The 121,205-nt window shown below is 34.9% G+C and overlaps 17 protein-coding genes and 3 long non-coding RNA genes across 20 annotated transcripts; 10 read left to right on the top strand and 10 right to left on the bottom strand.

Annotated features, from left to right (window-relative positions):
• Positions 1 to 1,570: 1,570 nt before the first annotated feature.
• Positions 1,571 to 2,496, top strand: LOC102807948 (uncharacterized). The gene is made up of 3 exons (XR_438544.3): positions 1,571 to 1,878; positions 2,119 to 2,195; positions 2,343 to 2,496. It is a non-coding gene; the product is annotated as an uncharacterized LOC102807948 (long non-coding RNA).
• Positions 2,497 to 5,505: 3,009 nt separating this feature from the next.
• LOC102808033 (C-type lectin mosGCTL-1-like) lies at positions 5,506 to 7,424 on the bottom strand. Its single transcript, XM_006823078.3, has 5 exons — positions 7,337 to 7,424; positions 7,122 to 7,203; positions 6,517 to 6,850; positions 6,038 to 6,120; positions 5,506 to 5,652 (listed from the first exon to the last, which is right to left on the bottom strand). Exons 2-5 carry the CDS (start codon positions 7,177 to 7,179, stop codon positions 5,621 to 5,623), a joined length of 507 nt encoding a protein of 168 aa, XP_006823141.2. The 5' UTR covers positions 7,180 to 7,203; positions 7,337 to 7,424; the 3' UTR covers positions 5,506 to 5,620.
• Positions 7,425 to 8,215: 791 nt separating this feature from the next.
• On the top strand, positions 8,216 to 10,427 carry LOC146736617 (alpha-N-acetylgalactosamine-specific lectin-like). The gene is made up of 5 exons (XM_085505522.1): positions 8,216 to 8,283; positions 9,059 to 9,145; positions 9,451 to 9,787; positions 10,057 to 10,133; positions 10,282 to 10,427. Exons 2-5 carry the CDS (start codon positions 9,082 to 9,084, stop codon positions 10,305 to 10,307), a joined length of 504 nt encoding a protein of 167 aa, XP_085361648.1. The 5' UTR covers positions 8,216 to 8,283; positions 9,059 to 9,081; the 3' UTR covers positions 10,308 to 10,427.
• Positions 10,428 to 13,533: 3,106 nt separating this feature from the next.
• Positions 13,534 to 15,453, bottom strand: LOC102804189 (C-type lectin mosGCTL-1-like). Its single transcript, XM_006823816.3, has 5 exons — positions 15,366 to 15,453; positions 15,151 to 15,232; positions 14,545 to 14,878; positions 14,066 to 14,148; positions 13,534 to 13,680 (listed from the first exon to the last, which is right to left on the bottom strand). The coding sequence occupies exons 2-5, from the start codon at positions 15,206 to 15,208 to the stop codon at positions 13,649 to 13,651; spliced, it is 507 nt and encodes a 168-aa protein (XP_006823879.2). The 5' UTR covers positions 15,209 to 15,232; positions 15,366 to 15,453; the 3' UTR covers positions 13,534 to 13,648.
• An 803-nt stretch (positions 15,454 to 16,256) lies between these two features.
• On the top strand, positions 16,257 to 18,221 carry LOC102808243 (alpha-N-acetylgalactosamine-specific lectin-like). Its single transcript, XM_085505523.1, has 5 exons — positions 16,257 to 16,311; positions 16,849 to 16,935; positions 17,241 to 17,577; positions 17,842 to 17,918; positions 18,068 to 18,221. Exons 2-5 carry the CDS (start codon positions 16,872 to 16,874, stop codon positions 18,091 to 18,093), a joined length of 504 nt encoding a protein of 167 aa, XP_085361649.1. The 5' UTR covers positions 16,257 to 16,311; positions 16,849 to 16,871; the 3' UTR covers positions 18,094 to 18,221.
• A 3,033-nt stretch (positions 18,222 to 21,254) lies between these two features.
• On the bottom strand, positions 21,255 to 23,149 carry LOC102803876 (C-type lectin mosGCTL-1-like). Its single transcript, XM_006823813.3, has 5 exons — positions 23,062 to 23,149; positions 22,847 to 22,928; positions 22,265 to 22,598; positions 21,786 to 21,868; positions 21,255 to 21,400 (listed from the first exon to the last, which is right to left on the bottom strand). Exons 2-5 carry the CDS (start codon positions 22,902 to 22,904, stop codon positions 21,369 to 21,371), a joined length of 507 nt encoding a protein of 168 aa, XP_006823876.1. The 5' UTR covers positions 22,905 to 22,928; positions 23,062 to 23,149; the 3' UTR covers positions 21,255 to 21,368.
• Positions 23,150 to 23,945: 796 nt separating this feature from the next.
• On the top strand, positions 23,946 to 26,182 carry LOC146736618 (alpha-N-acetylgalactosamine-specific lectin-like). The gene is made up of 5 exons (XM_085505524.1): positions 23,946 to 24,006; positions 24,782 to 24,868; positions 25,174 to 25,510; positions 25,780 to 25,856; positions 26,029 to 26,182. The coding sequence occupies exons 2-5, from the start codon at positions 24,805 to 24,807 to the stop codon at positions 26,052 to 26,054; spliced, it is 504 nt and encodes a 167-aa protein (XP_085361650.1). The 5' UTR covers positions 23,946 to 24,006; positions 24,782 to 24,804; the 3' UTR covers positions 26,055 to 26,182.
• A 3,074-nt stretch (positions 26,183 to 29,256) lies between these two features.
• On the bottom strand, positions 29,257 to 31,176 carry LOC146736619 (C-type lectin mosGCTL-1-like). Its single transcript, XM_085505525.1, has 5 exons — positions 31,089 to 31,176; positions 30,874 to 30,955; positions 30,268 to 30,601; positions 29,789 to 29,871; positions 29,257 to 29,403 (listed from the first exon to the last, which is right to left on the bottom strand). Exons 2-5 carry the CDS (start codon positions 30,929 to 30,931, stop codon positions 29,372 to 29,374), a joined length of 507 nt encoding a protein of 168 aa, XP_085361651.1. The 5' UTR covers positions 30,932 to 30,955; positions 31,089 to 31,176; the 3' UTR covers positions 29,257 to 29,371.
• A 789-nt stretch (positions 31,177 to 31,965) lies between these two features.
• On the top strand, positions 31,966 to 34,184 carry LOC146736620 (alpha-N-acetylgalactosamine-specific lectin-like). Its single transcript, XM_085505526.1, has 5 exons — positions 31,966 to 32,034; positions 32,809 to 32,895; positions 33,201 to 33,537; positions 33,807 to 33,883; positions 34,031 to 34,184. Exons 2-5 carry the CDS (start codon positions 32,832 to 32,834, stop codon positions 34,054 to 34,056), a joined length of 504 nt encoding a protein of 167 aa, XP_085361652.1. The 5' UTR covers positions 31,966 to 32,034; positions 32,809 to 32,831; the 3' UTR covers positions 34,057 to 34,184.
• A 3,098-nt stretch (positions 34,185 to 37,282) lies between these two features.
• On the bottom strand, positions 37,283 to 39,201 carry LOC102804498 (C-type lectin mosGCTL-1-like). The gene is made up of 5 exons (XM_085505527.1): positions 39,114 to 39,201; positions 38,899 to 38,980; positions 38,294 to 38,627; positions 37,815 to 37,897; positions 37,283 to 37,428 (listed from the first exon to the last, which is right to left on the bottom strand). The coding sequence occupies exons 2-5, from the start codon at positions 38,954 to 38,956 to the stop codon at positions 37,397 to 37,399; spliced, it is 507 nt and encodes a 168-aa protein (XP_085361653.1). The 5' UTR covers positions 38,957 to 38,980; positions 39,114 to 39,201; the 3' UTR covers positions 37,283 to 37,396.
• Positions 39,202 to 39,997: 796 nt separating this feature from the next.
• LOC102804613 (alpha-N-acetylgalactosamine-specific lectin-like) lies at positions 39,998 to 42,234 on the top strand. Its single transcript, XM_006823820.2, has 5 exons — positions 39,998 to 40,058; positions 40,834 to 40,920; positions 41,226 to 41,562; positions 41,832 to 41,908; positions 42,081 to 42,234. The coding sequence occupies exons 2-5, from the start codon at positions 40,857 to 40,859 to the stop codon at positions 42,104 to 42,106; spliced, it is 504 nt and encodes a 167-aa protein (XP_006823883.1). The 5' UTR covers positions 39,998 to 40,058; positions 40,834 to 40,856; the 3' UTR covers positions 42,107 to 42,234.
• Positions 42,235 to 45,308: 3,074 nt separating this feature from the next.
• LOC146736621 (C-type lectin mosGCTL-1-like) lies at positions 45,309 to 47,228 on the bottom strand. The gene is made up of 5 exons (XM_085505528.1): positions 47,141 to 47,228; positions 46,926 to 47,007; positions 46,320 to 46,653; positions 45,841 to 45,923; positions 45,309 to 45,455 (listed from the first exon to the last, which is right to left on the bottom strand). Exons 2-5 carry the CDS (start codon positions 46,981 to 46,983, stop codon positions 45,424 to 45,426), a joined length of 507 nt encoding a protein of 168 aa, XP_085361654.1. The 5' UTR covers positions 46,984 to 47,007; positions 47,141 to 47,228; the 3' UTR covers positions 45,309 to 45,423.
• Positions 47,229 to 48,017: 789 nt separating this feature from the next.
• Positions 48,018 to 50,236, top strand: LOC102804396 (alpha-N-acetylgalactosamine-specific lectin-like). Its single transcript, XM_006823817.3, has 5 exons — positions 48,018 to 48,086; positions 48,861 to 48,947; positions 49,253 to 49,589; positions 49,859 to 49,935; positions 50,083 to 50,236. The coding sequence occupies exons 2-5, from the start codon at positions 48,884 to 48,886 to the stop codon at positions 50,106 to 50,108; spliced, it is 504 nt and encodes a 167-aa protein (XP_006823880.3). The 5' UTR covers positions 48,018 to 48,086; positions 48,861 to 48,883; the 3' UTR covers positions 50,109 to 50,236.
• A 3,098-nt stretch (positions 50,237 to 53,334) lies between these two features.
• On the bottom strand, positions 53,335 to 55,253 carry LOC102804802 (C-type lectin mosGCTL-1-like). Its single transcript, XM_006823821.3, has 5 exons — positions 55,166 to 55,253; positions 54,951 to 55,032; positions 54,346 to 54,679; positions 53,867 to 53,949; positions 53,335 to 53,480 (listed from the first exon to the last, which is right to left on the bottom strand). The coding sequence occupies exons 2-5, from the start codon at positions 55,006 to 55,008 to the stop codon at positions 53,449 to 53,451; spliced, it is 507 nt and encodes a 168-aa protein (XP_006823884.1). The 5' UTR covers positions 55,009 to 55,032; positions 55,166 to 55,253; the 3' UTR covers positions 53,335 to 53,448.
• A 794-nt stretch (positions 55,254 to 56,047) lies between these two features.
• Positions 56,048 to 58,257, top strand: LOC102804908 (alpha-N-acetylgalactosamine-specific lectin-like). Its single transcript, XM_085505531.1, has 5 exons — positions 56,048 to 56,110; positions 56,886 to 56,972; positions 57,278 to 57,614; positions 57,879 to 57,955; positions 58,104 to 58,257. The coding sequence occupies exons 2-5, from the start codon at positions 56,909 to 56,911 to the stop codon at positions 58,127 to 58,129; spliced, it is 504 nt and encodes a 167-aa protein (XP_085361657.1). The 5' UTR covers positions 56,048 to 56,110; positions 56,886 to 56,908; the 3' UTR covers positions 58,130 to 58,257.
• Positions 58,258 to 61,323: 3,066 nt separating this feature from the next.
• Positions 61,324 to 63,211, bottom strand: LOC102805108 (C-type lectin mosGCTL-1-like). The gene is made up of 5 exons (XM_085505532.1): positions 63,155 to 63,211; positions 62,940 to 63,021; positions 62,334 to 62,667; positions 61,855 to 61,937; positions 61,324 to 61,469 (listed from the first exon to the last, which is right to left on the bottom strand). The coding sequence occupies exons 2-5, from the start codon at positions 62,995 to 62,997 to the stop codon at positions 61,438 to 61,440; spliced, it is 507 nt and encodes a 168-aa protein (XP_085361658.1). The 5' UTR covers positions 62,998 to 63,021; positions 63,155 to 63,211; the 3' UTR covers positions 61,324 to 61,437.
• An 826-nt stretch (positions 63,212 to 64,037) lies between these two features.
• Positions 64,038 to 66,249, top strand: LOC146736622 (alpha-N-acetylgalactosamine-specific lectin-like). Its single transcript, XM_085505533.1, has 5 exons — positions 64,038 to 64,100; positions 64,878 to 64,964; positions 65,270 to 65,606; positions 65,871 to 65,947; positions 66,096 to 66,249. The coding sequence occupies exons 2-5, from the start codon at positions 64,901 to 64,903 to the stop codon at positions 66,119 to 66,121; spliced, it is 504 nt and encodes a 167-aa protein (XP_085361659.1). The 5' UTR covers positions 64,038 to 64,100; positions 64,878 to 64,900; the 3' UTR covers positions 66,122 to 66,249.
• Positions 66,250 to 69,873: 3,624 nt separating this feature from the next.
• On the bottom strand, positions 69,874 to 70,952 carry LOC146736623 (uncharacterized). The gene is made up of 3 exons (XR_014930967.1): positions 70,936 to 70,952; positions 70,330 to 70,663; positions 69,874 to 69,933 (listed from the first exon to the last, which is right to left on the bottom strand). It is a non-coding gene; the product is annotated as an uncharacterized LOC146736623 (long non-coding RNA).
• A 7,454-nt stretch (positions 70,953 to 78,406) lies between these two features.
• LOC102802413 (uncharacterized) lies at positions 78,407 to 80,782 on the bottom strand. The gene is made up of 2 exons (XR_438600.3): positions 80,649 to 80,782; positions 78,407 to 79,064 (listed from the first exon to the last, which is right to left on the bottom strand). It is a non-coding gene; the product is annotated as an uncharacterized LOC102802413 (long non-coding RNA).
• A 4,320-nt stretch (positions 80,783 to 85,102) lies between these two features.
• Positions 85,103 to 115,603, top strand: LOC100373540 (CAAX prenyl protease 1 homolog). The gene is made up of 9 exons (XM_085505106.1): positions 85,103 to 85,271; positions 85,664 to 85,897; positions 86,476 to 86,592; positions 90,476 to 90,628; positions 91,702 to 91,843; positions 92,511 to 92,686; positions 98,932 to 99,078; positions 103,653 to 103,796; positions 114,037 to 115,603. Exons 1-9 carry the CDS (start codon positions 85,185 to 85,187, stop codon positions 114,253 to 114,255), a joined length of 1,419 nt encoding a protein of 472 aa, XP_085361232.1. The 5' UTR covers positions 85,103 to 85,184; the 3' UTR covers positions 114,256 to 115,603.
• The last annotated feature ends 5,602 nt before the right edge of the window (positions 115,604 to 121,205 follow it).

Below are 121,205 nucleotides of genomic sequence, written 5' to 3' on the forward strand. Positions count from 1 at the left end.
CATATACACAATGTCTTGTACACGTTCATCTACTATTGTAGAAAACACCCAGGATGATGGCAAATGGGACACGTGGGATTCAAAGAGGTTGTAGCAGGTTAGTAAAAACTATTATATTACTTGAAAATAATTCACTCAACATTTTGAATGAGTAATGATAATGTACATATGATAACTCAGGTGTAAATCTTGAAGACACTACAAAATATTGTGTGATGTTGATACTACTTGGATATGAAATAAGACTCAAACAAACAAACAAACAAACATACTCAAACTTGTCGACATTAATAATATTTTTCAACTTTCTAAATGTAATTTCAGATCGTGTTCGATGCCATTGTTCACCTGGAATGATTAGTGTGTGAAATCTGCCTGAAAAAAATGTCCATGCACGAATATATGCTTCCAATGACAATAATGACAAACATGTGTTTCAATGAACTATTTAAACACAATAACTGACACGAATTCTTGCAAAAAATGTTGAAATATTTATATAAGTGAACTGACAAAATATTTTCTGATATCAAATTAATTAAAACGGTTTGACAGGTATGTCAAAAGTGGATAATTAAATCGTAAAAACTGTAAAACTGTAAAAAATATAGCGTTCGTATTTAATCTGGTTTCGACGCATTTGTATTTTGCAACGCGTTAAATTAAGAAGTCCTGCTAATGGTGATATGAAAATGTATTTGTATTTTTCTGTTTCAAGCCATTTGTGTTTCAAACATGACAGCCTCGTGTTCATATATCCATTTTTAATTCATGAAATCTATTTTTAATTCATATTATAGCGGAGAAAGCACATCATCAATGTTAGGTAGTGATTTTTAGTTTAACAGACACTCTACTAATCACGTGTTTCGCATGTTTTTATGTTTATAATTTGACTGTACCCAGTTCTTGTACCACCATGAAGTATCTTATCTTTACCCTCGTTTTGGTCAGCACGATATCCTGGCCATATTCTGTTCATGGTATGTATAGAAATTGATATTATTATTGTATAATTACTTGTGTACTGGATTTCTGTGCAAACTATGGTCATCAGAACAATGATAGTTGTTCGAGTTGTATGGACAACTATAATGCATCTCCGTTAGTGTTATCCAAACAATAGTACCTTACTGTATAATGTTATTGTTCGCACTGCGACACAGATATTTCATTATGTGGGTTATATATCCCGCTGTTCGTTATCTGTCTATGTAATGATTTGAGGCTATGACGTTTAGTTTAGTTATTTGCATAATGATATATATACAATGTCATGGAACATCTCGTGAGTATTTAGACTCAGTTCCAGGCCTAGCGGTTGAGCAATAAGTGCTCCTCTCCAGTGCGTTATTCTCCTCCCGGACTTGGTGACCAATACTCACTTGGTTCACTCTACCGTGAGAAGTCTGTTCTCAGTTTACAGTCTTCGACAGACTAAATTCAAATAACGACTTTCCAGTTCGTTTTTTCCAACTCTCATGTTTGTGATTGAAGAACATATTCAACAACATCGATTGTGTTATATATTTTCTCCATTGCAGGACATATGCTTCTAAATCACGTTGTGGAGTATGAAATCTACACTGATGCAGTTACTTGGGATGAAGCAATACAAAGATGTGAAAGTGAGAATGGACAATTGGCCAGGATTCCCGATAAACGCACAGACGATCTTCTCAGAGATTATATATACTACTCTGGTGCTAACAATTCGGTTGAAACTGGGTTTTGGATTGGTCTGAACGACAGAGCTACCGAAAATACATTTGTGTGGCTCAATGGTGGACCTGTTTGTTAAACAAACTGGGCTAATGACGAACCAAACAATAACACCAAGCGTAACGCAGCTGAGGGCCAAGATTGTGCACAACTGAGGTGAGTTTACAAATGATAACCTGAAAGTTTTGTTTAGGTGTTACTCTATTATATGCCAATAAATCAATGAATGCAGTGCCATGAATTATATTACTTTACGTTATAATTAGTGTTATAATGCAACTACCAAAACGTCTTTCATGTTGGGCTGCAAAAACAAACATTATTTTAAAAATTGCATGTGGATAGTTTCCCAACGTTATTTTATTTTATTTTATTTTATTTCATTTCATTTTGCAGAAAAAGCAGGGACTTCAAATGCGATGATGAGTATTGTAATGACATCAGAACAAAAGGTTATATTTGTGAAAAACAAGGTACGTTTCCGTCATATAAATAACCACAACAAATTATCTACTTTAAACTTAATCTGCAACTGAAAAGACTTGTCAACATGAACTATTTTAGACAATATTTTAAGCAATAAGCTGTTGTTATATGTACAATTTTTATTTTTTTTTCAGTTTGCAACTTCTGTGATACTTGTTAGATCGTCAACACCAATTACACAACCAACGTATTGTGACAACCCGATGACCATAGGTCTACATTAATTAGGATATATCATTCTGTATCTGCATGCTGTACTAATAAAACAAATCATCCTATAGACATAAAGTGTGTTTATTTAATACTCGCTATCAAACTCATCGCCACATCATCTTCCATCTTCCATTTTGATTAGGGTATCGTTAACTATAATATATGACATCATTTGCATGCAGTGTGTGAAGTAGATGACACATACCACAAACTCCAAAACCACAAAACCGATTTCTGAAAGTGCCAGTATTGAGGCCAATACTGAATTAATTTTCCATTTACTTAGTCTGCCAAGAGTTATATGATCTTCGCCACTGAACTGCGTGAGTTGCTTTTAAGCAATATAAATTGTTTGACTCACACTGATAATAAGATGGAACAATAAGACAAATACCACTCACAATTAGGTTGGCTTAAAAAATAAGCAAGGTATTTTCCAAATTAATGGAATAAAGTATAAATGATACAGGTTATGGTGTATCCACAAAAGCACCTGAATTTTTTAAAGCAGACTTGTGGACTTACAGATGAAAATGTATTTGTTGACGTGGCAAATACTTGATTTTTTCAGTGATTTTCTTGTTTTGTCTGGTTTTTCTTTGCCACTTCTGCAACACTCGGAAAACTGATTTCCGTCTTCCACTCTCTCAGCAAACAGTTCAAGATGCTTTCAACATGTTTGCTCACCGATGACTACATAAGTTTTAACAATATCCAGCAGTCACCAATTCAAATTTATCACAGTAATCACAGACTGTTCACACTGTGTGCAAGTGCGAATTGAAGCACATAACGGAGATTTTTCCCTTTATGAGTTAGTACTATATGCATTACAGCCTTGTTCAGAACAAAAAATGTCTACAAATATAGAACACGTCGTGATATATATTAGAAAGGGTGACTCGTGTTGGAAGTAGTCAAATACAAGTTAATCGCTAGATGTGTGAAAGAAACCTGGCTTCCGCTTATGGATACAATCATTTTAGCCGCGTAACGTACATATGATGTTGAGAATGATAATTTATGGCTGTAGATGTGATTGACTATCATCCATTCGAGTGTTTTATCTACTGATTTCTATTACTATGGGAGTGAAAGTATCAAGTGTTACTGTGTTGTTCCAAATGAAAATATCAGTCACGTGAATGGTGTTATTTTATATTCCCACTCTGTGACCAGCATTACTTTTACGATTGTTATAAAGCATAACTGTTGGGCATTTTAAATAAACATAAATAAATGAGAACAAGAATAGTGTTTCCCAATTTCGTGTTGTAATACTTCCCATGTATTTCATATGTTTTTTTTTCATAAAAACTATGTATTTGTATGTAATTTACGCGACTGTGTCAATGTCGGTTAGCTCTTGTAAAGCTCTTCCCTGTGACTCTCACTTCAGACGATTACAATGAAAAATAAAATATGAAAAACAATAAGCAAAAGATGTTGGCCAGTTTGAATATTTTGTCAATCTACGAGCAGTAATGTACCCCATACAGAGACGTATATGTATGAAAAGTAGTGTCTGAATAATATGACATCACCAAATTAACATATTACAATTAAGAAGCAGAACAGCACAATTATCTCAGAATTGACATTGAGATAAGTCAACAGAAATAAGCAGTCACTGTATACAATCAAAAAGCATATTCATTGAACTGATTTGAACGTTACTAGCTCTAAACATTATAGAATGGGACGTGAATGAAAATTGTAAATACAAGTAATTGCCTGCGTACTTGAAAGCATGCATAGCTTGGAAATCTTATGTAAGGTGGCACTATACAAGTGAAAACTAACTATTGGGAACAACAATACAACTCTTTCATAGGAGGTTGCCATGTTTTTCTGTCGAAAAGTACCATCCCAAAAGATCCATGACAAAGTAAAAAAGAAGCCTGATAACAAAGAATGAGAACATGATGGACCAATCAAAATGCCGGAACCATTACTAGTTACCGGCCTCTTGTAGCTTGGTGCGCCATAACACTTTAGGCGGTAACCTACCGAAGACGTAACCCTCACGATGAAAACGAAAGTACACACCATGGACAATGATAAAACATAGAGGGCAGATTGCAACGAAATTGTATTTATTTATTTATGAAATAAACAAATCTGATTGGTCCTTGAACGCAATTTGATATTGCGACATCACCAACAATTCAACCAATAAACATACCTATTTTAATGACGAGACAAAACATTTTTGTTGAAACTTTTATGATCAATCTTAATGTTCTACCGATACTTTTACTCATTCACCAATACACCAATTGTTTTAAATTTAATTTTAAGACTCCTCTCCAAGCTCCCTCGTCTGAACTGCCACTACTGTTTGTCAATTTACTGTTACGATGTGTGAAGAAGACTAATATAACTAACACACAGTTTAGTTCTAATGTGTCTCTAATACATTAAATGTATCGATAATTTGTTTAACTTCAGCCGATAAACTGGCCGTAATTACGTAATGCGTTGATGCGTAATGACTTGCAGAGAAGTTGCCGGAAACACTGCAGCAAACTCCAACGTTTACTTACGCAACTCTTTATGAAGGTTATAGCATCATACATCCTAGAAGATTGTGTCATGACCTCCGCCCTCTATAGTTGAACTAGCTTATTACATGGTAATGATTAAATTTGTATATTGAGCTGACTGACACTTACTTAAACATTATTAATAGTACACGATATCACTTCACCTAATACATGTGTAAAATTAAATACTTTTGTGTCTTTTTTTTCACTTTTTGAATGTTTTTAATTTATTTGTCATGTCTGGGATATCATCTTTGTGTAATTGCTTGTTCTATTGCAACACCTTGTAAAATAATTTAACTCTTTTTTGAGTCCCGTAATAGACAATACTTCGTGTGTTTACGATAGGGTCATTGATTACGGCAGGTGAATATCGGTACCTTTCAAAAATTTATACTGTAATATTTCACCCACTTGTGCTATACTAATGAAGTAAATAATGATGATGAGTCTACATCAGATAACACAGGTGTACATCTTTAAGACAGTAGTATATATTGTGATGAGTGTACTACTTAGATATGAAATAAGACACACATTATACGTCAATATCAGCTTTATTGTATTAGTTTAGCATGCAAATACAGAAATTAGATCTACAAAAAAATATGTAGGCCCATGGCCACCGAACTACAACAATGCGTCGATTGTATTCATGGTTCTGGGCATTTAGAACAGCTGCAAGCTGAAATAAAACAACAACGAAAATTTAACGTCATTTTCAAAAATAAAAACGCATAATACGAACAATGACGTCATATTAGTATTATTATGCCAATTCTACGATAATTGCCAGTTTTAATGTTTAATATTATATAAATACAAAACAGTGCTAGTCATGCCTGCCTTCAAAACCGCACATGAGCACACATACTTGTACTTGCTTGTACCTCTCTCAATACCCTTCTCTCAAGTTGAATCTTACATGTAGTTATGACCCACATAAGATTGCGTTTTAATTGAATAAAAATGCAACAAAGTAGAAACAACATTATACATGTTGTAACTTAAGATAGAAATGTTAGTAATAGGTGTAAACATCAGTGTCGCATTATTACACACTAACATACCTTGTACTTCACAAATGAAACCCTTCTCTCTGATATTAACACCAGTGCAATATTCATCATCCCATTTAAAGTCTGTTGTTTTTCTACAAAGACAACAAATTACAATATAATTTACCTATCTGTATAAACAGTAAACACTAGATGTGACCGCCATCGTGAAATAAAAAGTAAATAATGTGCATACGTTGTACATACAATAACAAACACATATATTTGGTCGTACAACCGAATATGGGCGAATACAACTTTCATTTGTTTATATCGGACATAGTAGCATTGTAATGAAAGCAGGAAAATATATACTAATATGATTGGCATAAGAATACCACACCGTATATACAGGCAGTATGGGATCGCATCGATTACGCTTCTGTCATCAAAATAACTGTTGTTGATACCTGTGGTATTCTTACAATAATCTTATATTTAGGGATGGATGAAAGATGGCCAAATATTTTGTCTATGGCTATCATACTCACCTCAGTTGACCACAGTCCTGACCCTGCGGGTTTTTATTAGTGTTGTTATCTGGTTCCCCTTCACCCCAGTTTGTGTAACACACCTCTCCACCATTAATCCATTTAAAGTTGTCCTCTTCATTTCTATCGTTCAGGCCAATCCAAAATCCAGTATCAACCTGATCACCTAAGCCACTGTCTCTTATGTATTGTGTGATAAAATCATCTGTGCGTTTGTCGGGAATTCGTGCCAAGGTTCCTCCAAGACTAGCACATTCAGCTATTGCTTCATCCCAAGTATAGCTTCCAGCGACAATATGGTACTCCACAGCTACGTGGTTACTAATTGTGTATGCTGTAATTGAATAAAACATGTATTTTTAATTGTGTTTAGATTGTTTTGTTAACGTGTAAAGTAAACAGAACCTAGTTGCAGTAACAACAATATGTTTAGCTACATTTCAAAAATATGTCTTTCTTACATTTCAAAAATATGTATTAACTACATTAAAAAATATGTATTAACTACATTACAAAAATATGTCTTAGCTACATTTCAATAATATGTATTAACTACTTTTCATTGGTATATTAAAGGTATACTTGTATAATAAAGGCTTACATACCATGAGTAGAGAACACACATGATACCAGGACGAATAGGGTAATGTTAATAATCTTCATCTTGATACCAGAACTGAAAAATATCTAAATGTTCGGGAAGTTCAATAACTAAGTTAAATAACATTTAAGTGAATGTTTAATGTGTGTTGAATTGAATAACGATATTTGTAGACGGTTTATGCAGTATTCGAGAGTGACAAGTCAGATTTATACTTACCTGATGACTTCTTCTCTGTCGGACAGTGCAGTGTGGCCTAGCATGAACACTAAGGCGAATTTATAGAACTTCCAGTGTACAAAACAACAAATACATCTATAATCTACTTGAGGCGAGATTCTTTTATTCGTGAATTCAGAATTTTTACGAAATGGCTATGCTAATAGGTTCGTGTCACTGATGATACTAGAAAGCGCGTTTGGAAGCGCGAGATGAACACGTGTTTGTTATCAGTGGGCCTTGTGAGTGCACGTTCGTGGGAGAAAAACTTCTGAAAACATGACCTGTCTATACTGCCTCAAAAAGCGTGATGACGATTATAGTTTAGTTCATTTGTATAGGTCTTTTTATCTCAGGAATTTTGTTTTTGGTAACGAATTGCAATGTTCAAATAATTTTATATTCTACACTGAGATGTTGGCAAAATATTTTAGATGTCTTGTTATAATAATGTTATGTCACATAATATGCAAGTTGTGTAAAAATGTAACAGTAATGATTAGTATGTGAAATCTGCCTGCAAAAATGTCCACGAATTATCCTGGCATTCCTTTATGGAAACACACAGATGATGAAGACGATATTTGGTAATTCTAAAATTTGCTTTACCAAACAATTATTATCACGCTTTTAAAAGAGATGCTCATTTTGCAAAATCGTTTTCCTGCTTAATTATGATTCATTTGTTTTGAATATATGCTTTCAATGTACAATAATGACAAACATGTGTTTCAATAGACTATTTAAACACAATAACTGACACGAATTCTTGCAAAAAAAAACATATTTTTAATATTTGCATATTCTCTGATACTCAATCATTGTAACAAGTAGATTTTTGATAGCAAATAGTTGTGCGGTTTGCACGATTAAACATTTATAAATACGCTGATGTGTTCGCGTTAAGTCACACTGCGTGAACTAAGAGGAAGAAGAAGCACTCATACGTAAGTATATCTCTATTCATTTGGTTTGAATCCTGTGATATATTTGTTTCTTTCTGTCATTTATATTAACACTATGAATATGATCACATTGATGCTGCACAGTATTGTCCCTAAGAAACCAGTAACTGAATTATCAGCTCATGTATTCCTTTATATGCACAATTTACTTGGAGTATATTACTTAAAAAACAGGCCGATTTTACACATGGCGCCAATGAAACCATTAAACAAATTAAAATCTCTAAACAAACAGTTTCATAACTGTGTTGAAATTTCCAAAAAAATGAAGTCGCTTCATTTACAGTATTGGCAGTCCGCTATTTGGCTTTAGCTTAAATTAAACTGACAAACCTGTTTTGTTGTCAAGTTAATTAGAACAGTTTGGATTAGAAATTAAACCGGACTCATAAGACTGTGAAACATATACCGTCCCGTATGTATTCTGTTCTTGACGCATTTCTATTTTGCAATGCAATAAACTTGTTAGTCAGTCCAGAAGACAGTGTGACGCGCCTCGAGCGAGGGAGAGTCCTGCTAATGATGATATGAAAATGTGTTTGTATTTTTCTGTTTCATGTCATTTGTGTTTCAAATATAAAACCCTCGTGTTGATATATCCATTTAGAATTCATTAAATCTATTTTAAATTCATATTACAGCGGAGAAAGCATATCTTAAATGTTATGTAGTGATTCTTTGTTTAACACATACTCTACTAATCACGTCTTTTACATTCCTTCATGTTCATAATTTGACTGTACATATATTTTTATAGCGCCGCTCAGTTCTTTTATCACCATGAAGTGTACAATCTTTACCCTCATTTTGGTCAGCACGATATCCTGCATATATTCTGTTCATGGTATGTATAGAAATTGAAATTATTATTGTATAATTTACCTACTGGGTTTGTGTGCAACCTATAGTCATTAGAACAATGATAGTTTTTCGTCTTGTATGGACAACTATAATGCAACTACATTAACCACAGTACCTTACTGAATAATATTATTGTTCCCATTGCAGCAAAGATGTTTCATCGACTGACTTTATATATCCCGTCCCGGTCGTTTTCTGCCTATGACAGACCAGTTTCAAATAATTGTGATTACGGTAAATAACACATTCAACAACGTTCGAAACAATTATATATTTTCTCCATTGCAGGACATGTGCTTCTAAATCACGTTGTCGTGGAGTATGAAATCTACACTGATGCAGTTACTTGGGATGAAGCAATACAAAGATGTGAAAGTGAGAATGGACAATTGGCCAGGATTCCCGATAAACGCACAGACGATCTTCTCAGAGATTATATATACTACTCTGGGGCTAACAATTCGGTTGAAACTGGGTTTTGGATTGGTCTGAACGACAGAGCTACCGAAAATACATTTGTGTGGCTCAATGGTGGACCCGTTTGTTACACAAACTGGGCTAAAGACGAACCAAACAATAACACCAAGCGTAACGCAGCTGAGGGCCAAGATTGTGCACAACTGAGGTGAGTTTACAAATGATAACCTGAAAGTTTGTGTATATGTTTAGGTGTTACTCTAATATATGCCAATAAATCAATGAATGCAGTGCCATGAATTATATTAGGTATGTTTATATGTTATTATCCACGCAATTACTTTACGTTATAATTAGTGTTATTATGCAACTACCAAAACGTCTTTCATGTTGGGCTGCAAAAACAAACATTATTTTAAAAATTGCATGTGCATAGTTTCCCAACGTTATTTTATTTTGTTTTATTTCATTTTGCAGAAAAAGCAGGGACTTCAAATGGGATGATGAGTATTGTAATGACATCAGAACAAAAGGTTATATTTGTGAAAAACAAGGTACGTTTCCGTCATATAAATAACCACAACAAATTATCTACTTAAAACTTAATCTGTAACTGAAAAGACTTGTCAACATGAACTATTTTAGACAATATTTTAAGCAATAAGCTGTTGTTATATGTACAATTTTTCATTTTTTTTTCAGTTTGCAACTTCTGTGATACTTGTTAGACCGTCAACACCAATTACACAACCAACGCATTGTGACAACCCGATGACCATAGGTCTACATTAATTAGAATATATCATTCTGTATCTGCATGCTGTACTAATAAAACAGATCATCCTATAGACATTAAAGTGTGTTTATTTAATACTCGCTATAAAACTCATCGCCACATCATCTTCCATCTTCCATTTTGATTAGGGTATCGTTAACTATAATATATGACATCATTTTTATGCAGTGTGGGAAGTAGATGACACATACCACAAACTCCAAAACCACAAAACCGATTTCTGAAAGTGCCAGTATTGAGGCCAATACTGAATTAATTTTTCATTTACTTAGTCTGCCAAGAGTTATATGATCTTCGCCACTGAACTGCGTGAGTTGCTTTTAAGCAATATAAATTGTTTGACTCACACTGATAATAAGACGGAACAATAAGACAGCACATACAGAATTCTTATGAACTCCTAACAAATACCACTCACAATTAGATTGGCTTAAAAAATAAGCAAGGTATTTTCCAAATTAATTGAATAAAGTATGAATGATACAGGTTATGGTGTATCCACAAAAGCACCTGAATTTTTTAAAGCAGACTTGTGGACTTACAGATGAAAATGTATTTGTTGACGTGGCAAAGACTTGATTTTTTCAGTGATTTTCTTGTTTTGTCTGGTTTTTCTTTGCCACTTCTGCAACACTCGGAAAACTGATTTCCGTCTTTCTCTCTCTCCCAGCATACAGCTCAAGATGCTTTCAATATGTTGCTCACCAATGACTACCCAAGTTTTAACAATATCCAGCAGTTACCAATTCAAATTTATCACAGTCATCACAGACTGTTCACACTGTGTGCAAGTGCGAATTGAAGCACATAACGGAGATTTTTCTCTTTATGAGTTAGACTGACCTTCTCATCGAAGGTACTATATGCATTACAGCCTTGTTCAGAACAAAAAATGTCTACAAATATAGAATACGTCGTGATATATTAGAAAGGGTGACACGTGTTGGAAGTAGTCAAATACAAGTTAATCGCTAGATGTGTGAAAAAAACCTGGCTTCCGCTTATGGATACAATCATTTGAGCCGCGTAACGTACATATGATGTTGAGAATGATAATTTATGGCTGTAGATATGATTGACCATCATCCATTCGAGTGTTTTATCTACTGATTTCTATTACTATGGGAGTGAAAGTATCAAGTGTTACTGTGGTGTTCCAAATGAAAATATCAGTCACGTGAATGGTGTTATTTTATATTCCCACTCTGCGACCAGCATTACTTTTACGATTGTTATAAAGCATAACTGTTGGGCATTTTAAATAAACATAAATAAATGAGAACAAGAATAGTGTTTCCCAATTTCGTGTTGTAATACTTCCCATGTATTTCATATGTTTTTTTTTCATAAAAACTATGTATTTGTATGTAATTTATGCGACTGTGTCAATGTCGGTTAGCTCTTGTAAAGCTCTTCCCTGTGACTCTCACTTCAGACGATTACAATGAAAAATAAAATATGAAAAACAATAAGCAAAAGATGTTGGCCAGTTTGAATATTTTGTCAATCTACAAGCAGTAATGTACCCCATACAGAGACGTATATGTATGAAAAGTAGTGTCTGAATAATATGACATCACCAAATTAACATATTACAATTAAGAAGCAGAACAGCACAATTATCTCAGAATTGACATTGAGATAAGTCAACAGAAATAAGCAGTCACTGTATACAATCAAAAAGCATATTCATTGAACTGATTTGAACGTTACTAGCTCTAAACATTATAGAATGGGACGTGAATGAAAATTGTAAATACAAGTAATTGCCTGCGTACTTGAAAGCATGCATAGCTTGGAAATCTTATGTAAGGTGGCACTATACAAGTGAAAACTAACTATTGGGAACAACAATACAACTCTTATATAGGAGGTTGCCATGTTTTTCTGTCGAAAAGTACCATCCCAAAAGATCCATGACAAAGTAAAAAAGAAGCCTGATAACAAAGAATGAGAACTTGATGGACCAATCAGAATGCCGGAACCATTACTAGTTACCGGCCTCTTGTAGCTTGGTGCGCCATAACACTTTAGGCGGTAACCTACCGAAGACGTAACCCTCACGATGAAAACGAAAGTACACACCATGGACAATGATAAAACATAGAGGGCAGATTGCAACGAAATTGTATTTATTTATTTATGAAATAAACAAATCTGATTGGTCCTTGAACGCAATTTGATATTGCGACACCACCAACAATTCAACCAATAAACGTATCTATTTTAATGACGAGACAAAACATTTTTGTGGAAACTTTTATGATCAATCTTAATGTTCTACCGATACTTTTACTCATTCACCAATACACCAATTGTTTTAAATTTAATTTTAAGATTCCTCTCCAAGCTCCCTCGTCTGAACTGCCACTACTGTTTGTCAATTTACTGTTACGATGTGTGAAGAAGACTAATATAACTAGCACACAGTTTAGTTCTAATGTGTCTCTAATACATTAAATGTATCGATAATTTGTTTAACTTCAGCCGATAAACTGGCCGTAATTACGTAATGCGTTGATGCGTAATGACTTGCAGAGAAGTTGCCGGAAACACTGCAGCAAACTCCAACGTTTACTTACGCAACTCTTTATGAAGGTTATAGCATCATACATCCTAGAAGATTGTGTCATGACCTCCGCCCTCTATAGTTGAACTAGCTTATTACATGGTAATGATTAAATTTGTATATTGAGCTGACTGACACTTACTTAAACATTATTAATAGTACACGATGTCACTTCTAGGGTTTGTTTGTATATAAAACACAGTCACAATAATTCACCTAATACATGTGTAAAATTAAATACTTTTGTGTCTTTTTTTCACTTTTTGAATGTTTTTAATTTATTTTTCATGTCTGGGATATCATCTTTGTGTAATTGCTTGTTCTATTGCAACACATTGTAAAATAATTTAACTCTTGTTTGAGTCCCGTAATAGACAATACTTCGTGTGTTTACGCTAGAGTCATTGATTACGGCAGGTGAATATCGGTTCCTTTCAAAAATTTATACTGTAATATTTCACCCACTTGTGCTATACTAATGAAGTAAATAATGACGATGAGTCTACATCAGATAACACAGGTGTACATCTTTAAGACAGTAGTATATATTGTGATGAGTGTACTACTTAGATATGAAATAAGACACACATTATACGTCTATATCAGCTTTATTGTATTAGTTTAGCATGCAAATACAGAAATTAGATCTACAAAAAAATATGTAGCCCCATGGCCACCGAACTACAACAATGCGTCGATTGTATTCATGGTTCTGGGCATTTAGAACAGCTGCAAGCTGAAATAAAACAACAACGAAAATTTAACGTCATTTTCAAAAATAAAAACGCATAATACGAACAATGACGTCATATTAGTATTATTATGCCAATTCTACGATAATTGCCAGTTTTAATGTTTAATATTATATAAATACAAAACAGTGCTAGTCATGCCTGCCATCAAAACCGCACATGAGCACACATACTTGTACTTGCCTGTACCTCTCTCAATACCCTTCTCTCAAGTTGAATCTTACATGTTGTTATGACCCACATAAGATTGCGTTTTAATTGAATAAAAATGCAACAAAGTAGAAACAACATTATACATGTTGTAACTTAAGATAGAAATGTTAGTAAAAGGTGTAAACATCAGTGTCGCATTATTACACACTAACATACCTTGTACTTCACAAATGAAACCCTTCTCTCTGATATCAACACCAGTGCAATATTCATCATCCCATTTAAAGTCTGTTGTTTTTCTACAAAGACAACAAATTACAATATAATTTACCTATCTGTATAAACAGTAAACACTATATGTGACCGCCATCGTGAAATAAAAAGTAAATAATGTGCATACGTTGTACATACAATAACAAACACATATATTTGGTCGTACAACCGAATATGGGCGAATACAACTTTCATTTGTTTATATCGGACATAGTAGCATTGTAATGAAAGCAGGAAAATATATACTAATATGATTGGCATAAGAATACCACACCGTATATACAGGCAGTATTGGATCGCATCGATTACGCTCCTGTCATCAAAATAACTGTTGTTGATACCTGTGGTATTCTTACAATAATCTTATATTTAGGGATGGATAAAAGATGGCCAAATATTTTATCTATGGCTATCATACTCACCTCAGTTGACCACAGTCCTGACCCTGCGGGTTTTTATTAGTGTTGTTATCTGGTTCCCCTTCACCCCAGTTTGTGTAACACACCTCTCCACCATTAATCCATTTAAAGTTGTCCTCTTCATTTCTATCGTTCAGGCCAATCCAAAATCCAGTATCAACCTGATCACCTAAGCCACTGTCTCTTATGTATTGTGTGATAAAATCATCTGTGCGTTTGTCGGGAATTCGTGCCAAGGTTCCTCCAAGACTAGCACATTCAGCTATTGCTTCATCCCAAGTATAGCTTCCAGCGACAATATGGTACTCCACAGCTACGTGGTTACTAATTGTGTATGCTGTAATTGAATAAAACATGTATTTTTAATTGTGTTTAGATTGTTTTGTTAACGTGTAAAGTAAACAGAACCTAGTTGCAGTAACAACAATATGTTTAGCTACATTTCAAAAATATGTCTTACTTACATTTCAAAAATATGTATTAACTACATTAAAAAAATATGTATTAACTACATTACAAAAATATGTCTTAGCTACATTTCAATAATATGTATTAACTACTTTTCATTGGTATATTAAAGGTATACTTGTATAATAAAGGCTTACATACCATGAGTAGAGAACACACATGATACCAGGACGAATAGGGTAATGTTAATAATCTTCATCTTGATACCAGAACTGAAAAATATCTAAATGTTCGGGAAGTTCAATAACTAAGTTAAATAACATTTAAGTGAATGTTTAATGTGTGTTGAATTGAATAACGATATTTGTAGACGGTTTATGCAGTATTCGAGAGTGACAAGTCAGATTTATACTTACCTGATGACTTCTTCTCTGTCGGACAGTGCAGTGTGGCCTAGCATGAACACTAAGGCGAATTTATAGAACTTCCAGTGTACAAAACAACAAATACATCTATAATCTACTTGAGGCGAGATTCTTTTATTCGTGAATTCAGAATTTTTACGAAATGGCTATGCTAATAGGTTCGTGTCACTGATGATACTAGAAAGCGCGTTTGGAAGCGCGAGATGAACACGTGTTTGTTATCAGTGGGCCTTGTGAGTGCACGTTCGTGGGAGAAAAACTTCTGAAAACATGACCTGTCTATACTGCCTCAAAAAGCGTGATGACGATTATAGTTTAGTTCATTTGTATAGGTCTTTTTATCTCAGGAATTTTGTTTTTGGTAACGAATTGCAATGTTCAAATAATTTTATATTCTACACTGAGATGTTGGCAAAATATTTTAGATGTCTTGTTATAATAATGTTATGTCACATAATATGCAAGTTGTGTAAAAATGTAATAGTAATGATTAGTATGTGAAATCTGCCTGCAAAAATGTCCACGAATTATCCTGGCATTCCTTTATGGAAACACACAGATGATGAAGACGATATTTGGTAATTCTAAAATTTGCTTTAACAAACAATTATTATCACGCTTTTAAAAGAGATGCTCATTTTGCAAAATCGTTTTCCTGCTTAATTATGATTCATTTGTTTTGAATATATGCTTTCAATGTACAATAATGACAAACATGTGTTTCAATAGACTATTTAAACACAATAACTGACACGAATTCTTGCAAAAAAAACATATTTTTAATATTTGCATATTCTCTGATACTCAATCATTGTAACAAGTAGATTTTTGATAGCAAATAGTTGTGCGGTTTGCACGATTAAACATTTATAAATACGCTGATGTGTTCGCGTTAAGTCACACTGCGTGAACTAAGAGGAAGAAGAAGCACTCATACGTAAGTATATCTCTATTCATTTGGTTTGAATCCTGTGATATATTTGTTTCTTTCTGTCATTTATATTAACACTATGAATATGATCACATTGATGCTGCACAGTATTGTCCCTAAGAAACCAGTAACTGAATTATCAGCTCATGTATTCCTTTATGTGCACAATTTACTTGGAGTATATTACTTAAAAAACAGGCCGATTTTACACATGGCGCCAATGAAATCATTAAACAAATTAAAATCTCTAAACAAATAGTTTAATAACTGTGTTGAAATTTCCAAAAAAATGAAGTCGCTTCATTTACAGTATTGGCAGTCCGCTATTTGGCTTTAGCTTAAATTAAACTGACAAACCTGTTTTGTTGTCAAGTTAATTAGAACAGTTTGGATTAGAAATTAAATCTATTTTAAATTCATATTACAGCGGAGAAAGCATATCTTAAATGTTATGTAGTGATTCTTTGTTTAACACATACTTTACTAATCACGTCTTTTACATTCTTTCATGTTCATAATTTGACTGTACATATATTTTTATAGCGTCGCTCAGTTCTTTTATCACCATGACGTGTACTATCTTTACCCTCATTTTGGTCAGCACGATATCCTGCCTATATTCTGTTCATGGTATGTATAGAAATTGAAATTATTATTGTATAATTTACCTACTGGGTTTGTGTGCAACCTATAGTCATTAGAACAATGATAGTTGTTCGTCTTGTATGGACAACTATAATGCAACTACATTAACCACAGTACCTTACTGAATAATATTATTGTTCCCATTGCAGCAAAGATGTTTCATCGACTGACTTTATATATCCCGTCCCGGTCGTTTTCTGCCTATGACAGACCAGTTTCAAATAATTGTGATTACGGTAATTAACACATTCAACAACGTTCGAAACAATTATATACTTTCTTCAATTCAGGACATGTGCTTCTAAATCACGTTGTCGTGGAGTATGAAATCTACACTGATGCAGTTACTTGGGATGAAGCAATACAAAGATGTGAAAGTGAGAATGGACAATTGGCCAGGATTCCCGATAAACGCACAGACGATCTTCTCAGAGATTATATATACTACTCTGGTGCTAACAATTCGGTTGAAACTGGGTTTTGGATTGGTCTGAACGACAGAGCTACCGAAAATACATTTGTGTGGCTCAATGGTGGACCCGTTTGTTACACAAACTGGGCTAAAGACGAACCAAACAATAACACCAAGCGTAACGCAGCTGAGGGCCAAGATTGTGCACAACTGAGGTGAGTTTACAAATGATAACCTGAAAGTTTGTGTATATGTTTAGGTGTTACTCTAATATATGCCAATAAATCAATGAATGCAGTGCCATGAATTATATTAGGTATGTTTATATGTTATTATCCACGCAATTACTTTACGTTATAATTAGTGTTATTATGCAACTACCAAAACGTCTTTCATGTTGGGCTGCAAAAACAAACATTATTTTAAAAATTGCATGTGCATAGTTTCCCAACGTTATTTTATTTTATTTCATTTTGCAGAAAAAGCAGGGACTTCAAATGGGATGATGAGTATTGTAATGACATCAGAACAAAAGGTTATATTTGTGAAAAACAAGGTACGTTTCCGTCATATAAATAACCACAACAAATTATCTACTTAAAACTTAATCTGTAACTGAAAAGACTTGTCAACATGAACTATTTTAGACAATATTTTAAGCAATAAGCTGTTGTTATATGTACAATTTTTCATTTTTTTTTTCAGTTTGCAACTTCTGTGATACTTGTTAGATCGTCAACACCAATTACACAACCAACGTATTGTGACAACCCGATGACCATAGGTCTACATTAATTAGAATATATCATTCTGTATCTGCATGCTGTACTAATAAAACAGATCATCCTATAGACATAAAGTGTGTTTATTTAATACTCGCTATAAAACTCATCGCCACATCATCTTCCATCTTCCATTTTGATTAGGGTATCGTTAACTATAATATATGACATCATTTTCATGCAGTGTGGGAAGTAGATGACACATACCACAAACTCCAAAACCACAAAACCGATTTCTGAAAGTGCCAGTATTGAGGCCAATACTGAATTAATTTTCCATTTACTTAGTCTGCCAAGAGTTATATGATCTTCGCCACTGAACTGCGTGAGTTGCTTTTAAGCAATGTAAATTGTTTGACTCACACTGATAATAAGATGGAACAATAAGACAGCACATACAGAATTCTTATGAACTCCTAACAAATACCACTCACAATTAGGTTGGCTTAAAAAATAAGCAAGGTATTTTCCAAATTAATTGAACAAAGTATAAATGATACAGGTTATGGTGTATCCACAAAATTTTTTAAAGCAGACTTGTGGACTTACAGATGAAAATGTATTTGTTGACGTGGCAAAGACTTGATTTTTTCAGTGATTTTCTTTGCCACTTCTGCAACACTCGGAAAACTGATTTCCGTCTTCCACTCTCTCAGCAAACAGTTCAAGATGCTTTCAACATGTTTGCTCACCGATGACTACCTAAGTTTTAACAATATCCAGCAGTCACCAATTCAAATTTATCACAGTCATCACAGACTGTTCACACTGTGTGCAAGTGCGAATTGAAGCACATAACGGAGATTTTTCCCTTTATGAGTTAGACTGACCTTCTCATCGAAGGTACTATATGCATTACAGCCTTGTTCAGAACAAAAAATGTCGACAAATATAGAACACGTCGTGATATATATTAGAAAGGGTGACTCGTGTTGGAAGTAGTCAAATACAAGTTAATCACTAGATGTGTGAAAGAAACCTGGCTTCCGCTTATGGATACAATCATTTTAGCCGCGTAACGTACATATGATGTTGAGAATGATAATTTATGGCTGTAGATATGATTGACCATCATCCATTCGAGTGTTTTATCTACTGATTTCTATTACTATGGGAGTGAAAGTATCAAGTGTTACTGTGGTGTTCCAAATGAAAATATCAGTCACGTGAATGGTGTTATTTTATATTCCCACTCTGTGACCAGCATTACTTTTACGATTGTTATAAAGCAGAACTGTTGGGCATTTTAAATAAACATAAATAAATGAGAACAAGAATAGTGTTTCCCAATTTCGTGTTGTAATACTTCCCATGTATTTCATATGTTTTTTTTTTCATAAAAACTATGTACTTGTATGTAATTTATGCGACTGTGTCAATGTCGGTTAGCTCTTGTAAAGCTCTTCCCTGTGACTCTCACTTCAGACGATTACAATGAAAAATAAAATATGAAAAACAATAAGCAAAATATGTTGGCCAGTTTGAATATTTTGTCAATCTACGAGCAGTAATGTACCCCATACAGAGACGTATATGTATGAAAAGTAGTGTCTGAATAATATGACATCACCAAATTAACATATTACAATTAAGAAGCAGAACAGCACAATTATCTCAGAATTGACATTGAGATAAGTCAACAGAAATAAGCAGTCACTGTATACAATCAAAAAGCATATTCATTGAACTGATTTGAACGTTACTAGCTCTAAACATTATAGAATGGGACGTGAATGAAAATTGTAAATACAAGTAATTGCCTGCGTACTTGAAAGCATGCATAGCTTGGAAATCTTATGTAAGGTGGCACTATACAAGTGAAAACTAACTATTGGGAACAACAATACAACTCTTTCATAGGAGGTTGCCATGTTTTTCTGTCGAAAAGTACCATCCCAAAAGATCCATGACAAAGTAAAAAAGAAGCCTGATAACAAAGAATGAAAACATGATGGACCAATCAAAATGCCGGAACCATTACTAGTTACCGGCCTCTTGTAGCTTGGTGCGCCATAACACTTTAGGCGGTAACCTACCGAAGACGTAACCCTCACGATGAAAACGAAAGTACACACCATGGACAATGATAAAACATAGAGGGCAGATTGCAACGAAATTGTATTTATTTATTTATGAAATAAACAAATCTGATTGGTCCTTGAACGCAATTTGATATTGCGACATCACCAACAATTCAACCAATAAACATACCTATTTTAATGACGAGACAAAACATTTTTGTTGAAACTTTTATGATCAATCTTAATGTTCTACCGATACTTTTACTCATTCACCAATACACCAATTGTTTTAAATTTAATTTTAAGACTCCTCTCCAAGCTCCCTCGTCTGAACTGCCACTACTGTTTGTCAATTTACTGTTACGATGTGTGAAGAAGACTAATATAACTAACACACAGTTTAGTTCTAATGTGTCTCTAATACATTAAATGTATCGATAATTTGTTTAACTTCAGCCGATAAACTGGCCGTAATTACGTAATGCGTTGATGCGTAATGACTTGCAGAGAAGTTGCCGGAAACACTGCAGCAAACTCCAACGTTTACTTACGCAACTCTTTATGAAGGTTATAGCATCATACATCCTAGAAGATTGTGTCATGACCTCCGCCCTCTATAGTTGAACTAGCTTATTACATGGTAATGATTAAATTTGTATATTGAGCTGACTGACACTTACTTAAACATTATTAATAGTACACGATATCACTTCACCTAATACATGTGTAAAATTAAATACTTTTGTGTCTTTTTTTTCACTTTTTGAATGTTTTTAATTTATTTGTCATGTCTGGGATATCATCTTTGTGTAATTGCTTGTTCTATTGCAACACCTTGTAAAATAATTTAACTCTTTTTTGAGTCCCGTAATAGACAATACTTCGTGTGTTTACGCTAGAGTCATTGATTACGGCAGGTGAATATCGGTACCTTTCAAAAATTTATACTGTAATATTTCACCCACTTGTGCTATACTAATGAAGTAAATAATGATGATGAGTCTACATCTGATAACACAGGTGTACATCTTTAAGACAGTAGAATATATTGTGATGAGTGTACTACTTAGATATGAAATAAGACACACATTATACGTCCATATCAGCTTTATTGTATTAGTTTAGCATGCAAATACAGAAATTAGATCTACAAAAAATATGTAGGCCCATGGCCACCGAACTACAACAATGCGTCGATTGTATTCATGGTTCTGGGCATTTAGAACAGCTGCAAGCTGAAATAAAACAACAACGAAAATTTAACGTCATTTTCAAAAATAAAAACGCATAATACGAACAATGACGTCATATTAGTATTATTATGCCAATTCTACGATAATTGCCAGTTTTAATGTTTAATATTATATAAATACAAAACAGTGCTAGTCATGCCTGCCTTCAAAACCGCACATGAGCACACATACTTGTACTTGCTTGTACCTCTCTCAATACCCTTCTCTCAAGTTGAATCTTACATGTAGTTATGACCCACATAAGATTGCGTTTTAATTGAATAAAAATGCAACAAAGTAGAAACAACATTATACATGTTGTAACTTAAGATAGAAATGTTAGTAATAGGTGTAAACATCAGTGTCGCATTATTACACACTAACATACCTTGTACTTCACAAATGAAACCCTTCTCTCTGATATCAACACCAGTGCAATATTCATCATCCCATTTAAAGTCTGTTGTTTTTCTACAAAGACAACAAATTACAATATAATTTACCTATCTGTATAAACAGTAAACACTAGATGTGACCGCCATCGTGAAATAAAAAGTAAATAATGTGCATACGTTGTACATACAATAACAAACACATATATTTGGTCGTACAACCGAATATGGGCGAATACAACTTTCATTTGTTTATATCGGACATAGTAGCATTGTAATGAAAGCAGGAAAATATATACTAATATGATTGGCATAAGAATACCACACCGTATATACAGGCAGTATGGGATCGCATCGATTACGCTCCTGTCATCAAAATAACTGTTGTTGATACCTGTGGTATTCTTACAATAATCTTATATTTAGGGATGGATGAAAGATGGCCAAATATTTTGTCTATGGCTATCATACTCACCTCAGTTGACCACAGTCCTGACCCTGCGGGTTTTTATTAGTGTTGTTATCTGGTTCCCCTTCACCCCAGTTTGTGTAACACACCTCTCCACCATTAATCCATTTAAAGTTGTCCTCTTCATTTCTATCGTTCAGGCCAATCCAAAATCCAGTATCAACCTGATCACCTAAGCCACTGTCTCTTATGTATTGTGTGATAAAATCATCTGTGCGTTTGTCGGGAATTCGTGCCAAGGTTCCTCCAAGACTAGCACATTCAGCTATTGCTTCATCCCAAGTATAGCTTCCAGCGACAATATGGTACTCCACAGCTACGTGGTTACTAATTGTGTATGCTGTAATTGAATAAAACATGTATTTTTAATCGTGTTTAGATTGTTTTGTTAACGTGTAAAGTAAACAGAACCTAGTTGCAGTAACAACAATATATTTAGCTACATTTCAAAAATATGTATTAACTACATTAAAAAAATATGTATTAACTACATTACAAAAATATGTCTTAGCTACATTTCAATAATATGTATTAACTACTTTTCATTGGTATATTTAAGGTATACTTGTATAATAAAGGCTTACATACCATGAGTAGAGAACACACATGATACCAGGACGAATAGGGTAATGTTAATAATCTTCATCTTGATACCAGAACTGAAAAATATCTAAATGTTCGGGAAGTTCAATAACTAAGTTAAATAACATTTAAGTGAATGTTTAATGTGTGTTGAATTGAATAACGATATTTGTAGACGGTTTATGCAGTATTCGAGAGTGACAAGTCAGATTTATACTTACCTGATGACTTCTTCTCTGTCGGACAGTGCAGTGTGGCCTAGCATGAACACTAAGGCGAATTTATAGAACTTCCAGTGTACAAAACAACAAATACATCTATAATCTACTTGAGGCGAGATTCTTTTATTCGTGAATTCAGAATTTTTACGAAATGGCTATGCTAATAGGTTCGTGTCACTGATGATACTAGAAAGCGCGTTTGGAAGCGCGAGATGAACACGTGTTTGTTATCAGTGGGCCTTGTGAGTGCACGTTCGTGGGAGAAAAACTTCTGAAAACATGACCTGTCTATACTGCCTCAAAAAGCGTGATGACGATTATAGTTTAGTTCATTTGTATAGGTCTTTTTATCTCAGGAATTTTGTTTTTGGTAACGAATTGCAATGTTCAAATAATTTTATATTCTACACTGAGATGTTGGCAAAATATTTTAGATGTCTTGTTATAATAATGTTATGTCACATAATATGCAAGTTGTGTAAAAATGTAACAGTAATGATTAGTATGTGAAATCTGCCTGCAAAAATGTCCACGAATTATCCTGGCATTCCTTTATGGAAACACACAGATGATGAAGACGATATTTGGTAATTCTAAAATTTGCTTTAACAAACAATTATTATCACGCTTTTAAAAGAGATGCTCATTTTGCAAAATCGTTTTCCTGCTTAATTATGATTCATTTGTTTTGAATATATGCTTTCAATGTACAATAATGACAAACATGTGTTTCAATAGACTATTTAAACACAATAACTGACACGAATTCTTGTAAAAAAATATATTTTTAATATTTGCATATTCTCTGATACTCAATCATTGTAACAAGTAGATTTTTGATAGCAAATAGTTGTGCGGTTTGCACGATTAAACATTTATAAATACGCTGATGTGTTCGCGTTAAGTCACACTGCGTGAACTAAGAGGAAGAAGAAGCACTCATACGTAAGTATATCTCTATTCATTTGGTTTGAATCCTGTGATATATTTGCTTCTTTCTGTCATTTATATTAACACTATAAATATGATCACATTGATGCTGCACAGTATTGTCCCTAAGAAACCAGTAACTGAATTATCAGCTCATGTATTCCTTTATATGCACAATTTACTTGGAGTATATTACTTAAAAAACAGGCCGATTTTACACATGGCGCCAATGAAACCATTAAACAAATTAAAATGTCTAAACAAACAGTTTCATAACTGTGTTGAAATTTCCAAAAAAATGAAGTCGCTTCATTTACAGTATTGGCAGTCCGCTATTTGGCTTTAGCTTAAATTAAACTGACAAACCTGTTTTGTTGTCAAGTTAATTAGAACAGTTTGGATTAGAAATTAAACCGGACTCATAAGACTATGAAACATATACCGTCCCGTATGTATTCTGTTCTTGACGCATTTCTATTTTGCAACGCAATAAACTTGTTAGTCAGTCCAGAAGACAGTGTGACGCGCCTTGAGCTAGGGAGAGTCCTGCTAATGATGATATGAAAATGTGTTTGTATTTTTCTGTTTCATGTCATTTGTGTTTCAAATATAAAACCCTCGTGTTGATATATCCATTTAGAATTCATTAAATCTATTTTAAATTCATATTACAGCGGAGAAAGCATATCTTAAATGTTATGTAGTGATTCTTTGTTTAACACATACTCTACTAATCACGTCTTTTACATTCCTTCATGTTCATAATTTGACTGTACATATATTTTCATAGCGTCGCTCAGTTCTTTTATCACCATGAAGTGTACAATCTTTACCCTCATTTTGGTCAGCACGATATCCTGCCTATATTCTGTTCATGGTATGTATAGAAATTGAAATTATGATTGTATAATTTACCTACTGGGTTTGTGTGCAACCTATAGTCATTAGAACAATGATAGTTGTTCGTCTTGTATGGACAACTATAATGCAACTACATTAACCACAGTACCTTACTGAATAATATTATTGTTCCCATTGCAGCAAAGATGTTTCATCGACTGACTTTATATATCCCGTCCCGGTCGTTTTCTGCCTATGACAGACCAGTTTCAAATAATTGTGATTACGGTAAATAACACATTCAACAACGTTCGAAACAATTATATATTTTCTCCATTGCAGGACATGTGCTTCTAAATCACGTTGTCGTGGAATATGAAATCTACACTGATGCAGTTACTTGGGATGAAGCAATACAAAGATGTGAAAGTGAGAATGGACAATTGGCCAGGATTCCCGATAAACGCACAGACGATCTTCTCAGAGATTATATATACTACTCTGGTGCTAACAATTCGGTTGAAACTGGGTTTTGGATTGGTCTGAACGACAGAGCTACCGAAAATACATTTGTGTGGCTCAATGGTGGACCCGTTTGTTACACAAACTGGGCTAAAGACGAACCAAACAATAACACCAAGCGTAACGCAGCTGAGGGCCAAGATTGTGCACAACTGAGGTGAGTTTACAAATGATAACCTGAAAGTTTGTGTATATGTTTAGGTGTTACTCTAATATATGCCAATAAATCAATGAATGCAGTGCCATGAATTATATTAGGTATGTTTATATGTTATTATCCACGCAATTACTTTACGTTATAATTAGTGTTATTATGCAACTACCAAAACGTCTTTCATGTTGGGCTGCAAAAACAAACATTATTTTAAAAATTGCATGTGCATAGTTTCCCAACGTTATTTTATTTTATTTTATTTCATTTTGCAGAAAAAGCAGGGACTTCAAATGGGATGATGAGTATTGTAATGACATCAGAACAAAAGGTTATATTTGTGAAAAACAAGGTACGTTTCTGTCATATAAATAACCACAACAAATTATCTACTTAAAACTTAATCTGTAACTGAAAAGACTTGTCAACATGAACTATTTTAGACAATATTTTAAGCAATAAGCTGGAGTTTTGCTTCTACTAGTGCAAATATGTTATATGTACAATTTTTCATTTTTTTTCAGTTTGCAACTTCTGTGATACTTGTTAGATCGTCAACACCAATTACACAACCAACGTATTGTGACAACCCGATGACCATAGGTCTACATTAATTAGAATATATCATTCTGTATCTGCATGCTGTACTAATAAAACAGATCATCCTATAGACATAAAGTGTGTTTATTTAATACTCGCTATAAAACTCATCGCCACATCATCTTCCATCTTCCATTTTGATTAGGGTATCGTTAACTATAATATATGACATCATTTTCATGCAGTGTGGGAAGTAGATGACACATACCACAAACTCCAAAACCACAAAACCGATTTCTGAAAGTGCCAGTATTGAGGCCAATACTGAATTAATTTTCCATTTACTTAGTCTGCCAAGAGTTATATGATCTTCGCCACTGAACTGCGTGAGTTGCTTTTAAGCAATGTAAATTGTTTGACTCACACTGATAATAAGATGGAACAATAAGACAGCACATACAGAATTCTTATGAACTCCTAACAAATACCACTCACAATTAGGTTGGCTTAAAAAATAAGCAAGGTATTTTCCAAATTAATTGAACAAAGTATAAATGATACAGGTTATGGTGTATCCACAAAATTTTTTAAAGCAGACTTGTGGACTTACAGATGAAAATGTATTTGTTGACGTGGCAAAGACTTGATTTTTTCAGTGATTTTCTTTGCCACTTCTGCAACACTCGGAAAACTGATTTCCGTCTTCCACTCTCTCAGCAAACAGTTCAAGATGCTTTCAACATGTTTGCTCACCGATGACTACCTAAGTTTTAACAATATCCAGCAGTCACCAATTCAAATTTATCACAGTCATCACAGACTGTTCACACTGTGTGCAAGTGCGAATTGAAGCACATAACGGAGATTTTTCCCTTTATGAGTTAGACTGACCTTCTCATCGAAGGTACTATATGCATTACAGCCTTGTTCAGAACAAAAAATGTCTACAAATATAGAACACGTCGTGATATATATTAGAAAGGGTGTCTCGTGTTGGAAGTAGTCAAATACAAGTTAATCGCTAGATGTGTGAAAGAAACCTGGCTTCCGCTTATGGATACAATCATTTTAGCCGCGTAACGTACATATGATGTTGAGAATGATAATTTTCTGGCTGTAGATATGATTGACCATCATCCATTCGAGTGTTTTATCTACTGATTTCTATTACTATGGGAGTGAAAGTATCAAGTGTTACTGTGGTGTTCCAAATGAAAATATCAGTCACGTGAATGGTGTTATTTTATATTCCCACTCTGTGACCAGCATTACTTTTACGATTGTTATAAAGCAGAACTGTTGGGCATTTTAAATAAACATAAATAAATGAGAACAAGAATAGTGTTTCCCAATTTCGTGTTGTAATACTTCCCATGTATTTCATATGTGTTTTTTTCATAAAAACTATGTATTTGTATGTAATTTATGCGACTGTGTCAATGTCGGTTAGCTCTTGTAAAGCTCTTCCCTGTGACTCTCACTTCAGACGATTACAATGAAAAATAAAATATGAAAAACAATAAGCAAAATATGTTGGCCAGTTTGAATATTTTGTCAATCTACGAGCAGTAATGTACCCCATACAGAGACGTATATGTATGAAAAGTAGTGTCTGAATAATATGACATCACCAAATTAACATATTACAATTAAGAAGCAGAACAGCACAATTATCTCAGAATTGACATTGAGATAAGTCAACAGAAATAAGCAGTCACTGTATACAATCAAAAAGCATATTCATTGAACTGATTTGAACGTTACTAGCTAGCTCTAAACATTATAGAATGGGACGTGAATGAAAATTGTAAATACAAGTAATTGCCTGCGTACTTGAAAGCATGCATAGCTTGGAAATCTTATGTAAGGTGGCACTATACAAGTGAAAACTAACTATTGGGAACAACAATACAACTCTTATATAGGAGGTTGCCATGTTTTTCTGTCGAAAAGTACCATCCCAAAAGATCCATGACAAAGTAAAGAAGAAGCGTGATAACAAAGAATGAGAACTTGATGGACCAATCAGAATGCCGGAACCATTACTAGTTACCGGCCTCTTGTAGCTTGGTGCGCCATAACACTTTAGGCGGTAACCTACCGAAGACGTAACCCTCACGATGAAAACGAAAGTACACACCATGGACAATGATAAAACATAGAGGGCAGATTGCAACGAAATTGTATTTATTTATTTATGAAATAAACAAATCTGATTGGTCCTTGAACGCAATTTGATATTGCGACATCACCAACAATTCAACCAATAAACATATCTATTTTAATGACGAGACAAAACATTTTTGTGGAAACTTTTATGATCAATCTTAATGTTCTACCGATACTTTTACTCATTCACCAATACACCAATTGTTTTAAATTTAATTTTAAGATTCCTCTCCAAGCTCCCTCGTCTGAACTGCCACTACTGTTTGTCAATTTACTGTTACGATGTGTGAAGAAGACTAATATAACTAGCACACAGTTTAGTTCTAATGTGTCTCTAATACATTAAATGTATCGATAATTTGTTTAACTTCAGCCGATAAACTGGCCGTAATTACGTAATGCGTTGATGCGTAATGACTTGCAGAGAAGTTGCCGGAAACACTGCAGCAAACTCCAACGTTTACTTACGCAACTCTTTATGAAGGTTATAGCATCATACATCCTAGAAGATTGTGTCATGACCTCCGCCCTCTATAGTTGAACTAGCTTATTACATGGTAATGATTAAATTTGTATATTGAGCTGACTGACACTTACTTAAACATTATTAATAGTACACGATGTCACTTCTAGGGTTTGTTTGTATATGAAACACAGTCACAATAATTCACCTAATACATGTGTAAAATTAAATACTTTTGTGTCTTTTTTCACTTTTTGAATGTTTTTAATTTATTTTTCATGTCTGGGATATCATCTTTGTGTAATTGCTTGTTCTATTGCAACACATTGTAAAATAATTTAACTCTTGTTTGAGTCCCGTAATAGACAATACTTCGTGTGTTTACGCTAGAGTCATTGATTACGGCAGGTGAATATCGGTACCTTTCAAAAATTTATACTGTAATATTTCACCCACTTGTGCTATACTAATGAAGTAAATAATGATGATGAGTCTACATCAGATAACACAGGTGTACATCTTTAAGACAGTAGTATATATTGTGATGAGTGTACTACTTAGATATGAAATAAGACACACATTATACGTCTATATCAGCTTTATTGTATTAGTTTAGCATGCAAATACAGAAATTAGATCTACAAAAAAATATGTAGCCCCATGGCCACCGAACTACAACAATGCGTCGATTGTATTCATGGTTCTGGGCATTTAGAACAGCTGCAAGCTGAAATAAAACAACAACGAAAATTTAACGTCATTTTCAAAAATAAAAACGCATAATACGAACAATGACGTCATATTAGTATTATTATGCCAATTCTACGATAATTGCCAGTTTTAATGTTTAATATTATATAAATACAAAACAGTGCTAGTCATGCCTGCCTTCAAAACCGCACATGAGCACACATACTTGTACTTGCTTGTACCTCTCTCAATACCCTTCTCTCAAGTTGAATCTTACATGTAGTTATGACCCACATAAGATTGCGTTTTAGTTGAATAAAAATGCAACAAAGTAGAAACAACATTATACATGAAGTAACTTAAGATAGAAATGTTAGTAAAAGGTGTAAACATCAGTGTCGCATTATTACACACTAACATACCTTGTACTTCACAAATGAAACCCTTCTCTCTGATATCAACACCAGTGCAATATTCATCATCCCATTTAAAGTCTGTTGTTTTTCTACAAAGACAACAAATTACAATATAATTTACCTATCTGTATAAACAGTAAACACTAGATGTGACCGCCATCGTGAAATAAAAAGTAAATAATGTGCATACGTTGTACATACAATAACAAACACATATATTTGGTCGTACAACCGAATATGGGCGAATACAACTTTCATTTGTTTATATCGGACATAGTAGCATTGTAATGAAAGCAGGAAAATATATACTAATATGATTGGCATAAGAATACCACACCGTATATACAGGCAGTATTGGATCGCATCGATTACGCTCCTGTCATCAAAATAACTGTTGTTGATACCTGTGGTATTCTTACAATAATCTTATATTTAGGGATGGATAAAAGATGGCCAAATATTTTGTCTATGGCTATCATACTCACCTCAGTTGACCACAGTCCTGACCCTGCGGGTTTTTATTAGTGTTGTTATCTGGTTCCCCTTCACCCCAGTTTGTGTAACACACCTCTCCACCATTAATCCATTTAAAGTTGTCCTCTTCATTTCTATCGTTCAGGCCAATCCAAAATCCAGTATCAACCTGATCACCTAAGCCACTGTCTCTTATGTATTGTGTGATAAAATCATCTGTGCGTTTGTCGGGAATTCGTGCCAAGGTTCCTCCATGACTAGCACATTCAGCTATTGCTTCATCCCAAGTATAGCTTCCAGCGACAATATGGTACTCCACAGCTACGTGGTTACTAATTGTGTATGCTGTAATTGAATAAAACATGTATTTTTAATTGTGTTTAGATTGTTTTGTTAACGTGTAAAGTAAACAGAACCTAGTTGCAGTAACAACAATATGTTTAGCTACATTTCAAAAATATGTCTTACTTACATTTCAAAAATATGTATTAACTACATTAAAAAAATATGTATTAACTACATTACAAAAATATGTCTTAGCTACATTTCAATAATATGTATTAACTACTTTTCATTGGTATATTAAAGGTATACTTGTATAATAAAGGCTTACATACCATGAGTAGAGAACACACATGATACCAGGACGAATAGGGTAATGTTAATAATCTTCATCTTGATACCAGAACTGAAAAATATCTAAATGTTCGGGAAGTCCAATAACTAAGTTAAATAACATTTAAGTGAATGTTTAATGTGTGTTGAATTGAATAACGATATTTGTAGACGGTTTATGCAGTATTCGAGAGTGACAAGTCAGATTTATACTTACCTGATGACTTCTTCTCTGTCGGACAGTGCAGTGTGGCCTAGCATGAACACTAAGGCGAATTTATAGAACTTCCAGTGTACAAAACAACAAATACATCTATAATCTACTTGAGGCGAGATTCTTTTATTCGTGAATTCAGAATTTTTACGAAATGGCTATGCTAATAGGTTCGTGTCACTGATGATACTAGAAAGCGCGTTTGGAAGCGCGAGATGAACACGTGTTTGTTATCAGTGGGCCTTGTGCGTGCACGTTCGTGGGAGAAAAACTTCTGAAAACATGACCTGTCTATACTGCCTCAAAAAGCGTGATGACGATTATAGTTTAGTTCATTTGTATAGGTCTTTTTATCTCAGGAATTTTGTTTTTGGTAACGAATTGCAATGTTCAAATAATTTTATATTCTACACTGAGATGTTGGCAAAATATTTTAGATGTCTTGTTATAATAATGTTATGTCACATAATATGCAAGTTGTGTAAAAATGTAACAGTAATGATTAGTATGTGAAATCTGCCTGCAAAAATGTCCACGAATTATCCTGGCATTCCTTTATGGAAACACACAGATGATGAAGACGATATTTGGTAATTCTAAAATTTGCTTTAACAAACAATTATTATCACGCTTTTAAAAGAGATGCTCATTTTGCAAAATCGTTTTCCTGCTTAATTATGATTCATTTGTTTTGAATATATGCTTTCAATGTACAATAATGACAAACATGTGTTTCAATAGACTATTTAAACACAATAACTGACACGAATTCTTGCAAAAAAAACATATTTTTAATATTTGCATATTCTCTGATACTCAATCATTGTAACAAGTAGATTTTTGATAGCAAATAGTTGTGCGGTTTGCACGATTAAACATTTACAAATACGCTGATGTGTTCGCGTTAAGTCACACTGCGTGAACTAAGAGGAAGAAGAAGCACTCATACGTAAGTATATCTCTATTCATTTGGTTTGAATCCTGTGATATATTTGTTTCTTTCTGTCATTTATATTAACACTATGAATATGATCACATTGATGCTGCACAGTATTGTCCCTAAGAAACCAGTAACTGAATTATCAGCTCATGTATTCCTTTATATGCACAATTTACTTGGAGTATATTACTTAAAAAACAGGCCGATTTTACACATGGCGCCAATGAAACCATTAAACAAATTAAAATCTCTAAACAAACAGTTTCATAACTGTGTTGAAATTTCCAAAAAAATGAAGTCGCTTCATTTACAGTATTGGCAGTCCGCTATTTGGCTTTAGCTTAAATTAAACTGACAAACCTGTTTTGTTGTCAAGTTAATTAGAACAGTTTGGATTAGAAATTAAACCGGACTCATAAGACTGTGAAACATATACCGTCCCGTATGTATTCTGTTCTTGACGCATTTCTATTTTGCAATGCAATAAACTTGTTAGTCAGTCCAGAAGACAGTGTGACGCGCCTCGAGCGAGGGAGAGTCCTGCTAATGATGATATGAAAATGTGTTTGTATTTTCTGTTTCATGTCATTTGTGTTTCAAATATAAAACCCTCGTGTTGATATATCCATTTAGAATTCATTAAATCTATTTTAAATTCATATTACAGCGGAGAAAGCATATCTTAAATGTTATGTAGTGATTCTTTGTTTAACACATACTCTACTAATCACGTCTTTTACATTCCTTCATGTTCATAATTTGACTGTACATATATTTTTATAGCGCCGCTCAGTTCTTTTATCACCATGAAGTGTACAATCTTTACCCTCATTTTGGTCAGCACGATATCCTGCATATATTCTGTTCATGGTATGTATAGAAATTGAAATTATTATTGTATAATTTACCTACTGGGTTTGTGTGCAACCTATAGTCATTAGAACAATGATAGTTTTTCGTCTTGTATGGACAACTATAATGCAACTACATTAACCACAGTACCTTACTGAATAATATTATTGTTCCCATTGCAGCAAAGATGTTTCATCGACTGACTTTATATAACCCGTCCCGGTCGTTTTCTGCCTATGACAGACCAGTTTCAAATAATTGTGATTACGGTAAATAACACATTCAACAACGTTCGAAACAATTATATATTTTCTCCATTGCAGGACATGTGCTTCTAAATCACGTTGTCGTGGAGTATGAAATCTACACTGATGCAGTTACTTGGGATGAAGCAATACAAAGATGTGAAAGTGAGAATGGACAATTGGCCAGGATTCCCGATAAACGCACAGACGATCTTCTCAGAGATTATATATACTACTCTGGTGCTAACAATTCGGTTGAAACTGGGTTTTGGATTGGTCTGAACGACAGAGCTACCGAAAATACATTTGTGTGGCTCAATGGTGGACCCGTTTGTTACACAAACTGGGCTAAAGACGAACCAAACAATAACACCAAGCGTAACGCAGCTGAGGGCCAAGATTGTGCACAACTGAGGTGAGTTTACAAATGATAACCTGAAAGTTTGTGTATATGTTTAGGTGTTACTCTAATATATGCCAATAAATCAATGAATGCAGTGCCATGAATTATATTAGGTATGTTTATATGTTATTATCCACGCAATTACTTTACGTTATAATTAGTGTTATTATGCAACTACCAAAACGTCTTTCATGTTGGGCTGCAAAAACAAACATTATTTTAAAAATTGCATGTGCATAGTTTCCCAACGTTATTTTATTTTGTTTTATTTCATTTTGCAGAAAAAGCAGGGACTTCAAATGGGATGATGAGTATTGTAATGACATCAGAACAAAAGGTTATATTTGTGAAAAACAAGGTACGTTTCCGTCATATAAATAACCACAACAAATTATCTACTTAAAACTTAATCTGTAACTGAAAAGACTTGTCAACATGAACTATTTTAGACAATATTTTAAACAATAAGCTGTTGTTATATGTACAATTTTTCATTTTTTTTCAGTTTGCAACTTCTGTGATACTTGTTAGACCGTCAACACCAATTACACAACCAACGCATTGTGACAACCCGATGACCATAGGTCTACATTAATTAGAATATATCATTCTGTATCTGCATGCTGTACTAATAAAACAGATCATCCTATAGACATAAAGTGTGTTTATTTAATACTCGCTATAAAACTCATCGCCACATCATCTTCCATCTTCCATTTTGATTAGGGTATCGTTAACTATAATATATGACATCATTTTTATGCAGTGTGGGAAGTAGATGACACATACCACAAACTCCAAAACCACAAAACCGATTTCTGAAAGTGCCAGTATTGAGGCCAATACTGAATTAATTTTTCATTTACTTAGTCTGCCAAGAGTTATATGATCTTCGCCACTGAACTGCGTGAGTTGCTTTTAAGCAATATAAATTGTTTGACTCACACTGATAATAAGATGGAACAATAAGACAGCACATACAGAATTCTTATGAACTCCTAACAAATACCACTCACAATTAGATTGGCTTAAAAAATAAGCAAGGTATTTTCCAAATTAATTGAATAAAGTATGAATGATACAGGTTATGGTGTATCCACAAAAGCACCTGAATTTTTTAAAGCAGACTTGTGGACTTACAGATGAAAATGTATTTGTTGACGTGGCAAAGACTTGATTTTTTCAGTGATTTTCTTGTTTTGTCTGGTTTTTTCTTTGCCACTTCTGCAACACTCGGAAAACTGATTTCCGTCTTTCTCTCTCTCTCAGCATACAGCTCAAGATGCTTTCAATATGTTGCTCACCAATGACTACCCAAGTTTTAACAATATCCAGCAGTTACCAATTCAAATTTATCACAGTCATCACAGACTGTTCACACTGTGTGCAAGTGCGAATTGAAGCACATAACGGAGATTTTTCCCTTTATGAGTTAGACTGACCTTCTCATCGAAGGTACTATATGCATTACAGCCTTGTTCAGAACAAAAAATGTCTACAAATATAGAATACGTCGTGATATATTAGAAAGGGTGACACGTGTTGGAAGTAGTCAAATACAAGTTAATCGCTAGATGTGTGAAAGAAACCTGGCTTCCGCTTATGGATACAATCATTTGAGCCGCGTAACGTACATATGATGTTGAGAATGATAATTTATGGCTGTAGATATGATTGACCATCATCCATTCGAGTGTTTTATCTACTGATTTCTATTACTATGGGAGTGAAAGTATCAAGTGTTACTGTGGTGTTCCAAATGAAAATATCAGTCACGTGAATGGTGTTATTTTATATTCCCACTCTGCGACCAGCATTACTTTTACGATTGTTATAAAGCATAACTGTTGGGCATTTTAAATAAACATAAATAAATGAGAACAAGAATAGTGTTTCCCAATTTCGTGTTGTAATACTTCCCATGTATTTCATATGGGTTTTTTTCATAAAAACTATGTATTTGTATGTAATTTATGCGACTGTGTCAATGTCGGTTAGCTCTTGTAAAGCTCTTCCCTGTGACTCTCACTTCAGACGATTACAATGAAAAATAAAATATGAAAAACAATAAGCAAAAGATGTTGGCCAGTTTGAATATTTTGTCAATCTACAAGCAGTAATGTACCCCATACAGAGACGTATATGTATGAAAAGTAGTGTCTGAATAATATGACATCACCAAATTAACATATTACAATTAAGAAGCAGAACAGCACAATTATCTCAGAATTGACATTGAGATAAGTCAACAGAAATAAGCAGTCACTGTATACAACCAAAAAGCATATTCATTGAACTGATTTGAACGTTACTAGCTCTAAACATTATAGAATGGGACGTGAATGAAAATTGTAAATACAAGTAATTGCCTGCGTACTTGAAAGCATGCATAGCTTGGAAATCTTATGTAAGGTGGCACTATACAAGTGAAAACTAACTATTGGAAACAACAATACAACTCTTATATAGGAGGTTGCCATGTTTTTCTGTCGAAAAGTACCATCCCAAAAGATCCATGACAAAGTAAAAAAGAAGCCTGATAACAAAGAATGAGAACTTGATGGACCAATCAGAATGCCGGAACCATTACTAGTTACCGGCCTCTTGTAGCTTGGTGCGCCATAACACTTTAGGCGGTAACCTACCGAAGACGTAACCCTCACGATGAAAACGAAAGTACACACCATGGACAATGATAAAACATAGAGGGCAGATTGCAACGAAATTGTATTTATTTATTTATGAAATAAACAAATCTGATTGGTCCTTGAACGCAATTTGATATTGCGACACCACCAACAATTCAACCAATAAACATATCTATTTTAATGACGAGACAAAACATTTTTGTGGAAACTTTTATGATCAATCTTAATGTTCTACCGATACTTTTACTCATTCACCAATACACCAATTGTTTTAAATTTAATTTTAAGATTCCTCTCCAAGCTCCCTCCTCTGAACTGCCACTACTGTTTGTCAATTTACTGTTACGATGTGTGAAGAAGACTAATATAACTAGCACACAGTTTAGTTCTAATGTGTCTCTAATACATTAAATGTATCGATAATTTGTTTAACTTCAGCCGATAAACTGGCCGTAATTACGTAATGCGTTGATGCGTAATGACTTGCAGAGAAGTTGCCGGAAACACTGCAGCAAACTCCAACGTTTACTTACGCAACTCTTTATGAAGGTTATAGCATCATACATCCTAGAAGATTGTGTCATGACCTCCGCCCTCTATAGTTGAACTAGCTTATTACATGGTAATGATTAAATTTGTATATTGAGCTGACTGACACTTACTTAAACATTATTAATAGTACACGATGTCACTTCTAGGGTTTGTTTGTATATGAAACACAGTCACAATAATTCACCTAATACATGTGTAAAATTAAATACTTGTGTGTCTTTTTTTCACTTTTTGAATGTTTTTAATTTATTTTTCATGTCTGGGATATCATCTTTGTGTAATTGCTTGTTCTATTGCAACACATTGTAAAATAATTTAACTCTTGTTTGAGTCCCGTAATAGACAATACTTCGTGTGTTTACGCTATAGTCATTGATTACGGCAGGTGAATATCGGTACCTTTCAAAAATTTATACTGTAATATTTCACCCACTTGTGCTATACTAATGAAGTAAATAATGATGATGAGTCTACATCAGATAACACAGGTGTACATCTTTAAGACAGTAGTATATATTGTGATGAGTGTACTACTTAGATATGAAATAAGACACACATTATACGTCCATATCAGCTTTATTGTATTAGTTTAGCATGCAAATACAGAAATTAGATCTACAAAAAATATGTAGCCCCATGGCCACCGAACTACAACAATGCGTCGATTGTATTCATGGTTCTGGGCATTTAGAACAGCTGCAAGCTGAAATAAAACAACAACGAAAATTTAACGTCATTTTCAAAAAATAAAAACGCATAATACGAACAATGACGTCATATTAGTATTAGTATGCCAATTCTACGATAATTGCCAGTTTTAATGTTTAATATTATATAAATACAAAACAGTGCTAGTCATGCCTGCCATCAAAACCGCACATGAGCACACATACTTGTACTTGCCTGTACCTCTCTCAATACCCTTCTCTCAAGTTGAATCTTACATGTTGTTATGACCCACATAAGATTGCGTTTTAATTGAATAAAAATGCAACAAAGTAGAAACAACATTATACATGTTGTAACTTAAGATAGAAATGTTAGTAAAAGGTGTAAACATCAGTGTCGCATTATTACACACTAACATACCTTGTACTTCACAAATGAAACCCTTCTCTCTGATATCAACACCAGTGCAATATTCATCATCCCATTTAAAGTCTGTTGTTTTTCTACAAAGACAACAAATTACAATATAATTTACCTATCTGTATAAACAGTAAACACTAGATGTGACCGCCATCGTGAAATAAAAAGTAAATAATGTGCATACGTTGTACATACAATAACAAACACATATATTTGGTCGTACAACCGAATATGGGCGAATACAACTTTCATTTGTTTATATCGGACATAGTAGCATTGTAATGAAAGCAGGAAAATATATACTAATATGATTGGCATAAGAATACCACACCGTATATACAGGCAGTATTGGATCGCATCGATTACGCTCCTGTCATCAAAATAACTGTTGTTGATACCTGTGGTATTCTTACAATAATCTTATATTTAGGGATGGATGAAAGATGGCCAAATATTTTGTCTATGGCTATCATACTCACCTCAGTTGACCACAGTCCTGACCCTGCGGGTTTTTATTAGTGTTGTTATCTGGTTCCCCTTCACCCCAGTTTGTGTAACACACCTCTCCACCATTAATCCATTTAAAGTTGTCCTCTTCATTTCTATCGTTCAGGCCAATCCAAAATCCAGTATCAACCTGATCACCTAAGCCACTGTCTCTTATGTATTGTGTGATAAAATCATCTGTGCGTTTGTCGGGAATTCGTGCCAAGGTTCCTCCAAGACTAGCACATTCAGCTATTGCTTCATCCCAAGTATAGCTTCCAGCGACAATATGGTACTCCACAGCTACGTGGTTACTAATTGTGTATGCTGTAATTGAATAAAACATGTATTTTTAATTGTGTTTAGATTGTTTTGTTAACGTGTAAAGTAAACAGAACCTAGTTGCAGTAACAACAATATGTTTAGCTACATTTCAAAAATATGTCTTACTTACATTTCAAAAATATGTATTAACAACATTAAAAAATATGTATTAACTACATTACAAAAATATGTCTTAGCTACATTTCAATAATATGTATTAACTACTTTTCATTGGTATATTAAAGGTATACTTGTATAATAAAGGCTTACATACCATGAGTAGAGAACACACATGATACCAGGACGAATAGGGTAATGTTAATAATCTTCATCTTGATACCAGAACTGAAAAATATCTAAATGTTCGGGAAGTCCAATAACTAAGTTAAATAACATTTAAGTGAATGTTTAATGTGTGTTGAATTGAATAACGATATTTGTAGACGGTTTATGCAGTATTCGAGAGTGACAAGTCAGATTTATACTTACCTGATGACTTCTTCTCTGTCGGACAGTGCAGTGTGGCCTAGCATGAACACTAAGGCGAATTTATAGAACTTCCAGTGTACAAAACAACAAATACATCTATAATCTACTTGAGGCGAGATTCTTTTATTCGTGAATTCAGAATTTTTACGAAATGGCTATGCTAATAGGTTCGTGTCACTGATGATACTAGAAAGCGCGTTTGGAAGCGCGAGATGAACACGTGTTTGTTATCAGTGGGCCTTGTGAGTGCACGTTCGTGGGAGAAAAACTTCTGAAAACATGACCTGTCTATACTGCCTCAAAAAGCGTGATGACGATTATAGTTTAGTTCATTTGTATAGGTCTTTTTATCGCAGGAATTTTGTTTTTGGTAACGAATTGCAATGTTCAAATAATTTTATATTCTACACTGAGATGTTGGCAAAATATTTTAGATGTCTTGTTATAATAATGTTATGTCACATAATATGCAAGTTGTGTAAAAATGTAACAGTAATGATTAGTATGTGAAATCTGCCTGCAAAAATGTCCACGAATTATCCTGGCATTCCTTTATGGAAACACACAGATGATGAAGACGATATTTGGTAATTCTAAAATTTGCTTTAACAAACAATTATTATCACGCTTTTAAAAGAGATGCTCATTTTGCAAAATCGTTTTCCTGCTTAATTATGATTCATTTGTTTTGAATATATGCTTTCAATGTACAATAATGACAAACATGTGTTTCAATAGACTATTTAAACACAATAACTGACACGAATTCTTGTAAAAAAATATATTTTTAATATTTGCATATTCTCTGATACTCAATCATTGTAACAAGTAGATTTTTGATAGCAAATAGTTGTGCGGTTTGCACGATTAAACATTTATAAATACGCTGATGTGTTCGCGTTAAGTCACACTGCGTGAACTAAGAGGAAGAAGAAGCACTCATACGTAAGTATATCTCTATTCATTTGGTTTGAATCCTGTGATATATTTGCTTCTTTCTGTCATTTATATTAACACTATAAATATGATCACATTGATGCTGCACAGTATTGTCCCTAAGAAACCAGTAACTGAATTATCAGCTCATGTATTCCTTTATATGCACAATTTACTTGGAGTATATTACTTAAAAAACAGGCCGATTTTACACATGGCGCCAATGAAACCATTAAACAAATTAAAATGTCTAAACAAACAGTTTCATAACTGTGTTGAAATTTCCAAAAAAATGAAGTCGCTTCATTTACAGTATTGGCAGTCCGCTATTTGGCTTTAGCTTAAATTAAACTGACAAACCTGTTTTGTTGTCAAGTTAATTAGAACAGTTTGGATTAGAAATTAAACCGGACTCATAAGACTATGAAACATATACCGTCCCGTATGTATTCTGTTCTTGACGCATTTCTATTTTGCAACGCAATAAACTTGTTAGTCAGTCCAGAAGACAGTGTGACGCGCCTTGAGCTAGGGAGAGTCCTGCTAATGATGATATGAAAATGTGTTTGTATTTTTCTGTTTCATGTCATTTGTGTTTCAAATATAAAACCCTCGTGTTGATATATCCATTTAGAATTCATTAAATCTATTTTAAATTCATATTACAGCGGAGAAAGCATATCTTAAATGTTATGTAGTGATTCTTTGTTTAACACATACTCTACTAATCACGTCTTTTACATTCCTTCATGTTCATAATTTGACTGTACATATATTTTCATAGCGTCGCTCAGTTCTTTTATCACCATGAAGTGTACAATCTTTACCCTCATTTTGGTCAGCACGATATCCTGCCTATATTCTGTTCATGGTATGTATAGAAATTGAAATTATGATTGTATAATTTACCTACTGGGTTTGTGTGCAACCTATAGTCATTAGAACAATGATAGTTGTTCGTCTTGTATGGACAACTATAATGCAACTACATTAACCACAGTACCTTACTGAATAATATTATTGTTCCCATTGCAGCAAAGATGTTTCATCGACTGACTTTATATATCCCGTCCCGGTCGTTTTCTGCCTATGACAGACCAGTTTCAAATAATTGTGATTACGGTAAATAACACATTCAACAACGTTCGAAACAATTATATATTTTCTCCATTGCAGGACATGTGCTTCTAAATCACGTTGTCGTGGAATATGAAATCTACACTGATGCAGTTACTTGGGATGAAGCAATACAAAGATGTGAAAGTGAGAATGGACAATTGGCCAGGATTCCCGATAAACGCACAGACGATCTTCTCAGAGATTATATATACTACTCTGGTGCTAACAATTCGGTTGAAACTGGGTTTTGGATTGGTCTGAACGACAGAGCTACCGAAAATACATTTGTGTGGCTCAATGGTGGACCCGTTTGTTACACAAACTGGGCTAAAGACGAACCAAACAATAACACCAAGCGTAACGCAGCTGAGGGCCAAGATTGTGCACAACTGAGGTGAGTTTACAAATGATAACCTGAAAGTTTGTGTATATGTTTAGGTGTTACTCTAATATATGCCAATAAATCAATGAATGCAGTGCCATGAATTATATTAGGTATGTTTATATGTTATTATCCACGCAATTACTTTACGTTATAATTAGTGTTATTATGCAACTACCAAAACGTCTTTCATGTTGGGCTGCAAAAACAAACATTATTTTAAAAATTGCATGTGCATAGTTTCCCAACGTTATTTTATTTTATTTTATTTCATTTTGCAGAAAAAGCAGGGACTTCAAATGGGATGATGAGTATTGTAATGACATCAGAACAAAAGGTTATATTTGTGAAAAACAAGGTACGTTTCTGTCATATAAATAACCACAACAAATTATCTACTTAAAACTTAATCTGTAACTGAAAAGACTTGTCAACATGAACTATTTTAGACAATATTTTAAGCAATAAGCTGGAGTTTTGCTTCTACTAGTGCAAATATGTTATATGTACAATTTTTCATTTTTTTTCAGTTTGCAACTTCTGTGATACTTGTTAGATCGTCAACACCAATTACACAACCAACGTATTGTGACAACCCGATGACCATAGGTCTACATTAATTAGAATATATCATTCTGTATCTGCATGCTGTACTAATAAAACAGATCATCCTATAGACATAAAGTGTGTTTATTTAATACTCGCTATAAAACTCATCGCCACATCATCTTCCATCTTCCATTTTGATTAGGGTATCGTTAACTATAATATATGACATCATTTTCATGCAGTGTGGGAAGTAGATGACACATACCACAAACTCCAAAACCACAAAACCGATTTCTGAAAGTGCCAGTATTGAGGCCAATACTGAATTAATTTTCCATTTACTTAGTCTGCCAAGAGTTATATGATCTTCGCCACTGAACTGCGTGAGTTGCTTTTAAGCAATGTAAATTGTTTGACTCACACTGATAATAAGATGGAACAATAAGACAGCACATACAGAATTCTTATGAACTCCTAACAAATACCACTCACAATTAGGTTGGCTTAAAAAATAAGCAAGGTATTTTCCAAATTAATTGAACAAAGTATAAATGATACAGGTTATGGTGTATCCACAAAATTTTTTAAAGCAGACTTGTGGACTTACAGATGAAAATGTATTTGTTGACGTGGCAAAGACTTGATTTTTTCAGTGATTTTCTTTGCCACTTCTGCAACACTCGGAAAACTGATTTCCGTCTTCCACTCTCTCAGCAAACAGTTCAAGATGCTTTCAACATGTTTGCTCACCGATGACTACCTAAGTTTTAACAATATCCAGCAGTCACCAATTCAAATTTATCACAGTCATCACAGACTGTTCACACTGTGTGCAAGTGCGAATTGAAGCACATAACGGAGATTTTTCCCTTTATGAGTTAGACTGACCTTCTCATCGAAGGTACTATATGCATTACAGCCTTGTTCAGAACAAAAAATGTCTACAAATATAGAACACGTCGTGATATATATTAGAAAGGGTGTCTCGTGTTGGAAGTAGTCAAATACAAGTTAATCGCTAGATGTGTGAAAGAAACCTGGCTTCCGCTTATGGATACAATCATTTTAGCCGCGTAACGTACATATGATGTTGAGAATGATAATTTTCTGGCTGTAGATATGATTGACCATCATCCATTCGAGTGTTTTATCTACTGATTTCTATTACTATGGGAGTGAAAGTATCAAGTGTTACTGTGGTGTTCCAAATGAAAATATCAGTCACGTGAATGGTGTTATTTTATATTCCCACTCTGTGACCAGCATTACTTTTACGATTGTTATAAAGCAGAACTGTTGGGCATTTTAAATAAACATAAATAAATGAGAACAAGAATAGTGTTTCCCAATTTCGTGTTGTAATACTTCCCATGTATTTCATATGTGTTTTTTTCATAAAAACTATGTATTTGTATGTAATTTATGCGACTGTGTCAATGTCGGTTAGCTCTTGTAAAGCTCTTCCCTGTGACTCTCACTTCAGACGATTACAATGAAAAATAAAATATGAAAAACAATAAGCAAAATATGTTGGCCAGTTTGAATATTTTGTCAATCTACGAGCAGTAATGTACCCCATACAGAGACGTATATGTATGAAAAGTAGTGTCTGAATAATATGACATCACCAAATTAACATATTACAATTAAGAAGCAGAACAGCACAATTATCTCAGAATTGACATTGAGATAAGTCAACAGAAATAAGCAGTCACTGTATACAATCAAAAAGCATATTCATTGAACTGATTTGAACGTTACTAGCTAGCTCTAAACATTATAGAATGGGACGTGAATGAAAATTGTAAATACAAGTAATTGCCTGCGTACTTGAAAGCATGCATAGCTTGGAAATCTTATGTAAGGTGGCACTATACAAGTGAAAACTAACTATTGGGAACAACAATACAACTCTTATATAGGAGGTTGCCATGTTTTTCTGTCGAAAAGTACCATCCCAAAAGATCCATGACAAAGTAAAGAAGAAGCGTGATAACAAAGAATGAGAACTTGATGGACCAATCAGAATGCCGGAACCATTACTAGTTACCGGCCTCTTGTAGCTTGGTGCGCCATAACACTTTAGGCGGTAACCTACCGAAGACGTAACCCTCACGATGAAAACGAAAGTACACACCATGGACAATGATAAAACATAGAGGGCAGATTGCAACGAAATTGTATTTATTTATTTATGAAATAAACAAATCTGATTGGTCCTTGAACGCAATTTGATATTGCGACATCACCAACAATTCAACCAATAAACATATCTATTTTAATGACGAGACAAAACATTTTTGTGGAAACTTTTATGATCAATCTTAATGTTCTACCGATACTTTTACTCATTCACCAATACACCAATTGTTTTAAATTTAATTTTAAGATTCCTCTCCAAGCTCCCTCGTCTGAACTGCCACTACTGTTTGTCAATTTACTGTTACGATGTGTGAAGAAGACTAATATAACTAGCACACAGTTTAGTTCTAATGTGTCTCTAATACATTAAATGTATCGATAATTTGTTTAACTTCAGCCGATAAACTGGCCGTAATTACGTAATGCGTTGATGCGTAATGACTTGCAGAGAAGTTGCCGGAAACACTGCAGCAAACTCCAACGTTTACTTACGCAACTCTTTATGAAGGTTATAGCATCATACATCCTAGAAGATTGTGTCATGACCTCCGCCCTCTATAGTTGAACTAGCTTATTACATGGTAATGATTAAATTTGTATATTGAGCTGACTGACACTTACTTAAACATTATTAATAGTACACGATGTCACTTCTAGGGTTTGTTTGTATATGAAACACAGTCACAATAATTCACCTAATACATGTGTAAAATTAAATACTTTTGTGTCTTTTTTCACTTTTTGAATGTTTTTAATTTATTTTTCATGTCTGGGATATCATCTTTGTGTAATTGCTTGTTCTATTGCAACACATTGTAAAATAATTTAACTCTTGTTTGAGTCCCGTAATAGACAATACTTCGTGTGTTTACGCTAGAGTCATTGATTACGGCAGGTGAATATCGGTACCTTTCAAAAATTTATACTGTAATATTTCACCCACTTGTGCTATACTAATGAAGTAAATAATGATGATGAGTCTACATCAGATAACACAGGTGTACATCTTTAAGACAGTAGTATATATTGTGATGAGTGTACTACTTAGATATGAAATAAGACACACATTATACGTCTATATCAGCTTTATTGTATTAGTTTAGCATGCAAATACAGAAATTAGATCTACAAAAAAATATGTAGCCCCATGGCCACCGAACTACAACAATGCGTCGATTGTATTCATGGTTCTGGGCATTTAGAACAGCTGCAAGCTGAAATAAAACAACAACGAAAATTTAACGTCATTTTCAAAAATAAAAACGCATAATACGAACAATGACGTCATATTAGTATTATTATGCCAATTCTACGATAATTGCCAGTTTTAATGTTTAATATTATATAAATACAAAACAGTGCTAGTCATGCCTGCCTTCAAAACCGCACATGAGCACACATACTTGTACTTGCTTGTACCTCTCTCAATACCCTTCTCTCAAGTTGAATCTTACATGTAGTTATGACCCACATAAGATTGCGTTTTAGTTGAATAAAAATGCAACAAAGTAGAAACAACATTATACATGAAGTAACTTAAGATAGAAATGTTAGTAAAAGGTGTAAACATCAGTGTCGCATTATTACACACTAACATACCTTGTACTTCACAAATGAAACCCTTCTCTCTGATATCAACACCAGTGCAATATTCATCATCCCATTTAAAGTCTGTTGTTTTTCTACAAAGACAACAAATTACAATATAATTTACCTATCTGTATAAACAGTAAACACTAGATGTGACCGCCATCGTGAAATAAAAAGTAAATAATGTGCATACGTTGTACATACAATAACAAACACATATATTTGGTCGTACAACCGAATATGGGCGAATACAACTTTCATTTGTTTATATCGGACATAGTAGCATTGTAATGAAAGCAGGAAAATATATACTAATATGATTGGCATAAGAATACCACACCGTATATACAGGCAGTATTGGATCGCATCGATTACGCTCCTGTCATCAAAATAACTGTTGTTGATACCTGTGGTATTCTTACAATAATCTTATATTTAGGGATGGATAAAAGATGGCCAAATATTTTGTCTATGGCTATCATACTCACCTCAGTTGACCACAGTCCTGACCCTGCGGGTTTTTATTAGTGTTGTTATCTGGTTCCCCTTCACCCCAGTTTGTGTAACACACCTCTCCACCATTAATCCATTTAAAGTTGTCCTCTTCATTTCTATCGTTCAGGCCAATCCAAAATCCAGTATCAACCTGATCACCTAAGCCACTGTCTCTTATGTATTGTGTGATAAAATCATCTGTGCGTTTGTCGGGAATTCGTGCCAAGGTTCCTCCATGACTAGCACATTCAGCTATTGCTTCATCCCAAGTATAGCTTCCAGCGACAATATGGTACTCCACAGCTACGTGGTTACTAATTGTGTATGCTGTAATTGAATAAAACATGTATTTTTAATTGTGTTTAGATTGTTTTGTTAACGTGTAAAGTAAACAGAACCTAGTTGCAGTAACAACAATATGTTTAGCTACATTTCAAAAATATGTCTTACTTACATTTCAAAAATATGTATTAACTACATTAAAAAAATATGTATTAACTACATTACAAAAATATGTCTTAGCTACATTTCAATAATATGTATTAACTACTTTTCATTGGTATATTAAAGGTATACTTGTATAATAAAGGCTTACATACCATGAGTAGAGAACACACATGATACCAGGACGAATAGGGTAATGTTAATAATCTTCATCTTGATACCAGAACTGAAAAATATCTAAATGTTCGGGAAGTCCAATAACTAAGTTAAATAACATTTAAGTGAATGTTTAATGTGTGTTGAATTGAATAACGATATTTGTAGACGGTTTATGCAGTATTCGAGAGTGACAAGTCAGATTTATACTTACCTGATGACTTCTTCTCTGTCGGACAGTGCAGTGTGGCCTAGCATGAACACTAAGGCGAATTTATAGAACTTCCAGTGTACAAAACAACAAATACATCTATAATCTACTTGAGGCGAGATTCTTTTATTCGTGAATTCAGAATTTTTACGAAATGGCTATGCTAATAGGTTCGTGTCACTGATGATACTAGAAAGCGCGTTTGGAAGCGCGAGATGAACACGTGTTTGTTATCAGTGGGCCTTGTGAGTGCACGTTCGTGGGAGAAAAACTTCTGAAAACATGACCTGTCTATACTGCCTCAAAAAGCGTGATGACGATTATAGTTTAGTTCATTTGTATAGGTCTTTTTATCTCAGGAATTTTGTTTTTGGTAACGAATTGCAATGTTCAAATAATTTTATATTCTACACTGAGATGTTGGCAAAATATTTTAGATGTCTTGTTATAATAATGTTATGTCACATAATATGCAAGTTGTGTAAAAATGTAACAGTAATGATTAGTATGTGAAATCTGCCTGCAAAAATGTCCACGAATTATCCTGGCATTCCTTTATGGAAACACACAGATGATGAAGACGATATTTGGTAATTCTAAAATTTGCTTTAACAAACAATTATTATCACGCTTTTAAAAGAGATGCTCATTTTGCAAAATCGTTTTCCTGCTTAATTATGATTCATTTGTTTTGAATATATGCTTTCAATGTACAATAATGACAAACATGTGTTTCAATAGACTATTTAAACACAATAACTGACACGAATTCTTGCAAAAAAAACATATTTTTAATATTTGCATATTCTCTGATACTCAATCATTGTAACAAGTAGATTTTTGATAGCAAATAGTTGTGCGGTTTGCACGATTAAACATTTACAAATACGCTGATGTGTTCGCGTTAAGTCACACTGCGTGAACTAAGAGGAAGAAGAAGCACTCATACGTAAGTATATCTCTATTCATTTGGTTTGAATCCTGTGATATATTTGTTTCTTTCTGTCATTTATATTAACACTATGAATATGATCACATTGATGCTGCACAGTATTGTCCCTAAGAAACCAGTAACTGAATTATCAGCTCATGTATTCCTTTATATGCACAATTTACTTGGAGTATATTACTTAAAAAACAGGCCGATTTTACACATGGCGCCAATGAAACCATTAAACAAATTAAAATCTCTAAACAAACAGTTTCATAACTGTGTTGAAATTTCCAAAAAAATGAAGTCGCTTCATTTACAGTATTGGCAGTCCGCTATTTGGCTTTAGCTTAAATTAAACTGACAAACCTGTTTTGTTGTCAAGTTAATTAGAACAGTTTGGATTAGAAATTAAACCGGACTCATAAGACTGTGAAACATATACCGTCCCGTATGTATTCTGTTCTTGACGCATTTCTATTTTGCAATGCAATAAACTTGTTAGTCAGTCCAGAAGACAGTGTGACGCGCCTCGAGCGAGGGAGAGTCCTGCTAATGATGATATGAAAATGTGTTTGTATTTTCTGTTTCATGTCATTTGTGTTTCAAATATAAAACCCTCGTGTTGATATATCCATTTAGAATTCATTAAATCTATTTTAAATTCATATTACAGCGGAGAAAGCATATCTTAAATGTTATGTAGTGATTCTTTGTTTAACACATACTCTACTAATCACGTCTTTTACATTCCTTCATGTTCATAATTTGACTGTACATATATTTTTATAGCGCCGCTCAGTTCTTTTATCACCATGAAGTGTACAATCTTTACCCTCATTTTGGTCAGCACGATATCCTGCATATATTCTGTTCATGGTATGTATAGAAATTGAAATTATTATTGTATAATTTACCTACTGGGTTTGTGTGCAACCTATAGTCATTAGAACAATGATAGTTTTTCGTCTTGTATGGACAACTATAATGCAACTACATTAACCACAGTACCTTACTGAATAATATTATTGTTCCCATTGCAGCAAAGATGTTTCATCGACTGACTTTATATAACCCGTCCCGGTCGTTTTCTGCCTATGACAGACCAGTTTCAAATAATTGTGATTACGGTAAATAACACATTCAACAACGTTCGAAACAATTATATATTTTCTCCATTGCAGGACATGTGCTTCTAAATCACGTTGTCGTGGAGTATGAAATCTACACTGATGCAGTTACTTGGGATGAAGCAATACAAAGATGTGAAAGTGAGAATGGACAATTGGCCAGGATTCCCGATAAACGCACAGACGATCTTCTCAGAGATTATATATACTACTCTGGTGCTAACAATTCGGTTGAAACTGGGTTTTGGATTGGTCTGAACGACAGAGCTACCGAAAATACATTTGTGTGGCTCAATGGTGGACCCGTTTGTTACACAAACTGGGCTAAAGACGAACCAAACAATAACACCAAGCGTAACGCAGCTGAGGGCCAAGATTGTGCACAACTGAGGTGAGTTTACAAATGATAACCTGAAAGTTTGTGTATATGTTTAGGTGTTACTCTAATATATGCCAATAAATCAATGAATGCAGTGCCATGAATTATATTAGGTATGTTTATATGTTATTATCCACGCAATTACTTTACGTTATAATTAGTGTTATTATGCAACTACCAAAACGTCTTTCATGTTGGGCTGCAAAAACAAACATTATTTTAAAAATTGCATGTGCATAGTTTCCCAACGTTATTTTATTTTGTTTTATTTCATTTTGCAGAAAAAGCAGGGACTTCAAATGGGATGATGAGTATTGTAATGACATCAGAACAAAAGGTTATATTTGTGAAAAACAAGGTACGTTTCCGTCATATAAATAACCACAACAAATTATCTACTTAAAACTTAATCTGTAACTGAAAAGACTTGTCAACATGAACTATTTTAGACAATATTTTAAACAATAAGCTGTTGTTATATGTACAATTTTTCATTTTTTTTCAGTTTGCAACTTCTGTGATACTTGTTAGACCGTCAACACCAATTACACAACCAACGCATTGTGACAACCCGATGACCATAGGTCTACATTAATTAGAATATATCATTCTGTATCTGCATGCTGTACTAATAAAACAGATCATCCTATAGACATAAAGTGTGTTTATTTAATACTCGCTATAAAACTCATCGCCACATCATCTTCCATCTTCCATTTTGATTAGGGTATCGTTAACTATAATATATGACATCATTTTTATGCAGTGTGGGAAGTAGATGACACATACCACAAACTCCAAAACCACAAAACCGATTTCTGAAAGTGCCAGTATTGAGGCCAATACTGAATTAATTTTTCATTTACTTAGTCTGCCAAGAGTTATATGATCTTCGCCACTGAACTGCGTGAGTTGCTTTTAAGCAATATAAATTGTTTGACTCACACTGATAATAAGATGGAACAATAAGACAGCACATACAGAATTCTTATGAACTCCTAACAAATACCACTCACAATTAGATTGGCTTAAAAAATAAGCAAGGTATTTTCCAAATTAATTGAATAAAGTATGAATGATACAGGTTATGGTGTATCCACAAAAGCACCTGAATTTTTTAAAGCAGACTTGTGGACTTACAGATGAAAATGTATTTGTTGACGTGGCAAAGACTTGATTTTTTCAGTGATTTTCTTGTTTTGTCTGGTTTTTTCTTTGCCACTTCTGCAACACTCGGAAAACTGATTTCCGTCTTTCTCTCTCTCTCAGCATACAGCTCAAGATGCTTTCAATATGTTGCTCACCAATGACTACCCAAGTTTTAACAATATCCAGCAGTTACCAATTCAAATTTATCACAGTCATCACAGACTGTTCACACTGTGTGCAAGTGCGAATTGAAGCACATAACGGAGATTTTTCCCTTTATGAGTTAGACTGACCTTCTCATCGAAGGTACTATATGCATTACAGCCTTGTTCAGAACAAAAAATGTCTACAAATATAGAATACGTCGTGATATATTAGAAAGGGTGACACGTGTTGGAAGTAGTCAAATACAAGTTAATCGCTAGATGTGTGAAAGAAACCTGGCTTCCGCTTATGGATACAATCATTTAAGCCGCGTAACGTACATATGATGTTGAGAATGATAATTTATGGCTGTAGATATGATTGACCATCATCCATTCGAGTGTTTTATCTACTGATTTCTATTACTATGGGAGTGAAAGTATCAAGTGTTACTGTGGTGTTCCAAATGAAAATATCAGTCACGTGAATGGTGTTATTTTATATTCCCACTCTGCGACCAGCATTACTTTTACGATTGTTATAAAGCATAACTGTTGGGCATTTTAAATAAACATAAATAAATGAGAACAAGAATAGTGTTTCCCAATTTCGTGTTGTAATACTTCCCATGTATTTCATATGGGTTTTTTTCATAAAAACTATGTATTTGTATGTAATTTATGCGACTGTGTCAATGTCGGTTAGCTCTTGTAAAGCTCTTCCCTGTGACTCTCACTTCAGACGATTACAATGAAAAATAAAATATGAAAAACAATAAGCAAAAGATGTTGGCCAGTTTGAATATTTTGTCAATCTACAAGCAGTAATGTACCCCATACAGAGACGTATATGTATGAAAAGTAGTGTCTGAATAATATGACATCACCAAATTAACATATTACAATTAAGAAGCAGAACAGCACAATTATCTCAGAATTGACATTGAGATAAGTCAACAGAAATAAGCAGTCACTGTATACAACCAAAAAGCATATTCATTGAACTGATTTGAACGTTACTAGCTCTAAACATTATAGAATGGGACGTGAATGAAAATTGTAAATACAAGTAATTGCCTGCGTACTTGAAAGCATGCATAGCTTGGAAATCTTATGTAAGGTGGCACTATACAAGTGAAAACTAACTATTGGAAACAACAATACAACTCTTATATAGGAGGTTGCCATGTTTTTCTGTCGAAAAGTACCATCCCAAAAGATCCATGACAAAGTAAAAAAGAAGCCTGATAACAAAGAATGAGAACTTGATGGACCAATCAGAATGCCGGAACCATTACTAGTTACCGGCCTCTTGTAGCTTGGTGCGCCATAACACTTTAGGCGGTAACCTACCGAAGACGTAACCCTCACGATGAAAACGAAAGTACACACCATGGACAATGATAAAACATAGAGGGCAGATTGCAACGAAATTGTATTTATTTATTTATGAAATAAACAAATCTGATTGGTCCTTGAACGCAATTTGATATTGCGACACCACCAACAATTCAACCAATAAACATATCTATTTTAATGACGAGACAAAACATTTTTGTGGAAACTTTTATGATCAATCTTAATGTTCTACCGATACTTTTACTCATTCACCAATACACCAATTGTTTTAAATTTAATTTTAAGATTCCTCTCCAAGCTCCCTCCTCTGAACTGCCACTACTGTTTGTCAATTTACTGTTACGATGTGTGAAGAAGACTAATATAACTAGCACACAGTTTAGTTCTAATGTGTCTCTAATACATTAAATGTATCGATAATTTGTTTAACTTCAGCCGATAAACTGGCCGTAATTACGTAATGCGTTGATGCGTAATGACTTGCAGAGAAGTTGCCGGAAACACTGCAGCAAACTCCAACGTTTACTTACGCAACTCTTTATGAAGGTTATAGCATCATACATCCTAGAAGATTGTGTCATGACCTCCGCCCTCTATAGTTGAACTAGCTTATTACATGGTAATGATTAAATTTGTATATTGAGCTGACTGACACTTACTTAAACATTATTAATAGTACACGATGTCACTTCTAGGGTTTGTTTGTATATGAAACACAGTCACAATAATTCACCTAATACATGTGTAAAATTAAATACTTTTGTGTCTTTTTTTCACTTTTTGAATGTTTTTAATTTATTTTTCATGTCTGGGATATCATCTTTGTGTAATTGCTTGTTCTATTGCAACACATTGTAAAATAATTTAACTCTTGTTTGAGTCCCGTAATAGACAATACTTCGTGTGTTTACGCTATAGTCATTGATTACGGCAGGTGAATATCGGTACCTTTCAAAAATTTATACTGTAATATTTCACCCACTTGTGCTATACTAATGAAGTAAATAATGATGATGAGTCTACATCAGATAACACAGGTGTACATCTTTAAGACAGTAGTATATATTGTGATGAGTGTACTACTTAGATATGAAATAAGACACACATTATACGTCCATATCAGCTTTATTGTATTAGTTTAGCATGCAAATACAGAAATTAGATCTACAAAAAATATGTAGCCCCATGGCCACCGAACTACAACAATGCGTCGATTGTATTCATGGTTCTGGGCATTTAGAACAGCTGCAAGCTGAAATAAAACAACAACGAAAATTTAACGTCATTTTCAAAAAATAAAAACGCATAATACGAACAATGACGTCATATTAGTATTAGTATGCCAATTCTACGATAATTGCCAGTTTTAATGTTTAATATTATATAAATACAAAACAGTGCTAGTCATGCCTGCCATCAAAACCGCACATGAGCACACATACTTGTACTTGCCTGTACCTCTCTCAATACCCTTCTCTCAAGTTGAATCTTACATGTTGTTATGACCCACATAAGATTGCGTTTTAATTGAATAAAAATGCAACAAAGTAGAAACAACATTATACATGTTGTAACTTAAGATAGAAATGTTAGTAAAAGGTGTAAACATCAGTGTCGCATTATTACACACTAACATACCTTGTACTTCACAAATGAAACCCTTCTCTCTGATATCAACACCAGTGCAATATTCATCATCCCATTTAAAGTCTGTTGTTTTTCTACAAAGACAACAAATTACAATATCATTTACCTATCTGTGTAAACAATAAACACTGGATGTGACCGCCATCGTGAAATAAAAAGTAAATAATGTGCATACGTTGTACATACAATAACAAACACATATATTTGGTCGTACAACCGAATATGGGCGAATACAACTTTCATTTGTTTATATCGGACATAGTAGCATTGTAATGAAAGCAGGAAAATATATACTAATATGATTGGCATAAGAATACCACACCGTATATACAGGCAGTATTGGATCGCATCGATTACGCTCCTGTCATCAAAATAACTGTTGTTGATACCTGTGGTATTCTTACAATAATCTTATATTTAGGGATGGATAAAAGATGGCCAAATATTTTGTCTATGGCTATCATACTCACCTCAGTTGACCACAGTCCTGACCCTGCGGGTTTTTATTAGTGTTGTTATCTGGTTCCCCTTCACCCCAGTTTGTGTAACACACCTCTCCACCATTAATCCATTTAAAGTTGTCCTCTTCATTTCTATCGTTCAGGCCAATCCAAAATCCAGTATCAACCTGATCACCTAAGCCACTGTCTCTTATGTATTGTGTGATAAAATCATCTGTGCGTTTGTCGGGAATTCGTGCCAAGGTTCCTCCAAGACTAGCACATTCAGCTATTGCTTCATCCCAAGTATAGCTTCCAGCGACAATATGGTACTCCACAGCTACGTGGTTACTAATTGTGTATGCTGTAATTGAATAAAACATGTATTTTTAATTGTGTTTAGATTGTTTTGTTAACGTGTAAAGTAAACAGAACCTAGTTGCAGTAACAACAATATGTTTAGCTACATTTCAAAAATATGTCTTACTTACATTTCAAAAATATGTATTAACAACATTAAAAAATATGTATTAACTACATTACAAAAATATGTCTTAGCTACATTTCAATAATATGTATTAACTACTTTTCATTGGTATATTAAAGGTATACTTGTATAATAAAGGCTTACATACCATGAGTAGAGAACACACATGATACCAGGACGAATAGGGTAATGTTAATAATCTTCATCTTGATACCAGAACTGAAAAATATCTAAATGTTCGGGAAGTCCAATAACTAAGTTAAATAACATTTAAGTGAATGTTTAATGTGTGTTGAATTGAATAACGATATTTGTAGACGGTTTATGCAGTATTCGAGAGTGACAAGTCAGATTTATACTTACCTGATGACTTCTTCTCTGTCGGACAGTGCAGTGTGGCCTAGCATGAACACTAAGGCGAATTTATAGAACTTCCAGTGTACAAAACAACAAATACATCTATAATCTACTTGAGGCGAGATTCTTTTATTCGTGAATTCAGAATTTTTACGAAATGGCTATGCTAATAGGTTCGTGTCACTGATGATACTAGAAAGCGCGTTTGGAAGCGCGAGATGAACACGTGTTTGTTATCAGTGGGCCTTGTGAGTGCACGTTCGTGGGAGAAAAACTTCTGAAAACATGACCTGTCTATACTGCCTCAAAAAGCGTGATGACGATTATAGTTTAGTTCATTTGAATAGGTCTTTTTATCACAGGAATTTTGTTTTTGGTAACGAATTGCAATGTTCAAATAATTTTATATTCTACACTGAGATGTTGGCAAAATATTTTAGATGTCTTGTTATAATAATGTTATGTCACATAATATGCAAGTTGTGTAAAAATGTAACAGTAATGATTAGTATGTGAAATCTGCCTGCAAAAATGTCCACGAATTATCCTGGTATTCTATTATGGAAACACACAGATGATGAAGACGATATTTGGTAATTCTAAAATTTGCTTTAACAAACAATTATTATCACGCTTTTAAAAGAGATGCTCATTTTGCAAAATCGTTTTCCTGCTTAATTATGATTCATTTGTTTTGAATATATGCTTTCAATGTACAATAATGACAAACATGTGTTTCAATAGACTATTTAAACACAATAACTGACACGAATTCTTGTAAAAAAATATATTTTTAATATTTGCATATTCTCTGATACTCAATCATTGTAACAAGTAGATTTTTGATAGCAAATAGTTGTGCGGTTTGCACGATTAAACATTTATAAATACGCTGATGTGTTCGCGTTAAGTCACACTGCGTGAACTAAGAGGAAGAAGAAGCACTCATACGTAAGTATATCTCTATTCATTTGGTTTAAATCCTGTGATATATTTGTTTCTTTCTGTCATTTATATTAACACTATGAATATGATCACATTGATGCTGCACAGTATTGTCCCTAAGAAACCAGTAACTGAATTATCAGCTCATGTATTCCTTTATGTGCACAATTTACTTGGAGTATATTACTTAAAAAACAGGCCGATTTTACACATGGCGCCAATGAAATCATTAAACAAATTAAAATCTCTAAACAAACAGTTTCATAACTGTGTTGAAATTTCCAAAAAAATGAAGTCGCTTCATTTACAGTATTGGCAGTCCGCTATTTGGCTTTAGCTTAAATTAAACTGACAAACCTGTTTTGTTGTCAAGTTAATTAGAACAGTTTGGATTAGAAATTAAACCGGACTCATAAGACTGTGAAACATATACTGTCCCGTATGTATTCTGTTCTTGACGCATTTCTATTTTGCAACGCAATAAACTTGTCAGTCAGTCCAGAAGACAGTGTGACGCGCCTCGAGCGAGGGAGAGTCCTGCTAATGATGATATGAAAATGTGTTTGTATTTTTCTGTTTCATATCATTTGTGTTTCAAATATAAAACCCTCGTGTTGATATATCCATTTAGAATTCATTAAATCTATTTTAAATTCATATTACAGCGGAGAAAGCATATCTTAAATGTTATGTAGTGATTCTTTGTTTAACACATACTTTACTAATCACGTCTTTTACATTCTTTCATGTTCATAATTTGACTGTACATATATTTTTATAGCGTCGCTCAGTTCTTTTATCACCATGAAGTGTACTATCTTTACCCTCATTTTGGTCAGCACGATATCCTGCCTATATTCTGTTCATGGTATGTATAGAAATTGAAATTATTATTGTATAATTTACCTACTGGGTTTGTGTGCAACCTATAGTCATTAGAACAATGATAGTTGTTCGTCTTGTATGGACAACTATAATGCAACTACATTAACCACAGTACCTTACTGAATAATATTATTGTTCCCATTGCAGCAAAGATGTTTCATCGACTGACTTTATATATCCCGTCCCGGTCGTTTTCTGCCTATGACAGACCAGTTTCAAATAATTGTGATTACGGTAAATAACACATTCAACAACGTTCGAAACAATTATATACTTTCTTCAATTCAGGACATGTGCTTCTAAATCACGTTGTCGTGGAGTATGAAATCTACACTGATGCAGTTACTTGGGATGAAGCAATACAAAGATGTGAAAGTGAGAATGGACAATTGGCCAGGATTCCCGATAAACGCACAGACGATCTTCTCAGAGATTATATATACTACTCTGGTGCTAACAATTCGGTTGAAACTGGGTTTTGGATTGGTCTGAACGACAGAGCTACCGAAAATACATTTGTGTGGCTCAATGGTGGACCCGTTTGTTACACAAACTGGGCTAAAGACGAACCAAACAATAACACCAAGCGTAACGCAGCTGAGGGCCAAGATTGTGCACAACTGAGGTGAGTTTACAAATGATAACCTGAAAGTTTGTGTATATGTTTAGGTGTTACTCTAATATATGCCAATAAATCAATGAATGCAGTGCCATGAATTATATTAGGTATGTTTATATGTTATTATCCACGCAATTACTTTACGTTATAATTAGTGTTATTATGCAACTACCAAAACGTCTTTCATGTTGGGCTGCAAAAACAAACATTATTTTAAAAATTGCATGTGGATAGTTTCCCAACGTTATTTTATTTTATTTCATTTTGCAGAAAAAGCAGGGACTTCAAATGGGATGATGAGTATTGTAATGACATCAGAACAAAAGGTTATATTTGTGAAAAACAAGGTACGTTTCCGTCATATAAATAACCACAACAAATTATCTACTTAAAACTTAATCTGTAACTGAAAAGACTTGTCAACATGAACTATTTTAGACAATATTTTAAGCAATAAGCTGTTGTTATATGTACAATTTTTCATTTTTTTTTCAGTTTGCAACTTCTGTGATACTTGTTAGAACGTCAACACCAATTACACAACCAACGTATTGTGACAACCCGATGACCATAGGTCTACATTAATTAGAATATATCATTCTGTATCTGCATGCTGTACTAATAAAACAGATCATCCTATAGACATAAAGTGTGTTTATTTAATACTCGCTATAAAACTCATCGCCACATCATCTTCCATCTTCCATTTTGATTAGGGTATCGTTAACTATAATATATGACATCATGTTCATGCAGTGTGGGAAGTAGATGACACATACCACAAACTACAAAACCACAAAACCGATTTCTGAAAGTGCCAGTATTGAGGCCAATACTGAATTAATTTTCCATTTACTTAGTCTGCCAAGAGTTATATGATCTTCGCCACTGAACTGCGTGAGTTGCTTTTAAGCAATGTAAATTGTTTGACTCACACTGATAATAAGATGGAACAATAAGACAGCACATACAGAATTCTTATGAACTCCTAACAAATACCACTCACAATTAGGTTGGCTTAAAAAATAAGCAAGGTATTTTCCAAATTAATTGAACAAAGTATAAATGATACAGGTTATGGTGTATCCACAAAATTTTTTAAAGCAGACTTGTGGACTTACAGATGAAAATGTATTTGTTGACGTGGCAAAGACTTGATTTTTTCAGTGATTTTCTTTGCCACTTCTGCAACACTCGGAAAACTGATTTCCGTCTTCCACTCTCTCAGCAAACAGTTCAAGATGCTTTCAACATGTTTGCTCACCGATGACTACCTAAGTTTTAACAATATCCAGCAGTCACCAATTCAAATTTATCACAGTCATCACAGACTGTTCACACTGTGTGCAAGTGCGAATTGAAGCACATAACGGAGATTTTTCCCTTTATAAGTTAGACTGACCTTCTCATCGAAGGTACTATATGCATTACAGCCTTGTTCAGAACAAAAAATGTCTACAAATATAGAACACGTCGTGATATATATTAGAAAGGGTGACTCGTGTTGGAAGTAGTCAAATACAAGTTAATCGCTAGATGTGTGAAAGAAACCTGGCTTCTGCTTATGGATACAATCATTTTAGCCGCGTAACGTACATATGATGTTGAGAATGATAATTTATGGCTGTAGATATGATTGACCATCATCCATTCGAGTGTTTTATCTACTGATTTCTATTACTATGGGAGTGAAAGTATCAAGTGTTACTGTGGTGTTCCAAATGAAAATATCAGTCACGTGAATGGTGTTATTTTATATTCCCACTCTGTGACCAGCATTACTTTTACGATTGTTATAAAGCAGAACTGTTGGGCATTTTAAATAAACATAAATAAATGAGAACAAGAATAGTGTTTCCCAATTTCGTGTTGTAATACTTCCCATGTATTTCATATGGGTTTTTTTCATAAAAACTATGTATTTGAATGTAATTTATGCGACTGTGTCAATGTCGGTTTGCTCTTGTAAAGCTCTTCCCTGTGACTCTCACTTCAGACGATTACAATGAAAAATTAAATATGAAAAACAATAAGCAAAAGATGTTGGCCAGTTTGAATATTTTGTCAATCTACGAGCAGTAATGTACCCCATACAGAGACGTATATGTATGAAAAGTAGTGTCTGAATAATATGACATCACCAAATTAACATATTACAATTAAGAAGCAGAACAGCACAATTATCTCAGAATTGACATTGAGATAAGTCAACAGAAATAAACAGTCACTGTATACAATCAAAAAGCATATTCATTGAACTGATTTGAACGTTACTAGCTCTAAACATTATAGAATGGGACGTGAATGAAAATTGTAAATACAAGTAATTGCCTGCGTACTTGAAAGCATGCATAGCTTGGAAATCTTATGTAAGGTGGCACTATACAAGTGAAAACTAACTATTGGGAACAACAATACAACTCTTATATAGGAGGTTGCCATGTTTTTCTGTCGAAAAGTACCATCCCAAAAGATCCATGACAAAGTAAAAAAGAAGCCTGATAACAAAGAATGAGAACATGATGGACCAATCAGAATGCCGGAACCATTACTAGTTACCGGCCTCTTGTAGCTTGGTGCGCCATAACACTTTAGGCGGTAACCTACCGAAGACGCAACCCTCACGATGAAAACGAAAGTACACACCATGGACAATGATAAAACATAGAGGGCAGATTGCAACGAAATTGTATTTATTTATTTATGAAATAAACAAATCTGATTGTTCCTTGAACGCAATTTGATATTGCGACATCACCAACAATTCAACCAATAAATATATCTATTTTAATGACGAGACAAAACATTTTTGTGGAAACTTTTATGATCAATCTTAATATTCTACCGATACTTTTACTCATTCACCAATACACCAATTGTTTTAAATTTAATTTTAAGATTCCTCTCCAAGCTCCCTTGTCTGAACTGCCACTACTGTTTGTCAATTTCCTGTTACGATGTGTGAAGAAGACTAATATAACTAACACACAGTTTAGTTCTAATGTGTCTCTAATACATTAAATGTATCGATAATTTGTTTAACTTCAGCCGATAAACTGGCCGTAATTACGTAATGCGTTGATGCGTAATGACTTGCAGAGAAGTTGCCGGAAACACTGCAGCAAACTCCAACGTTTACTTACGCAACTCTTTATGAAGGTTATAGCATCATACATCCTAGAAGATTGTGTCATGACCTCCGCCCTCTATAGTTGAACTAGCTTATTACATGGTAATGATTAAATTTGTATATTGAGCTGACTGACACTTAAACATTATTAATAGTACACGATGTCACTTCTAGGGTTTGTTTGTATATGAAACACAGTCACAATAATTCACCTAATACATGTGTAAAATTAAATACTTTTGTGTCTTTTTTTCACTTTTTGAATGTTTTTAATTTATTTGTCATGTCTGGGATATCATCTTTGTGTAATTGCTTGTTCTATTGCAACACCTTGTAAAATAATTTAACTCTTGTTTGAGTCCCGTAATAGACAATACTTCGTGTGTTTACGCTAGAGTCATTGATTACGGCAGGTGAATATCGGTACCTTTCAAAAATTTATACTGTAATATTTCACCCACTTGTGCTATACTAATGAAGTAAATAATGATGATGAGTCTACATCTGATAACACAGGTGTACATCTTTAAGACAGTAGTATATATTGTGATGAGTGTACTACTTAGATATGAAATAAGACACACATTATACGTCCATATCAGCTTTATTGTATTAGTTTAGCATGCAAATACAGAAATTAGATCTACAAAAAATATGTAGCCCCATGGCCACCGAACTACAACAATGCGTCGATTGTATTCATGGTTCTGGGCATTTAGAACAGCTGCAAGCTGAAATAAAACAACAACGAAAATTTAACGTCATTTTCAAAAATAAAAACACATAATACGAACAATGACGTCATATTAGTATTATTATGCCAATTCTACGATAATTGCCAGTTTTAATGTTTAATATTATATAAATACAAAACAGTGCTAGTCATGCCTGCCATCAAAACCGCACATGAGCACACATACTTGTACTTGCCTGTACCTCTCTCAATACCCTTCTCTCAAGTTGAATCTTACATGTTGTTATGACCCACATAAGATTGCGTTTTAATTGAATAAAAATGCAACAAAGTAGAAACAACATTATACATGTTGTAACTTAAGATAGAAATGTTAGTAAAAGGTGTAAACATCAGTGTCGCATTATTACACACTAACATACCTTGTACTTCACAAATGAAACCCTTCTCTCTGATATCAACACCAGTGCAATATTCATCATCCCATTTAAAGTCTGTTGTTTTTCTACAAAGACAACAAATTACAATATAATTTACCTATCTGTATAAACAGTAAACACTAGATGTGACCGCCATCGTGAAATAAAAAGTAAATAATGTGCATACGTTGTACATACAATAACAAACACATATATTTGGTCGTACAACCGAATATGGGCGAATACAACTTTCATTTGTTTATATCGGACATAGTAGCATTGTAATGAAAGCAGGAAAATATATACTAATATGATTGGCATAAGAATACCACACCGTATATACAGGCAGTATTGGATCGCATCGATTACGCTCCTGTCATCAAAATAACTGTTGTTGATACCTGTGGTATTCTTACAATAATCTTATATTTAGGGATGGATAAAAGATGGCCAAATATTTTGTCTATGGCTATCATACTCACCTCAGTTGACCACAGTCCTGACCCTGCGGGTTTTTATTAGTGTTGTTATCTGGTTCCCCTTCACCCCAGTTTGTGTAACACACCTCTCCACCATTAATCCATTTAAAGTTGTCCTCTTCATCTCTATCGTTCAGGCCAATCCAAAATCCAGTATCAACCTGATCACCTAAGCCACTGTCTCTTATGTATTGTGTGATAAAATCATCTGTGCGTTTGTCGGGAATTCGTGCCAAGGTTCCTCCAAGACTAGCACATTCAGCTATTGCTTCATCCCAAGTATAGCTTCCAGCGACAATATGGTACTCCACAGCTACGTGGTTACTAATTGTGTATGCTGTAATTGAATAAAACATGTATTTTTAATTGTGTTTAGATTGTTTTGTTAACGTGTAAAGTAAACAGAACCTAGTTGCAGTAACAACAATATGTTTAGCTACATTTCAAAAATATGTCTTACTTACATTTCAAAAATATGTATTAACTACATTAAAAAAATATGTATTAACTACATTACAAAAATATGTCTTAGCTACATTTCAATAATATGTATTAACTACTTTTCATTGGTATATTAAAGGTATACTTGTATAATAAAGGCTTACATACCATGAGTAGAGAACACACATGATACCAGGACGAATAGGGTAATGTTAATAATCTTCATCTTGATACCAGAACTGAAAAATATCTAAATGTTCGGGAAGTCCAATAACTAAGTTAAATAACATTTAAGTGAATGTTTAATGTGTGTTGAATTGAATAACGATATTTGTAGACGGTTTATGCAGTATTCGAGAGTGACAAGTCAGATTTATACTTACCTGATGACTTATTCTCTGTCGGACAGTGCAGTGTGGCCTAGCATGAACACTAAGGCGAATTTATAGAACTTCCAGTGTACAAAACAACAAATACATCTATAATCTACTTGAGGCGAGATTCTTTTATTCGTGAATTCAGAATTTTTACGAAATGGCTATGCTAATAGGTTCGTGTCACTGATGATACTAGAAAGCGCGTTTGGAAGCGCGAGATGAACACGTGTTTGTTATCAGTGGGCCTTGTGAGTGCACGTTCGTGGGAGAAAAACTTCTGAAAACATGACCTGTCTATACTGCCTCAAAAAGCGTGATGACGATTATAGTTTAGTTCATTTGTATAGGTCTTTTTATCTCAGGAATTTTGTTTTTGGTAACGAATTGCAATGTTCAAATAATTTTATATTCTACACTGAGATGTTGGCAAAATATTTTAGATGTTTTGTTATAATAATGTTATGTCACATAATATGCAAGTTGTGTAAAAATGTAACAGTAATGATTAGTATGTGAAATCTGCCTGCAAAAATGTCCACGAATTATCCTGGCATTCCTTTATGGAAATACACAGATGATGAAGACGATATTTGGTAATTCTAAAATTTGCTTTAACAAACAATTATTATCACGCTTTTAAAAGAGATGCTCATTTTGCAAAATCGTTTTCCTGCTTAATTATGATTCATTTGTTTTGAATATATGCTTTCAATGTACAATAATGACAAACATGTGTTTCAATAGACTATTTAAACACAATAACTGACACGAATTCTTGCAAAAAAAACATATTTTTAATATTTGCATATTCTCTGATACTCAATCATTGTAACAAGTAGATTTTTGATAGCAAATAGTTGTGCGGTTTGCACGATTAAACATTTATAAATACGCTGATGTGTTCGCGTTAAGTCACACTGCGTGAACTAAGAGGAAGAAGAAGCACTCATACGTAAGTATATCTCTATTCATTTGGTTTGAATTCTGTGATATATTTGTTTCTTTCTGTCATTTATATTAACACTATGAATATGATCACATTGATGCTGCACAGTATTGTCCCTAAGAAACCAGTAACTGAATTATCAGCTCATGTATTCCTTTATGTGCACAATTTACTTGGAGTATATTACTTAAAAAACAGGCCGATTTTACACATGGCGCCAATGAAATCATTAAACAAATTAAAATCTCTAAACACAAACAGTTTCATAACTGTGTTGAAATTTCCAAAAAAATGAAGTCGCTTCATTTACAGTATTGGCAGTCCGCTATTTGGCTTTAGCTTAAATTAAACTGACAAACCTGTTTTGTTGTCAAGTTAATTAGAACAGTTTGGATTAGAAATTAAACCGGACTCATAAGACTGTGAAACATATACTGTCCCGTATGTATTCTGTTCTTGACGCATTTCTATTTTGCAACGCAATAAACTTGTCAGTCAGTCCAGAAGACAGTGTGACGCGCCTCGAGCGAGGGAGAGTCCTGCTAATGATGATATGAAAATGTGTTTGTATTTTTCTGTTTCATGTCATTTGTGTTTCAAATATAAAACCCTCGTGTTGATATATCCATTTAGAATTCATTAAATCTATTTTAAATTCATATTACAGCGGAGAAAGCATATCTTAAATGTTATGTAGTGATTCTTTGTTTAACACATACTTTACTAATCACGTCTTTTACATTCTTTCATGTTCATAATTTGACTGTACATATATTTTTATAGCGTCGCTCAGTTCTTTTATCACCATGAAGTGTACTATCTTTACCCTCATTTTGGTCAGCACGATATCCTGCCTATATTCTGTTCATGGTATGTATAGAAATTGAAATTATTATTGTATAATTTACCTACTGGGTTTGTGTGCAACCTATAGTCATTAGAACAATGATAGTTGTTCGTCTTGTATGGACAACTATAATGCAACTACATTAACCACAGTACCTTACTGAATAATATTATTGTTCCCATTGCAGCAAAGATGTTTCATCGACTGACTTTATATATCCCGTCCCGGTCGTTTTCTGCCTATGACAGACCAGTTTCAAATAATTGTGATTACGGTAAATAACACATTCAACAACGTTCGAAACAATTATATACTTTCTTCAATTCAGGACATGTGCTTCTAAATCACGTTGTCGTGGAGTATGAAATCTACACTGATGCAGTTACTTGGGATGAAGCAATACAAAGATGTGAAAGTGAGAATGGACAATTGGCCAGGATTCCCGATAAACGCACAGACGATCTTCTCAGAGATTATATATACTACTCTGGTGCTAACAATTCGGTTGAAACTGGGTTTTGGATTGGTCTGAACGACAGAGCTACCGAAAATACATTTGTGTGGCTCAATGGTGGACCCGTTTGTTACACAAACTGGGCTAAAGACGAACCAAACAATAACACCAAGCGTAACGCAGCTGAGGGCCAAGATTGTGCACAACTGAGGTGAGTTTACAAATGATAACCTGAAAGTTTGTGTATATGTTTAGGTGTTACTCTAATATATGCCAATAAATCAATGAATGCAGTGCCATGAATTATATTAGGGATGTTTATATGTTATTATCCACGCAATTACTTTACGTTATAATTAGTGTTATTATGCAACTACCAAAACGTCTTTCATGTTGGGCTGCAAAAACAAACATTATTTTAAAAATTGCATGTGGATAGTTTCCCAACGTTATTTTATTTTATTTCATTTTGCAGAAAAAGCAGGGACTTCAAATGGGATGATGAGTATTGTAATGACATCAGAACAAAAGGTTATATTTGTGAAAAACAAGGTACGTTTCCGTCATATAAATAACCACCACAAATTATCTACTTAAAACTTAATCTGTAACTGAAAAGACTTGTCAACATGAACTATTTTAGACAATATTTTAAGCAATAAGCTGTTGTTATATGTACAATTTTTCATTTTTTTTTCAGTTTGCAACTTCTGTGATACTTGTTAGAACGTCAACACCAATTACACAACCAACGTATTGTGACAACCCGATGACCATAGGTCTACATTAATTAGAATATATCATTCTGTATCTGCATGCTGTACTAATAAAACAGATCATCCTATAGACATAAAGTGTGTTTATTTAATACTCGCTATAAAACTCATCGCCACATCATCTTCCATCTTCCATTTTGATTAGGGTATCGTTAACTATAATATATGACATCATGTTCATGCAGTGTGGGAAGTAGATGACACATACCACAAACTACAAAACCACAAAACCGATTTCTGAAAGTGCCAGTATTGAGGCCAATACTGAATTAATTTTCCATTTACTTAGTCTGCCAAGAGTTATATGATCTTCGCCACTGAACTGCGTGAGTTGCTTTTAAGCAATGTAAATTGTTTGACTCACACTGATAATAAGATGGAACAATAAGACAGCACATACAGAATTCTTATGAACTCCTAACAAATACCACTCACAATTAGGTTGGCTTAAAAAATAAGCAAGGTATTTTCCAAATTAATTGAACAAAGTATAAATGATACAGGTTATGGTGTATCCACAAAATTTTTTAAAGCAGACTTGTGGACTTACAGATGAAAATGTATTTGTTGACGTGGCAAAGACTTGATTTTTTCAGTGATTTTCTTTGCCACTTCTGCAACACTCGGAAAACTGATTTCCGTCTTCCACTCTCTCAGCAAACAGTTCAAGATGCTTTCAACATGTTTGCTCACCGATGACTACCTAAGTTTTAACAATATCCAGCAGTCACCAATTCAAATTTATCACAGTCATCACAGACTGTTCACACTGTGTGCAAGTGCGAATTGAAGCACATAACGGAGATTTTTCCCTTTATGAGTTAGACTGACCTTCTCATCGAAGGTACTATATGCATTACAGCCTTGTTCAGAACAAAAAATGTCTACAAATATAGAACACGTCGTGATATATATTAGAAAGGGTGACTCGTGTTGGAAGTAGTCAAATACAAGTTAATCGCTAGATGTGTGAAAGAAACCTGGCTTCCGCTTATGGATACAATCATTTTAGCCGCGTAACGTACATATGATGTTGAGAATGATAATTTATGGCTGTAGATATGATTGACCATCATCCATTCGAGTGTTTTATCTACTGATTTCTATTACTATGGGAGTGAAAGTATCAAGTGTTACTGTGGTGTTCCAAATGAAAATATCAGTCACGTGAATGGTGTTATTTTATATTCCCACTCTGTGACCAGCATTACTTTTACGATTGTTATAAAGCAGAACTGTTGGGCATTTTAAATAAACATAAATAAATGAGAACAAGAATAGTGTTTCCCAATTTCGTGTTGTAATACTTCCCATGTATTTCATATGGTTTTTTTTCATAAAAACTATGTATTTGTATGTAATTTATGCGACTGTGTCAATGTCGGTTAGCTCTTGTAAAGCTCTTCCCTGTGACTCTCACTTCAGACGATTACAATGAAAAATTAAATATGAAAAACAATAAGCAAAAGATGTTGGCCAGTTTGAATATTTTGTCAATCTACGAGCAGTAATGTACCCCATACAGAGACGTATATGTATGAAAAGTAGTGTCTGAATAATATGACATCACCAAATTAACATATTACAATTAAGAAGCAGAACAGCACAATTATCTCAGAATTGACATTGAGATAAGTCAACAGAAATAAGCAGTCACTGTATACAATCAAAAAGCATATTCATTGAACTGATTTGAACGTTACTAGCTCTAAACATTATAGAATTTGACGTGAATGAAAATTGTAAATACAAGTAATTGCCTGCGTACTTGAAAGCATGCATAGCTTGGAAATCTTATGTAAGGTGGCACTATACAAGTGAAAACTAACTATTGGGAACAACAATACAACTCTTATATAGGAGGTTGCCATGTTTTTCTGTCGAAAAGTACCATCCCAAAAGATCCATGACAAAGTAAAAAAGAAGCCTGATAACAAAGAATGAGAACATGATGGACCAATCAGAATGCCGGAACCATTACTAGTTACCGGCCTCTTGTAGCTTGGTGCGCCATAACACTTTAGGCGGTAACCTACCGAAGACGTAACCCTCACGATGAAAACGAAAGTACACACCATGGACAATGATAAAACATAGAAGGCAGATTGCAACGAAATTGTATTTATTTATTTATGAAATAAACAAATCTGATTGTTCCTTGAACGCAATTTGATATTGCGACATCACCAATAATTCAACCAATAAATATATCTATTTTAATGACGAGACAAAACATTTTTGTGGAAACTTTTATGATCAATCTTAATATTCTACCGATACTTTTACTCATTCACCAATACACCAATTGTTTTAAATTTAATTTTAAGATTCCTCTCCAAGCTCCCTCGTCTGAACTGCCACTACTGTTTGTCAATTTACTGTTACGATGTGTGAAGAAGACTAATATAACTAACACACAGTTTAGTTCTAATGTGTCTCTAATACATTAAATGTATCGATAATTTGTTTAACTTCAGCCGATAAACTGGCCGTAATTACGTAATGCGTTGATGCGTAATGACTTGCAGAGAAGTTGCCGGAAAAACTGCAGCAAACTCCAACGTTTACTTACGCAACTCTTTATGAAGGTTATAGCATCATACATCCTAGAAGATTGTGTCATGACCTCCGCCCTCTATAGTTGAACTAGCTTATTACATGGTAATGATTAAATTTGTATATTGAGCTGACTGACACTTACTTAAACATTATTAATAGTACACGATGTCACTTCTAGGGTTTGTTTGTATATGAAACACAGTCACAATAATTCACCTAATACATGTGTAAAATTAAATACTTTTGTGTCTTTTTTTCACTTTTTGAATGTTTTTAATTTATTTGTCATGTCTGGGATATCATCTTTGTGTAATTGCTTGTTCTATTGCAACACCTTGTAAAATAATTTAACTCTTGTTTGAGTCCCGTAATAGACAATACTTCGTGTGTTTACGCTAGAGTCATTGATTACGGCAGGTGAATATCGGTACCTTTCAAAAATTTATACTGTAATATTTCACCCACTTGTGCTATACTAATGAAGTAAATAATGATGATGAGTCTACATCTGATAACACAGGTGTACATCTTTAAGACAGTAGTATATATTGTGATGAGTGTACTACTTAGATATGAAATAAGACACACATTATACGTCCATATCAGCTTTATTGTATTAGTTTAGCATGCAAATACAGAAATTAGATCTACAAAAAATATGTAGCCCCATGGCCACCGAACTACAACAATGCGTCGATTGTATTCATGGTTCTGGGCATTTAGAACAGCTGCAAGTTGAAATAAAACAACAACGAAAATTTAACGTCATTTTCAAAAATAAAAACGCATAATACGAACAATGACGTCATATTAGTATTATTATGCCAATTCTACGATAATTGCCAGTTTTAATGTTTAATATTATATAAATACAAAACAGTGCTAGTCATGCCTGCCATCAAAACCGCACATGAGCACACATACTTGTACTTGCCTGTACCTCTCTCAATACCCTTCTCTCAAGTTGAATCTTACATGTTGTTATGACCCACATAAGATTGCGTTTTAATTGAATAAAAATGCAACAAAGTAGAAACAACATTATACATGTTGTAACTTAAGATAGAAATGTTAGTAAAAGGTGTAAACATCAGTGTCGCATTATTACACACTAACATACCTTGTACTTCACAAATGAAACCCTTCTCTCTGATATCAACACCAGTGCAATATTCATCATCCCATTTAAAGTCTGTTGTTTTTCTACAAAGACAACAAATTACAATATAATTTACCTATCTGTATAAACAGTAAACACTAGATGTGACCGCCATCGTGAAATAAAAAGTAAATAATGTGCATACGTTGTACATACAATAACAAACACATATATTTGGTCGTACAACCGAATATGGGCGAATACAACTTTCATTTGTTTATATCGGACATAGTAGCATTGTAATGAAAGCAGGAAAATATATACTAATATGATTGGCATAAGAATACCACACCGTATATACAGGCAGTATTGGATCGCATCGATTACGCTCCTGTCATCAAAATAACTGTTGTTGATACCTGTGGTATTCTTACAATAATCTTATATTTAGGGATGGATAAAAGATGGCCAAATATTTTGTCTATGGCTATCATACTCACCTCAGTTGACCACAGTCCTGACCCTGCGGGTTTTTATTAGTGTTGTTATCTGGTTCCCCTTCACCCCAGTTTGTGTAACACACCTCTCCACCATTAATCCATTTAAAGTTGTCTTCTTCATTTCTATCGTTCAGGCCAATCCAAAATCCAGTATCAACCTGATCACCTAAGCCACTGTCTCTTATGTATTGTGTGATAAAATCATCTGTGCGTTTGTCGGGAATTCGTGCCAAGGTTCCTCCAAGACTAGCACATTCAGCTATTGCTTCATCCCAAGTATAGCTTCCAGCGACAATATGGTACTCCACAGCTACGTGGTTACTAATTGTGTATGCTGTAATTGAATAAAACATGTATTTTTAATTGTGTTTAGATTGTTTTGTTAACGTGTAAAGTAAACAGAACCTAGTTGCAGTAACAACAATATGTTTAGCTACATTTCAAAAATATGTCTTACTTACATTTCAAAAATATGTATTAACTACATTAAAAGAATATGTATTAACTACATTACAAAAATATGTCTTAGCTACATTTCAATAATATGTATTAACTACTTTTCATTGGTATATTAAAGGTATACTTGTATAATAAAGGCTTACATACCATGAGTAGAGAACACAATGATACCAGGACAAATAGGGTAATGTTAATAATCTTCATCTTGATACCAGAACTGAAAAATATCTAAATGTTCGGGAAGTTCAACAACTAAGTTAAATAACATTTAAGTGAATGTTTAATGTGTGTTGAATTGAATAACGATATTTGTAGACGGTTTATGCAGTATTCGAGAGTGACAAGTCAGATTTATACTTACCTGATGACTTCTTCTCTGTCGGACAGTGCAGTGTGGCCTAGCATGAACACTAAGGCGAATTTATAGAACTTCCAGTGTACAAAACAACAAATACATCTATAATCTACTTGAGGCGAGATTATTTTATTCGTGAATTCAGAATTTTTACGAAATGGCAATGCTAATAGGTTCGTGTCACTGATGATACTAGAAAGAGCGTTTGGAAGCGCGAGATGAACACGTGTTTGTTATCAGTGGGCCTTGTGAGTGCACGTTCGTGGGAGAAAAACTTCTGAAAACATGACCTGTCTATACTGCCTCAAAAAACGTGATGACGATTATAGTTTAGTTCATTTGTATAAGTCTTTCTATCTCACGATTTTTTTTCCGGAACGAATCTACACAGAGATGTTACGTAATATTTTAGATGTCTTGCTGTAATAATGTTATGTCACATAATATGCAAGTTGTGTAAAAATGTAACAATAATGATTAGTTTGTGAAATCTGACTGACAAAATGTTCACGAATCATCCTTGGCATTCCTTTTGTGGAAACACATAGATGATGAAGACGATATTTGGTAATTCTAAAATTTGTTTTAACACACAATTATTATCATGCTTTTAAAAGAGATACTCATTTTGCAAATCGTTTTCCTGCTCAATTTTGATTCATTTGTTTTCCATGCACGAATATATGCTCCCGATGACAATAATGACAAACATGTGTTTCAATAAACAATTTAAACACAATAACTGACACGAATTCTTGCAAAAAACATTGTTGAATATTTGCATATTCTCTGATACTCAATCATTGTAACAAGTAGATTTCTGATAGCAGATATTTGTGCGGTTTGCACGCTTAAACATTTATAAATACGTTGATGTGTTCGCGTTAAGCTAGAGATGCAGGTTCGAGGGCACTTGGGAGTGATTTTTTTTTTTGGCCTTTTATTATCCAAACAGTCTTGGCTATAGACTGTTGTAATTTTGTAGAATTGTGAATAGTGGAACATACTCAAAAAACGATTTTAAAATGTAGATGACAGTTTCAAACATTCTCTCTTTTGAATGCTTAGCAAGATTTAGCAAGGCTGTACATATAATATAAAAAAGAAACATGGTGAAAAAAAGAAATGACGGGATCTCAATATTATGCACTATATTTAACTTTTAACAAAACGATAATACATTTAAATTTGGAACTGTTACAGCCATTTTAATTATGAGCATTAGCAAACTTCTTACTGAGTGAATTGTTAAGTAAATTAGCAATTATCTCAGCTTCTTTTTAGTGCACCCAGAACATTTTTAAAAAAATAGCTCCTAGACGCTTTGACCTTTTGTTTTGAAATTTTCACAAATGATTGACAATGTGTTTATCTTCAAAACGCCGTCGGGACATTGTTTTTCGTTGAACAGTGTTACAACAATCGCACAGACAACTAGCCTGGGTGTTAATATATGCATAAACTTGAAGTAGTGAAATTTGGGCTGCTGCCCTGCAAAATTGACAACTGGTAGACAGTTTTCTAGACAGCACTTTCTTGATAATAAACAGATGTACCCATAAACCAATTTTGACAGGAAACAGAAGCATGGTTTAGAAGCAAATTTGTTTAAATCACTTTTGACCAAAAAAACACATTTTTGTGCATATTTCACACTACAGTGACCATACAAAAATACTAACACAATTTTAAAATTCATACAATAAGCTTTCCGAAAATATATAGTATTGTGGACAAGGGAGGTCATCTTGGTTTCCTAATTAACTAATTAAAATACCTGTTAGGTGAACTGCATCTCTACCTTAAGTCACACTGCGTGAAGTAAGAAGAAGAATTAGCACTCATACGTAAGTATATCTCTATTCATTTGGTTTGAAACCAGTAACTGAATTATCAACTCATGTATACCGTTATGTCCACAATTTACATGAAGTATATTACTTAAAAAACAGGCCGATTTTACACATGGAGCCAATAAAACCATTACACAAATTAAAATGTGTTGGAAAAAATGAAGTCGCTTCATTTACACTAGTATTGGCAGTCCGCTATTTGGCTTTAGCTTAAATTCAACTGACAAACCTGTTTGGTTGTCAAGTTAATTAGAACAGTTTGGATTAGGAAACAACGGATTCATAAGACTGCGAAACATATATCGTCTCGTATGTATTCTGGTCTTGGCGTAATTGTATTTTGCAACGCAATAAACTTGTCAGTCAGTTCAGCAGACAGTGCAACTCGCCTCGAGCGAGGGAGAGTCCTGCTAATGATGATATGAAAACGTATTTGTATTTTTCTGTTTCATGTCATTTGTTTTTCAAACATAAAACCCTCGCGTTCATATATCCATTTAGAATTCATGAAACCTATTTTTAATTCATTATATTGCAGGTAAAGCATATCCTAATGTTATGTAGTGATTCTTTGTTTAACATATACTCTACTAATCACGTGATTTACATTCTTTCATTTTCATAATTTGACGCGTCGCTCATACACCATGAATTGTACTATCTTTACCCTCGTTTTGGTCATCACGATATCCTGGCTATATTTTGTGCATGGTAGGTATATAATTGAAATTATTATTGCATAATTTACTTGTGTACTGGGTTTGTGTGAAACCTATAATCATTAGAACAATGATAGTTACTCAAGTTGTATGGAAAACTATAATGCAACAATGTTAACCACAGCACCTTACTGTATAATGTTATTGTTCCCATTGCAACAAAGATGTTTCATCGACTGACTTATATATCCCGTTCCAGTCGTTTTCAGTCTATGACAGACTAGTTTCAAATAATTGCGATTAAATAACATATTCATCAACATCGATTGTGTTCATGCGCGGCAAGAAAATTCTAAAGAATTATATACTTTCTTCAAGCAGGACATGTGCTTCTAAATCACGTTGTCGTGGAGTATGAAATCCACACTGATGCAGATACTCGGGATGAAGCAATACAAAAATGTGAAAGTGAAAATGGACAATTGGCCAGGATTCCCGATAAACGCACAGACGATCTTCTCAGAGATTATATATCTACTATTCTGGTACTAACAGTTCGGTTGAAACTGGGTTTTGGATTGGTCTGAACGACAGAGCTACCGAAAATACATTTGTGTGGCTCAATGGTTACACAAACTGGGCTAATGACGAACCAAACAATAACACCAAGCGTAACGCAGCTGAGGGCCAAGATTGTGCACAAGTGAGGTGAGTTTACAAATAATAACCTGAAATTGTTTGCTTAGGTGTTACTCTAATATATGCAAATAAATCAATGAATTCACTGTCATGAAGTATATGTAGTGTGTATTCGTATTCACGTAATTACTTTACGGTATAATTAGTGTTATAATGCAACTACCAAAAAAGTCTTTTATGTTGGGCTACAAAAACAAACGTTATTTTTAAAAACTGTATGTGGATAGTTTCTCATATGTATATGGTGTTCATTTGATTTTCATCTATTGTATGTGCAATTAACTACAATATCAACCATTGATCACACTTTGTACGAATATTACGATAATTATGCATCATATCATTATTAATTGTGTTTTTTTTATATTTTAAATGGATGATGAGTATTGTAATGACATCAGAAAAGGTTATATTTGTGAGAAACAAGGTACGTTCCCGTCATATAAATAACCACTACAAATTATCTACATATATCTTTAATAAAACTTGTAACTGCAAAGAAGTGGGAAAAGAATATTTTAAGTTGTATGCGGTTATTATATATATAATTTTCATTTTTCCTTCAGTTTGCATCTTCCGTGATACGTGTTAGGTCGTCAACACCAATTACACAACCAACGTATTGTGACAACCCGATGACCATAGGTCTACAGTAATTAGAAAATATCTTTCTGTATCTGCATGCTGTACTAATAAAACAAAACATAATATAGACATAAGGTGTTATTATTCAATATCCGCTATCAAACTCATCACCACATCGCCTTCCATCTGCATACATCTGGAATTTCTATACACAAGTTTGTAGAGAAGTAGATACAGCCTGACACACACCACACGGAAAACAAACTCCAAGTGTTACATCAACAGTCAATCACAGACTGTTCACACTGTATGTGCAAAAATCAATCTCCAAGTGTTACACAAACAGCCAATCACAGACTGTTCACACTGTATGTGGGAGAAATAATCTCCAAGTGTTACACCAACAGTCAATCACAGACTGTTCACACTGTATGTGGGAGAATCAATCTCCAAGTGTTACACCAACAGTCAATCACAGACTGTTCACACTGTGTGTTGGCGAATTAATCTCCAAAGTGACGTCAAGCACTTTTCTTAAATTTATCCCTTCATGGGTTAGATTGACCACTCAAATGAAGGTACTTTATGCATTACGGCCTTGTTCAGAACAACGAAATGTACATGTCACCAAATACAAAATGCGTCTTGATATATATTAGAAAAAGGTGACACGTGTGGCTAAATAAGTTAATCGCCGGATGTATGAAATTTGTTAGTACATGTATTAACTTTTACATCGTTCTCCAAAAAACTGAACAATCTTCCGCTTTTGGACACAATAATTTACACGATTATAGAATTTTCATTTTAGCCGCATAACATACATGTTATGTTGAGAATGATAATTTATGGCTGTAGATACGATTGACTATCATCCATTCGAGTGTGTTATCTACTGATTTCTATTACTATAGGAGTGAAAATATCAAGTGTTACAGCTGTGTTTCAGTCACGTGATTGGTGTTATTTTTTATTCCCACCCTGTGACCGGCACTACTTTTACGATTATTACGAAGCAGAACTGTATACTTCTATGTAATATATGTGACTGTATTGATGCTAGCTAGCTCTCTTAGAGCTATTCCCTGTGGCTATCGCTGCAGACCATATCAATGAAGGATAGAGTACAAAATCGTAGACAACAAATGATGACCAGTTGTTGGATTCCCTCTATGGATGCGTCCAAAACCCACGTACTAGCAGCAATGCACCTCCCGAGAATTCCAGTGTCGACCAGCAGTAGATAGCTTCACCACTACCAGATCCATACTTGCATACAGTCTCTAGTTTATTTGTTGGTGTATTTTCAATAAAACCTCGAACCCGGCATTCCCCATTTACACACTCCCATATTTTATGATATTATAAAAAACATCAAAAAATAATAAACACGAGACTGTAAGTCTATCCCAGAACCCGTGAAAGTCTCTACTTTTCCTCCTTCAAATGTCATCACTATTTCCATCACAACTGTACCAAATGATACCAAATCACTGTTATACATAATGTATACATAGCACTATAAATATTTAATAGAAAATTCGGTTTTAATGTTTAAGCAAAAAATATGAAAACGTTATAAAAACATGTCACTGACTTCAGGTCATGTCACCTATGTCCTTAGATGCAATATTTTTACAATTTTAATACTCATTAAAATATGCATGAACAACATTTAATATTTTGAATGCACCTGATTCATAGGATTGCCACATATGAATTTGAAAAGGTATTAAATTTGAAGACGTGTTTACAATGTCAACAACGGCCAAATTTATATGCTGAGAATCACTGCCGTCTGAATTAAACCTTATTTTACTTTTAACGCTTTTGGGTTTAGCTGTTGCATGCTTGATAACAGTTTATTTAACGCCAGCAAGGAAATACAGTGTTATATCACTCGTTTTATGTTCAACAATGTCACTCGTCGATAAGAATATACCGTGAGATAACTTTATAATATCTTGAAGCATTGTTTAAATAGTCGCGTAAGTTTCACTTGTGGACCACCTTCCCATCACCCATGTATTATATAGAGACATACCGATATATTCATCTAGGCTTTGCCGAAACATCGCAATCTGCCAAAAATCATTCTCGTGTCACTGTGATAGTAATATCATGATTTATATTTTGGCTTAATCGTGGTTGCCATGGCATCTACTGATAAAGGTTAAATGATGAGGCCAGTCAGTTTAATAGTGGTTGCCATGACATCTACTGATAAAGGTTAAATGGTGAGGCCAGATGACGGAACTAGTTGAGACCAGACAACACATTCTCATGAGTTTGCGATTTAAAGCTTATGTGGTGCTTTGGTCGTAGTCCAAAACTAATGATGTTTGCGATTTCAAGCTTATGCGATGTCTTGTCATAGTCCAGAACGAATAATATATATTAATGTTAACTGTGGAATGTTATTGCAAGACCATTAGTACCCATAAATATAAACTGATGTTGACGATATGATAGTGGTTTTCCTAATATAGTGAAGATTAATCAATTGTATTATGATGTGAAAAACTTTCGTGTGATTGGCTGTTTGTTTGGAGGCAACGCCTCAAAGTCTCTTATACTGTATTGTAATTGGCTAATGGTTGACGAGTAATAAAGGTGATTTGAAGCTGTCTCGAGAGGAAAAGGAGAGACAGGGAGAATCGAATGTGACACGAGTCTAGCAAGGAGAACAATCGAATCCCGGTTACCTAAGTGAAAGGTTTGGATACATCAAAAATACCTATCACAGTAAACACACTGAGTCACTGGTGCACACAATGATTACAAAACAAAGGATTTTTGATAGTTCCATCTTCGCATGTCAAGAAGTATTTTTTTCCGTTATAGGTATATTCTTAGCGACGTGCCGTTTGAGGGCGGTATATTGTGGGATAGTTAGTCATTGTATAATCAATACTATACTTTGAAAATGTGAAACTTTCGCTGGACAACACAACGTATAATTTATTCATTGATGTGGTGAGAGTTCAAATTTATGGTTTCAGACCATAGAAAGAGACACGCACACAACAGACACCAAATACAGACTGACATTATTGTAAATGTACAGCCCTTACTTATAAAGGCATAGTTGCATAACTAAAAAGATGATCAAATACAGGACAATTGTAATTATGTAAAGTACACCAAGTGTACATATCTGTTATAGTTCATTAACAAATACAGGACAATTGTAATTATGTAAAGTACACCAAGTGTACATATCTGTTATAGTTCATTAACATGTAAATTACTACACCAATGTTTTAAATGAACATTAAATTTTGATCGATAAATTTAGACATGTTTCTATACTAGTATCTCAATCGAAAATATTCATATTTATTTCACTTGGCGGGTAATATGTGATCTGGTATCACGTTGTCATTCTGATAGCCTGGCACATATAATGTCATAAATGCATTCATAGGAATCTTTCTTAGAAAAATAGATTGACATATAAAGTGAAATATTGATATACACATAAATCCGATTACGATATGCAGGATTTCATGTCTTGTATTTGGAAAAATATGGAACACGAAAAACTCTGTTATTTAACAGTAATTGAAAATAATATAAAATAAAAGATCAATTAAAAATATCAAACACAAAAGCATGAATTGTCACTTCTTTGAATCCACTGGTAACTTGTAGTTCAAGACAGTCGTGTGTGACGCGTGGTAGAGTTTGAACACGTGACGGCTCTGCTCATTTACATATTATTCCCAACGTCCGAGAGTTTCCCGGAGCTCATCAAGTGTTGTATGTTTCCTCCAGTAATCCATCATCAACAAGAATATGACACATGGTTGGTCAGTGAGTCTAAATATCAACTAGAAGAACAGTGCAACCCCAAACCCAACTAAAAAAATACATCAATCGTGATTCTGGAAAAACGTCTACATTGACGTGTGTGTGCTAATGTTTATGGTGTCCTTTCTTATGACCACGCCCTGGTGATCGAGATCGAGATCGGGATCGAGATCGTGATCGGGATCGAGACTTTCTGCGACCATGACCATGACCGCGGCTGTGTTTACGTCCACGTCCGTGTCCCTTTCCCTTTCCGTCACCATCCAGGTCTAAATTCAAACCACATATATTCCCCATACTGGCAAATTGTATCTATATAGAAATAAACATAAACAATATAATAATAATGACGAAGTAATTAATTAATATAAAAAATTAAAAATAAATCAATAAACACTGAATACAATACTCATTCCCGGAATAAGGCTGGTGACCTGCAACTTGTTTTAAGCAATACCCTTGTTTTGCCTTGGAGTACGTTTATTGCGATACCAGGTATTTCCATTTATGAGTAGGCTTCTAATTAAGTGAGAAATTAGCGCAAACTTACTTGACCTTTTTACAAAAAACTCAGAAAGCGTCAATTTCGAATATCAAGAGCTCTGGGTCAATAACTTATGTGTAGTCTTAAATTTAAAATAACTTATGTGTAGTCTTTTATGGGGTGCCGTTTGTAAATTTATTTATATGCAGCGTGTTTTTTTCTTTATTTGGGTATTGTATATGTAATAATCGAACATTCTGTTGTTATGTTACATTTCAGCGTTTAATGTGTATAAATAAACTTCCTACTACCCCCTGTCGCTCCTTGTCACTCTCTGCAGTGCTACTACCGTGCTACCCGAACTAAATATGTGGGTTGTCATTGCAGTAACTATTTATTATTTATAGGATCTGTTTGGGCAACGGAATGACCCATTGTTGCACGCACACATGAGACAAGGCCACCTCAAGTCGGGCGATTTATGATTCGCGATCCTTAAGCAAACCTTAAGCTGTTCACATAACCGGGTACAGTCACAGTGGTATAGTGGGTAGTCAGGTAGTATGATACGAATCGGGGACAGTAACAGATCGCATTGCCTTCAATTTGAGATGAAAATAGACGTTTATTGAACAATTCCAAAATGTGTGGCGGTATTTTGTAAAGAACGCGTATTTCGGCCAAAGTCTATTGTTAACAAGCTAAGTACATCGATGGCTAAGTCTATAAACTTTAAAGAGGAGGTCTTGGCAAACAACATAAATAAAACAGAGCTTCAACTTTTCATCAGTATTACGTAGCTCACAATACAGGTTTCCGGCCTATTGTGCTTCTATACAAACGAAGTTATGTAATTCACATGCGGAGTCACGACACATAGCTAGAGCAGGGGTTGCAAAAACACTTGAAATTCGCTAAACTCGCGTTATTGCTTTGTTAAAGCACGGCAACTCGTATGCTTACGGTAGTTAAAGGCTCTAGTGAAACCTCAATCCAAAACAGGCCGACAATTATCGTTTGCGTCATCGTAGCAGTCTTTCAACTATCAGAAAACAGGAAGTGTTGTCAATGGCAACCGGTTTGATATTCTATTGTTGTTGAAGTTACATACATTTTATATCGCACTAAATGTAATGAGTATACTCATAATGTTCAAACTAGTAGTGAAAGTCGTCATTGAAACTGGCGTAATCCTGTTGGCAGCGTAAAAATGGTATCGCGAATTCTATGTCAGACAGTATTTGGAATTAAATCCCAAAACACCTGTATTATAGTAACACTAACTGACTGGATTTATCACAAACGACATTCAGTTGAATCTAGTGTTGTTATATTTCAAAAAGCAGACCAATCTACCAATTTATGGAGTTGGAATAATTATGTCATAGCGGGATACAAGTGAAATGAGTTACCTCTCAATTTACCACCACCACACTATCTCACAATCTGGTAATTCTTCTTCTTCTTGTACAGTATCACCTCTTCCCTCGGGTTTGAGTTGTGTTGTCAGTTCCTTAGACAGGGTGATTATTACGGTATATTGTTTAAATGTCATAAATTATACAGCGCCCCGGGGGTGTCACTGCTATATGAATACTTCAACAATACACCTGTAATACTGCCCTCTAAGGCCAATCTATTGTCTCTTACAGGTCTGGCAATCCACCTTTCTTCAAGTTATATTTGAACTATAATATTTTCAGGAAGTGCAATCAAACAAATATTTGGGTTCTAATCTCTTGGAAAAGACGTCTTGCTAATAACAAGGTTTGTTCTGAGTATTCCTGGGAGTGGAGCTACGTCAAAGAACGTTCTAGTATGTTGCAAAGACGCACAACACAGTCACGGTAGCATGCATTCTTATGTTTCCCTATGCGAGCTGCTGATGAACGCCGGTCGAAGAGTCGGTGAAAACATCTAAAGTCGAGAAAACAACACAAACCCAACCAAACTTATGTATGTTGCACATGTTAGGAAAGTCTCAGAAACAAGCCCAACATACAGGTTTCTGTGAGTTTTCGGCCGCTAATCTCAGTAGTGATGGTTGCCAGGTAGTGAAAATACCCGGATGTTGGCTCCTGATAATATAATATTATCAAGTGCATATTTATGAGTTATGGTATCACGATGTTATCAGATTTGCACCCCCTGGTCGACAACTGTGAATTAATTCAATGGGTTTTATTCACAATACATTCACCTGGAGCGTTCAGCAACCGCGCCCTATTTAATTGTGTGCGTATGTATGTGGACAAATGAATGCATCTATTATGCTGTATCCGTCGAAGTGTACTAAGTAGGTGAGAACTCCGGAATCTCTAAAAGTCCCTCACCTTGTAGATGTTGTTTGTTTACTTGGCTGTCTCTGTAACCATACAAGTGGGGTGCCTCGCGTTGCTGTCGGTTAATAACATGTGTCGTTTCTAGGCGACGCCGCTCTCTTGAATACCAAGTGAATATATCGATCATGCATACACCACAGAGGGAGGAAAGTAATTTACATGTAATATATACGATGTGTACATATTATTCTACAGCCTTACTACAACCTCGATCTTCACAACCAAATCATTATCATGCTTAATTTCTAATCACGGAAACAAAAATAATCTAAAACATAGCATTTGTATCAAAACGTCTTACTTCACACTGAACTGAAATAAACATAAATATACTATGTTCGCGCGAAATACTTTTTCAGTTTGTTTTTTTAATTAATACTATAATTATATTTTTACGTGTCTAAATAAAGTTACGATTTCGAGGATTAGTGTATGATGAAGTATATATAATAAAAATAATTCGGGGTGTGAAGCATTGTAACCGTAAATCATTTTTCCAATTCATTTATTTAGTTTTTTATTCTATCTGCAATAAACTGTCCACTTTTAGGCAGTTTACACATAGTTTTCACATATGGATGAGTTCCTGTTCAAGTACACAACACATCTCAATAACTACAAATAATGGAAAATATGATTTTGTCAGCGATGAGAATCAGTGTGATACATGTATAAGCATTTGCCTTATTTAACTAATACGTACCATTAACTCAAAGTGCGTAGTTGTGCAAACTTTTTATTTGTGCTGTGGTTATTTTTTGTGCATTATCGATTTTATTACAATATCGATTTAATCCGGTTACATTAACGGTAATTAATACATTATCGGGTCCAACAACCTAAAACGAACCAAAGGTAACAAGGTGTGTATGTTGAGGTTCCTATAGCAGAGATATTATGCCATATCTCAAAATCTAGCCTGGTGATATAGGCTGAAAAAAATCATATATTGTTAATGATGTGTACTTTTTGTTGTCTTCAATTATTTCAAAAATCTGGGATTTAAACAGTGTCAAGCAATGCAATTTTTCCCTAATATTGTGTTCTATAAAATTGTTCTAGAAATATCAATTTTCAAGAAATATTATTACAAGTTTCTCTAAATACTTAACCGTAACACAACATAAAGCTATTTCAATTTACCATGAGACATTAGCTTCATGATTGTACATAATAAACTAATTAACACTGTCATGCGATTTGCATCACTGTCAACTTATAATGTGGTAAAGCGAGTCACATGACCCAGCTTCTTTAAATGAGAAAGCAAGACATGTTATAACACCATATCTTGCAATATTTTAAATTTTGACAGTAAGTAGTGGTATCGCACACCGCAATTGTGGTGCAGAATATGTCAGATGAAGAAGCTTGGAAGTTCCAATTCAGTCAATAATTCACATATATCAATGTAGCCACATGGGAAAAAAAATTACTGCGAATTCACGTGTGTCATACCTTTGTATACACAATCAAACAAGAATTCGAAACAATCGCAAGCATACAATTCTGAAACTTTAAAGTTTATTAGATATTTACTGCAATTCACCCATGCAAAATTCAGACCATCCAATATTTTACAGAGTTTATGAATGATCTGAGAATACATGTAACACAACGAAACAACATGTTAGTCCGCCGACTGTGAGATAAACTAGTTTCAAATGAAATTGTCATGGCCCTGGTGACTTTAGTGCGAAGAGAACGTTGTTTGAAATACTCTCGGCTCTTCATATCGTGTTTTTAGTGGTAGTCCCGTCACAAAGTTGTAAGAGTTGTTTTGTTTGTGCTCTTGTTGAGGGAATCGTTTAGGACACGCGATATGCCAGTGTTTGTAGTTATAACACACGTCATTTATTGTGAAGGTTTCAATCGGGTAGATACAGTACAATATGTTGACATAAGTTGGTTGCTATGTGACGGCCTCACGGCTACGCCTGGAGATACATGGTTGGACAACAACGAATAACCAAGACGCCCGACCGACTACGACCTCAAATGAAATCTCCCGTCTTTTAAAAGGGTCATGGTCACGTGGTATTCGCAATGTACTTAGATTGGCTAAGCAAACCCGCCGATATGCAAATATCACTGTAATTGACATACTGTTGGTATAGTAGTTGTATTGCGCGTCTCGCGAGAACTCACAATCAATATTATACCAAAGTAATAAAACATCAGGACAATTGAAAATGAGCAACACTTTTTGCTGTTATGTCAACTATACGCTAAAGAAAGATAAAGTTTGTTCAAAACACACAACATTATTCGTGACAACAAAAACAGTTATCAATTAATATTTTAAACAATAAGGATGAAAACATTATAAATGATGTGGTGAAACACATCTATAACTGTTTTAATATACAAGAAAATTCAATTAAAAGTGAAATGCCTAAACCAGCTGCTTCAGAAAATACAAATCTTGTTTCATTTTTTCCTGTATCGTTAGTGTATTTTTTTTATGTTTTCCGGATGTTTTACTTCATTGTACTTTACATTAAAACCTCAAATATGGGGTATGTTAGCAATAAAGATTCTATTCTATTCTCCATAAAAAAAATGTCCTCGTACGAGAGTATCCAAAGCTGGTAACAGTCCGTAAACATGTTTCTATTTCTGAAAGTGTTGTACGTTGTGAATAATAAGTACTATGTCGATGTACCAGGTGGCACCATATTTGGTGAATTCTGGCGGAGATAATATGGAGCAGAAAGAATGCACAGTAAGAGTTCATAACCTGTTTGTCCATTTTGGTTAATAGTTGGTCATCTGTCGAAGTATACAGCACAAAGCTAGTCCCATACTACAAATATCTCGTTGAATACAAAACAGGAAAAGCACACTCATATGTATCAATCCGTATTGTAGATGTAGTGTACTGATATTGCACTATAAAAAGAACATTCCGGGTACGATGACCCCCCCCCCCGGGGTGACTCCCACAATGTAATGCGACCACGATGCTCCCTTACCACTCACAGCAAAATCACATTTGTATGTCAATAGTTTCTAGAATAGAGATATAAAAATAAATATAAAATGATCGCTGCGCAAATATTTGTTTCTCTCTTCTTCTAGTGTCAAAAAGTCGGTTGACATAACACAGTCTTACTCACCATGATCGTTTCGGAGCGCATCGGAATTCAAAATCGTAAAAAGACATCCAGGCCAAGGTTTATCAAGGTAATCAACGGTAAGGTAAACACTGTAAATGGTAACATATTCTGCCAATAGCCTCTTGGTCAGTTATCACAAAATGTCGGACATGGTTCGGGAAGCAAGGCTGAGACGAGGTATGTAATGGCAATCTTGAGCTTGAGACAGTAGAGTTATGTTTCTCCCGAAAAATGACAAACTATTGTGAATGTTATAAAGTTAGAGAAATTCAATTTTCCGTCGAGTAAAAATGTGAACGAAACAGATTTGTCAGAGACATGAAGAACAAAATAAAAACAAAAGCTTTACTATCTCACTCTTATGATGGCGCTATATATTTGCAGTGGAAGTAGAAACTGAAAACAAACATATGACCCATGCTTCCTCGTCTTTCCGCATATGTCTGTCTGAATCTGTTGCTGATATATATGTCATCTGGACACCATAATGTTTGAGACTGTAGATATATTGAACGCTGTATTAGTATTCTTCTGGCTGGTCTACGTATGGGAGACTTACTTAGCCTATCGACAGGTAAGATCCGTCCGTCGGCGATATGCATACACCATGTATCATAAAATAAACGCTGACATGGCTTGACTTTAGTCGCTCTGACGCTTTGTGTGCGATGTAATCGTTTGGACAAGTTTATAGTTGTATCTGTGTAATGTGAACAACACGATACGCAGCATTGTTTTAATGTGTGTGTGTATGTGTGTACTGGACGAAGACCGGGGACGAAATGTATTGTATCGCGGTCCTTTGTGCAATATTTCTTTGCTTCAGTTTCAGCAACTGCGATGTTTGTAACAGAGTGCGCACATAGGCCAATCAAAGATTCTAAAACTGCAGAAACCTGGGTACCAGACACATTGATATAGGTTGCATATATTCAAAAATCTTTATTTCACATTGTCTGTTCACAGAGGGCGATATACAAGACGTTTACCAAAGTTCCTGCTGAGATATACACCATACTTGATCATGAGACTTTTGATAAAGCCAGACTTTACCAACTTGAAAAGAGTAATTTTGGGTTCTGGGTTGGGCTCTTCTCTCAGATTGAGATGACGTTAATTTTAATATTGGGTGGTATCCCATTTCTTTGGAATGCGGCCGGTAACTGTACTGCTTATTTTGGTTATGGTCCCGAATATGAGGTATGTCTGATTTCTTGATTTTTTGAAAATTTCAGTATAAGCAGCACCTTTCATAAAATGTTGATGTTGGAGGATGCATGCACTCCCGATAAATTATTAAAATCGTCATGTCATTTGACTGCAGTTTAGAAAAAGACTACAAATTTAATTCAGAACTTGAATTTAACAGACGCAATTGTCTTTGTGCCCAATATGTTTACATTGGTGTCTTTTATATTTACATTGTACTATGTTATTCTTATATAATTTGACAAATTTATGACCTTGAAATTTGATGTCCTCTCAATCCTGGAGTTCACTCCCAGATAATTCATACGATTACTGGTATATTCAGTTTTTATCGTCACAGTGGTTTAAATTTGTGGGGAGAACAATGAATATTTGTAAAATATTTTATTTGTTTACGTACAATTTACTATCAGCTCTGAAATAAAACACTGAAATCCTTCAAGCTAGTTTTGGCAGCTTGGTTGCTTAAGGGGCCCTGCTTGACTTGCAACTCCCTATCTTATTGTTTCATTCAGTAATCAATAATTAGCTGGTGAATGTATAACAATGTTTATGATGTATAATTTCAGATTATGCAGTCGTTAATGTTTATTTTTCTGAGTATGATATTCAGCACTATAACTGATTTACCCTGGAGTCTTTATAGTACTTTTGTTATTGAAGAAAGACATGGATTTAACAAACAGGTAATTTTATTTCAATCATTTTATTATTTTTTCCTTGAATGTAGACAAACAGGTGAATGGTAGAGACATGTGCTTTTGTGCCAAGACTGTTTTCAGGACATACATGTAGTCATTGTTAGAAATATTGTTCATGAAATGGGTACCTTGAGAAAGGCATCAGTTGGAATACCTTCCAATATGCATAGATGTGATTTTGTAACACAATTGGCCATATCATGGAACTGTGCACGCATCTCTATGTAATTCTGGAGTTAGAGGTATTACCCTTTAGTTCGAGGTATTACCCTTTAGTTCGAGGTATTACCCTTTAGTTAGAGGTATTACCCTTTAGTTAGAGGTATTACCCTTTAGTTTGAGGTATTACCCTTTAGTTCGAGGTATTACCCTTTAGTTCGAGGTATTACCCTTTAGTTCGAGGTATTACCTTTTAGTTCGAGGTATTACCCTTTAGTTAGAGGTATTACCCTTTAGTTCGAGGTATTACCCTTTAGTTCGAGGTATTACCCTTTAGTTAGAGGTATTACCCTTTAGTTAGAGGTATTACCCTTTAGTTAGAGGTATTACCCTTTAGTTAGAGGTATTACCCCCTTTAGTTAGAGGTATTACCCCCTTAAGTTAGAGGTATTACCCTTTAGTTTCACAATACCGAGCATGTTACTGCACATACAGTAAAACCTGTCAAAACCGACCATGACTGGGACTGGGATCTATGGTCGGTTTTCAGAGGGAGTCGGTTTATTCAGGGTGGGCGTGACTTTGATTGAAACAACAATTACATGTGCTGTAAACACGGGACAAATGAAAGACATCGGAGTTTGCCTCCGGTGATTCTACATGTATTTACAATGTGCATTTATTGTATTGTTTCAATAAAATAATTTACCAAACAATACAAAAATATTATGGTATGTACATGACATCAATTAACATTAAAATAACTATTCGAACAGACCGGGTAAGTATTGCGTATCGTAACTGAAGGCGTCCATTTTGGATGACATCACAACGTATGTTCACGTGAGCTACATGTAATTATCATAATTTATGCAGACAGTCGATTTTGCTGTTAAGTCAATCACAGTCCCTCAACAGGGAATGTGAGTCAATGAATCAAATTACGATGTAAAAAATCATCAAGTTTTGACTACTTTAAAGAACACCTTTTTTTTTCAACGATTTTGTTTTCCGTTCGAATTATGAAATTTTGGATATCTGTCAAGTAACTGGAGTCTTTGTTCTGTAATCTTGTCAACATGTCTAGCACATCGCCATGCGTCAAGTCACTGTCGTTGTGGGGGTCAATAATTTGACTGTCGTTGCAATTTATGTCATTGTTGTCTATAGATTCATGGTTTTCTTTGTCTGCAATAAAATTCTCAACAATCTGTTGCTCCCACTCGCCGTCATACATTGCTTCAGTCGGTATACGTTCATCAAAGTGGAGGTATTCTACAACGCTACACTGTGTTTGCGGGTCTGCAACTTGCTAAATAAGGTTTCCGAATTCTTTGTTGTCGTCTGCTTCTTCGTCATCATAAATTTCAATCTTGAAGCCCCCTTTACGGAAACATTCGAAAGCACAAAATTGTCGATCAGAATCGTTATGGAAAGAAGAAAACTCAATGTCTTTTGAGCGTTGAAGAAGTGATAATGCAGTGTGCTTCACCGCAATTGAAGGTGATGACCCCGATCATTTGTTTATATCCGGGGTCATTATACTGTCCAGACACCACGCGATGCGTGGGCGTGTGGTGTGAAAAATGTAATCAGTTGCCATTGTTTTACACGGGACGTTACTTGTAGTGTGAGATTTGGTATTGTTTCTGTGACGTTCGCGGAATTTGGACACAATGCACACTTTTTAGGTCGGGCAGACCGAATTACTAGACAGCGGATGTGGTGCAAATGGTCGGATGGTCGATGTATTCAGTGTGAATATTGGACTTGGAACCGATCAATGCGGTCGGTGTTCGGAGTAAACAGTGGTCGGATTTCACAGGTTGTTTTAACATAGGCGTCTATGGAGAAATTTCGGGGCTACATAAATCGGTCGGTTCTGACAGTAGGTCGGTTTATCCAGGGGTCGGTTTTGACAGGTTTTACTGTATATGCAATGCAGTATGGGAGATAACTTTCCATTCTATATAGTCTTTTATGTATTTTCTTTTCTTTTGTGTGTGTACTTGTGTTTTATTAATATCTTTTGACCACAGATAATGTACCTAAATATATTATTTTGTGTCAAATAAAATATACTATACTATACTATATAATGGAATACTAATATCATTCTGGAAACTCACTAAATTACGTAATTTTTTTGAAATAATTTTTTTTAGATGTCATGTCAATAATAATATATGACTTTTTCATCCCATATCACTGAACAAAATATGCAGATGTTATGAACGATAATGATGACAGTATCATGACATTTTATTAGTCCCCGTTCGGACGCAGTCCGAAAACGGGGACTTGTGTTTTGACCTCTGTGTGTCCGTGCGTGCGTCCGGACCTGTATCTTAAAAATGCCTGGACCAATCACAATCAAACTTCACACATACATCATACATGATATTATACATATGCACGTCAATTTGTTTCACGATCTGATTCAAGATGGCCGAATGGCGGCCATTTTTGTGCTAAAAAAATCATCAAAATCAAGCATTTCCCGGCTGTTTACAGATGGATTTTGTTCAAACCTTGTATATACATTGGACATTATAGGAACTTGATGCACATCATTTTGTTTTACAATCTGATTCAAGATGGCCGAATGGCGGCCATTTTTGTGCTAAAAAATCATAAAAATCAAGCATTTCTCAGCTGTTTACAGATGGATTTTGTTCAAACTTGGTATATACATTAGACATTATGGGACCTTGATGCAAATAATTTTGTTTTTCAGATTAGATTCAAAATGGCCGACTGGCGGCCATTTTGTTTTAATGAATGTTGTTCTCGTGCCATATGTCTGACTTGCTTTCACTGATTATGTTTAATTTTAAATATTCATTATTTTTTTTTTTATTTAAACAATATTTTTATTTCGTTTCATACATATAGACATACAACACAAAATATTACATTTATTAAACTATTCATTATACATCATGTCATAGATAGACAGATATATTGGTTTGACGATCCTATTCAAAATGGCCGAATGGTGGCTATTTTTGTGCTAAAAAATCATCTTATATCAAGCGTTTCTGGCATTTATGGATGGATTTCGTTCAAACTTGGTACATACATTAGACATTACGAGTTCCTGATGCACATCCTTTTATTTTTCAGATCAGATTCAAAATGGCTGTCTGGCGGCCATTTTGTTTTAATGAATGGGTTTCCAGACCCATATGTCTGACTTGTTTTGACTGATTATGTTCAAATTTTTAATATTCATTATACATCATGTCATAGATATACAGATATATTGGTTTGACGATCCTTTTCCAAGTGACCAAATGATGGCTATTTTTGTGCTAAAAAAATCCTCAAATATCAAGCATTTCTTGTTGACATTGATATTACTGTATTGAAGAAGTCACAAGACTGAAAAATAATCACAAAAGTCGCATGACAAATGTACATTTCTGGAAATATACAAATCTGTGAAAGAACTGATTGGTGTTTATCCTCGGCTGTTGTTAGTGTCCTTGCTCATTCCCAAAGCATGTGTTTCTTTGTATTTTCTAATATGATGATTATGATGTTCATTGTTGTTTACACAGTCCAACCACTTCAAGTGTCCATGGTGTTCTGTTATGCTACGACCTAAACATGTGTGGAGTGGAAACATCGCATTCCTATAAGTCTTGGCTGGTATAATTACAAGTAGTACAACTCTAAATATGTAACATCATTGCATTGTTTTCAGACTTTGGGATTTTATTTAAAAGATCGAGTCAAGAAGTTTATTGTGACTATTGTAATAGCTCTCCCCATCACGGCCATATTGATCTATATTATCCAGGCTGGTGGTGACTACTTCTTTGTTTATGCATGGTTGTTTACCTTTGTCACCACTATGGTAAGTAAAAGTCAATATTGTCAAAACATTTGTTTTCTTTTGTGGTTTGATTTAAAATTGCTTTCATCTTACTTATTTTTCTGACACATTGACAATACTTGTCAAATTTGTATCTTAAGTTTCAATTGTAAACTACAAAAAAATAAATTGTTACAATAATATAATAGCTTTATTGCATCCTAAGAAATACAATGTTTCTATCAATTAATAGCAATAAAGATTAGTTGTGATAACTACTACTATAAAAAGAAAGAAAGTTGTTAATGGGATAAAACAAGTGTTACATATCAACAAGTCTTCAAAAAAAAAAATTCTGCAGATCATTCTGTGTTTGTTGTGAAAATGTAATGAAGCAAGCAAGGAAGCAAACAAATGAAATTACAACATTTGGTTATTAAAATGTCTTATGTATAATTATCATACATGTTATACACTGCACTGTCTACATACATGTATTAAGACCATGTAATTAAGATAAGAATTAAAATGTCTTATGCATAATTATCATACACGTTATACACTGCACTGTCTACATATTGAGACCATGTAATTTAGATAAGAATTAAAATGTCTTATGTATAATTATCATACATGTTATACACTGCACTGTCTACATATTAAGACCATGTAATTTAGATAAGAATTAAAATGTCTTATGTATAATTATCATACATGTTATACACTGCACTGTCTACATATTAAGACCATGTAATTTAGATAAGAATTAAAATGTCTTATGTATAATTATCATACATGTTATACACTGCACTGTCTACATATTAAGACCATGTAATTTAGATAAGAATTAAAATGTCTTATGTATAATTATCATACATGATATACACTGCACTGTCTACATATTAAGACCATGTAATTAAGATAAGAATTAAAATGTCTTATGTATAATTATCATACATGTTATACACTGCACTGTCTACATATTAAGACCATGTAATTAAGATAAGAATTAAAATGTATTATGTATAATTATCATACACGTTATACACTGCACTGTCTATATATTAAGACCATGTAATTAAGATAAGAATTAAAATGTCTTATTTCATCCACAGTTAATGATCACTGTCTATGCAGACTACATTGCTCCACTCTTTGACAAATTCACACCACTACCGGAGGGTGCTCTAAGAACTCAAATAGAAGACTTGGCTAAAAGCATTGATTTTCCTCTCTATAAACTCTTTGTTGTGGAAGGTATGTATTCGGAATTTCTATTCTAAAGGTATGTTCTTTGGAAAGCATTTCTGTGGACTGTAGTTAGCAAAATGAAAATTGGTAATTTGGCAGTAAAACTTCTCAAATTTGAAGACTATTGGAGACTTCAATTTGACCCCATTTCAAGTCTGGATTATTCTAGAATATTCTGAGATTAATCTGGAATATTCTGGGATTAATCTGGAATATTCTGGGATTAATCTGGAATATTCTGGGATTATTCTGGAATATTCTGGATTGATCCTTTGTACAAAATTGTTAATATCAATATCAATACATGTTGATAATGGCTAAAGTTGCACTTTGAGATCATTCTTTTAGCTATGTTGGGGTCTTGAGAATATTATGTGAAATATTTGATGGTGAAATGTGAATGAAATGTGACACGCCTGGATTCCTACTTTTAAGGATATACAACTTTGAGTGCATCAATATTGTGATTAAATCTTCAGTCTGGCTTGTTGCAATATTGACAGGCTTTAATGTATACAGTAGTCATTTGGTGTGTCTTTTCATATCAACTAGCATATACATACAACCTTACATGTAGGTGAGTGATATTGTATGAAGTAACTTTATAATTCTTTGAAAGTTACTGAATCTTGAGTATTTACCTCAAAATGTTAACAATTTCTTCTTTTGCCAGGTTCAAGACGTTCTTCTCATAGCAACGCTTACTTGTATGGATTCTTCAAGAATAAACGCATTGTGCTCTTTGATACGTTACTAGAAGACTTTATTTCTACAAGTGAGAAAGAGAAGAGTGAACAAGAGAATGCAGAGAATGAAGGTGGTGAAGGAGATGGCATGGATGAGACTGAGGTACAACAGTTAGATATCTAGAATTTGTTGATTTTGACGGTTTTGTTGTTGTTTTTTTAATTTTCCTATGATGTATTCCATTAGTAATGAGCAGCCTGGGTAGTTAATTCATTCTAGGAAATTGCATAATAATGAGCAGGCTGAGTAGTTCATCCATTCTAGGAAATTGCTTAATACTGAGCAGGCTGAGTAGTTCATCCATTCTAGGAAATTGTATGATAAGGAACAAGCTGAGTAGTTCATCTATTCTAGGAAATTGTATGATAATGAACAAGCTGAGTAGTTCATCTATTCTAGGAAATTGCATAATAATGAGCAGGCTGAGTAGTTCATCCATTCTAGGAAATTGTATGATAATGAACAAGCTGAGTAGTTCATCTATTCTAGGAAATTGCATAATAATGAGCAGGCTGAGTAGTTCATCCATTCTAGGAAATTGCTTAATACTGAGCAGGCTGAGTAGTTCATCCATTCTAGGAAATTGTATGATAAGGAACAAGCTGAGTAGTTCATCTATTCTAGGAAATTGTATGATAATGAACAAGCTGAGTAGTTCATCTATTCTAGGAAATTGCATAATAATGAGCAGGCTGAGTAGTTCATCCATTCTAGGAAATTGTATGATAATGAACAAGCTGAGTAGTTCATCTATTCTAGGAAATTGCATAATAATGAGCAGGCTGAGTAGTTCATCCATTCTAGGAAATTGCATAATAATGAGCAGGCTCAGTAGTTCATCCATTCTAGGAAATTGTATGATAATGAACAAGCTGAGTAGTTCATCTATTCTAGGAAATTGCATAATAATGAGCAGGCTGAGTAGTTCATCCATTCTAGGAAATTGCATAATAATGAGCAGGCTCAGTAGTTCATCCATTCTAGGAAATTGTATGATAATGAACAAGCTGAGTAGTTCATCTATTCTAGGAAATTGCATAATAATGAGCAGGCTGAGTAGTTCATCCATTCTAGGAAATTGCATAATAATGAGCAGGCTGAGTAGTTCATCCATTCTAGGAAATTGTATGATAATGAACAAGCTGAGTAGTTCATCTATTCTAGGAAATTACATAATAATGAGCAGGCTGAGTAGTTCATCTATTCTAGGAAATTGCATAATAATGAGAAGGCTGAGTAGTTCATCCAATTCACTACGTTCAATTACCCACCATAGACTCCGGTCAGTAAAAATGACTATTTTGAACTGTAGGCATTAATCAGCGATTCTGCCGGTGACGGAGAGATAGAATCTAGGTCAGGGGAAGCCCCATGACCCCAAGATTCTTTTACCCTTACGTCACGAACCCATGTGACCGAGGCCACATGGCAGCGCCATAGACGGCCGTACTATCACTCTTCTTTCATCTCCGCCTCGTCGGGAATGATTCTGAGCAGCTCTCCCTGGCTCTTTTGCTTTTTCCTGTCCGGGTTTCTAGCGTGGGTCATTGCTGCAGCCGCGGCATCCGACATTCTAGCTGGTAGGATAAGTTTTTCTTGTCTTTTTACCCTTGTGTCGTTTTCCCCTTTGTGTGTTATGCTTTTCCACAACAAAGAAATTAAAACCCGGCGCCACCACGTAACCACTTGTTGGTTTCATGGCGGCACCTTTTACAACTGTATTTCGTTTCCCTCATGCATGTCGTCTTTTATTTACAATGTATTTAGAAATGGATAGATGCGCTGGCAACGCCAGAAGCTCGCCGCCGGTATTATCCCCTTAGTTTTTGAGGCGGGTCTGCAACCATTGTACACAAAACTTGCAGACTGGAACCCACATGCTAAATGCTACCGATGTATTACTTGCGTACGGGGTTCGGGCGTCTGCCCAGAGAATATTTGCAATCACTTGGGTTCTGAAGCCTGGGATTCTTTCCAGCAGTTTGTAAAGATTGCCGAGACTGACCGCGTTGCTCGCTCGCGAAAAGGTCGCGCAGCAGGTGGAACCGGCATAGGTATGGGTGAGTTGTGCGTTGGCATGAGTGAGAAGTCCTCGCGCTCGGCTACCGGTACTCGTACCGGGATACCAAGCAAAAGGCCCGATGGTGGAGGAACCGACGTATTTCGGTCTCCCCCCCACTGATCGGAGGGCATCTGCACAGTCTGTTCTTTCAGGCAGTGGGTTACCCGACTTCACTGGCAACAGCGAGGCTGCGCCCCTAGAGGTTTTTCCTCCTATGGGGCCGCCCAGGGTCCCGTTGTGGAACCATCCTCGCACGGCGCTGGTTTTGTCGCTGAAATAAAGGTGTTGGTCGAAGGTCTGTCAGGGCAGATTGCGTCCCTGGCAGGCCGGGTAGACCAAATGCAGTCGGAGCGAGCTGTCTCCACTGTGGCCTCTCAGCCGGCAAGCAGGAAGAAACATAGAAAGCACCGTTCGCATTCTAGACACGTCTCTTCCGGGGAACCCCCCGTTCCCAGCCGTGACCCCTCCGCTAACTTGGGGGAGGCCGAGGCTCAGGCTAGTGACACTGGCTCTCCTCGGGGACCTCGGACACGAAACACCAACGGGGATGCTGGTAGCCAAGGCTCCGTTCTCGGGGCAGGGCTGTCGGGGCAGGACATACAGGACGTTGGGGTGATGCGGAATATTATCAGTCCAGGTGACACAATGTATATTCCCCCACCCTTGATTCTAAAGCAACCACTCACGGTCGCTTCAAGGCTGATGGGATCGCAGGCACCGGGATCCAGATCGACCCCACCTGCACGTCTCTCCTGGTCCAGCCGAGCGCTGAGCGTGGCGGACGGCGCACAGACGGTGTTGAGGGGCGGTCGTTGGTCAGCCGCAGAGGAGGTAATGCCAAAAGCCCCGGGCTGGGGTAATCTTTTGCATAACCCCTTTCGCTGGACCAAACGCTACCCTATCGGGGCAATTTCGGATTCGGACCCCAATTCGACCCCAAGTCCCATCCCGACCCAACAGTTGGTGTTTCTGGGCATGGAGTTCGACACCGAGGTAGGCCTGGTTCGCCCATCTCAAACGCGTTGCCTAGCGCTAAGCAACCTAGCAGAACGCCTAGTCACCGTTCCCTCAGTGTCCCTCCGAGAACTAATGCGGCCCATCGGAATGATGACCTCCGTTCGAAGGGTAGTTCCCCAGGCCGCACTACGCAGCCGCCCGGTCCAACGCTTGTTATTGGAACACCAAGCTCACCTACGGGAACTAGACAGGCGAGTATTGATCCCGGACCAAGTGAAGGAAACCCTGTCCTGGTGGTCGTCACTGACCAACCTCGGGCAGGGGGTCCCCTTGGACCCACTCGTCACAGCTACAAATGTATGACTCTGGTAACAGACGCCTCCCTCCAAGGGTGGGGAGCGCATCTATTGGACAAACATGCCCAAGGAATATGGCCCCCGCAGTGGGTTCGGGACCACCATAACAACTGTCTCGAGCTGAAAGCAGTACGCCTAGCACTATTACGCTTTCTACCCTGCTTTCTACCCTGCTCTGCACTGACAACACAGCGGTGGTCTCCTATATCAACAAGGAGGGGGGGGACGTGTTCCCCATCGTTGTCGGTCCTAGCAGAGCAAATTCTCCTTTGGTGCCTGGAATACAATGTGGAGCTAACCGCACACCACCTTCCAGGGGTAAAGGAACGGTCTGGCAGACGCCCTTTCGAGGCGGCTCCGTCTCAGTCTCCAGAACACGGAGTGGTAGATACCCCAGTGGGTAGCCTCCAGGCTGTGGGACGGTCCAAAGATAGACCTGTTTGCTGCACCCCAGAACGCCAAGCTCCCGACGTACGTAACACTCCTGCCGACACCAGGAGCCTGGACCGTGGACGTCTTATCGATCCCGTGGTCCCACATGGATGCGTACGCCTTACCTCCCTTCCCGCTAATTCACCGGGTACTGGAGAAACTTCGACAAGAGCCCACCTGCATATTAACTCTGGTGGCACCCAATTGGCCGACCAAGGCCTGGTTTCCGCTCCTGCTGGAAATGATAGTCGAAACACCAGTAGTGCTTCCAGACTTGCTGTCCCAACCGGACGGCGCACTGCCAACAAGCCCAGCAGTGTACCACTTACACGCATGGAGGCTCTCAGTAAACTCGCGCAGACGAAAGGTCTATCTAAGCGGGCTGCCAACGTCCTGGTCAGGGCGAACAGGGATTCCACCAACACTGCCTACGACTCGAAATGGCGAGCATACGCTAATTGGTGTAGTGGAAGGGAGATTGATCCATGCCATCCCTCTATCGGCCAGGTAGCAGACTTCTTTGTCCACTTGTTTGACGAAGTAGGTTTGTCCTACGCAGCGATCGTTGGCTACAGGTCAGCCTTGTCCCCCGCCATAGAGAACTCTTTGGGGTCAAGTCTAGCCGATTGTCCTATTATTAAGAGACTGTTTACTGCTTTCCATAATCAGAGGCCGAGGACCCGTACAAGGGAACCGCCCAATTGGGATCTGTCGGTTGTTTTAGCAGCCCTAGGCAGACCACCTTTCGAGCCCCTCTTTTCAGCACCACTCAAGTTTTTGACGTGGAAAACAGTCTTCCTACTGGCCCTCGCCTCAGGTAGGCGCCGGTCATAGCTAGGCGCACTGTCCTTCGCAGACGGTTGCCTTTATGGACGATCAAGTTGTACTTAAGACACGAATCGGGTTTCTCGCCAAGAACCAAATCCCAGGACACGATCCTCAACCGATCGTCATCCCCCGGCTGTCAAATATTGTCGGTCCGGAGGATCAGCAGGAATTGCTTCTCTGTTCGGTCCGAGCGTTGAGTTGCTAGAGAACCGTACCAGGTTTTCCAGACGGGGAACCAAACACATGTTTTTGTGTTACAGCCCTGGCAAACAGGATAAGCCGGCCTCCCCGACTTCCATCTCCAGGTGGATTACTGCGACTGTACTGGAGGTCTATAATACATGTACATTATCCTCCTCAACACAGACCTTGCAGAAACACCAAGTACGAGCACATGAGGTCCGTGCGATTGCTAACTCACTAGCACTAGCGTCAGGCGCCCCCCTCGAACACATTCTGAGGGCAGGCTTCTGGAGAACGCAGAACGTCTTCATCAACTACCTCTAAGAGACACCCAATCTATTCAGGTTAGGCCCCGTCGTAGCGGGTCAGGCTTTGATTACCGACCCAGCCCGAACAACCACAGGGGTCCCTGTGCATAGGCGATAAGTCAGTCTCGGCATTCTTGCGGACTGATTTTCTGTACCACTAGCACTTCCTCGAAGCTCCCAGGTTTCGCTTTTTTCGACCTACGCCCTCATGCGAACTGTTTCGGTCCTTACTTCAAGCTTATTACCCCCGAAATCGAGTTGGGGTCTAGCTTTCTCTGGCACACCGAACCCTGTCACCATAGCAGCACTTGGGCTTTTGCTTCGGGGACAGCACAGGCAAGGTAAGACACCACCCTTCTTGGGTCTTAACTAAGGTATGGAGTTGATTATAGTTTGTTTTCATCCCGGACTGGGAAAAGACTTTCATCATTTTTTCTGTTTGCTCGGAAAACCCGCCACCTATCGGCGTCTGACTCTGCCTACAGTTCAAAATAGTCATTTTGACTGACCGGAGTCTATGGTGGGTAATTGAACGTAGTGAATTTAGGCAGAGGGTTCTCCGAACCCGCCTATTCACATACTTCATACCCACCATAGACTCCGGGTCCCCCCCCCCAACCACCCCACTCTTTCCGTAGCGTTGGTCTAAGTCCTCGAGGCGGAGAGAAAGGAACCAGAGTGATTGTACAGCCGTCTATGGCGCTGCCATGTGGCCTCGGCCACGTGGGTTCGTGACGTAAGGGTAAAAGAATCTTGGGGTCATGGGGCTTCCCCTGACCTAGATTCTATCTCTCCGTCACCGGCAGAATCGCTGATTAATGCCTACAGTTCAAAATAGTCATTTTGACTGACCGGAGTCTATGGTGGGTATGTGAATAGGGTATGGTGGGTATGTGAATAGGCGGGTTCGGAGAACCCTCTGCCTAATTCTAGGATATTGTATAATAATGAACAAGCTGAGTAGTTCATTCATTCTAGGAAATTGTATGATAATGAACAAGCTGAGTAGTTCATCTATTCTAGGAACTTTCATAATGAGTAGGCTGAGTAGTTGCAAGATATTGCATAATAATGAGAAAACTCAAGTAGTTCATCCATTCTAGGATAATAATCCATTCTATAATAATTAGCATGCTGAGTGAGATTATCTTCCAGGATTGTACAAGACTGCTTGTTGATGGGCAGTACTAGTAATGGATTTTGTGTATTACTCTCTCATAGGAAGTGGAAGTAAAACAGAAAACTGAAGAAGAAGCTGAAGGAAAGAAGAAATTGGGATGCAGTAATGAAGAAGTACTTGCAATTTTAGCACATGAATTGGGACACTGGAAACTCAGTCATAATATAAAGAATCTTGTAATTGGACAGGTAATATCATAGATTGATCTATTCCAAATTGGAAGGTCATATACCTTGCATAACATAATTCAAAGAAATTAACACATCATTTGTATCTTGGTAACATGTTTCCTATTAGCCCCGCTATTAAGTTTTGTCATTACGTAATGTCTATGTCGCCATGGTTACTAGTAATCTTGTGTACCATAGGTCCATGCACTATACATATGATTAGTGTTATCAGTTTGTAAAAAAGTGTGAGTGGTTAGCATAGCCTCGTCTCCAATAAACAATCCCCAAAGAATGCATTAAATGTGTTACCGAAATGCATTAAATGTGTTACCGGAATGCATTAAATGTGTTACCGGAATGCATTAAATGTGTTACCGGAATACATTAAATGTGTTACCGGAATGCATTAAATGTGTTGCCGGAATACATTAAATGTCTTACCAGAATACATTAAATGTGTTACCAGAATGCATTAGATGTGTTACCGGAATACATTAAATGTGTTACCAGAATGCATTAGATGTGTTACCGGAATGCATTAAATGTGTTACCGGAATGCATTAAATGTGTTACCGGAATGCATTAAATGTGTTACCGGAATACATTAAATGTGTTACTGGAATACATTAAATGTGTTACCGGAATGCATTAAATGTCTTACCAGAATACATTAAATGTGTTACCGGAATGCATTAAATGTGTTATCGGAATGCATTAAATGTGTTACCGGAATACATTAAATGTGTTACCGGAATGCATTAAATGTCTTACCAGAATGCATTAGATGTGTTACCAGAATGCATTAGATGTGTTACCGGAATGCATTAAATGTGTTACCGGAATGCATTAAATGTGTTACTGGAATGCATTAAATGTGTTACCAGAATACATTAAATGTGTTACCGGAATGCATTAAATGTGTTACCAGAATACATTAAATGTCTTACCAGAATACATTAAATGTGTTACCGGAATACATTAAATGTCTTACCAGAATACATTAAATGTGTTACCGGAATGCATTAAATGTGTTACCAGAATGCATTAAATGTGTTACCGGAATGCATTAAATGTGTTACCAGAATGCATTAAATGTGTTACCAGAATGCATTAAGGGGTGATCTCATATTCAAACACCTGAGTCAAACCTGGGTTAACCCGGCCTGCCCTTTCCTGCCCTATTCAGACCTACTAGACCTACAATATGCAAATTAGTAGTAGGTTTGAACCTAACCTCTGGATTAACTGCCCATTAACGCCCCCACTGAAAACAAACAACAGAGAACAAAGAAGACAGACCTAGGGAAACCTAGGTTTTTCTTACAATACTGTTTCAGCTTGGTTTCAGTAGGAACAAAAATAAGATGTATACTATGGAGCTCCATGTTCATACTGAGTGTTATATTTTGAAGTGTTAAGAATTACAGCAGCGTTTTTTACATGTAAATGCTAATAAAAAACAAACTTGCATTTGTTTCACAAATCTATTTACATCATGTCATTTATAAGTGTGATGAAAATTATATTTATTTATTTCTGTGATTGGTAATAATAATCAGTTTCCCACAACTTACATTTTGGTACAAGTCAATACAATTGTTATTGTTATTCAATTTATCTGGAATTGATTACAGACGTGACGGTTTGTTATATTTTGTCATTAAATGTGAATCAAGTGATACCATAGACACACTCTATGGTGATATATATGGTGAATTAATGTTTGAAACAGAACAGGGAAAAAATGCACTAGAATTTTAATGAGCAGCTTCTTAGGATAAATTACTCACGTTATATATATTTGGCATAGTCAGTAAAATATGTTTATCCATTAAGCGAACTGGTACATTTTGTCCGCAACAAGTAAAGTCAGTTTTGTGCCCATGTCAGTTCATAAATTCATAGAACACATTTTTTGGTTAAGTTTGTAAAGTCTGTGAGACTGCGAGTTATCAAAATATGATGAAAGTATTAAATCGATAATGGCAACATTGTTTTCTACGAAGGCATCTGAAAACCACAGTCCCTCTATCACTGTATCAAAACTAAAGTCGGGGCTAACGCTACGACTCCGGCGCTACGACCACCGTAACATTGTCAGCTGACGGCATTGCGGGGAAATTACGGGTATTTACCGCTGCCGATATCTTACTTTTCTGTGACAAAATGCACACATTTCGAACCCCCGGTTAATTAAAAATAAACGATTATTTTAGAAAGTACATCGAAGCACAGTGCCTTGAGGGACTGTGGGCGAAGTAGGCAGCTAGGTGTTGTTTTTAAACACCGCAGAAAATCATGCACTCAACGCAGCCATCTTGGTTACCTCAATCAGAATTTCTCCTTGTCACCCAGCATGCATCGATTGCGATATCGCAACGTGCATTGTGTCGCCTTGGGCGACGGTCTTGGGCACAAGGCACTCTATGAATAAGGTATTTTCAGAGGTCAGGGTTCGTTTTTTATAAGCAGTCTCGTCTGCAGATGAATAGCCTTAAATAATTTCTGTTTTGATACTTCGTGTCACTGGCAATTGAATAAGAAAAACTGCAAATAACCGATGTGCAGCAAATCAAAATAAATTTTCATGGCGTACACTGCATTTGTTTTTCCGGATTTTGCGATGCCGCACTCCTGAAGGAACTGTTTGAAAATTGAACGCGCAACAGTAGTAAAGGCTTGAACACAGTAGCGTAAGTCTCAAGTGCAACTTTGTATCAACAAATGTTCGTCTTCTGATACTTATTAGCTGTCAGAGACACTTATCAATTGTCCAGCCCAATGAAAAGTCTGATTCACGTCCTCTGCTCAATTTGCGACTCGAGCATAACAGTTTATCAAAACAAAACCATTTATTTAGCACGCTGTTCACCGATATACGAAAAAGTATTTTTTTTAGGCAAGACACGTGGTAAAATGACTACTGTACACCAATAAATCGACACATTTTAGAGACAACTGTCTAGTCTTCAAAAAGCAATGTAAACTCTGTCAATCCTAAAAATAAACAACAGCTTGAATGAGGTGTGAATGAGATCGGTTTGAACCGCAGTTTTTATGCAAATCTGTGCGGTCGTCCTGAACCGCACTGTCTATTGTTTAAACTTCCAAACCGCAAAACTGGGTTTTGTTCGGGCGGTTTAGGGCGGTTTGTACCAGAATGCATTAAATGTGTTACCAGAATGATTGAATGTGATACCAGAATACATTAAATGTGTTACCGGAATGCATTAAATGTGTTACCGGAATGCATTAAATGTGTTACCGGAATGCATTAAATGTGTTACCAGAATGCATTAAATGTGTTACCAGAATGCATTAAATATGTTACCAGAATGATTGAATGTGATACCAGAATGATTAAATGTCTTACCAGAATACATTAAATGTGTTACCGGAATGCATTAAATGTGTTACCAGAATGATTGAATGTGATACCAGAATACATTAAATGTGTTACCGGAATGCATTAAATGTGTTACCGGAATGCATTAAATGTGTTACCAGAATGCATTAAATGTGTTACCGGAATGCATTAAATGTGTTACCGGAATGCATTAAATGTGTTACCAGAATGCATTAAATGTGTTACCAGAATGCATTAAATGTGTTACCGGAATGCATTAAATGTGTTACCAGAATGCATTAAATGTGTTGCCAGAATACATTACATGTGTTACCGGAATGCATTAAATGTGTTGCCAGAATACATTAAATGTGTTGCCAGAATACATTAAATGTGTTACCGGAATGCATTAGATGTGTTACCGGAATACATTAAATGTGTTACCGGAATGCATTAAATGTGTTGCCAGAATACATTAAATGTGTTGCCAGAATACATTAAATGTGTTACCGGAATGCATTAGATGTGTTACCAGAATACATTAAATGTGTTACCAGAATGCATTAGATGTGTTACCAGAATGCATTAAATGTGTTACCGGAATGCATTAATTGTGTTACCAGAATGCATTAAATGTGTTGCCAGAATACATTAAATGTGTTACCGGAATGCATTAAATGTGTTACCAGAATGCATTAAATGTGTTACCAGAATGCATTAAATGTGTTACCAGAATGCATTAAATGTGTTGCCAGAATACATTAAATGTGTTACCGGAATGCATTAAATGTGTTGCCAGAATACATTTAATGTGTTACCAGAATGCATTAAATGTGTTACCGGAATACATTAAATGTGTTACCAGAATGCATTGAATGTGTTACCGGAATACATTAAATGTGTTACCGGAATGCATTAGATGTGTTACCGGAATACATTAAATGTATTACCAGAATGCATTAAATGTGTTACCAGAATGCATTAAATGTGTTACCGGAATACATTAAATGTCTTACCGGAATACATTAAATGTGTTACCGGAATACATTAAATGTGTTACCAGAATGATTGAATGTGTTACCGGAATGCTTTAAATGTGTTACCGGAATACAATACAATACAATAGCAAATACAAACAGAAGGAAAGCCATCATTTAACGTTGGCAACAGTTGGAATTTTCTTAGTTCTGACAAGTTTGGCGGAAAATTTAGAAATAAAACGATTTGTTGTATTTATCTTTTGCAGGTCAACACATTTCTTTGTTTCTTCTTGTTTGCCCTGCTGATTGGTCAGTCAGAGTTATTTGATGCATTTGGTTTTCCTGATAACAAACCTACCCTCATTGGTCTGATGATTATATTCCAATTTATCTTCTCCCCATATAATGAGGTAAGAGTTTTGTCAACAAAGTCATTTCATTTCTCCCCATATATTGAGGTAAGAGTTTTGTCAACAAAGTCATTTCATTTCTCCCCATATATTGAGGTAAGAGTTTTGTCAACAAAGTCATTTCATTTCTCCCCATATATTGAGGTAAGAGTTTTGTCAACAAAGTCATTTCATTTCTCCCCATATATTGAGGTAAGAGTTTTGTCAACAAAGTCATTTCATTTCTCCCCATACAATGAGGTAAGAGTTTTGTCAACAAAGTCATTTCATTTCTCCCCATACAATGAGGTAAGAGTTTTGTCAACAAAGTCATTTCATTTCTCCCCATACAATGAGGTAAGAGTTTTGTCAACAAAGTCATTTCATTTCTCCCCATATATTGAGGTAAGAGTTTTGTCAACAAAGTCATTTCATTTCTCCCCATATATTGAGGTAAGAGTTTTTTCAACAAAGTCATTTCATTTCTCCCCATATATTGAGGTAAGAGTTTTGTCAACAAAGTCATTTCATTTCTCCCCATACAATGAGGTAAGAGTTTTGTCAACAAAGTCATTTCATTTCTCCCCATATATTGAGGTAAGAGTTTTGTCAACAAAGTCATTTCATTTCTCCCCATATATTGAGGTAAGAGTTTTGTCAACAAAGTCATTTCATTTCTCCCCATATATTGAGGTAAGAGTTTTGTCAACAAAGTCATTTCATTTCTCCCCATATATTGAGGTAAGAGTTTTGTCAACAAAGTCATTTCATTTCTCCCCATATATTGAGGTAAGAGTTTTGTCAACAAAGTCATTTCATTTCTCCCCATATATTGAGGTAAGAGTTTTGTCAACAAAGTCATTTCATTTCTCCCCATACAATGAGGTAAGAGTTTTGTCAACAAAGTCATTTCATTTCTCCCCATATATTGAGGTAAGAGTTTTGTCAACAAAGTCATTTCATTTCTCCCCATATATTGAGGTAAGAGTTTTGTCAACAAAGTCATTTCATTTCTCCCCATATATTGAGGTAAGAGTTTTGTCAACAAAGTCATTTCATTTCTCCTTGTACAATGAGGTAAGAGTTTTGTCAACAAAGTCATTTCATTTCTCCCCATATATTGAGGTAAGAGTTTTGTCAACAAAGTCATTTCATTTCTCCCCATATATTGAGGTAAGAGTTTTGTCAACAAAGTCATTTCATTTCTCCCCATATATTGAGGTAAGAGTTTTGTCAACAAAGTCATTTCATTTCTCCCCATATATTGAGGTAAGAGTTTTGTCAACAAAGTCATTTCATTTCTCCTTGTACATTGAGGTAAGAGTTTTGTCAACAAAGTCATTTCATTTCTCCCCATACATTGAAGTAAGAGTTTTGTCAACAAAGTCATTTCATTTCTCCCCATATATTGAGGTAAGAGTTTTGTCAACAAAGTCATTTCATTTCTCCCCATATATTGAGGTAAGAGTTTTGTCAACAAAGTCATTTCATTTCTCCCCATATATTGAGGTAAGAGTTTTGTCAACAAAGTCATTTCATTTCTCCCCATATATTGAGGTAAGAGTTTTGTCAACAAAGTCATTTCATTTCTCCCTATACATTGAGGTAAGAGTTTTGTCAACAAAGTCATTTCATTTCTCCCCATATATTGAGGTAAGAGTTTTGTCAACAAAGTCATTTCATTTCTCCCTATACATTGAGGTAAGAGTTTTGTCAACAAAGTCATTTCATTTCTCCCCATATATTGAGGTAAGAGTTTTGTCAACAAAGTCATTTCATTTCTCCCCATATATTGAGGTAAGAGTTTTGTCAACAAAGTCATTTCATTTCTCCTTGTACAATGAGGTAAGAGTTTTGTCAACAAAGTCATTTCATTTCTCCCCATACAATGAGGTAAGAGTTTTGTCAACAAAGTCATTTCATTTCTCCTTGTACATTGAGGTAAGAGTTTTGTCAACAAAGTCATTTCATTTCTCCCCATATATTAAGGTAAGAGTTTTGTCAACAAAGTCATTTCATTTCTACCCATACATTGAGGTAAGAGTTTTGTCAACAAAGTCATTTCATTTCTCCCCATATATTGAGGTAAGAGTTTTGTCAACAAAGTCATTTCATTTCTACCCATACATTGAGGTAAGAGTTTTGTCAACAAAGTCATTTCATTTCTCCCCATATATTGAGGTAAGAGTTTTGTCAACAAAGTCATTTCATTTCTCCCCATATATTGAGGTAAGAGTTTTGTCAACAAAGTCATTTCATTTCTCCCCATATATTGAGGTAAGAGTTTTGTCAACAAAGTCATTTCATTTCTCCCCATATATTGAGGTAAGAGTTTTGTCAACAAAGTCATTTCATTTCTCCCCATATATTGAGGTAAGAGTTTTGTCAACAAAGTCATTTCATTTCTCCCCATATATTGAGGTAAGAGTTTTGTCAACAAAGTCATTTCATTTCTCCCCATATATTGAGGTAAGAGTTTTGTCAACAAAGTCATTTCATTTCTCCCCATATATTGAGGTAAGAGTTTTGTCAACAAAGTCATTTCATTTCTCCCCATATATTGAGGTAAGAGTTTTGTCAACAAAGTCATTTCATTTCTCCCCATATATTGAGGTAAGAGTTTTGTCAACAAAGTCATTTCATTTCTCCCCATATATTGAGGTAAGAGTTTTGTCAACAAAGTCATTTCATTTCTCCCCATATATTGAGGTAAGAGTTTTGTCAACAAAGTCATTTCATTTCTCCCCATACATTGAGGTAAGAGTTTTGTCAACAAAGTCATTTCATTTCTCCCCATATATTGAGGTAAGAGTTTTGTCAACAAAGTTATTTCATTTCTCCCCATATATTGAGGTAAGAGTTTTGTCAACAAAGTCATTTCATTTCTCCCCATACATTGAGGTAAGAGTTGTGTCAACAAAGTCATTTCATTTCTCCCCATATATTGAGGTAAGAGTTTTGTCAACAAAGTCATTTCATTTCTCCCCATATATTGAGGTAAGAGTTTTGTCAACAAAGTCATTTCATTTCTCCCCATACATTGAGGTAAGAGTTTTGTCAACAAAGTCATTTCATTTCTCCCCATATATTGAGGTAAGAGTTTTGTCAACAAAGTCATTTCATTTCTCCCCATACAATGAGGTAAGAGTTTTGTCAACAAAGTCATTTCATTTCTCCCCATACAATGAGGTAAGAGTTTTGTCAACAAAGTCATTTCATTTCTCCTTGTACATTGAGGTAAGAGTTTTGTCAACAAAGTCATTTCATTTCTCCCCATATATTGAGGTAAGAGTTTTGTCAACAAAGTCATTTCATTTCTCCTTGTACAATGAGGTAAGAGTTTTGTCAACAAAGTCATTTCATTTCTCCCCATACAATGAGGTAAGAGTTTTGTCAACAAAGTCATTTCATTTCTCCTTGTACAATGAGGTAAGAGTTTTGTCAACAAAGTCATTTCATTTCTCCCCATATATTGAGGTAAGAGTTTTGTCAACAAAGTCATTTCATTTCTCCCCATATATTGAGGTAAGAGTTTTGTCAACAAAGTCATTTCATTTCTCCCTATACATTGAGGTAAGAGTTTTGTCAACAAAGTCATTTCATTTCTCCCCATATATTGAGGTAAGAGTTTTGTCAACAAAGTCATTTCATTTCTCCCTATACATTGAGGTAAGAGTTTTGTCAACAAAGTCATTTCATTTCTCCCCATATATTGAGGTAAGAGTTTTGTCAACAAAGTCATTTCATTTCTCCCCATACATTGAGGTAAGAGTTTTGTCAACAAAGTCATTTCATTTCTCCCTATACATTGAGGTAAGAGTTTTGTCAACAAAGTCATTTCATTTCTCCCCATATATTGAGGTAAGAGTTTTGTCAACAAATCATTTCATTTCTCCCTATACAATGAGGTAAGAGTTTTGTCAACAAAGTCATTTCATTTCTCCCCATACAATGAGGTAAGAGTTTTGTCAACAAAGTCATTTCATTTCTCCCCATACATTGAGGTAAGAGTTTTGTCAACAAAGTCATTTCATTTCTCCCCATATATTGAGGTAAGAGTTTTGTCAACAAATCATTTCATTTCTCCCTATACAATGAGGTAAGAGTTTTGTCAACAAAGTCATTTCATTTCTCCCCATACATTGAGGTAAGAGTTTTGTCAACAAAGTCATTTCATTCCTCCCCATACATTGAGGTAAGAGTTTTGTCAACAAAGTCATTTCATTTCTCCCCATACATTGAGGTAAGAGTTTTGTCAACAAAGTCATTTCATTTCTCCCCATACAATGAGGTAAGAGTTTTGTCAACAAAGTCATTTCATTTCTCCCCATACATTGAGGTAAGAGTTTTGTCAACAAAGTCATTTCATTTCTCCCCATATATTGAGGTAAGAGTTTTGTCAACAAAGTCATTTCATTTCTCCCTATACATTGAGGTAAGAGTTTTGTCAACAAAGTCATTTCATTTCTCCCCATATATTGAGGTAAGAGTTTTGTCAACAAATCATTTCATTTCTCCCTATACATTGAGGTAAGAGTTTTGTCAACAAAGTCATTTCATTTCTCCCCATATATTGAGGTAAGAGTTTTGTCAACAAATCATTTCATTTCTCCCTATACATTAAGGTAAGAGTTTTGTCAACAAAGTCATTTCATTTCTCCTTGTACATTGAGGTAAGAGTTTTGTCAACAAAGTCATTTCATTTCTCCCCATATATTGAGGTAAGAGTTTTGTCAACAAAGTCATTTCATTTCTCCCTATACATTGAGGTAAGAGTTTTGTCAACAAAGTCATTTCATTTCTCCCCATATATTGAGGTAAGAGTTTTGTCAACAAAGTCATTTCATTTCTCCCCATATATTGAGGTAAGAGTTTTGTCAACAAAGTCATTTCATTTCTCCTTGTACATTGAGGTAAGAGTTTTGTCAACAAAGTCATTTCATTTCTCCCCATATATTGAGGTAAGAGTTTTGTCAACAAAGTCATTTCATTTCTCCTTGTACATTGAGGTAAGAGTTTTGTCAACAAAGTCATTTCATTTCTCCCCATATATTGAGGTAAGAGTTTTGTCAACAAAGTCATTTCATTTCTACCCATACATTATGGTAAGAGTTTTGTCAACAAAGTCATTTCATTTCTCCCCATATATTGAGGTAAGAGTTTTGTCAACAAAGTCATTTCATTTCTCCCCATATATTGAGGTAAGAGTTTTGTCAACAAAGTCATTTCATTTCTCCCCATACATTGAGGTAAGAGTTTTGTCAACAAAGTCATTTCATTTCTCCTTGTACAATGAGGTAAGAGTTTTGTCAACAAAGTCATTTCATTTCTCCTTGTACATTGAGGTAAGAGTTTTGTCAACAAAGTCATTTCATTTCTCCCCATATATTGAGGTAAGAGTTTTGTCAACAAAGTCATTTCATTTCTACCCATACATTATGGTAAGAGTTTTGTCAACAAAGTCATTTCATTTCTCCCCATACAATGAGGTAAGAGTTTTGTCAACAAAGTCATTTCATTTCTCCCCATATATTGAGGTAAGAGTTTTGTCAACAAAGTCATTTCATTTCTCCCCATATATTGAGGTAAGAGTTTTGTCAACAAAGTCATTTCATTTCTCCCTATACATTGAGGTAAGAGTTTTGTCAACAAAGTCATTTCATTTCTCCCCATATATTGAGGTAAGAGTTTTGTCAACAAAGTCATTTCATTTCTCCCCATATATTGAGGTAAGAGTTGTGTCAACAAAGTCATTTCATTTCTCCCCATATATTGAGGTAAGAGTTTTGTCAACAAAGTCATTTCATTTCTCCCCATATATTGAGGTAAGAGTTTTGTCAACAAAGTCATTTCATTTCTCCCCATACATTATGGTAAGAGTTTTGTCAACAAAGTCATTTCATTTCTCCCTATATATTGAGGTAAGAGTTTTGTCAACAAAGTCATTTCATTTCTCCCCATATATTGAGGTAAGAGTTTTGTCAACAAAGTCATTTCATTTCTCCCCATATATTGAGGTAAGAGTTTTGTCAACAAAGTCATTTCATTTCTCCCCATATATTGAGGTAAGAGTTTTGTCAACAAAGTCATTTCATTTCTCCCCATATATTGAGGTAAGAGTTTTGTCAACAAAGTCATTTCATTTCTCCCCATATATTGAGGTAAGAGTTTTGTCAACAAAGTCATTTCATTTCTCCCCATATATTGAGGTAAGAGTTTTGTCAACAAAGTCATTTCATTTCTCCCCATATATTGAGGTAAGAGTTTTGTCAACAAAGTCATTTCATTTCTCCCCATATATTGAGGTAAGAGTTTTGTCAACAAAGTCATTTCATTTCTCCCCATACATTGAGGTAAGAGTTTTGTCAACAAAGTCATTTCATTTCTCCCCATACATTATGGTAAGAGTTTTGTCAACAAAGTCATTTCATTTCTCCCCATACAATGAGGTAAGAGTTTTGTCAACAAAGTCATTTCATTTCTCCTTGTACATTGAGGTAAGAGTTTTGTCAACAAAGTCATTTCATTTCTCCCCATATATTGAGGTAAGAGTTTTGTCAACAAAGTCATTTCATTTCTCCCCATACATTGAGGTAAGAGTTTTGTCAACAAAGTCATTTCATTTCTCCCCATATATTGAGGTAAGAGTTTTGTCAACAAAGTCATTTCATTTCTCCCCATATATTGAGGTAAGAGTTTTGTCAACAAAGTCATTTCATTTCTCCCCATATATTGAGGTAAGAGTTTTGTCAACAAAGTCATTTCATTTCTCCCCATACATTATGGTAAGAGTTTTGTCAACAAAGTCATTTCATTTCTCCCTATATATTGAGGTAAGAGTTTTGTCAACAAAGTCATTTCATTTCTCCCCATATATTGAGGTAAGAGTTTTGTCAACAAAGTCATTTCATTTCTCCCCATATATTAAGGTAAGAGTTTTGTCAACAAAGTCATTTCATTTCTCCCCATATATTGAGGTAAGAGTTTTGTCAACAAAGTCATTTCATTTCTCCCCATATATTGAGGTAAGAGTTTTGTCAACAAAGTCATTTCATTTCTCCCCATACATTGAGGTAAGAGTTTTGTCAACAAAGTCATTTCATTTCTCCCCATATATTGAGGTAAGAGTTTTGTCAACAAAGTCATTTCATTTCTCCCCATATATTGAGGTAAGAGTTTTGTCAACAAAGTCATTTCATTTCTCCCTATACATTGAGGTAAGAGTTTTGTCAACAAAGTCATTTCATTTCTCCCCATATATTGAGGTAAGAGTTTTGTCAACAAAGTCATTTCATTTCTCCCTATACATTGAGGTAAGAGTTTTGTCAACAAAGTCATTTCATTTCTCCCCATACATTGAGGTAAGAGTTTTGTCAACAAAGTCATTTCATTTCTCCTTGTTCAATGAGGTAAGAGTTTTGTCAACAAAGTCATTTCATTTCTCCCTATACATTGAGGTAAGAGTTTTGTCAACAAAGTCATTTCATTTCTCCCCATATATTGAGGTAAGAGTTTTGTCAACAAAGTCATTTCATTTCTCCCCATATATTAAGGTAAGAGTTTTGTCAACAAAGTCATTTCATTTCTCCTTGTACAATGAGGTAAGAGTTTTGTCAACAAAGTCATTTCATTTCTCCCCATACATTGAGGTAAGAGTTTTGTCAACAAAGTCATTTCATTTCTCCCTATACATTGAGGTAAGAGTTTTGTCAACAAAGTCATTTCATTTCTCCCCATATATTGAGGTAAGAGTTTTGTCAACAAAGTCATTTCATTTCTCCCCATATATTGAGGTAAGAGTTTTGTCAACAAAGTCATTTCATTTCTACCCATACATTGAGGTAAGAGTTTTGTCAACAAAGTCATTTCATTTCTCCCTATACATTGAGGTAAGAGTTTTGTCAACAAAGTCATTTCATTTCTCCCCATATATTGAGGTAAGAGTTTTGTCAACAAAGTCATTTCATTTCTCCCCATATATTGAGGTAAGAGTTTTGTCAACAAAGTCATTTCATTTCTCCCTATACATTGAGGTAAGAGTTTTGTCAACAAAGTCATTTCATTTCTACCCATACATTATGGTAAGAGTTTTGTCAACAAAGTCATTTCATTTCTCCCTATACATTGAGGTAAGAGTTTTGTCAACAAAGTCATTTCATTTCTCCCTATACATTGAGGTAAGAGTTTTGTCAACAAAGTCATTTCATTTCTCCCCATATATTGAGGTAAGAGTTTTGTCAACAAAGTCATTTCATTTCTCCCCATACATTGAGGTAAGAGTTTTGTCAACAAAGTCATTTCATTTCTCCCCATATATTGAGGTAAGAGTTTTGTCAACAAGTCATTTCATTTCTCCCTATACAATGAGGTAAGAGTTTTGTCAACAAAGTCATTTCATTTCTCCCCATATATTGAGGTAAGAGTTTTGTCAACAAAGTCATTTCATTTCTCCCCATATATTGAGGTAAGAGTTTTGTCAACAAAGTCATTTCATTTCTCCCCATACATTGAGGTAAGAGTTTTGTCAACAAAGTCATTTCATTTCTCCCCATATATTGAGGTAAGAGTTTTGTCAACAAAGTCATTTCATTTCTCCCCATATATTGAGGTAAGAGTTTTGTCAACAAAGTCATTTCATTTCTCCCCATACATTGAGGTAAGAGTTTTGTCAACAAAGTCATTTCATTTCTCCCCATATATTGAGGTAAGAGTTTTGTCAACAAAGTCATTTCATTTCTCCCCATATATTGAGGTAAGAGTTTTGTCAACAAAGTCATTTCATTTCTCCCCATATATTGAGGTAAGAGTTTTGTCAACAAAGTCATTTCATTTCTCCCTATACAATGAGGTAAGAGTTTTGTCAACAAAGTCATTTCATTTCTCCCCATATATTGAGGTAAGAGTTTTGTCAACAAAGTCATTTCATTTCTCCCCATACAATGAGGTAAGAGTTTTGTCAACAAAGTCATTTCATTTCTCCCCATACAATGAGGTAAGAGTTTTGTCAACAAAGTCATTTCATTTCTCCCCATATATTGAGGTAAGAGTTTTGTCAACAAAGTCATTTCATTTCTCCCTATACAATGAGGTAAGAGTTTTGTCAACAAAGTCATTTCATTTCTCCCCATATATTGAGGTAAGAGTTTTGTCAACAAAGTCATTTCATTTCTCCCCATATATTGAGGTAAGAGTTTTGTCAACAAAGTCATTTCATTTCTCCCCATATATTGAGGTAAGAGTTTTGTCAACAAAGTCATTTCATTTCTCCCCATATATTGAGGTAAGAGTTTTGTCAACAAAGTCATTTCATTTCTCCCTATACATTGAGGTAAGAGTTTTGTCAACAAAGTCATTTCATTTCTCCCCATATATTGAGGTAAGAGTTTTGTCAACAAAGTCATTTCATTTCTCCCCATACATTGAGGTAAGAGTTTTGTCAACAAAGTCATTTCATTTCTCCCTATACATTGAGGTAAGAGTTTTGTCAACAAAGTCATTTCATTTCTCCCCATATATTGAGGTAAGAGTTTTGTCAACAAAGTCATTTCATTTCTCCCTATACATTGAGGTAAGAGTTTTGTCAACAAAGTCATTTCATTTCTCCCTATACAATGAGGTAAGAGTTTTGTCAACAAAGTCATTTCATTTCTCCCCATATATTGAGGTAAGAGTTTTGTCAACAAAGTCATTTCATTTCTCCCTATACATTGAGGTAAGAGTTTTGTCAACAAAGTCATTTCATTTCTCCCTATACATTGAGGTAAGAGTTTTGTCAACAAAGTCATTTCATTTCTCCCCATATATTGAGGTAAGAGTTTTGTCAACAAAGTCATTTCATTTCTCCCCATACATTGAGGTAAGAGTTTTGTCAACAAAGTCATTTCATTTCTCCCTATTCAATGAGGTAAGAATACAGACATTTCTTTGATTAATTCATATTCTTCCATACAATGTGGTAAATATACAGAAATTTCCGTCATGATTTATCAATGAGACATATTCCTAGTTTATTCTCGCCCTGTACAATGAGGTAAGAATAAAGTCATATCAATGGGGGCAGTTCATCCTCTAAGCATGCATCTTCCTTACACTATAAGGCTCCCTGTTTTGGGAAACTTCAAACCTCATTGAGACTCTCTGCCTGGGAACCGAAAGCATCACTGCGACTTCATGCTTGAGAACCCCACTGCTACAAGTTTTGAAAAATCGTGACAATTTGTTTAATGATAAATAACCTTACTGTTCATTTGTTTATCCGCAGTTATTGTCATTCTTGATGACAGCTCTTAGTAGACGTTATGAGTTTCAGGCTGATGCCTTCGCTAAAATGTTGAGACGTGCTGATGCACTCCACTCTGCACTCATCAAACTAAATAAAGACAATTTAGGATTCCCTGTATCTGACTGGTTGTATTCTGCTTGGCATTATTCTCATCCACCTCTACTGGAGAGACTGAAAGCGCTGGAAAAGGCTGAATGACTGAATCAAAACTTGAAGCTTCACAACCTTTAAAATTACTTTTGAAGATCATATTGGTCAACTGAGTTGATTTCAAGTCTCGGGTCAACTGAGTTGATTTCAAGTCTTGGGGGAACTGAGTTGATTTCATGTCTCAAATCAACTAAGTTGATTTCAAGTCTCAAATCAACTAAGTTGATTCTGAATCTTATGATAAAATAAATATTAATACCATAAAATAAGTTAATCATTATTCAAAATCTTTTTGGGGTCATAATCATAACGAGCACAGACAACCTTTTTTATTCTGAAAGAACCTCTGTGTGCTCCACAGCTACCAGTTTCACATCATGTTTCTTTATGTACTTTTTTAAAACAGAATATAAATTGCTGAAATTTTTATAAAACAACATTTGATCAAAACATTTTTGAATGGCAAGCAAGATCCCGCCGAAATAAAGATCATATACCATGTTCATCATGCTTTAATTATTGTGTATTCCCATCAGGTCACCAATAATGATAAAAATGGGGTCACAAGACATTTTTTTTCAAAATAAAATACAACAAGAGTCCAAAATGTCATGAAAAATAGTCACAAACTTGCATAAATTGGTTTCTATGGTGAGATAATCTCTTCATATTTCAAAATTTTGTTTGTAACATGGGATGATAAAAAAGGTCATATATTAAATTAATATTGACATGGTTTCCTACTTTCTAAATCTAGCTGCCTACCCTGTAATCCGAAAATTAATATGGACTACTCTTCATTGAATAACATTGGTATCAATAAGCTATCAAAATAAGTGATAATAAATGATGTCTACGTTATATCTACTTTTAGAGATCAGCATTACTAAAGTAACATTCCTACTTTGTATGATCTGCAGAAAAACTCTCTAAGGGCTTTGGATTTTGTATAGTTTATGAGAAATCTTATCCCACAAAGCCATTCAATTGAATTGAGAAGATTCTCCTAAACATTCCTTCAGATGAATACAAGCAAATGGTCTTGAGTAATTGAAGCAATGGAAATTGTATTTGATTGGTGGTAATACTTTATTACTTTTCTGTAAGTTTTAAACTTGATTTCCAGCCTGTGTTTCGGCCCGCCGTTTTTTTTTCCATGATGTCACCGTTATACTGCCCCCCAGTGGTACTAGTTACTATATACAGGGACAAGCGACTCAAGTCTAGGCTAAGATTTTATCATTTTTTTATTATTTCCCAGTTATGCATGTTGAGTGCAAATTTAAGTTACCATATGTCTTATATTCTTTAATGTATTCATTTGTGAACAATTTAAAAGTAACAATGTCTTGTAGTTTTCTTGAAGATCCTGATAATAAAAGTAATTTAAAAACAATGTTCAGTATATATGTATGTGGAGCCTTATAGAAACAAGTCACTTAGTCATGTGACTTATTGAGACCACTATTATTTCTGCAAACACAGAGATTGCAAAATGTGAACATTACAATATTATTTATTTAGCCCAGCTAGTTATACTTCATTGTAAAGTACAATGCAATGGTAGATAAATACAGACATCCAAGGGAGACAAAAAAACAACCAATATCGTTGTGGCTCAAAAGCTGGTACCTACTAAACGGCACATGATTTTAATAGAAAAACTAAGTATTTATAAATTGCAAGAGTCTTTACATGGCAGAGGTCAAAGAACTGAAAGGAATCTATTGTGAATTGTAAAAACAATTCGTACATGCATATCGATAACTGAAATTCAAATATCTGCCTGATGCTGATTTATTGGCAAAAGTAGATTGAAAGTCAAAAAAATGACTGAAAAGTTTGAATATTGAAAACGTTGGTTACAAATAAATAAATGGCGAGTGCAAAATTCTGAAAGCTAGCAGAAACATCGTCAAAGTTATATACAAACTTGTTAAATTGGCCTAGAAAGTTTTAAATTTTGAATGAAAAGTCAGGAAATTGGCTGGAAATCTGTAAAATTAGACTACAAACTACATGTAGTTGACTTTTCAATGTATCGTATTTGCATGTGAATAACGCACATAGAATTCAAACTTTAATTACCTGTCAAGAAAATATTAGTTTTTATAGTTGTGAAAATTGATTGGAAAGTCGAAATATCTATTCAAGAAAGTCAAACTTTATGTTAAGTTTGGTGAAAAGTGAAAAAAAGAGTTGGTTGGTTAAACTGATTGAAAGTCAAAAATGTTGGTTTGAGAATCATAAAATTGGTTAAAAAGTCAAATAACTGGATATTCAAACAATTTAGTTTAACTAAGGCCACACTGATTTAATTTTATGGATGACATCCTCTGAAGACCCAAAAACTAATGCGAGAGGGCGAAAAAAAAAAAAAATTCTGCCAAAGAAAAAAAATGCTGCTAAAACCACAGTGTATCAAAAAAACAAGTCTTTATTTGTAGGAGGCACATGCTGATGTACACATTTCGTACTGTATTACTGTCACAGGTATCATCACCTTTGATTTTGAAAAGGCAATAGGGTAAGGCAGATGTTAGCTTTGCCAAAGGCATATACATCAACTCAATAATAAAGTAAAACTTACTGTGTTGTATTGAAAAAAAAATAATTAAAAATGAACAATAAGTTTGTCAACAGCAACCTGGAAATTAACTTCTTTGACATTCAAACTACAGCTTTTAAAGTGACACTTCAGATAGACTAAGTGGAGACACAAATGCTCAAGAACTACTTCAACTCTGTAACAAATTATAAGAGGCTCGATATTGAAAAAAAAACACCAACAGAGAGTCAAAAAAAATTTGGATGCAGAAAATTATGTACATGTATCTTGATGAAAATGCGTCATATGATCAAAATATTACTGAATGTGTGTGCAAGCAAATTATCCGAATCAGAAAATGAAAAAAAAATAAGAAGAAAATTTTCTTCACCCCGTAAGGGGACTTCGGCCAAGGAGCTTCTGCTGCTTTCGTTGCAGTTTTGTCGACTTCAATGCGGACAAAGCAACCGAACTGATTTGTCGCCTGACCGACTTTTAGGCCACCATACACCTCCACTCCTCTCCCATTTCTCACTCGGCTGAAGCTAGCAGACACTCCCAGCAGACAGTGGAAGCTAGCAGACACACTAGCAGCCACAGTCTATCAGGCATAATAATGCTTTGAATCGAGGTTTATCACATCTTTTTGCATCACGTAATCACAGTTTGACATCAATATATTAATGTAAATGGCTAATATTCATTTAAACAGAGAAATTCTAACAAATGTACTCACTCCCCCTGAAAGTGTATCTCTATGTGCGTGTATATAAACACGATTCCCAATATTTTTTGGGAAATATTGAGTGTGCACCTTATCGACTTATATGGTATGAAACATACATGTATTGATTACAATTTGTGATAGGTGACATTTAATAATTAGCAGACAATTTTAAAATATGGAAATCATAATTATGGTAGAACTGCTCTTTTTGCTAGCAGACACTAATTAAATCACAAATTACAGTTAAAATATTGAGTGTGCACATTAATCACCTATGTGGTATGGAACATACATGTATTGACAACAATTTGTGATAGGTGACATTTAATAATTAGCAGACAATTTTAAAATATGGAAATCATAATTGTGGTGGAACTGCTCTTTTTGCTAGCAGACACTAATTAAGTCACTAATTACAGTAAAAATATTGAGTGTGCACCTTAACCACCTATGTGGTATGAAACATACATGTATGGACTACAATTTGTGATAGGTGACATTTAATAATTAGCAGACAATTTTAAAATATGGAAATCATAATTGTGGTAGAACTGCCCTATCTATTTGCTAGCAGACACTAATTAAGTCACTAATTTGATGCAAACTGTTTTAAGGCCGTATTTATTGACTTTCCAACAAACATATTTCGCCTTTACATTCTACTTTTCCATCTTACACAAACAAACTAATACAAGCCATGCATGGCATAGTCCCTGTTATCATATTTAAGATATATAGTTTTGTTTATACACGTAGTAAATATAGTTGGAACATAAACATGGCAGAAATTCATGTATGGCATCTTGAATTTTCAAGATGAATGTTCCGACAAAGCACTCCACTATCACCTTGAAGTTTCTCATTAGGACTATGTGTATGTGACAATGCCCTCACAGTTTAGAATCAGTTTACCAACAGCCAATCATATTGCTTCTTGTGCTTGGCCAAGCTATCAAAATCTTCGATGCGGAGCTATGTCACAAGATGCTCCACATTGCTATTTAAGACGCGCACTACTCTACCATGTATTTCTATGGGCTCTGCACGAGCTGCTGTGAAACATGGATCGAAAAGCCGGTGAAAATAGCTAAAATCCAGTTAACAGCACAAACTTAACTTTGAAGAAATCCTAAACAACCAAATTTAAATATGTTGTGTATGTAGAGATGTCAACAACCATTCCAAAATACTGTTTTCTGAGAATTGGCCTTTGTTTTCACCATGATGGTTGCCAGGCGATGAAAATGCCCGCCCCGAGAATAAATGTTACTGCGCACAGTGGAAGCTGTGTTGGCTTGGATGTCGAGGCAATACAGCGACAATATCCATACATCATGCAACTCACAGATATTCAGACCAAAGCTATTCAAGCTATACTTAGTGCCGAGTCTGATGTGTTCGTTTTTAGTTGCACTAGAAATGGTAAATTATGTTATTATGCTTTACCGGCCTTGCGACCATCGAGCGTGGTAATAGTGTCACCACTGTTGTGTATTATAGAAGAGTAGGTGTTATACCTCAAAGCTCATGATGTCACTGCAACATATATCAGTAGAAATGAAGCCAAAGACATCAGAAATGCAAAGCTCCAAGCACTTTCTGGCAGTCATTGTAACAACGCTTTCTATTGGTCAGTAAACTTTCTATCGCGCAACCACGTGACATACATGGTTATGAATAGAATTACTGCACGGTGTTGTAGAGGGAGGAATGTCCGAACGGAACAACACTGTGCAGGCGGATGATGCATGTATGGATCCAGAAGCTGATGCTCGATTGACATTAAATGATTGACATTCAGTAATCTTGTATCTGATCGTCAAACGAATACTTGTCCATATTGAACATCAGGCAAAGTACATGTATGTCAAAGATATGGCTCTAGAATCACATTCATTAAAACAAAATGGCCTACAAGCTAAGTTAATTATGAGGAAATATAGATATAAGACAACATTCCATAACTACCTCTGCCTGGTGAAAATAAATCAATCAATCTATCTAAAGTGCATCAACAAAGAACATCAATTTTAAGTTCACACCTTGGTGGAAAAGAAACAAGTTGCATTTCTGAATTCTCATTTGGGTTTCATCACAAACTTTCAGAGATAATGGAATAGAAATGGAAAAAACATGTCTAAATTTCTCAGTTTACTATTTAACTTGCAACCTCTGGATCCAAAGATGATGGGACATGCACATAACTCATACTGTGTGTCTGTGTGTCTGTCAGGTCACTACATGCATGTATCTCAGAAATAGTAAAACTCTGAAACTGTGAAATAATGACAAAAATATTTACTTTTAATAGCAATCTCATTTATACTATAACAGATTACAATCATGATCATATGCATATTTAATACATTTATTATGTCTGAGAAATTGGCAGGCATGTAATAATATTTGTTTTTTTCAAAACAAATCACAAAACAAATGAACAAACTTCTGTAGCCTACCATTGGATTATGTCGATATTGAAATTGGCAAAGGCATGTCTGCGAAACTGTTAATGACATGTTGAAATGGCCACCAGACGGTCACATTTTTAATCACATTGATGGAATAAATATGCATTAGTAACCCATGTGTGCCAAGTTAAAATGAAATCAGCCGAGGCATTCTGGGGAAATGTTTTTGAGTCAAGGAAATGAAATAAAACTGTCTTTGTACCATATTTAAATCAAATCAGTTCACACATGTTCGCAAAATAGCAATGGACAATGTAAAGATGCACTGAGAGAACACAAGTCCCCATTTTGGACTGTATTTGAAGTGTTGTAATCCAGAGTTGCTGCTATATCATCAAACACATTCATCAAAGGTACAATAATCAATATCAGTGTTGTAATCCAGAGTTGCTGCTATATCATCAAACACATTCACCAAAGGTACAATAATCAATATCAGTATGTATGAGTAAATTCCACTAAAGGGTTTTGTGTACACTTTCTAAATTAACATTTCATGAACAGAGAATTTACAGATGAAAACATTATTTAATAGACAATTTGCGAGTTCTAAGTGTGTGTGACATGTTGTCAGTAATTCTGCAGACTTGTTCAAGTTTACGCATGATGTGTATCGTTAACAGTTATTGTTGTCCAAAAGTTGACATTTCCAGGAGTTCATAGTACTATAAGTCAAATATTTACCTGCTTTGTAACACTGTGTTATATCGATTGAATACTTGAAGGAGTATTTTAGTTTTAGTATTAAGGCCAGACTTTTATTATCCCTTGTTTCGCGAACCCGCTGAATGAACAAGAGCCGAAAATGAAATAAAAAAAAAAAATATTTCAGCGTACCGGTAATTTCTCACGCCCGCCGACTTGTAAGAGGAAAAAATTGCTACAAAAAACTTATTTTTATCTTCACTTTTTTTCCGCCCGCCACATAACAAACCCAAGTTGCATTTTCGTGGGAGTATCATGATCAAAGTACCGAAGTCTCGCGCAGATGAGAAACAAGGTTATACATGGAATAAAATTTTATTTCATTTCTTCTCTTCGATCAATGATCTCACCTACAATTCTTTGAGAATCATACAAATCTAATGGAAAAAAAAAATTAATTTTTTTTTTTTTTCGCCCTCCTCAAAAAAATTGCCTTATAAAAACTTGAGAAACAAGAAATAAAAAAAATCTGGCCTAACACAAATAAAATGGCAGATAATTAAGATAAACATTTCCATGTGACACAAACACCTGCAAATTGTCTATC

The sequence above is a fragment of the Saccoglossus kowalevskii genome, chromosome 11 (assembly GCF_978046115.1).
Source record: "Saccoglossus kowalevskii chromosome 11, keSacKowa6.1, whole genome shotgun sequence".
NCBI lineage: Eukaryota > Metazoa > Hemichordata > Enteropneusta > Harrimaniidae > Saccoglossus > Saccoglossus kowalevskii.

Coding starts and splice junctions, on each gene's coding strand:
- LOC146736617 (XM_085505522.1), top strand. CDS start 9,082: ATGAAGTGTACAATCTTTACCCTCATTTTGGTCAGCACGATATCCTGC. Junction 9,146..9,450: donor CTGCATATATTCTGTTCATG/GTATGTATAGAA, acceptor TCTCCATTGCAG/GACATGTGCTTCTAAATCAC. Junction 9,788..10,056: donor CAAGATTGTGCACAACTGAG/GTGAGTTTACAA, acceptor TTCATTTTGCAG/AAAAAGCAGGGACTTCAAAT.
- LOC146736621 (XM_085505528.1), bottom strand. CDS start 46,983: ATGAAGATTATTAACATTACCCTATTCGTCCTGGTATCATGTGTGTTC. Junction 46,654..46,925: donor ATGTGTGTTCTCTACTCATG/GTATGTAAGCCT, acceptor ATTCAATTACAG/CATACACAATTAGTAACCAC. Junction 45,456..45,840: donor TTTCATTTGTGAAGTACAAG/GTATGTTAGTGT, acceptor GTTTTATTTCAG/CTTGCAGCTGTTCTAAATGC.
- LOC102805108 (XM_085505532.1), bottom strand. CDS start 62,997: ATGAAGATTATTAACATTACCCTATTCGTCCTGGTATCATGTGTGTTC. Junction 61,938..62,333: donor CAGGACTGTGGTCAACTGAG/GTGAGTATGATA, acceptor TTGTCTTTGTAG/AAAAACAACAGACTTTAAAT. Junction 61,470..61,854: donor TTTCATTTGTGAAGTACAAG/GTATGTTAGTGT, acceptor GTTTTATTTCAG/CTTGCAGCTGTTCTAAATGC.
- LOC102804613 (XM_006823820.2), top strand. CDS start 40,857: ATGAAGTGTACAATCTTTACCCTCATTTTGGTCAGCACGATATCCTGC. Junction 40,921..41,225: donor CTGCCTATATTCTGTTCATG/GTATGTATAGAA, acceptor TCTCCATTGCAG/GACATGTGCTTCTAAATCAC. Junction 41,563..41,831: donor CAAGATTGTGCACAACTGAG/GTGAGTTTACAA, acceptor TTCATTTTGCAG/AAAAAGCAGGGACTTCAAAT.
- LOC102804498 (XM_085505527.1), bottom strand. CDS start 38,956: ATGAAGATTATTAACATTACCCTATTCGTCCTGGTATCATGTGTGTTC. Junction 37,898..38,293: donor CAGGACTGTGGTCAACTGAG/GTGAGTATGATA, acceptor TTGTCTTTGTAG/AAAAACAACAGACTTTAAAT. Junction 37,429..37,814: donor TTTCATTTGTGAAGTACAAG/GTATGTTAGTGT, acceptor GTTTTATTTCAG/CTTGCAGCTGTTCTAAATGC.
- LOC100373540 (XM_085505106.1), top strand. CDS start 85,185: ATGTTTGAGACTGTAGATATATTGAACGCTGTATTAGTATTCTTCTGG. Junction 86,593..90,475: donor GACATGGATTTAACAAACAG/GTAATTTTATTT, acceptor CATTGTTTTCAG/ACTTTGGGATTTTATTTAAA. Junction 91,844..92,510: donor TAAACTCTTTGTTGTGGAAG/GTATGTATTCGG, acceptor TTCTTTTGCCAG/GTTCAAGACGTTCTTCTCAT.
- LOC102804396 (XM_006823817.3), top strand. CDS start 48,884: ATGAAGTGTACAATCTTTACCCTCATTTTGGTCAGCACGATATCCTGC. Junction 49,590..49,858: donor CAAGATTGTGCACAACTGAG/GTGAGTTTACAA, acceptor TTCATTTTGCAG/AAAAAGCAGGGACTTCAAAT. Junction 49,936..50,082: donor TTATATTTGTGAAAAACAAG/GTACGTTTCCGT, acceptor ATTTTTTTTCAG/TTTGCAACTTCTGTGATACT.
- LOC146736620 (XM_085505526.1), top strand. CDS start 32,832: ATGAAGTGTACAATCTTTACCCTCATTTTGGTCAGCACGATATCCTGC. Junction 33,538..33,806: donor CAAGATTGTGCACAACTGAG/GTGAGTTTACAA, acceptor TTCATTTTGCAG/AAAAAGCAGGGACTTCAAAT. Junction 33,884..34,030: donor TTATATTTGTGAAAAACAAG/GTACGTTTCCGT, acceptor ATTTTTTTTCAG/TTTGCAACTTCTGTGATACT.
- LOC146736619 (XM_085505525.1), bottom strand. CDS start 30,931: ATGAAGATTATTAACATTACCCTATTCGTCCTGGTATCATGTGTGTTC. Junction 30,602..30,873: donor ATGTGTGTTCTCTACTCATG/GTATGTAAGCCT, acceptor ATTCAATTACAG/CATACACAATTAGTAACCAC. Junction 29,404..29,788: donor TTTCATTTGTGAAGTACAAG/GTATGTTAGTGT, acceptor GTTTTATTTCAG/CTTGCAGCTGTTCTAAATGC.
- LOC146736618 (XM_085505524.1), top strand. CDS start 24,805: ATGAAGTGTACAATCTTTACCCTCATTTTGGTCAGCACGATATCCTGC. Junction 25,511..25,779: donor CAAGATTGTGCACAACTGAG/GTGAGTTTACAA, acceptor TTCATTTTGCAG/AAAAAGCAGGGACTTCAAAT. Junction 25,857..26,028: donor TTATATTTGTGAAAAACAAG/GTACGTTTCTGT, acceptor ATTTTTTTTCAG/TTTGCAACTTCTGTGATACT.
- LOC146736622 (XM_085505533.1), top strand. CDS start 64,901: ATGAAGTGTACTATCTTTACCCTCATTTTGGTCAGCACGATATCCTGC. Junction 64,965..65,269: donor CTGCCTATATTCTGTTCATG/GTATGTATAGAA, acceptor TCTTCAATTCAG/GACATGTGCTTCTAAATCAC. Junction 65,607..65,870: donor CAAGATTGTGCACAACTGAG/GTGAGTTTACAA, acceptor TTCATTTTGCAG/AAAAAGCAGGGACTTCAAAT.
- LOC102804908 (XM_085505531.1), top strand. CDS start 56,909: ATGAAGTGTACTATCTTTACCCTCATTTTGGTCAGCACGATATCCTGC. Junction 56,973..57,277: donor CTGCCTATATTCTGTTCATG/GTATGTATAGAA, acceptor TCTTCAATTCAG/GACATGTGCTTCTAAATCAC. Junction 57,615..57,878: donor CAAGATTGTGCACAACTGAG/GTGAGTTTACAA, acceptor TTCATTTTGCAG/AAAAAGCAGGGACTTCAAAT.
- LOC102804189 (XM_006823816.3), bottom strand. CDS start 15,208: ATGAAGATTATTAACATTACCCTATTCGTCCTGGTATCATGTGTGTTC. Junction 14,879..15,150: donor ATGTGTGTTCTCTACTCATG/GTATGTAAGCCT, acceptor ATTCAATTACAG/CATACACAATTAGTAACCAC. Junction 13,681..14,065: donor TTTCATTTGTGAAGTACAAG/GTATGTTAGTGT, acceptor GTTTTATTTCAG/CTTGCAGCTGTTCTAAATGC.
- LOC102803876 (XM_006823813.3), bottom strand. CDS start 22,904: ATGAAGATTATTAACATTACCCTATTCGTCCTGGTATCATGTGTGTTC. Junction 22,599..22,846: donor ATGTGTGTTCTCTACTCATG/GTATGTAAGCCT, acceptor ATTCAATTACAG/CATACACAATTAGTAACCAC. Junction 21,869..22,264: donor CAGGACTGTGGTCAACTGAG/GTGAGTATGATA, acceptor TTGTCTTTGTAG/AAAAACAACAGACTTTAAAT.
- LOC102808033 (XM_006823078.3), bottom strand. CDS start 7,179: ATGAAGATTATTAACATTACCCTATTCGTCCTGGTATCATGTGTGTTC. Junction 6,121..6,516: donor CAGGACTGTGGTCAACTGAG/GTGAGTATGATA, acceptor TTGTCTTTGTAG/AAAAACAACAGACTTTAAAT. Junction 5,653..6,037: donor TTTCATTTGTGAAGTACAAG/GTATGTTAGTGT, acceptor GTTTTATTTCAG/CTTGCAGCTGTTCTAAATGC.
- LOC102804802 (XM_006823821.3), bottom strand. CDS start 55,008: ATGAAGATTATTAACATTACCCTATTCGTCCTGGTATCATGTGTGTTC. Junction 53,950..54,345: donor CAGGACTGTGGTCAACTGAG/GTGAGTATGATA, acceptor TTGTCTTTGTAG/AAAAACAACAGACTTTAAAT. Junction 53,481..53,866: donor TTTCATTTGTGAAGTACAAG/GTATGTTAGTGT, acceptor GTTTTATTTCAG/CTTGCAGCTGTTCTAAATGC.
- LOC102808243 (XM_085505523.1), top strand. CDS start 16,872: ATGACGTGTACTATCTTTACCCTCATTTTGGTCAGCACGATATCCTGC. Junction 17,578..17,841: donor CAAGATTGTGCACAACTGAG/GTGAGTTTACAA, acceptor TTCATTTTGCAG/AAAAAGCAGGGACTTCAAAT. Junction 17,919..18,067: donor TTATATTTGTGAAAAACAAG/GTACGTTTCCGT, acceptor TTTTTTTTTCAG/TTTGCAACTTCTGTGATACT.